Source organism: Nyctereutes procyonoides, unplaced genomic scaffold (assembly GCF_905146905.1).
Source record: "Nyctereutes procyonoides isolate TBG_1078 unplaced genomic scaffold, NYPRO_anot_genome, whole genome shotgun sequence".
In the NCBI taxonomy this organism is placed as follows: Eukaryota; Metazoa; Chordata; class Mammalia; order Carnivora; family Canidae; genus Nyctereutes; species Nyctereutes procyonoides.
In genome coordinates, this window is record NW_026575151.1 from 681,141 (window position 1) to 796,281 (window position 115,141).

General features: G+C 39.6%; 1 protein-coding gene and 1 long non-coding RNA gene across 4 annotated transcripts; one reads left to right on the plus strand and one right to left on the minus strand.

Annotated features, from left to right (window-relative positions):
* Positions 1-28,296: 28,296 nt before the first annotated feature.
* On the minus strand, positions 28,297-32,785 carry LOC129501884 (uncharacterized). The gene is made up of 3 exons (XR_008662838.1): positions 32,422-32,785; positions 29,215-29,313; positions 28,297-28,504 (listed from the first exon to the last, which is right to left on the minus strand). It is a non-coding gene; the product is annotated as an uncharacterized LOC129501884 (long non-coding RNA).
* A 434-nt stretch (positions 32,786-33,219) lies between these two features.
* GPRIN3 (GPRIN family member 3) lies at positions 33,220-97,311 on the plus strand. 3 transcript variants are annotated; one of them, XM_055313152.1, is made up of 2 exons: positions 33,220-33,388; positions 91,917-97,311. In XM_055313152.1, the coding sequence occupies exon 2, from the start codon at positions 92,032-92,034 to the stop codon at positions 94,375-94,377; it is 2,346 nt and encodes a 781-aa protein (XP_055169127.1). In that variant the 5' UTR covers positions 33,220-33,388; positions 91,917-92,031; the 3' UTR covers positions 94,378-97,311. The 3 variants fall into 3 exon arrangements, with proteins under 3 accessions (XP_055169127.1, XP_055169128.1, XP_055169129.1); XM_055313153.1 differs by lacking the exon at positions 33,220-33,388 and adding an exon at positions 33,553-33,589; XM_055313154.1 differs by lacking the exon at positions 33,220-33,388 and adding an exon at positions 41,709-41,746.
* The last annotated feature ends 17,830 nt before the right edge of the window (positions 97,312-115,141 follow it).

Genomic DNA, 115,141 nt, shown 5'->3' on the forward strand with positions numbered 1-115,141 from the left:
TATCTTCACATATGCAAACAATTATGTTCCCTTCACTTTTCCAAAATGTATGTCCACTTTATTTCTAGTTCAATCTTATTACAATAACCAGAACTTACAGAACATTGTTAGATGATAATGTGATTGTGGGCAGAATTATCTATTTTTAAGCCCTTCCATGTGGCAAAATGGAAATAATTTAAACAGTTCCTAACTCACTTATAACTTAAATTGAAAACCAGAAGACAAATAACCCTAAGGAAAGAATGGAAGGTAGGAAGCAAACAAGCATTTTCATGAATCTACATATGGGAAACTGAGAAGGAAGGTACGGGGGGTGGGGGGAAGTATGGTCTGGTAATGTTCGTATGAAATGAGTATGAAACCAGATCCTGAGAGACAGAAGCAAAAAATGAATGGGAACATTAGATATAGTGCTGTGAATGAGATACAAAGGCAAGGCGGCAGGTGCCGAGAAAGGAGAGAGCAGATTTTATAAAACAAATTTTGTCTTCCTCATGATTTCACTTGAGATCAAGCTTGAAACACAAAAGGCATATTGTTTGGTGCTAATTTTTTTTTAATTTTTATTTATTTATTTATGATAGTCACAGAGATAGAGAGAGGCAGAGACACAGGCAGAGGGAGAAGCAGGCCCCATGCACCAGGAGCCCGACGTGGGACTTGATCCCGGGTGTACAGGATTTTGCACTGGGCCAAAGGCAGGCGCTAAACCGCTGCGCCACCCAGGGATCCCTGTTTGGTGTAATTTTAAATGTTAGCCAGTGTGATGAGTTCACATATTTGATCTCTCCATTCCTACTTTGAAGTAAGAGCAAAATTTTATTGTCACCATCTTAGACATGATCAGTACAATTCATTCTGGGAATGGGATGGAGAGTTTTTCTGAGGAATTTGTCACAAGAATAAAGATGATGCTTAGAGTCCAAGTGACAAATAATTGAGGAAGATGGAATGAGGTTTTTCCACAAGGACAGCTTGAATTTTTAAAATAGAATCCATGTATTGGCAGAATTTACTAGGAGAGGTGAGTCAATTAGAATTGAATGCACAATCACACTGAGATATACTTTCATAATAGATGTCAAGTTTGCAGATAGATTTCTTGAAGATGTTACCCACAATTGACAAGCATCTGCTGATGATAGAGACCTATTCTTTACATAAAAATGTTCTTTTCTAGTCATATGTTTTTATTTCAGAGAATTAAATTTTAGGGAACAGGGGATGGAGCATCAAGAGCAATGAGTGGAAAGAGTACATCTTTGGAAGCAAAATGTCAGCTAGAATCATGGTCTACCCCTTATTATACTTAATAGTTTGGGTAAGTAACTTGAAATCTACAAACCTCAGAAATAAAACTTTTGGGAAGGGAAGGAAAGGAAAGGGAAGAAGGGAAGGGAAGGGAAGGGAAAGGAAGGGAAGGGAAGAGAAGGGAAGGGAAGGGAAGGGAAGGGAAGGGAAGGGAAGGGAAGGGAAGGGAAGGGAGAAAGGAAGGAAGGATGGATTGTAGTAGCATGCAGGGCACCTCTGCTTCCCACATCCTAAATTCCCATGCATGTCAGGTGTTCCTGAATTCAGAAATGGGAGGAGATGCATTGAAATGTACATACTCAAGGAACACTGTTCTGGAGAGAGCTGGGGTCTGGGCAAGCAGAATACAGAGTTGCAGTCCTGGGTCCCCATCATGTCGGCATACAGCATTCAATGTTTACCACTCAAGGAACATAAGGACAGTCAGATGAGATTTACAGGGAACCCTGAAGCTTGTCGGATTTGGGGGGCCCATGAGGGAAAACAATCCAAGACAATAAATACAATGCTAAGAATGAAAGCAAAGATTTTTTTAAGTATTTGGGAAACAAAACAAGTGTATGAAAGCAAACAAATACAAGTATCATAAAATCTTGATATAACAATTTTTAAAAATTATTTGTTAATACATCAGCAAGACATTTCACATAAATTATGTGGTGCATACTCTTTGGTCACTTCTGCATATGATTATTTTTTTACAATATTTTCTATAGAGAAAATGAAAAGGGAGACAATTCAGGCTTTCATCAAGGATAGTCAATTGAATTTTTTTAATAAGTGATAGTGGGAAAGCATAAATCCTGTGGCCTCACACACAGTTGTGCCTCCTGTTTGTGCCTGTACCTTACAAACACAGGAATTCTAAGTTCTAGCTTGCATGATTTTCATAATAAAACAAAATATATAAAAGTCATATTTATCATTGTATACGCTGCATTACTGAGTGTATTTCTGAACTGGAAAATTTCTATGTTGAGTTGTCAATGAGAATTAAATCCTCCACTTACAATTTTACCCCTTCAGTCACCAGAAGAATCTTCCATAGGCTTTTTCCCAAGTCTTTTTTCCCTCCACTCCCCATACAATTCTAGTGCCGGGTACTGCGTGATACCACCTCAGCCCTGAGTGATTTTGAGCTGGTACAGCAGATGATAGGAATATTTCTAGAAGCTGTTTCTACCCAAGATTGACCAGCATATAATTTAACTATTCATGGAAGTGACTGTAAACCACATGAATATATTACACGAAATACAAACCAAATATACCCTCATCTCAACTTTCCCTTGGTCAGATTCACAAAGTTCCTATAGCCACTCCAAAGCTACAAGTTTGGTGGAGTGGAAATCAAGTGGCAAGCAACAGTGGACTTAAGTGCTATTAAAACATTTTACTTCTACAAATGTTACAAAATCGATGACCATGCAAATCTATCCCTGTATCCTCTTCCAAGGGCTCAGAAGAAGCTCTGCAAATGAGAAACCCTAAAGTTCAAGCTTCATGAACACTGTATGATAAATCCAATGCCTCAAGCAACACCAAGGGATACAGGATATCAAAGCAGGAACAAGTAGCCTTCCCTGGGGATCTAGATCCCATCTAGGGGCAGAAAAGGGAGAAGTGACACTGACTTACCCTAGGAAAGAGGAAAATTTGAAGTGAAAGAGGCTAAGAAAACAAGAAGGGACAACCTAAAGTCTCATTTCCCAACCAGACTGGGAAGCTCATGGGCAAGTAGAGTTACATCACAGAAAATGAAATTACATTTCTGCATTTCTAAGCAGTGACTTTAAATATAAACCCTAGGATGTAAGAGAAGAAAATGACTGAAATAGAGAAAAGCCAAAGAATTTAACCCTCTGTCCTAAAAGGATTGTGAGTTAATATGAAATGCTAAAATAAGCAACACATAATAGCTTGGATAGTTTTAAATAACTTTCTGTGGTAACCTCTAAGTCCCCATGGTTTTGAATAATTCTGACAGAGACATGGACCCAGAATGGGTTTATCTTGTCTTGGTTTCAGTGTGATGCTAACTGGTAGGTTGATCCTGGTTGAAAATACCACTTAGTGACTGGCAAGGACTGTAATTTCTAAATTTACCCTTCTTTCACCCGGAAGGGTGATGGACACAGCTGGAACAAATTACACCACCAAAAAATAATGTAAAAGAATAAATTCAGTAGTCCCTATTATGGGCCTACTTGTATTCCTCCAAAATTTATAGTTTGAGGTCCTAACCACCAGTATATCAGAAGGTCACTGTATTTGGAGATGGAGCTTTTAAACAGGTAATTAGATTAAAATGAGGACATAGGAGTAGGTCCTAATTCAATATGGCTGGTGTTCTTATAAAAAGAGGAGATTGACAGGAAACCATAGAGGGAAGACCATGTGAGGACACAGTGATAAGTCAGCTGTCTGTGAGCCAAGGAGAGAGGCCTCAGAAAAAACTAACCCTGGGATGCCTGGGTGGCTCAGTGGTTGAGCCTCCAGCTGGATCAGGCTTAGGCTCAGGTCATAATCCCAAGGTCCTGGGATCGAGTCCCACATCAGGCACCCTGCAAGGAGCCTGCTTCTCCTCTGCCTATGTCTCTGCCTCTTTCTCTGTGTCTCTCATGAATAAATAAATAAAATTTTAAAAAAAGAAAAAGAAAAAAATTAACCCTACCTGTAAGAAAATAAATTTTTGTTGCTTAAGCCACCCAGTATGGCAGCACCAGCAAAGTAACACAACCCCCCACTGGGGTCTGGATAGACTAGAGGGCACCCTTTATGCTTATAGATGACCATGATATTCACAGAAGTTTTTAAAAATAGTTTCACACCTCTACCTACCATCTCTACCAAATTTTTTTCTCATATCTACCAATCCCTCTGGGCACTGGTGAGCCATTTTAAGGGAAGAAAATGTCCTAAAAACTGATGTTGCAATAGGACCTATATTGGGTGTCTGCTGCTATTAGGTATCTTAAACACACACTGTGGATCCCAGGGACTAGTGACTATTTCTATGAAAGTATCATCCTTTTTCCTTTCTGGGAATTTAGTATCTTTATCTTTGAAGTAAATTTCTGAACCTATATTTGGTGTGGGTTTTCTTCAATTTTTTTTAAAAAAAATGTATGGTATTGTGTGTTTTATATAAAATATCAACACTTCATTGTATAGGCAAAAAGAGTTGTCAGCTTTTGAGAATGGGCACATATTTTAAACATCCTAAATCCCATATTTTGCAAGCTTTTGCATAACACAACGTCTCCTTATCTAGTAGAGAGTTATAACTTAAGCACAGTTAGTAGGACCGTGGTTCTACATGGCAACAATGAAGATTGTCACTGGAAAAAAGAAACTACAAGGCCAGGCTGTCTGTCAGAGCCTGCTCTATTTCCCTTGCATGAGCTTGTCCTGCTCCACAAAGCACGGAGGAATGCCCTCCCAAAGGAGCCCACATCCTCATCCCCAGGACCTGTGAATATGTTATTGAACATGGTAAAAGGAACTTTGCGAGGTGATTAAGAATCTTGAGAGAGGGAAATTAGCCTGGATTATCAGGTAGTATGATGTGATCACAAGTGAAAGAGGGAGGCAGGAGACTAAGAGATATGACCAAGAAAACAGAGGTCAGAGAGAGAGACAGAGACTTGAAAATACTACATCATGAACTTTGAAAATGGAGGGAGAAGCTACAAGCCCAAGAACACAGTTGGAAATGGCAGAGATGGATTTTCACGTAAAGCCCTTGAAAGGAACACAGCCCTGCAGACTTATTTTAGACTTCTGACCTCCTGAACTGTAAACTAATAAATTTATCGTGTTTTCAGCTATAAATTTGTGGCAATTTGTTACAGCAATAATAGAAAACTATTACTCGTATGCCGCAAGATCCCCCTGCAAGCCTAACCCCTTTCCTGGTCCTGAAAACGACATATGAAGGCCAGGAAAAGTACGAAGACTCTCAGTTCCACTCTCTGCTGGAACATGAATTAAATCGTGCCCCCACTGTGACTCATTAAAAGGCTCACTGGAGAGAAACCCTGTGATTTTATAGTCTTTAGATCCACAGCACTGCCCATCCACTCCTTCTTCCTTCCCTAAGCCACATGGCCCTCTTGTAAACACTGAGCTATCTTGACCTTCATTGGTCCTACCTTGACCAAGGCCCCCAGCTTCCAGAACCACGACCGCCATAAGTTGTGTAAACCTAGCCACAAAGCACACTGCAAAGGAGGGCCCCGTACTGGCGTAAAGTAGGCTCTGAATGAAGATGAACCAAGAAGCTAAACCCTTTTAGGAAAGAATCAACATCACAAGCCACAAAGTTGAACTTCTCACGGTTTGGTCTGGGGGAAGGACATAATTAATAGCTAACATTTCTTTGAGAGCTCAATTTGAGCAAGGAACTGTACCTGCATCATCTTATTTAAATTTCATGGCAATGTCAATGAGGGGTATTTTCTTAGCCTCATTTTACAAATGAGGAAACTGAGGATTCAGGAACATAATTACTTTGCCTAACATTACACAGCTGGGACTTGAGCCAGCTCAATCTAACCCAGAACATTGGCAGAGACTTCTATCCAGCAGTGCGGTGAGGTCTTGGGCAGTTTTGTTTCAATTCTACACAAGTTAACACCGTCAGCAGTTATCACTTCCTAGGGTAAGGAAGCTTTAAAAAGCTAAATGAAGAGAAGTTGAGAGTTTTAGGGCCCCAGCTAATGGGGAAAGAGTCCAGGACAGCAAAGAACAAAGGCAAAAAAAGGAAGCAGCAGGGACACCATCTACAATAGGACCTGGAGCAAGGTGAGGCTGCAGCCCTATGCTTACCTGGGAACCCAGGTAAACTCAGTTCTTCTAATGTGACCCAGGGGGAGGGGGATTGAGTGGGCAGGAAACTTTGTAAGATTTCAAGTACATGAAAGAAAGAAGTTCCCCTTGAACTTTCAGTGCTGTTTTCATTGACATGGAGCTCAAGAGGGGCTGAAGCTTTTAGTGCTTGGCCAGTTCATGCTGGCCAAAGGAAAGGGCTAGAAGAGGACTGGGTGGATAAGGAGGTATATTGTGTAGTGGTGATGAGGGCGGGCAATGGAGCCCCTCCGCCTGGCTTCAAACTCTACTATGCTGCTTACTCACTGTGAGACTTTGAGCAAGTTACTTAATCTCTCTGGCCTCAGCTTCCTGACTGCAAAATATAGGGGTATTATAGAATCTACCTGACAAAGCTTTGGAAGCATTAAATGAGAAAATGCATATAAAATGTTTACAACTGTACAACACGTAATAAGCTTGCACCAAATGTTAGCTGTTATTATTAACCGCCCCTTAAAATGTTTCCTCTTACTTACCCACCCCTCCTTATATCCATGTGGAGTATCTCTCACCAGCAAACTCCTCCTCCTAGGTGCAGCATATAGGATCAGGTTAGTAGTTCTCTCACTCTCTACCCTCATTAGATTCTGACTCAGCGAGGCCAGGCCCAGTTTCCATCTTTTCAACACCTGTGTTCACACCGGCCACCCACACATCACATTTATTTAGGTAGTATGCTTCTCCAGCTCCTCATTAACAAGGCTAGCCCCAGACAACAGAAGTGATATGAATTCCCAAATTTAAAACCTTTGAGCTAAGGATTTGACTGGCGAAATGCAAACTCTTGACCTCATCACATTTTTTTATTATAGCATGTGCTAGGACATCTCAACAAGCCTTAGGGAACAATGGATTTATCTATCACTTTAGGAATCCTCTAGGAGGAGGAGGGTTGTTGGTGTGCAGGAGAATTTCCTCTGTCCTTCAAGCCTTTAAAAAAAATCTGAAAAACAATATGAATCATTTGAAGTGCATTTGCTAAGATGATTCTATGACATAAAATCCTTGCACCCTGCCCAATAACACTGGATAAATTAAAAAAGAAAAAGAAGAAGAAGAAGAAAAGCCATCCTGGATAGCTTATCTGCTTATGAAAATCCTCTGCCAGAAGACACGCATACAAACATATGCTTGAAATTTTGCAGAGGATGTCAGAAGGTTCAACAGCACCCCTGAATCTGGCTTTGGACTCCAAGTTGATTTCTAATTGTTAATTTAAAATTGTTTTCCTTTTTATTATCATTCTCTACTTTTTCCTTCATTTTTCTCCCACTCCAATTCAGTTATACTTACCCCAACTTTGTAATCAAACCACATACATACACATATGTGTGTATTCCACAACCTTACTTCTAAACCAGTGTCCAAAAATTCTTAGCAGATAATTGTAGACTCAGCACCGGACTGCAAAACAGTGTCAAAACAGAGAATGAGAAATACCTCATGCTGTTAAAAAACTTACAGACAATCCTATTTATCAGTAGGAAATGTCCCTCTGTAAGAAAAAAAAGGTTTGAGAAGAGAGTCATGCAGGTTCAGGATCCTATCCATCCTGGCTAATAAAATGAAACGTGATTTAATGTAGAGAAGCAGTGAAAGGAATCTTAGAAGGGTGAAAATTTCATGTTGGCAAAATCGCTAGTCTGACCTAACTTTGCCTTTGGTTTATGTTAAATTAAAATTTACTTCAACTAGCATCAATATATTTAAAACTATTGGGGTTTTCCTCAGAGCTGAATCAATAAGAAGGTCTAATGGCTTCAGAACAAATTGAACAAAATTTCATTTAAAGTCTGACATTTAAAGCAGAGCATTGCAAGTAGCTGACTTGCCCTCAAGGAAGACTTAAATGTAGAAGTGCTGTAACTTAAAACATTCTTCTGACAGTGAGAAAGGCTGAGGTTTATAAAAATGATGATGACAATCGGGATATCTGCCATTCATTGAACATCAACAAGATGCCGGACACTGTGGTGGGTCTTTCACATGCTTAAAGGGGGGAACTATTTCTTTATTTTACATATGAGAAAGGAGATTGAGTAATTTGTATAAAATCACACAGATGATATATGGAAGGGTGCACATAAATATGCAATATTTACATGAAAGTTAAGCTTCTGATTTATTCACATGAATATTCTATAATGTACATTGTATAAAGACCACCTACTCTGTTGTTTCTTTCTCCTGCAACTTCTATTTTAATCTTTAGATTTTAAATCTCTCTGTAGTATTTCCCCAAAATTCCTAGAAAAAAATGGTAGACATCTGTTGTTTTTACCTGCAAAGCATTCACATGCCCTTTGAGCGTTAGTACCTTCATCCATTCTCAGTCCATGGGATTACAGTGGGCCTGACCCCGTACTTAGCCAATAAAGCACTGCATCATCCTGACTACAGTGTAACTGGTTCCAATCTTGGACTGGTCATATGACCAAATAGAGTGAATGAAAATTATCTCCCAAAATTTTGTTGGAACTCTTGAGAACTTTCCTTTCTACTACATTGGTAGAATGATAGAGCAAAAGCTTAGAGACAAAGAAACAACTTGCCTGAATTTGTAACTAGCAGAGGAATGATGTATCACATGATGAAGAAAGGCCAATTGCTGGGTCTATCTGTATCTGAAGCCATTTGGCCTACTCCATTTAATAATCTAATGAGTATCTTTCTTCCCATTTATCTCAGTTTTTTAATTCAATTAAAAAGGCTTCTCGTACAGAGCATAATATGAGTCTACAACTTTCTATGAGACACTAGTCAAGGTTTTGGAAACAACAAGACAATGAGAATCACTGAGAAGATTCTGTGGTGGTCAGAACAATGACCTCCCCCAAAGATGTGCACATTTTAATCCCTAGAACCTGAGAATATGTTATTTTACATGAAAGATTTTTGCAGATGTGATTAAGGATAAAGACCTTCAGATTAGAAGGCCCAATCTAATCACATAAGTCCTTAAAAGTAGAAAAGGGAGGCAAAGAGGTCATGAAATGGAATGGAAGAAGAATGAAGAAAGATTCTAAGCATGAAGAAGAGTCACATCTGTTATTAGCTTGGAACATGGATGTAATAGGCTTTGATCTAAAAAATGTGGTGCCATCTAGAAGCTAGAAATGATCCACAGCAGGAAGCAAGAAAAGATGAAACTCATCCCTCCCACTACAAGGAACTGTGTTCTGCCGACAGTCTGAATAGAAAACGTGTTCTCCCTGAGAGCCTCCGAAAAGAAATTTAACCTGCTGGCACCTTGATAAATATCCATTCCAGACTCCTGACCTATGAGCTATAAGGTAATAAATTTGTGTTGTCTTAAGTCACTACATTTGTGGTAATTTGTTACAGCAGCAATAGAACTAATACAGATTCTGATCACTCTATTTGCCTTGGAGAATCTGGGAATCAAACCATACCACCAAAAGTTCTATTAGCAGGATCCCCTGGACATTAGGAGAGGAAACTGTGGGCCTCATCTTCAGGGTAATTATATTAGCACATCCACACAAAGAGGGAGGATAGGAGGAGAGAAATACAGCATAAGAGAAGACAGAGATACCAGGCTGATAAAACATGTGCCTCATTTTGTGTCACTGAGCCATCACTGACATGGAGCACATTTGCTGTGCTACCCTTGGGCTCTGGCAATCATGTTCAAAATTCCTAATTCAGCATTAGTAAGGAAAAAGCAACAAGGTTGAGCCTTGGAGACCTAGAAAGCAGTAATCCATGATGGAGAAACTTCTCTCCATCATTGTTAGTACACATGGCGGAGGTTATGACAGCAAGGGAGAGTGGTGACAGGAAGGGAAAGCAATAGAAATGCTCAACGAGAACCACAGGAGCAGTAACACTGACAGGCTCTAGAATGATCTGGGCTTCTGTAGCAGCAAAGTTATAGCAGCTACTAGGGAAGAACATGAAATCCTCAGAACCCTTAAGTGGGGGTGGAAAGAAAGGAGAGAGTCAGAGTTCCACTGAGAATTCTGAGGAGGAGCAGTGAAATCAAGGAGTAATAACTGAAATTATTATATAAGTCCTCAGTGTCCTCCAAACCCCCCAGCCCAGCTGTATATGGGTTTACACACACACTAGTTTATATTTACAGAATCTTCTCAGAATAATCTAAATGAGCTGATGCCCTTTTTGTTTTTCAATGATACCCTTGCCTTCAGGATGACGTCTTGGAGGACCTCTCAAGGTCCATCATTCAAGGCTCTGTTAATAATGGTTTTATGCTACAAGGTCAAGACAGGCAGCTTTCCAGCTTATGACACATTTGTGCTGAGTTGACACAATGAGAAGGCCTAGCTACTTCTGACAGGATGTTTCTCTGCTCTTAGTTTACCTGGCTTCAGATGTCTTCTGTAGAGAATTTATCAGGGTGTTATTTAGTTATAAATCTCTGAAGAAAGTACTGGCAAAAAAGACACAAAGTTTTTAAAGTGGAGATCTTAAGCAATATTTTCTTCATTCAAGAAAAATAGCTTTTATTGCTAAAGCATCCAAGTCAGCTTTCTCTCTTAGGTAAATCACGATTTTATTTTGTTCCCTTTTTGTAATGTGCTAGGATTGTACTCCTAAAATGAATGGTTATGTTATATGAAAACTTATGCTGTATTTGAAAAATCCTAAGAATTTTGAATAATTCATTTAATTTTTTTAAAATATTAGGACCCTACTTAAAGACACTTCTAGCTATTTGGACTTTGATGTTAATGGGCCAAGAACAAAACAACAGAGAAATTAACAATGAATTCATTAGGCCAGTGCTTGCTATATGCTGATGAATCGTAAGGAACTCATAATGAATAAATACCATATTTTAAAAGGTCATAGCCTAGAGATTTTATGCATGTATTCTTTTGTTTATTTACTCATGTATAGATATGTCTTTGTCCATTAATGACTCAGTTGAGCTGATCCCAGATAATCTATAAAATGAGGGCTAGTGACCTCTTGATACACAATTTGGAAGAAAGCATTCCAGTTCATATTTCTTACAGTAGTTTGAGCTTGGGAAATTTTAAAGAAGGCAACTGGAAAGTGGTTGTTGTTGTTTTTTTTTTTTTTTTTTCGTATAAAGCTATATTTAGTTTTATTTGTTTATCTTCCTTGCTGCTTAATTTACTAATCTACATCTACTAAACAGAAAACAATGGTATGTCCTTTCTAACCTCTAGGATTTTCTGTGTCGGGAAGGACAGTTAATTGCACTCATACAAATTACTTCATGGTAAAGAGCAATGCACTGCTTTTCCTGAATCATTAAGATTAATTTTTCTTTGCAATTCGCAGAAATAGCAATCTGTAAGATTAATAATATACAGTAACACAATGTGCACTTTTCTGCCCTTTATTGTTCTTAATAAGTAAGGGCAAGAATTTGAAGTAATATTAACTAAGTGTTGCTCATTAAACTCACACACTCAATACAGTTGAAAAAGAAAATAATTTTGTGGCTAAATCCTGTTTTCCTATAATCCACTTTGATTCCTGGGTTTATAAGAAATCCATATTATCAGGATACTGGATTTTTAAAATATTTTTAGGAATTGTGTTCTTCTTACTAGTCAATCTTTGAAAAAAAAACAAACCTAACAAAACAAAAAACAGGAGTTAAGATTCCATAAAATCCTCTCATGTTAGCTTTGCTTAAGTAATGATAGACAAAATGTCTAAGATGCCTCAAAGAATTTAGGAGATGTAAAGAATCTTGACATCATCTGCTCTATACTCCCTTCCCCACACCCTTCAGCCCTGTTCTGTGGGCAAGAAAGATGCCTGCTTTGCTATCCACTGGACCCCATTTCAAAAAAGAAAGTTGAGGCCCAGAGAGTGGTGACCATTATCACTTCACTATCGGGTAAGCAAGCAGGACTCCTAACTTCCTGTCCAGTTTTCATTTCCTGCACCCAGAGTCCCTGGAGGATGTGAAGGGTCAGAACAAAAATTCAAATAATGATGTAGATCTAATGTTAGGGCTAGAAGGAATGTAGTCATCTAGTCCAACTCCCATATTTTCTAGATGAAAAATATGAGACCCAGATAGATTTTGAATTGTCTGGGGTCATAGGCATTGTCAGAGGAAAAGCAGAACCCAGTGGTGTTGCTCCCTCACCCCCACTGTCATCAGAAGTCAACAGACTGTCTGTAATAGGATGTGGGGAAGTAAGGCCAAATACCAGGAGCTCGATGGCTCTTTTATCTCTTTGTTTCTCACAGATGAGTTCTATGTAAATAACTTTCTCCAAATGTAGTGTGTATAACTATTTCAAAATGAAGATCCTCAAGACATTCCTAAATTCCTTGAGTAAATAATAGCTAAATAATAAATTGGCCTTTTAGAGAGAAAACACTAAGCTAACTCTCACTTCTCCCTTCTTGTGGTACATAAGGAACAGAGCCATATTCTGCCTTAATTTGTGGTTGAATGTCATAATTACATTCTAGATACTCCTACTGAAAATAGAGGTTATCAGGTGCCATTGGCACATAGCTCTAATATGTCACTTTTTAGCTAAAAAAGAAAATATGTCCTAGGGGAGAAGCAAGCAGTGCTTAATGGATCAAGAGAAATGAACCATTGCTTTTAGTTGTACTTTTTATTTAACCTATTTGGAATGGACTGAATGTTTGTTTCCCCTAAAATTCGAATACTGAAATCACACCCCCAATATAATGGTATTAAGAGATGGTACCCTTGGAAGACAATTGGGTCATGTGGGCATCTTGCAAATGGGATTAACGCCCTTAATCAAGGTACCTCTAAGAATTTTCTTGCCCTCTCCACTGTGTCAGGATACAGCAGGAAGATAGCTGTCTGGGAACCAGGAAACAAGCCCTCATCAGACATTAAATCACCTGGCATCTTGATCTTGAATTTCCCAGCCTCCACAACTGTATGAAACAAATGTTTGTTGTTTAAGGCACCTAGTCTCTGGTATTTATTGTAGCAACCCAAACTAAGGTACATGAACTCTATATTTTCAATAGAAAGAACTGTGAAATCTGTATTAGTAGACTCTCAGATGTGAGGGCATTTGGAGACGTTGGTGAGAAAAGCATTGAGTGGGTGTGATGGTGATGGCTTTCCAACTGTGTGCTGAAAACAAATCTTGTCACAGCCAAACCCTTAGAACTCCCTCTCACATTCACTTGATACTCCAGGATAAAGATGTGTTTGCCACAGCATCTCTGAAAAATTTAACTCTTTCTTAATTCATTTATAACCTGGGATCTGATTTCTTTGAAGTAAAAACAAATTAACACAAACTGCCATTATATAAGTTCCACTTGTGTGTTAAATACTGTGCTATGTTCCTTAAATACATTATGCCCAGTGTCATACAAGATGGATCTCATGAGCTCCCTTTACAGATGATGAGTCTGAGAAGCTCAGAAATTGCCTAACAGGTCAGTTAAATAAGTAAGTCAAGAACAGGTAACTTAACAGGTAAGTTAAGGACAGAGATTGCTTCCCCTTGCCTTTCAACAGAGCCAGGTGATCTCCACAGATTCCTCTTCTACTCTGATCCTACTCCACTTTACAACCCCATCCTCTTACTATACTACATCTAAATGAGGTTTGGAAATAATGCCCAACCTCAAAGAGGCTGTACTGCCCCTGCTCTGACAGTGGAGATGGTTTGCTCACTTCCCATTGTTAGAGCCTCAATAATAAAGAAGAATTGGAGAAGGTCAAGATGAGACTTGTTTTTAGTTTTGCTTTTTACTTAACCTATAGTCTACATTTTCAATAAGAAAAATAGTGAAATCCACATTACTAGACTCTCAAACTCAACAGGGCATTTGGGGACCCTGGTGAGATAAGCATTTGAGTGGGTTTAAGGAGATGTTTGAGCAAAGGAAAATTTGGAGATTGAATCTTGACACTTCTTAATCAGAATAATATTCAAATCCAAAAAGTGGAGCAAAAATAAGTACTAACTATGGGATAGAGTGGGAGAAGGAAACAATAAGATTAAAAAGATTTTAGAAATACTAAGTAAGATAGAAGGAATGTAGGAGGTGATGAGGGTGATAGTGTGGTTGGCAGGGGTGGAGTTTTGGCATAATTTTAAGTGTATACCTAATAAGATTTAAACATGAGCTGTCAGAGGAATAGTTTCTAGGTTAAAACAAGGTATAGACAGAGACTTAAAAGATCAGAGATTTGTCACTGTTTCTTAACTTCTATAAAATATTACGTAATTATGTTGACTCTTTCAGCAATAAAAAGTGACCTATCCTTCATATTAACATGGAAGTTAAATCTTGTCCATGATTGTTCGACAATCTTGTAACATTGAAATATCACCCAAAAGGAATTAGGCTTTATGTTTTGGGTAAGACTATTGATTGAGTTGGCGTGTATATGAAATTTGTGTAAAAATAGTCTTCTGAATCCAGTATCTTTTTCCTATTATAGTGACAAATTAAACACTCATCTTAACCCTAGTCAGAGTGGCACATTTATTATCAAAGGCTATAGTGGGTCATGATGGGAAAAAAAAAAGATGAGGAGTCTATAAATTGTAATCTGTAAGTAAAAAATGCAGTATTTCTGTTTTCCAGGACTCAGCTATGAAGCAACATTTAAGAGAAAATATCATTACTATTCACCCTATCTTTTACAGACATCATTATTGTAATTATATGTTAAAAACTATGCATTTTTGGCAACAACTGCTCTGGCCATTTGCTATAGAACAATACATAGGTAGGTAAGTAGATGATCAATATCTAGATAGAGAATATCGATAGATGTGGGCAAATATATGCATGTGTTTTTAAGTATCTCAGTGTGATGCATGTATACTCTATCATTTTTTTCAAATTTTGGTTAACTGAAATATTTCTAGACTTCAGAATTTTTAAATACCTATTCCCAGGCTCATATATGACTATTTGTGATCTTTGGGGCAGGTGGTATTAAAACATCTTCTAAGTCACAAAATTAATCTGCGTTGCTACAATCAGAGAAAAAATAACCCCCCAAAGCCCCACGAAAACTATTACCTTTGCTCCCTGTCTCCCCAACAGACCATTCCACCTTGAGGTAACTTTTGTTGTCTTCTCACCCCTTCGTGTGGTTATTAGTTCAGGTTTGGGAGCAGCTCATTTTTCTAGATGCATCTGATAGGTTTTTTTTTAATTTTTTTTTAATTTTTATTTATTTATGATAGTCACAGAGAGAGAGAGAGGCACAGAGACACAGGCAGAGGGAGAAGCAGGCTCCATGCACCGGGAGCCCGATATGGGATTCGATCCCGGGTCTCCAGGATCGCGCCCTGGGCCAAAGGCAGGCGCCAAACCGCTGCGTCACCCAGGGATCCCCACATCTGATAGTTTTTAATGCTGGTTTGTTTGTTTTTTGCCAGTGGGTGACAGAAATGTGTGCCAAGGTTTTTTGCCCACATAAAGTTCTAAAATTAAACATCAACAGTTGTCTTTCCACTTCAGGAAGCCCTGTGAAAGCTTAGATTGTTTTGTCATCAGGTCAGTAGAATATCTGAGGAAATAGGTTCATCGGTTTTCTGTCTTCATCCAATGACAATATAGAAGATGAGAAGACTAACCCTTCCAGTTAGAATCTGGGGAGGCTTCAAAAAGAGAAACATGTTAAACACTTTAATCTCATTCATCTTGACCTCTGTGGTTAGTAATACACTCAATGAGTCCAGAATAAGACATGTCTTTCTTACCATTACCAAGCAAGGTTTGCTGTTCTCATTATTATATTTGTGGTTTATACATATTTTTTATATTTTAGATACAAGATGAAACATAAGGTACCACTTTATCCACTTTATGCTACATAGATTTTCCTTTCCTTTTTTTTTTCTTTTTTAAGATTTTACTTGTTTGAGAGGAGAAAGAGAGAAAGCCCGTGCACATGGGCAAGAGCATGGGGGGCGGGCGGGGAGGGGCAGAGGTAGAGAGAGAAACAGAGTTCTCACTGAGCAGGGAAGCCCAACTCCCAGGACCCTGAGATCATGACCTGAGCTGAAAGCAGAGCTTAACTGACTGAGCCATTTTGATGTCCCAGCTTTCTTTTTCTTATCATTGATTATTTTGTTGTTAGGCAATACACTTTAAAATCACTAAAAGCACAATAGAAAATCAGCAAACATTTTGTTCTTACCCCTTTGCATAATTTTCTCTGTTTTTCCACAATGCCATATTGGGGCTTTTTGCCCATTTGGAGGCTCTCCTTTAATGAGCCCTGAAACATCTATTTGTGCAGAAGCTGCAGTAAGATGCAGGTAAGTATTGTCCAAAGAACTTCAGTCTCTACATGAAATATCTATAAGAAAGCCTAGAGAAGAGATGCCTGGGTGGCTCAGTGGTTTAGCTTCTGCCTTCAGCTCAGATCATGGTCCTGGGGTCCTGGGATCAGGTCCCGCATCGGGCTCCCCCCAGGGAGCCTGCTTCTCCCTCTGCCTGTGTGTCTGCCTCTCTCATTGTGTCTCTCATGAATAAATAAATAAAATCTTTAAAAAAAAGCCAAAGAAGATCATAAACAATAAGTCAGAAGTCATAAACAATAACTTGGAGAAGAACACACTGCACATAACCAACAGTTACCGAGTACAGCTAAGGAAGAAAGACAACTATGATTCCTGCCCTCCCAAGATCACAGCTATTACTCTTGACTTATGAGCAGGTCAACAACAAGGTGGCAGTTGGTATAAGTGAGGATTGAGGATGAGTTGGGGAAGAATCAGTGATAAGAGGTCATACTTAAGAAAGTGATGTGGATAAAAATTTTTCCCAACCCGGGTGATAACTTGTTGTGCATTAATTATCATGAAACTCAACAGTTAGCAAACATTTTTTGTGGAGGGCACACTAGTAAATATTTTAGGCTTTGCCATCCAATAGTCTTTGTCACAACTATTCAACTCAGCAATGCTCCAATTAAACTTCAGGAACAGGCATCAGCTAGACTTGGCCTAAGGGCCATAGTTTATTGACCCCTGATATAAATTATCACGGTTTCAAACTTGGATATGTGTTTAGAGAGTGATATAATTAATAGAGAAGGAAATAGAAGGAAATGTGGGTTTCATGAAAAAAAAAAGACTTTGGCATTAATAAATATTTGATTTAACATGACAAATATTTCCCGAACACTTACTGTGTAATATTAGGCATAAGGTATAAGGAAATGGATAGAATATGAGCTCTGCTCTCAAGGAACTCACCGTCTATCATACAATGGATAATCATGACATGGAATCACAGCTTTAGGGAAGTATTGTGTCCTGAAATAAGCAAGCCATATATGTGGGCTCAATAAAGTGCCTCATTCAAATCACAGTTCACAAAACACACTCATGGTTCAGTGAGCTGGGCTGAGAAGGACAAGCTGGAAAAGTTGCTAGTGCACAATGACAAAGGAAATAAGTTCTTTGGTTTTAAATACTGAGAAAGTGTTGTAGTCTGAAAAGTATGCCCCCTCCCAAAGATATCCACACCCTAATCCCTAGAACCTATGGATATAGGTTCCTTGCATGGCAATGGAACTTTCTGATGTGATTAAATTAATGATCTTATGATGGTGAGATAATCCTGGTAGGCCCAATAAAATAACAAGGGTCCTTCTAAGAGGGACCTGGGGAGGTCATAACTAGAATAAGGTGCTGTGATGACAGAAACAGAAGTTGGGGTGATTTGGCAGCCAAACTAGGAATGCTAGCAACCTCCAGAAGCTGAAAAAGACAAGGAACAGATTCTCTCCCAGGGCCCCTGAAGGAACTAGCCTTGCCAGTGCCTTGATTTTAGCCCTCTAAGTCTCATTTTAGAATTCTAAGCTCCTAAACTATAAGATTAAATTTGTGTGGTTTTAAGTTAAATTTGTGAGAATTTCTTAACATAAAAACTATAGAAACTAATTAATACAAGAAGTAAAACCAACCTAAGTTATACTGTGATCAAATTTTATTTTTTCCCCCAAACTCCAGGAGAGAAATTTTATATTCCTAGCCCCTGAAGCAGAGTATATGCTCAATTCAAAAACAGAGAAACAATAAATGTCATAGTAGTACCATGATACTTCAGAAAGATAGGAGAGTTTAAAAACTAGAGGAATGTTCCTAAGCAAGAAAAAAACAAAAACAAAAACTTAAATGCTGTTGGGAACTATAAAAATAGCAATGTCTTAGCCACATGTTTACACCTGAAAGGTGAAGATGCAGAATAATTATTATATAAATTTAAAGGTAAATTAGTTATTGAGTCAAATTCCCCAATACACAGTCCTTTTCTCATATATTCTTTTGTTAGTTACAAGTGAGGGGGTCTAAACTTCAGTTTTTTTAATAAATACTATGTTTTTCTTTGTCTACACTTCTGTCTGATCACTTCTGCTATTCCTCTTGTAACTGAACAGGGAAAAAATTCAGGAATCATTTAGGGGTTGATGTGAGAAGAAGGCTGAACCTGATGATTCCTACAAGCCTTCAAGTTCATGTCCACATCCCTCAGCATTACTATGGCAAAGAAGGGGGCCTATCTCCCCTCTCCTAAAAACAAAAGCCTTTGGGGGCACCTGGTGGCTCACTTGGTTAAGTGTCTGCCTTTGGATCAGATCATGATCTCAGGGTCCTTGGATGGAGCCCCTTGGTGTGGGGAGGCTCCCTGCTCAGTGGAGAGTTTGCTTCTCCCTCTCCCTCTGCACCCCCCCTACTCCCACCACCTGGCTTGTGCTCTCTGTCACTTTCTCTCATAGATCATAAAATCTTTTTTTTTTTTTAAAGCCCCATCAGACTGATCTTCTATGGCCACTTTGCTTCTTTAAACTCTTCCTAATTTGAGAGGTAGTGGATATAAGAAAAAGAATGAAGAAAAGAAAATGAACTCAAATATCAAATTCAATAGTTGCCTTTTTCTCAAACCCCACCAGCCACAAAGCATTGTTAGTGAGAGTCAATGGCTGCTGTAACAAACTCCCAAATCTTGGTGGCTTAGCATAGTTAACTGAATTTTGTGTTAACATATAAAAAAAATCCAAAATAAATGTTCCTAATCAGTGGTCAGTCTTCTGTGTGGTTAATCAGAGACCCAGGACTTCCCAGGGCCTTGTAGTCTTCCATGAGATCAATAGAAGAGAGAAAAACATGCAGAACATTTACGTAAGTCTGGAAGTGGTAGATAGCACTTCCACCATAAGCCAGGAGTCAGAGCTCTTTCATATGGCTACATGCTTCTAACTGCAAGGAATTCTGGGGGACACAGGACAGCTATGTAACTGGGAGGTGGACAAAACAGATTTGACAAAGATAGAGGCTCTATATAGGCTGGCCTCTGGCTACTGCCCCCAACTCATTTCCTGTTATTCTTTCCTTCGTTTAGTGTGTTCCAACCATTTTGGCCTTCTTGCTGATCTTCAAATACACCCAGCCAAAGTCCTGCCTCAGAGCCTTTGTATCTGAAAAGCTATCTAACTATTCACTGGATATGCACACAGTGTGCTCCCTAACTTCACTCTGCTCAAAACCACGTCTCAGGAGGATTTCCCTGACCACCTCCACCCATCTAAACTAGCACCCTGTCACTCCAGTCTCGTACTGGGTTTTCCCCCTCGAGGACATTCATCACTATCATCACTATCTGACATTATAACATATATTTGTTTATTCAATTTTTATCTGTTTCCTCCACGAGCGTGTAAGCTCCTAAAAAGTCAGAGACTTTGTCTGTTTTGTTCATTGCTGTATTTGGAGCATCTAGAACATTGCCCAATGCATAATAAAACACCAAGTATGCATTTTATTGAATGAACTGTTTCTTAAAAAGGACTTCAAATACATAAACACTGCAGGGGCTCTATCTTCTACTGGCCCTTTTTGAGCACAGGCCAGGATACCCTGTCTCTTAAATATCTCTCATACATTCCACTTTCTCATCCCACTACCTGCTCTCCATCTCGAATTTAACTCATTTCAAGGATCTTCTCTTTTCTCAAAACGCCAGCTGTCCCGTGTTCCATAGTGCCTCCTGTGTAGTTCATGCCTGTATGGAAATCAACTGTTTATGCATCTGTCTCCCCCGCAGGACTGTGAATTTCTCCTGGCCTGGGCTGTGTATTATTCAACTGTGTGTCCTCATTGCTTAGTATAGTGTCTGGCATATGGTAGAATCAGCGAATATCTGCTTGTCAAGACTGTCCAATGATTTGGAAGACTTCTTGCTTCAGGAAAACTTACCTAGAGAAAAAGAGAATATCCACTCAAACTTCCCTAAGCAGTTTTAGTAAGAATTTGCCAAAACATTATTCCTCCCAACAACTTCAGAACTGTAAGAACACAAATGAAATTATTCATTGAATCGTGTATGATTAGTGCAATGGTTATTAGAGCTGGATTATTTATTTTCTGTATTTTGGCTATTGTTGACAATGCGGCTGTAAACATCAGGGTTCATGTACCCCACATCCTATTTATGTCATTTTATAGAATTTAGAACATAATATTATTTTAAATGATTATAGAGATTTTAGTATTTGTTAGTTTTTTACTTTGAATCATTTTGTTGTCCAATTCATGATCAGAGAAATCAGGCCTAATAGTAGCATCATTGCTATAAGGAAAAAAGATCCATTTCATACTAATATACTATCTGATATAATTTCTCAAACTGTCTTATATAGAGAGATACAGAGAGATTCCTTATAGTAAATGAATAATTAGGGAGATAAGCCATCCTAGAAATTACATAAAGAAACAATAAACCATTCAGTGATTAGAAAATCAAATATTTTTCTAAAATAGAGAAGTCCTTTTTACATTTGTCTTTTTTTTTTTAAGATTTTGTTTATTCATGAGAGACACAGAGAGAGAGAGAGAGGCAGAGACAAAGGCAGGGGAGATGCAGGCTCCATGCATGAAGCCGGATGTGGGACTCGATCAGGGCTCCAGGGTCACGTCCTGGGCTGAAGGCAGGTGCTAAACCGCTGAGCCACCCAGGGATCCCCTGCATTTGTCTTTCATGTGTATAAAAAGATTCCAAAATTTCTGGTAGCATTTAGAAGGATGTAATCTTATCAGACGTATTTTCAATCTATAAAAAATAAAACTATTTATATATCTAGGCTTTATGGAACATACATATATATGTATATATTTTCTGTGATATATACATATATTCATATCTACACACATACACTATATATAACACTATATGTAACAGTTATATATATATAAAACACTATATATAACTCTGGATGTGTGTATAAAATCTCTTCATATTTACCATGGTCAATAACCATGTTTCCTAGGAAAGGGAATCATGACTTTTAGAAGTTCTGTTCCACCATATTATTTGCACTTACAGACTGATTAGATGTTGGTTCTACATTCATCCATGCCAAAAGAGCAGGTTAAAGACATAGCAACCAAACTGGATGTGAATCTATAAAATGGATTCTATTTAGATCCTCACCAAAAAATTAGTAATGTCTAAGCTACTACATCATGATGAATACCAGCCATAGAAAATTAAGGCAACTGGGTATTACAATGTTAACCTCATTAATCAATGAATATGAGTCTATAAATCCATAAGAGCCAAGTATAGCCTAAATTTCTCTGGGATCTTGAATAGGTATCAACCCAATTGCATTGTCACTAATGAGTATTGTAGTGACTTCAGGTTTCAGGAAATAAAGTGAGATACCTGCTACAATTCTACCTTTAGGTAAGGTATGAGGAAAGACAGGATATGAAGACCCATTTTTCCTTCGAGTTTCCAGGTTCCACTGCCATTCTAGAAGAGCTGTTAGGTACATCAGATTTTCCATTCTGCACAAATCCAGAAGACATCATTTATATAGAATACAAGTTATATTCCTTGAGTTGTGCAATTTCATTACTAGATCAACTTAACATCCACAAACAATGTGATTATAACTCGAATTTATTCATTCATTAATTCAGTCCTTGTTAATGACTGATGTAGTGGTGATGCTAAATGCCAAGTGACTGTTTATTCTTGCAAGGGCTTCATATCCAATATAGAAAACAAAATCAGGGGCTATATCTTATTTTGAATTTATTTGTTTTATTTTTCTTTTGTGATGCAATACTGCACATTTCCATCAGGAATCCTTGTGATTCTATATTGAAAAATAATATTCCATCCAATATATTGTAGGTTAGAGCTGTCAAAAAGAAAGAGCAAGAGACCAGCTGGCTGACTGATTGGCTATTTTAGGCAGGGTCTCCTGGGGCTCTAGTACCTGTATGAGGCTAATACAGGCCAGGAGGTTAGCTTTGCAGTTTGCTAAAATCAATTCTCTCTGTTCACCCCAAGTGTGATCAAACTCTGGAGAAAGTATTTGGACTAAAAAAACTCAACAAGACATGGATAGGCAAACCAAAGTATGAATTTATTTGTGTAGGTTGATATATATGGCAGGATATGTATCAATGATCAGGATAATGCACTAAGGAAACTGAGTTAGAGATGAAAAGGTTGTGAGCTCAACCTTAGGATAACAGAAGTTAAGAAATTTTAAAAAGTATTCTATTGAGCTAAATTAGCTATTAGAATGATATTTTAAATAGCTTTTTAAAGATATAATTCACATAGTATACAATTCACCCTTTTAAATTGTACAATATTTTTGGTATATTCACAGTGTTATGCAATCATCACTCCTATCTAATTTTAGAACATTTTCATCACTCCAAAAAGAAAACCCGTACCCATTAGCAGTCACTCCCCATTTTCTCCTTTCCCCTGCTGTACATCCCTAGGAAACCACTAATCTACCCTCCAACTCTATAGATTTGTGTATTCTGGATAGATTGGCTATCAGTGGGATCTTTTAGTACGTGATTTTTGTGGCTGACTTCTTTCATTTTGCATGTTTTCAGAGCTTATCCATGCTGTAGCCTGTATTAATACTTTTTTATTTCCAAATAATATTCTATTTTATGGATATAGGTACTATAGTTGATGGGTATTTGGGTTGTTTCTCCTTTTAAGCTGATATGAATAATGCTATTATGAACATCTCAATACAAGTCTTTGTGTGAACATGTATTTTAATTTCTCTTGGATATATACTGAGGATGTAATTGCCAGGTCATATGGTAACTCTATGTTTAACCTTTTGGAGACATGCCAAACTACTTTCCAACAGAGCTGCACCATCTTTAATTCCCTTTCACAACTATGAACATTCTGATCTCTCCACATACTTGCCAGGATTTGTTATATTCTGTTGTATGACAGTAGACATCTTAATGGATATGAGGTAGTATCTCATTGTGGTTTTAATTTGCATTTCCCTTATGGCTAATGATACTGAATGTCTTTTCTCTTTTTAAAAGATTTTGTTTATTTATTTATCAGAGAGACACACAAAGAAAGACAGAGACATAGGCAGAGGGAGAAACAGGCTCCCTTTGGGGAGCCCAATGTGGGACTTGATCCCAGAACCCTGGGATGGCACCCTGAGTGGAAGCCAGATGCTCAACCACTGAGCCACCCAGGCATCCCTTGAACGTCTTTTCATGTGCCTATTGACCATTTGTATTTCTTTGGAGAAATGTCTATTCAGATCTTTTGCCTGTTTTTTGAATGGAACACATATAAGATTTTTATTGACAAGTAATATTACATGGTATGGATATACCACACTATATAGATCCATTCATCAGCTGATGAGTACTATTAAATAATTATGTTTTTATAGAGAATGTTGGTGATCTCAGCAGATGGAGAAGGGGGAAAAAATTGGACTAGGGAAACTAACTCAATTTATGAGCCTGACTCAGAAAAAAAGTAATAGTGTTTGAAAGAATGGGCAAATTTTATTACATAGAGCTAACATCTTTAGGATAGGAAAAGGGTAGAGTAGACTTCAAAGTGAATGAGGCAGGGAAGTCAGTCTCCAGATAGTGGTTATATTTGAAGTCACATGCTAGTTGCACTCTCTTTTCAGGAGGTTCATCCAATTTAGAGCTGAACTCCACCAAATTACCAGAAAAGGTTGCACCTAGGTACCATTAGCCCACTGCCATTGGAGAAAAAGGGGCTGGCAAGAGCTAAGAAGGGTTAGGGTCTCAGACAAACATGTTGGAGTACCAGCAAATGAAGCTTTACTGAGGTAGCAAGCAGAATTAGGACCATATGAGCCAAGAGAATACAGTGGAGAACAGGGAGGAAGATGGATCATCATCGCAGATATGGTGGCTTGTGGCCCATCTCAGTCGTTCCATGTCAAATATGGAAATTCAATGAGATGATTTCCATAGGCCACCAGCTGCATGCTGTGAGTCTACTGCCTGCCTTGGTCAGAGCTGGGTTTGGGACTCAAAAGCTTGAGGACAGGTAGGGAAAATCCTGAGGTAACATGGAGCAAGAGAAAGACAAGGACATCTAAACCTCTCCAGCCAAAATATATATCCGATACTAGCTTATCTGTCCGTCTATCTAACATCTGGGTTTTTTTGAGTTTTGTTTTGTTTTTTTTTTTCATTAGAAGAAAGTTCTAACTCCTCCTTTGGACCTTTTCTTCCAGCATTAGAACAGATTTGTGAGCCTTTGATCTAATACCAAATGAAACGTTTCTTTTGTGATTAGGGGTCATATTGTATGAAAAAAAAATTCCTTTAAATACCAGAATCATCCCCAGCCTGCTAAAAAGACCCCATTATGAGAGCCCCCACCCCCACCCCCGGGGAATAGCAGGTTTTTGGCTCCCAGGTCAAATGCAAAATGGTGAAATGTCATGCCAGATGCATACTCTATGCATTGTTATTTCTGTATTTCTCCCACTACCTCTCCCCAATACTATGCATTTATATTGACATTAGCTAAATGTGTGTATGAACTTTTGGCACTCTAGGGCTTTCATTGCATCGGTTATACTCTAATCTCTTTTCCTGATGCTACACTCCAGTTAGATTAAGAGAATTGACTCTGGAGACCCATTGATATTTTGGTCAATGAAATTTTTATTTTTATTTTTTTAAGATTTTGTTTATGAGAGAGAGAAAACACAAACAGGGAGGGGAAGAAGAAGCAGGCTCCCCATAAGCAGGGAGCCTGATGCAGGGCTCCATCCCAGGACCCTGGGATCATTACCTGAGCAGAAAGTAGATACTTAACCAACTGAGTCACCCAGGCACCCCTGGTCAAAGAAATTTTTAACAGAGACTTAGGATATTGGCAAATATTTTATTCAGCACTTAACTAATATTGTTTTTTTTTTTATCTACTGTGTGTTAGGCACTGTGCCAGGTGCTAAACATAAACCAGAGAAAAAATTCCTATCCACAAAGAAATTACAGTCTAAGAGTGATAGTAAAGAGGCAAATGAGTAAATAAGCAATGAAATACCCAGTGATGAACAGATAGGTTCTTTATGAACACAAAGTAGAAATACTTAACTGAATCCCACAGACTCAAATAGCCTTTGCAGAGGAAATGGCTTTACCTGAGACTTGAAAGTTAAACAGGTATGAACCAAATGAAGTGATGAGGGGGTAGATATGGAGTGGTAAATCATGCCAGAGGGAACAACTTGCAAGAAAGCACTCAATACATTTAAGGTATATGAAGCACTCAATAGAATGTATCAAGCAGTCAATCAGATTCTCTTTCCTGGAAAGTTTGAATGCAATCTGCACAGAAAAAAAAAAAGAAAGGTTTAGGTAGTAGTGTAAGGAGAGAAGCAGAAAAAAAAGTATCTAGAAGATTGTTCAGAAAAGAAGCAACAGCAGATGGCTGCTTCTAAAGGAACAGTGTGACCAAGTCACCAGAGAATTTCTCACTGGACCATAAGTATCACAGTCCATCATGGGTCTGCTACTGTATCCTGAGAAATACATTAAGTTTTTCCATGCAGCTATTATAAGAGCCTATAAGAACTCTTCAGTTGTGGGAGACAAATACAATTTGAAAATGATTAACCAGTGTAAAATTCAGTGGCAGACCATAAATTCAAGGATGACTGAATGTAATGGTTTAAAATCATATCACCAGAAAAAGAACTGTTTCACTTTCACTCCATCTCCCAGCCCTGCTTTTCTTGCCTTCGTCTTCCTGTTTCCTTTACACAGCCTGTCTGCAAATGGTCCCTATTAGCAGCTCCAGTTTTCCACTTTACTAGCCAGGGGACCCCATCTTTCCCAAAAGTTCCAGCCATGGTTTGGGTCTTGCACCCATCCATGAACCAATCACTGTGGCCAGGGACAGGTGGTTCTCCTCTTGCTCTATCCTACATTATATTTTTCCCCCTGGGTCAGGGTCAGCTCCACCTAATCACATGGACTGAGGTATGTGGCTCTTCAATGGAAAACTGAGATGCAGTGGTTGGCAAGGGGAGAATGGAAGCTGAGAGGATGGAAGCAGCAGGTGTCTTCCCTAGACAGGACACCCTTATTTCCCTTTAAACAAGTGTTCAGCAGCTGAGGGGAACTGAGCATGATTTCTGCTCCTTGTAGCCTAAAAGTACCTAGCAAAAATCATCATTTGAAAAATGGTCCTGTATGAAATATAGGTTCACATGTATGACATGCAGTTTTTAAGTAGAAAGTGATGGTTATCTGCAAGTAAAAATGGCTAAAATGCCCAAAGGTAAAAACCAAATGCTTCCACATTGCATACTCATGACAACAGTGTAGACACAACCCCGGTTTTCAGAACCTAAAGCCATGTAGGACTCCTTTGTCTTAGAGTTTAGCTAGAAACCTTTTGTTATGAAATGATTACTGTCTTCTCTCACTGTAATTAGAGTAATTGATTTAAAAATGCCTAGCACAACAGCTGGAGCAGAATCAGTTCTTTAAAAAATTGTTTGCCTGGGATGCCTGGGTGGCTCACCGGTTGAGTACCCACCTTCGGCCCAGGGGTCGCAGGATCGGCTCCTGCATCCGGCTCCCTGAATGGAAACTGCTTCTCCCTCTGCCGGTGTGTGTCTCTGCCTCTCTCTCTCTCTCTCTCTCTCTCTCTCTCTCTTTCTCATGAGTAAATAAATAGTCTTTAAAAACATAAAAATAAAAAATGGTTTGCCTTAAATTCCACAAATGTGAACAACCAATAGGCTAAGTTTGATAACAGAAAATGGCATAACGCAGGGGTGCCTGGCTGGCTCAGTCGGAGGAAAGTGCAATACTACCTCGATCTCAGGGTAGTGAGTTTGAGCTCCACATTGAGGGTAGAGATTGCTAAAAATAAATAAATAAACAAACATTAAAAAAAAGAAAATAGTTAATTCAAGGGCTTGGTCCTCATGGAACACTGAGTTCATTAAGGAGACAGACAAAAATACAAATTAGAGTACAGTATTTTATTAACTACAACAAAGATTGATACTTGATTCAGGCATATCCCAGAGGAGGAAGTAATTAAATATGAGAATGGGTGGTTTTGGCAAGTGTTCCTGGAGGAGGTGAAAGCTAAATCGAATTTTGAAAGGCAACTAGGAATTTGGTAAGTGGCTATGAAGAAAGGGCATTTCTGGGGGAGGGGAGGGGGGGAACAAATAAAAGCAAAGTCCTCATGTTGTAGAACAATATACTAACATGTTCTAAAAACTATCACAGGAATAGAAAATGTGAGTTAGGGAGCAGCAAGAGATGATGCCTGTGATTTGAGTTTCTCTTATCTGATCAATTGAATAAGACTAGTTTAAGAATATTCCAGATAGAGATAATCTAAACATTAAATAGGAAATTGATTATACAATGGAAAAGTAAGTATACAAAAAATGACGCTGCAGAAGGCTATTTTGTATCAGAAGAGAAGGGAGGAAGAGGTGGTTGGGCAGGAAGGGAGGGAGGGATGGAGGAAGAAAGGAAAGAGGAAGGGGAGGAGGAAAATAAGTAGGAACTTGACCTATATGGCTTGCTATGGTCTTCCAGAAAACCAAATGCACTCAGGTAACATCAAAACGGGCCTGAATGTGAATCTTCGGTGTTTCTATACTGATTCTCTGTGAAAGATGCAGCTAAGATCCCAGAAGAAGCTGACCTTCCTTCTCCCTTACTGACAGAACCTCAGTTTTGATTGGGGCACCAGGATGTCTAGCCTAAAAAAAAAAAAAAAAAAAAAAAAAAAAAAAATCTAGGCAAGCCCATTCCTCCTTGCTAGGTGCTCATTTTCAGAGCCTCCCTGGGTGATGTGGTGGTGACTGAACTCTGACCAAATACTTGGGACTAGGAGAGTGGGTTCTGGAAAATAATTTTTCTTGCATGAAAAAAAAAATTAGAGGTTTCTTTTTCCACAGGAATTCTTTTCTTCCTGTTGGAGAGGAGCACAGAAATCTTTTCTCTCTATCCTCCTAGCTTCTCCAGCTGAGGCCCTACAAATTAGACAGACAAAGACAAATTAAGGAGGGAAAAGGAAACAGAGTTGATTTACACATGCACCCTGCCTAGATGCAGTGGAAACTCAGTGGTGCATAACTCAAACCAGCGGGCTGATCTTAACAAAGAATGTTTGTAGAAAGGTGACAAGACAAAGGAAAAAGGGGTACAGGCTTTTAGGGACAGCAAACTGTGGGAAGGTAAATATATGAGGGGAACCTAATGAATGAAGGACAAGGGCTATTTTAGTAAGATCTGTTTGGAGACCGATCTTGGGATGGGCTCTGTCTTCTTCATGGCCATAAAACTTCCCCAGGAAAGGGGGTTTATGGCCATCCTCATTTCTCAAAAGTTTGTTTTTTTTTTGTCAGATAAGGAAAGCTCCAAGAAGGCTTTGTTCTGCATCTGTTGGTTCCCATTTGCCTGAGCTCAAAATAATGCTTATTGCCAAAGCGGCATATTTTGCGGTGGCACATTCGGATCCCCTACATTGTTTTGAATGTAGTTTGTAATGATAGAATTTTTGTAGTGATGGCAGCCTTCTTGTAGCCACGCAGAGATAAGTCTGTTTAGAGGCCAGTACTGGGCTGAATGTGGGGATATAAAGGACATAGTAGTTATGGTCCCTGAGACCAAAAAGCCTATAACCCCGAGGGTCAAGACATGCCCACGTGCATTACCAGGGAACAATTACAAAGCAACTTACAGTATTCCTCAGTGCCAACTAACGTAGGAGTGATGGCAGCCCTCCAGGATCTACTGTTGGTAACGCCTCCTGCCAATGCTTCTTGCCAATCCAGCTAAGCTGAAGAAGTTTTTAGGAAAGATGTGACATTTAGAGAAGATTCCAGTCTCAAATTCTTATCTTTTTCAAATACATTGCGGCCCCTGGTTAAGCACTACTAACAGCTTTCACTCAGATAGAAAATATACTATCAGATAAGCAGGGGCTAGACATCGGGACTCCGTCTTGGGAAAGGTACTTTTAGCTGTCAGACATCATGAAGGTGAGTTCACGATGATTTGGATTCCTGGTTTGTAAACTGGAGATGATGATCCATCCATTCAACAGATATTTCCTGAGCACTTACTAAGTGTTGGAAACTATTTTAGGTGGTAAGGATATAGAAACAAACTAGAGACACAGTCCCTGCCCTCATAGGTAATAGGTATCAATAAACTCTATCAAGATGCAGTAGTAAGCCCCGTGGAAAAACATAAAGCTGGCAGGGTGAGAAGGAAAAAAGAAAGGCAGATAAGAGGGGTGGGAGCTGAATTTTTACATAGAACGGTCTAGAACACCTCTTTGATAAGAGGCTTTCATTTCCTTCTCTGTGTGTGTTTGCACGCGTGCGTCTGTGTAGGGGGAGGGAGGCACATGCATGCTCAGGCCTGCTTTTCTGGGGACTTAGGGGTGGAAGTCAAATGACTGAAAATATGTAAGAAGTGCTTGGTAAATAATCGGGCGATATAAAGCATAAGATGTTATTATCGTTGTTCTTATTGCAGGGAAGTCCGAACTCCTTAGTTTGACATTTAAGATCGTGAGCAACGTAACCTTCCAACCTACCTTTCCAGTTTTATATCCACTCTCCTGTATAAACCTAACTTCCCAATTTATCTAATTCACTTGGTGATGAATCCCGTACCATCTCCTGTTGCTTCTCCAATCATTTCTTCTGTTGAAATCCTTTATTATTCCATTTTTCATAAATTCTGTGTGCCAATGAAATGATAAACTTCTCTATAGCAGAATGTTTCTATTAATGCCTTGAGCATAAAATGTGTTCAATAATTTTTATTGATTTTGTTTGACATGCTGGTTTAATGTTTCTCATCACTTTGAAAACCATCACTCGGTTTGGAATTTGATGTTATATTCTCTTTGCATGAGTTTTGACTTGCATTATTTATCCTGGAACAGTGTACTCTTTGAGAAGCAGGATTTTGAAACATTCTGATAGCTAAAGGCGGCCTTTAGTGGTGGTTAGGACTTCCCCTAAGGTTTATCTTAGTGTCATTCAGACCAATAGGCAGCCTCTAATCCCTTATGTCCTTTTCACGACCATATTCTTACAGATCTTCATGGCCTTTTGATGTTCTTGGGGTGTTTCTTGCCACTGCACATTTGTTATAGTCTCTTGCATGACTTTCAAGTGAATTTTTCCATTGAAAGAACGTCCCAGCAGTCAGAAATCAAGCAGAAGAGAGGGATGAGTAAGGTATAGTATAAGTACTATAGGATAAGTACTAAATGAGGTTTAGGGAGGCATAATAATGATCCTCCAAAAATATCTCTACATCCTAATCCCTGGGACCTATGAATATGTTACCAGACATGACAAAAGGGTCTTTGTAGATGTGTAAATTAAGGATCTTGAGATGGGAGAGATTAGTCTGAATTATCTGAGTTGACCCAAAGTAATCACAATGATGTTTATTAAAGGGCTGCAGGAGGGACGCCTGGGTGGCTCGGTGGTTGAGCGTCTGCCTTGGGCTCAGGGTGTAACCGGGGTCCCTGGACCAATTCCCCCATCGGGCTCCCCACAGGGAGCCTGCTTCTCTATCTACCTATGTCTCTGCCTCTCTTTCTGCTTCTCTCATGAATAAATAAGTAAAATCTTTAAAGGGGTGCAGGAATATCAGAATAAAAGGAGATAAGACAATAGAAATCTGATCTGAGTGATGTAGTCACAAGCCAAGGAATGTAGCCTGTCACTAGAAGCTAGGTAGGAACAATAAGGAAGGAAAAGATTATCCCCTCAGAGCCTCCAAAAGGAATGCATAGCCCTGCTGATCCTTTGATTTTAGCCCTGTAAGACCTATTTTCAGGCTTTAGACCTCCAGAACTGTAAGATAATACATTTGTGTTGTATTAAGCCACTACATTTGTAGTAATTTGTTACAGTGGCAGCAGGAACTAATACAGTAGTTTAGTAAAAACAACCCCTGAAATAGAAACCTGTCACAGTCTAGCCCCTACTGCCTGCGTATTGTTAGTCTCAAGAAAAATCACTCCACCTCAGTTCTTCTTTCCTGTAACATGAAATTATTGCTGCCTTACAGTGTTGTTATGAAGACAGAGAAAATCATTTATGTGAGCACTTTGTAAAGTGTTTCATTCCACACAAACTTTAGGTGTAAAACTTTGCCCGAGCTTTTCTTAATGAAGGTGAGAACTAGAAGAAAGACATCTGACGTTGGTGCATCAATGCCTTAAATGAAGAAAAAAACAAAACAAAAAAAAAACAAAAAACAAAAAAACCATAACCACCGTAAAAACGTAACTGCCCTTGTTGTTTTGAAAGGGGCTGACCACAGGGAGGGCCACCCAGCACATGTGTGATAACCTTCTCTCCATCAGCCAAACTGAACATGATGAATTGATTACTGCATTGTTTGACCCAGAGCTAAGACACAGCCTTAGGGTCCTTCTTAACCCAACTTGAGAAAGTTGCCTCAATCAACTGGAGCTGGCATGAAATAATTTACTTCAAAACCCTGGCCTACTAGTTTAGAAAGTTTGGTCCTTTGGCCAGCAGCATGGACAAAACCATGAGCCCTTTAGGAATGCAGATCCCCAGGCCCACACCAGACCTACTGAATCAGAACCAATCGTTTCAACAAGATCCTTGGGTGAGTCCTTGTGCACTGGTTGAGAGGACATATTCTGGAGCGGTTTGCATCCCACTGGTGCAGGTTACTCCGGTGTGACCTCAGGCAACGTGTCTAAATCATGGAAACCTGTTTTCTTGCCAGTACAGTGGAGAACAATACCCACCTCACCGAGCTGTGGGAATTCGAGAAGGCACACATAAAGCATCTTTTTTTTTTTTGCACAGCGCCTGCCAACAATACTCAATAATGGTTCTTTGCGTTTGCACCAGCCGCAGCCGCTGACCGTACTACATACCCACTTAGCATCACTGAAGCCACTCAGCAGGGACGCTTTTCAAAGCCATCCACGCCCACGGATGGGGGCGGGGGAGTGGGGAAAGACAAGAACACGGTCCGCAAGGCCAGTTCCAAATACGCAGGATACTGTACGTTTTGCAACACACACTAAACGTCGGCGGTGGTGCTGGTGCTGGTGGTGGCGGCGGCGGGGGGGGGGGGGTCCTTGCTTTCAGATCTTCACCGCGCGTGGCTTCATCAGAACCGCCTGCTGGAGTCTAGACACAGACATGGAGGCCGGTGACCTGCGGGCAGGAGCAAGGGCCAGAATTCCTGCTGAGCCGCCCTCGGCCCCAGTCCTCCACCTCCGGCTCCTTCCTAACTTTCCGGTCGCCTTGCAGAGGAGCCCTAGCCCTCCTGCGCCCACCCCGCTGCCACCGGCCCGGGCCCCGGGGGCGCAGCCAGCCCCGCGGCCAACCCTTCCCGGGGGACCTGGCAGGCTGGGCCGGGGCGCGGCGGGGGCGGAGCTCGGCGTCCCGCCGCCGCCTTCGCCTTCTTCGCCTTCGCCGCCGCCGCCGCCGCCGCCGTGGGCCACGGCCGCCCGCGAAGCCGCAGCCCCCTCCGCCGCCCGGCCGGGTGGGCGCCCCGGGCCTGACGGAGGCGCGGTCGGGCGCGTGCACTCGCGCCTCCCGCTGGCTCGGCGCCCGGCGGCGGCTGCGGCCCCGCGGAGGGGGCGGCCCCGCGGTCCCCGCCCGCTCCTGCGCGCCGCCTCCGCTCTTTGCATAGTAATTCCAGCTCCTGCGAGCGCCCGGCTCGCTCCCGGAACGGGTCTAAACGGGACCGCCGCCCCGGAGCCCGCCGGGGCCACCCGCGAGCCGTGCTTGGGATATGCGACGGGGAAACCCCGCCGCAGCGCAGGCAGCGGCCCCGCGGCGCCGGGCAGAGCCGGGGAGAGCCGGGCAGAGCCGGGAGAGCAGGGAGAGCAGGTAGGCGAGCGGCGGCCGGGGGGGGGGGGGGACCGCCCCCCGCGCCCCTGCCCCGCGTCCCGCCCGCGCCGCCGCAGCTCTGCGGGGTGCCCGGTACTGCCGCCGATGGATTGGGCCCCACCTCGTGCCCGGTGACCCCTTGCCTGTTGCTCTTGTCCCCTTCGCATCCTGCGCCCCAGGAGGGGCCAGTCTTTCTCGCAGGTGATGAATTTCTCTGCAAGGTCATTGCTCCCTTAGACTCTGGCTTCGAAGGTAAAGGGAAGAAGACGCCCGCTGTTCTCGTTCTCGGGTGGGGGGTAAAATCATCGGGTCTGCACACTGTGCAATCCAAATAGGTGTGTGTGTGTGTGTGTGTGCGTGTGTGTGTGCGTGTGTGCGCGCGCGCGGTAATACTATACTTGCATTTTTCTCGTTTTCCCATGCTTATTCTCTTTAGAGTCGAAACACTATAGCTGTGTGTGTACTGCTATATGCATTAGTACACGCACACATGTACGTATATATATATATATTTTTTTTTTTTTCTTGAAATAGGTGGAGAGAGTAGGAGGGCCGGCAGAGGTTGATAAAGGGAAAGCATTGTAGAGACCCGTTCAGTATCTAGAGGTGAACTTTGGAACCACATTAAATCAAGGTAGAGACTAAGGGCTATAAATGGTTCTTGGGAGATGGATTTTAGAAAACATCTGAAGAACAGTGCCGGCCAGTACACACAACAGATTTTCATCCTATCCAGGCAGATCTAAAGGGTATACGCAAAATTTCAGACGCAACAATGGACAATGAAAGGGGGCGTGCAGGGGAAGGGAGGTACTTGGACACTGGGAAGTGAATTTTGGGTGGTGGGAAGGCGGCAAACCACTGTGGGATTTAAAGGGCCTCCAGAAAAAGCACTGGGAGAGATCTCTGCTTGGGGTGTAGGCAGTTCAAGGTTAAGATGATGTGAATGCCCAGAAAGCAGCAGAGGCTGTGGGGGGAAAGGCAAGGGAGGAGGAAGGGAGAAAGAAGCTCAGAGTCACCAAGGAGCAACTGCCTTTCATTAAGGCATCTCCTTCCTGTTAAAGCAATACCTGGGTATGACCCACCTGAATATTTTTCACGACACGTTTGTTAAAGAACCATGTTTTCATTTTATTTTTGCGAGGAATTTGGGTCATGATGGGACTGAAAGAAACTGAAGTGTTTACAACACCAGCAAGATTTGGAGAGAGAGTTGATTAAGGCTTAGCTTCATGAAATATTTACACATCTCTTGCGTGGGCTTTTGTTTGCTCTTGTTGGCACTGCTGCATATTTTACTTCGATAATGCTTTGAGTGTACTTCTCTCGAATGTGCTTATTTTCTAGTTATAAACTATTCTTTCTTTTCCATTGTGTTCACCATTGGCCTGCCCTAAGTCTGGGTATAAAGGCACATGAGTCACAGCATAAAGAAGAAAATCTGCTCTGTCTCACTATCTGTGAACGACAGAAGTTTTATTAGAGAATGTTTTTTAAATAGAATCACAAAGGGCACTTTCCAAGTTTTTATGTGTTGGTGAGGGGCAGGGGAGGAAATCGGTTGTTGATTCATAAACAGAAAAAAAAGTATAGCCCCTGTGAGTCTAGATGTTATATCACTGGGATTTATTTTGGAAACAGAGCAGAGGAACTCATGGAGATCCGTGCAGAGTATGTTGTGTGATGCTTCACCTCGTCACTAACTGGACTTTTATGGAAATGATGAGGACAAAATCAAAAGCGCTGAGCTTGGTATGGGAGGTCGAGTCCTGAAGCATAACCTGAACCAGATCAGTCTCAGTTGGAGGTCGGGGTGGGGTCCAACAAGGTGTTTTGAAATTTGAGTGTTTTTTTAATTGCCTCAGTACACTTGCCTTAATTATCTGACCCTGCGAAATTTTCTTGATTGTGCCTCAAATATATGTAAAGGAATATATTAGATACAGCTCTCCTTCACTAGAAGAATTTCCAGTCAGAAACTCTACAGCTTATGGGGAAGCATTAAGGTAACAGTCACGGAATCCAAAATCCTAAAAGACTGGCCTCAGAGATTCAAGACACACAATTCCAGTCCTAGCTCACACCTGAGTTTCTTCAGTGGTAACAGTTTCTGCCCTCGATGTACTCATTCATTGATTCATTCATGCATTCAACATTTGTCTACCCAGAACTCACCATGGCCCTAGACTGTGGAATAGAAGAGTGAGTGAGACACAGCCTCTGCCGGCCAAACTTGGGAGGCAGGAAGTACCAGCTGGTTAAGTGCTCTGACAGGGCCTGCACAGGGAGCTGGGAATCCAGGTTGTGGAGGTAGAGAGGACAAGGAGGTGCCCAGAGACCTGGAGGACCAGAGGAACTGGTCTGGTAAAGAGAAGAGAGAGGAGCCATCCTGGTACAAGGACAAAAGAATGAAGAGGCCCAGGAATAACAAGTAGCTCTAGGTGGGTGAAACACTGTGAGTAGACAAAGATGGAAAGAGGAGGTTGAAAGGAAGCGAATCGAGCCTCAAACTGAAATCCCATAGAGCCGCTAACTCCTCTGGTCTGGAAACTAGTTCCCTGGGTAAATTAGGGACGTCATTTATATGGAGGCACTATGTTGTTCGTGTCACCCAACTTTATAATCTTCAAATGTCTAGAAACTCTATTTATGAACCTGTAATAACCTAATTAAAAGGGAGACATGCCCTTGAGAAAGTCATAATTCTCTGTGCCTCAATTTCTTCATCCACAAAATGTCTACTACCTACTTTGCGTATGGCGAAAATAAAAGGGAATGAGAAAATGGAGTTTTATAGAAATGCAGAGAATCTTATTTGTGTGATAACAGTGCTCAGGGCAAAAAGACAGAAAAGACTGTCTATGCAAGGATTTAACTGTCCCAGATGACTCCAAGAGGCGCAGGTATGATGGTCTGAAAAACAGAATGAAAAAAAAAAAAGTAACTCAGAAACACGTGCTAAAGAGAACCAAAAGGTCTCATACAATTTTTACATTATGTTTTAAGTGAGGAAAATATATACAGTAGTCCCATAGTAATCAGTAAATGCCCCTCTAGAATGGTCACAACCCATTGTGAAGTCAGTTTACTGGGTCCGATGGCATTTTTATTTTTATTTTTTTTTAAATAAAATAGAGTAAAACAGAATAAAAGGATAAGTAAGTATAGTTCATGGAACTTTTTAATCAAATATATATTCGTAGGTATATATACACATAGGACTATGATGTAGAATGTATATCTTACTATGCATCATGTTCCAAAAAGTCCAGAAGCTACTGTTTTAAGTGACAAAGAAGAGATGCTTCCAGTTTGCAAGATCCCAAGAGGCAGTTGGGGAGATCTGATACATAAGCATTTACACAGTATTCTGAATAGCCAAGCTGCCCTGAGAACGGCAAGACATCATGACTTGCCATTGATTCACAGCAGTATAGTCATGTGAGGAGACCTTGCAGACTGCATTAATCTGGAAAGGCTTCAAGGAGGAGGTGGAAGGTGAGCTAGTCTATGAAAGATGAATGGATCTGGATGGGCAGTGAGGAAGGGACAATGTTATAGAGGGAGGAAGCAAAGAATGAGGTGGGTAATGTGAGATTTTTTTAAGAATCATTTAGGAAAGAAAAAAATGAACATTGAGTTGGGGGAGAGAATTGTAGCAGAATTTCTGTTTAGACTAAAATCCCACTCGCAAGTTGCTATTTATTTTATACCTAAGATTTCTTTTCCTAATACTACTGGTTTCTTAAACTCTAGACAAAATGGCCATAACATCATAAATCTGTCATTTCCTGCCTTTACAAAAGTCTCTTTTGCAACAATTTACTGGCTAGGCCTTGGTTCGATCGAATTTAATAAACAATTGAAATCACATGATACACCACACTGTAGTATGAGCATTTGATTTCTCAGAACACAAGGACAATCACTGGCACAGAGGGACAGGGGTGATCAAGTGACTGTCACAAGTCCAGCAAACCTTTCTCTTCTCTAAGTCTCCTTTCCTATGTGCCTCATGGGTAGAAAGCCCCATGCTTTCTGGAAACCCGCAGCTTCATGAAGATGAAACAGACCACTTGGTGCTCACAACCCCAAAAGGAAGGCCAGAACCTGCCAGATTTTATTCTTCAGTTGCTCTATGACTTGTTCATCATTTTGGTTAAATATTTAAATAGGTTTGTATTCATTTTGAGACATTAACCTCTGTGTGTTTTGCTGCATCCTGATGGCTATCTTGAGGAGATAAAATCCGAAGAGAAAGTCTTCACTCGTATTTTTTAAAATGTTTGGTGAGCTTCTTTCAGCTCTTGCTCTTTCCCACGGAATGAAACAGTGATCTGTTCTGTTTTATTTGAATAAAATTGTACCTTTAACCAGAAGAACAGCATCAGTTGAAATACTCAGGTGCCTTGAGATGATTTGGAGTTCGGTCAAATATGAAGATCCACTTTTTTAGAAAGATGTCTTGGATTCTTTTCATTTCCTTCTTGCCACATCAGAATGTTCAGATTAGTGATCACCTCGGTACCTGTGTTTTTGTTTTTTTTTTTTTTTTTTTTTTTTTTTTTTTGCCTGAGACTCAAGTCTGGAATAGTAAAAACATTTAGAGGCTGCATTTGAATTGAAAAGACATTATTGAATTTCATGGGGGGGGGGTGGATGTAAATGCACTTACAATTTAGATTACTTACTGTCTTGAATGCCAGTAAGAAAAATGTTCACAGCTTTTTATCTGGGCTTATTGGAGTTGGCAACACAATAACAGATTTCTAATTTTTCATGTCTGTAATTAGCTTGTCGGTTTTATTTTAAAGCTAGCAGCATAATTGGGGGGCTGAATTATTATTACTAGGCAGTAATAACTTACCCTTAACTGGAAGGTTAAATATGACCCATTGAATCTGAATCTGAATCTGGAGGCAGGGCTTAGAAACCTATTATTTTGTGATGGTCCTAAAGTGATTTCAGTAGTCAGGTTTGAACACCACTGCTTGGTCCTGCATTTAATACATACCGGGAAATAAAAAGATTCCAGGTGAGTCCCAAACGAGTGGGTAGCTTGTCCTAATCATTGTTGGAGCTGGGGCTAAAATCTAGATCTCTGCTTTCTAATTCTTTACTGATTCTCTGCTAGGGGGAGAAGGAATAGGGTCTGAAGAGAGGATTTGAATGGCTCCAGAGTGGTGGGGGGAAGGGAATTTAATTATTCCTGCAGCCCTTCCTCCCAAATTGAGTGTCAGTGCAGTGAGCCTTTCTAAGTGACAGTGCAGTGATCTCTGTCCCAGGGGACTGATGTGGCAGAAAAATTGTGGGCACCAGCTGTGTGATCTAAGGCACGGCGCTTTCTTGGCCTTACACACCAGATTCAGTTTAAAAATGTTAATTCTTGTGTCTTAAAGCCAATGGATACCCAAGCCAGCCCTGGGAAGATTGCTTTAGTCAATAGTCACAGCTTGTGATACTTGCCTAAGAACCAAGCAAACCCTGAAAAAACTCAAGGCTAGAGAGCAAAAAGTCTCAAAGTCACAGGCATCTCCAGGGACCTTGGAGCTCTGGCTAATTCAGTAACAGCTGGACAGAGAGCTCCAGAGCTCCTTAAAAAAATCACATTTGCATCTACTAATTTTCTGGAGAAAAGGAGTTGCAGAGGATCCTTTTTTAAGCCTGAATTGCAAATGGTCCAGCAAAGTGGGAGATCTGGTTTAGGGGGGATAATCAAGATGTTTTATGGGAATAGACTCTTGGTGGTTTTTTTAGGATCTTGATTCCTAAATAACCTAAAATTAAAACAACCATATTATGTCTATGGGAGACTCTTCTCTTTCTTTATAATGTACAACTTTGGGTAAATTAAACGCTTGAGGGAGTTAAGCATTTGTGTTCCCTATATTCTCAGTCATCAGAGCATCTTTTTTGCTTCAATTCCTGTTGACAGTTTATCTAAAATGTGATAGTCTGTGCCTATGCATCTGCCTTAATAAGTACAATATGGCAGATATCATCAGGATTCAGAATTTTGCATCAGCTCCAGATTTTTATTCTGAATTATGGCTGTGTAGGACAGGGCTGCTGAATACAAGCTAGAAATTTTTAATTGTTTTTCTTCTTTTTTACTCTGATATGAATTTGCTTTCTCCTGATACACTTTTTAAAATCTGTTGTTCAAAAATGCAAAAGATATTTGATTCATCGTGGATTCCACTTCAATGGACTTTGGCATTGCCTTTGCCATTACATCATTTTGGAAGGCTCCGTCATTCCTCCTAAATTAGCTTCTCAAGCCCCTCAAAATAATGATTTAAAGATCGGTTATTTCAGAAAACCCTCCATGATTCTTATGCCCTGTCCCTAACTATTTTCTTCTACATAGCATGAATTTTTAATTTATACTTAGTTACTTTGTTTCCTAAGCATGGCTTTCTTTGAATCCTACAAATTATTTCTCCTTAAAAAATTCAGGTAAAAATGAAGCAACTAGAATTTTAATGCTAGTAAGAATTTTAATCAGCTCGAAGGTTAATAAATGGATGGATTTCCCCTTGCATCCTTGAATGAGTAAAAATTGCTTATGACAAATGGGTGTGGAGATTTGGTCTTGTTTTCATGTTGAACATGTTCTGAAAGCTGTCAGAGAACAGAAATCTGTCTATGTCAGGGTCAGGGGCTGAGCTCTCATTAAGTGAATGGAAATGCCTATGCAATCTCCTTTCATGTGGGGATGATTTCATGTCTATACATAGAGATTCTCAGAGCAGAAGAATCCTTGGCGGCAAGCATCTGAGAGACCTGGTGCACTTCACTTGACCTGCCCCGACCTCAGGTTCGAAGATGTATGCACCAGATTAAAAATTAAAAACTGGCAGTTTCTGGGTCCAGCAGGAAGATCATGTTTTATTTGGCTTGCAGGTATTTCTTTTTTAAGTAAGCCAATATTTAAAAATCAAGAGATCTATTATACAAAATGAAACACTGATGGTTATTCTCTGGGTGGGAGCTAAGTAACAGTATGTGCTATCTCTTTATTTCACGCTAGCCCCCGCTACTCCCTACTGTCTCTCTGACACTGAGGCTTCATATACGTCGCTTGTACTCAACAACTGTATTTAATAGGAATCGAGTCTGGGAAGTTTGGCCTAGGTGTTTTCTTTTTTTTTTTATTTTTTATTTTTATTTTTTAGTTTATTTATGATAGTCACAGAGAGAGAGAGAGAGAGAGAGAGGCAGAGACACAGGCAGAGGGAGAAGCAGGCTCCATGCACCGGGAGCCCGACGTGGGATTCGATCCCGGGTCTCCAGGATCGCGCCCTGGGCCAAAGGCAGGCGCTAAACCGCTGCGCCACCCAGGGATCTCTAGGTGTTTTCTGAGTATCATCGAGTCCTCATGAAATTGACATGACTCTACAAAGTAGAGAGATCATCGTGTGAAGGTAGCGAACTCCCAGTAAACCCTAATGAGAGTCTAAAAAGCTTCCATCATGAAAATACATAGATTCTGTGAAAAGTTAATGAGTACAAACTGAGTTGACTTTGTCTCTTAGTAAGAGAATAGTGAATTGTTTGCTTGCTTGTTTGTTTTTCACTATTCCACATTTGGCAACAAGCAAACAAAATAAACCATCTAAACAGCAATGTATTTACTCTTTAACTTAACCAATAACTACAGTTTTACATCAGATGGCTTTAGGTATTTCCAAATGCCCCATATCTTTATGTTATGTACAAGTCTTTAGATATCTACCCAATTCACATAGCCTCCCGGAAGCCCAAAGCCTATCTCAGTCTTTCAAGTCGTGGTGCACTCTGTTGAGAACAAACTGTCAGAAGGAGTTTGTGGCTCTGCCTGTACAGCCGAGAAGTGCTCATCTGACCGTGGCAGTGGCCGTGCTGTCCACCCATCGCTCAGATCCCGGCCCAGTCTGGCCACTGGCTCCTGTGGGACAGGTCCGTTCCTATGGCCAGCAGTGAGCTGACGGGCGGACTTGATCTATTCATTTTGGAAATAAAGACAGACGCCCTTTGGAGATAATAAGAGGGAACACTCGGGCAGATCTCAAAAGGAGAGAAAGCTCTTCACTAAGAGCTCTCTGAAATCTCATTCTTCCTCAACTACTGCTGCTCCTTTCCTACCTCCGGCACACTTGGGTGCATACCACCCCCACATCGTGCCTCCTACCTCGCTTCTAAAAACATCCTCACTTCAAATTATTAATCCCAGAGCGCCGGCACTTTGGCAGCTTCGCTCCAAGGAGACAGTGCTGGGAATAGCAGCAGTAGAAGCCAACAGAGGACACAGTGCTACCTCGACTCAAAGCTTTCCTCGGGCAGAGTGCGTGTCCTTGTAGGCTGATGTCCAAGTCTGTAAGTATTAGGCCTCATATCACCTCAAATCTATTGATACTATATAAAATACCATAGGTGTTAACAATCCTTTAGGGTTAAAGATAATTTTTCTTAGCGATTTTTAAATAACGTAAATTTAGTCACACCGGAACGTCCATGCTCTTAGGAAGAACTCTCCTCCTGTTTCCCCTGGTGGTTATTTCAATGTTTAAAATTGTAATGATGAGTTTTTAAAGATCATCCCTCTGGGGTTTGTGGCTTTTGAGTAGTGAGTCTAACTCTCGGGGAGGGATGATAAAAGTTAATAATGTGAACTTGATGGATTGGGGATGTTTCAGTTACTTCTGCTTTGCAAATGAAATAAAAGCATTCCTCAAACTGGAAATAGGAATTTATTTAGGAGATGAAGTATAGGAGCACCTGGGTGGCTCAGTCAGTTAAGCAGCTGTCTTGGGCTCAGGTCATGATTCCAGGGTCTTGGGATGCAGCTCTGCATCAGGCTCCCTGCTCAGTGGGGAGTCTGCTTCTCCCTCTCCTTCTGCCCCTCTGGCCCCCCTCCCTGGCCCACCACTTGTGAGTGTGTGCTTTCTCTCTCTCTCAAATAAATAAGTAAAATCTTTTTTTTTTTTTTTTTTAAAGAAAGGAGATGAAGTATAGGGGCTGGCCGAAGCTCTGATTTAAGGAAGATGGTTGCTTGGATCACTTAATACATTTGTATCAAGTACTTGATGTATATGTTAGGCCCTGCACTATGTGCTCGGCCTTCAAAAATGAATAAAACATACTCTGAACTGTCAAATAATTCCCAGACTTCTGGCCTACAGAAACATTTTAATAAATATGGCTCAGCAGAGTTAGAGTGGGCTCTTTCCCTGGTGAGGATCCTTGGGAATTCCCTTGGCAGCCTAACAACCAGGATTCTTTTTCTGTCCCAAACAGACACCCCTGAACCTCTCTCTTTCTTCCTTTAGGCCCTGGCAGTTCACTAACTTTACATTCCCCCTCTCAGCTCCACCACCTGCTCACCACACCTGGGTTCCTTTCTTCCCAGCCAGGCCAATGTGAAAATGAGAGGGAAGCCTTTCCCACACTCTACTTTCTTAATGTCAGCAAAAATAAAAATGTCGACATGTGTATTTTCAACTTCATTCTGCTAAAAACAACTAAGAAACAGAGGGTAGCAGATGTGACCAATATGGGGCAGGTGTCAGATTAAGAAATCATCTAAGTTTCTACTGGCAGCTAGTTTATATGCTATAGGAAATCTCCATGAGTATACCAGAACCTCAATATAACTTCATTCCTTCCCTTTTTCTTCTATTCAAGAAAATATCTACAAATGCAAGTGAGATAAATGAGAGTAACATTATTACAGAAATTATTTTATCATTGAGATTAGTGTAAATGACATTAGAGAAAACTGCTCTAAATTAGTCTTTTAATAAATCACTTGCTTTCAGTGGTACTTTACCATAAACGATTTGTAATACACTAGTGTATTTGAAGACAAGTTAAAGGCCACTGTTTTGGATTATTGCCTAGACTCTCAAGGATCACCTCCTTAATCCATCACTTTGGAAGAAGATCTGGAATCAGACCATTATTGGGTAATGTGCCCCTTTTGAGGTACTGGAAACACTTGGGTGTTTTCATAGTTGCTCCATGAAAATCCCCATGTCCTTTGCTATGCTTTTTTCCCCTCTTCCCTAGTCGTCTTCTCCAGGGTGAAGACCCTGGAAGTTCAAGTGGTAATTTTATGTCTCTGGAATGCCTCGTGAGTGATTCCATCTCGTGTATTCACCCCTGCTGAGAAGAGACCCTTCTTGCCTTCCCCTAGAAGGTAATGACACAGGGGAAATAAGAGGATAATACCTAGACTTTAGAACCAATGATGATAAGTAGACAAGAATGAAAGCCCAGCCAAACACATAAGGAAAAAGAAATAAAGCAGGATAAAGGGGGAGCAAGAGCCTAAGGGAACCACTTGGTCCTAGGACATGAGAGAATCCTAATTCATTTCTCTTCATCCACCTACTTCCCACTATAAGGAAACAGGAGATGGAGAGACTACAGATCTGTATAGAACTGCATTCTTTAGGCTTTTCTGTTAGTGACATGCAAAACCCATTTCTCATTTAGACCAATCTATGAGGTTTGTACTATTACTTCCCCCATTTTAGAGATGAGGAAACAGATTAAAAACTTAAACTAGCCCATGGTCCCTCAAATAATAACTGAGCTGTGTGCACATTCAGTCATCCAACTTCAAAGGTCACAGGCTTTGCAACTGCGCCACACTGCAGTGTGTCAACATTATTAATTATTATTACCACCGGGTCAAAATAAAAAGAATAGGTTGTATTTTATAGACTGATTTCTCCTATGTCAGGTTTCATTTTGTGTTGCTGAAAAGCCAAATTGAAAGCCTCTAAATCAGAGATAAGTCGGGTTTTAAGCAGAGTGAGTTCAAGGACAAACACTTTAGGTTAAAACTTTACAAATCATCATATAGGTGGTTTAAATTGGAAATATTTTTATCACAATATCCAGGTGACACATATGTTCAGCAAACAGTGCTTCTTTGCTTCTCAAAAGAAGAACCAAATACACATCAGATAGTCACGTGCATACACACGTGCGCAAACACACATCTAACAAGAAAAGCAAAGCATGTGCCTGTGTTTAGCCCTACCTATGGACTTTGGACTCAGACACTATTTATAGAACTAGTGTTTCCGTGACTGATGTTTTAATCACAGATACTCATTTACTTATGAAAGTTGAGCAATTCCTCATTATAGCTTGCACTAAGTGTTCCAGTTGCAAATTAAAGGCTGAGAAAAAGGCAGTTTATGTACAGAAGGCTCATTTGAGACAAGGTCCTTCTTAGAACTATATTTCTAATAATTAATGAGAGTTGGTGGGAGGATGAATATATGTTATCTCTGTCATTTTGAAGATGAAAATCCACTAATTGTTTTTAAAGCCATGACTTCTGCCTTGATTTATTTTTAGTTCCTTAATAGGGAGTTGATTTTTTTCTAGTTAAAAAAAAAAAAAAACAGGCAGAAGTCACCTGCAGGCATTGCTCTTATTACTGGATTGTTGTCATCAGTCTGGAATGTCTTTACCACTTTGTGTGGTTTCAAAATCTGAATGCTTTGTTCCAGGGGGATGGCATGGTAAAGGGCACTAATTTCAAAACTCAAGAGATTTTGACCAGTGTCCTGTAAGATGATCTTAGATGGTATACAGATTTACTTTTTATTTTAATAGTTATGAATTTGTTTTAATGTAAGTATATTAAGAATAAATTTAGAAGTATATTTTTAAAATATGCTATATTTTAAAAATATGTCTTATATAAATATACTATGTGCTATTTTAAAAATATATTACTAGCACATGAAACATGTAGTTTTACCACTTCTTAAGACTAGGCAAATATTTTCAACCAGTGGACCAGTTAAAGTCAATTGAATACAAATTTTTTTTTTAAGATTTTATTTATTCATGAGAGACACACACACACAGAGAGAGAGAGAGAGAGAGAGAGAGAGAGAGAGGCAGAGACACAGGCAGAGGGAGAAGTAGGCCCTACGTAGGGAGCCTGATGTGGGACTCGATCCTGGGTCTCCAGGATCAGGCCCTGGCCTGAAGGCGGCGCTAAATCGCTGAGCCACCAGGGGTGCCCTTGAATACAAAATTTAAGTAAAAAATAGTTTCAATAAAAAGCACCATAGGCAAAAACCTTGAAAGTGGCACACAAATGTCACAATCTGTGAAAGTGGTACTTGAAGTCATGTCATTGCCCAAGGCACACCAGGTTCTTCCTAGAAATGAACAGTTTGGTCCAGAAATTGTTAAGAAAAATTCGAGTTTTTATGTCCAAAAAAAGAAATGATCCTTCTTTTTTTTTTCTTCTATCTTGGGCCTGTTTTCTGAATTTGAGGTCTCCTTAGCCTTTTCTGGAACTTGGAGGTGCCCTTGTTATCCTCCCACTCCATCACCACCAAGAATTTATGCATTCATTTATTTTCATGCACATTCATGGAACAAACAGCCTGTGGAGAATTTCTGTAGTTGGTGTTGTAGACATGCTAGAGAGCTCAAGGTCTGTACTCTTTGACTTCTGTGTGAAATGAGTCTACATGTCTGTGATTCCCATTAAAGTTAAAGTTGTTGAAGCCCTGGACTTCTGCCATAATCTTTTCTTTGTACTTCCTAAACAACTAAGAGATCTGCATTGGAAAGACCCTTCATTGATAAAACACATTGTCAAGGCTCATATTACAAGTTTAAAAACATGTGCAGTGCAAATCCTGAATGAGATTATGCATGAGAAAAGAAAGGGGTTTTGTACATCTCATACATAAAAAGGTCTAATTCTTGGGCTATTTTGAATACAAAGGTGACAGTACTGTCATGATTTTTGAGTACAAAATAATGTATCTTCGGTCAATTAGAAATGTTTACAAGTTGGAGTGAAATGCAAAAGTTTAGCATTTATCAGGTTTTTTTTTAAATAAGCTACTATTGAGGGAGGAGTTGAGTTTCAGTGGCATTATTTTTCTATGTAGTTTACCCCAAACAAGTGGTTATGGCATAAGTATTATTATGACTTTTTCTGAGGAATTTGTCCTTGAGAAACATTGTGAAAATGTTGTAAAGCACCTACCTGGAAGTGGTGAATATAAATTGTCACAACTATCTATGTAATATCAATAGAGCTGTTTTATGCTTCCCAGCAATTCATAAGATTTTTCTATACTGGTGAAAAGGATATAGCTGTGGTTTCCTGCTGGAGTTTCTACATAATAGTGAGAAAAGCATCAGAGGATGCAGTTGGTTGTGGTTGTTTGCTCATGCACTGCTGCTCTTTTCTTTTTTGTAAAAAACAGGAAGCTGAAATTTGCTCTTTACTTAGATCAATCGATGTTTACTACGGTCTTGTCTATGTGCTAATATGTAAGGATGTAAGGATGAAGAGATGCTTCTCTACCTTTACAGACCATAAAATCTTAATATTAAGAAATATTAAAGAGATTAAAAAAAATAAAAAAATAAAAAAAAAGTACCCGTGATGGTACATATGTACTCTCAATGTACATACATTGTGATAAAAATTGGTTACTTGGAATTGTTTTCAATTTTTTTTAAAAGATTTTATTTATTCATGAGAGACACAGAGAGAGAGGCAGAGACATAGGCAAAGGGAGAAAGAAGCAGACTCCCCACAGGGAGCCCAGTGCAGAACTGGATCCCAGGACCACAGGATCACGCCTGAGCTGAAGACAGATCCTCAACCACTGAGCCACCCAGGCGTCCCTGTTTTCAAATTTTTGATGTTTATGTTTTATCGTGAGTGAGTAAAACAAGTTAGTTTTGAAGAAACAGTTAGTTAGCCAGGTGGCTTTTAACTCTAGTAACTGCAACTCAAATTAGTTTGTTAGTTTTCCTCTGTTCTCTGCTCATGGACAAGACTCCCAGTTCCCCAGCCCAGTAGTTTTGAGGAGAATTGAGCAAAGAGCATATTCACAGTCTCTTTCTTAAAAACAAAGTAAAATCAAATGACATGCTTAGGCTAAATAAATCAGTACTATTGCATTTGATACTACCATATTTTTTCTTAAAAAGAAAGCCATACACAAAAAGAATATTTGTAGCCAGGATGTCAGGATGCCTCATGAATAAATAAATAAAATCTCTAAAAAAATAAATATATTTGTAACCAAGTACCTATTCGAAATAGAAACAACTTAATGGAAGCCATATCAGTAGGAAAGCAGGACCACTATAGTGGATGTGGAATCATGGATTTATTATGAATTTTAGATCTTACACAATCATGGGAGCTTATAAAAAAAGTCTGTGGGGGGGCACCCGGATGGCTTAGTTGGTTAAGCATCTGCCTTGGCTCAGGTCATGATCCAAGTGGGATGGAGCCCCATGTTGGGCTTTTGCTCAGCGGGGAGCCTGCTTCTCCCTCTCCTTCTGCTACTTCCCCTGCTTGTGCTCTCTTGCTCTCTCTGTCAAATAAATAAATTCTTAAAAAAAAAAAGTTTTTTTAATCTGTGGAAAGCATCTGGTATTGGTTCTGAAGTCATCATAGGTTAGCAGTGCTGGGAGTGGTAAAAAAAAAAAAAAAAAGGCTGGATATGAAGTGGAGCCCAGGAAGGACAAACTGGAACCTACAAAGCGCTGGGATTGGGACACATAAAGACAAAACAGAATCAGTGTTGGACTCCTCTCTCTTCCAACCTCAGCGACCTGGGGGAACCATAGAAGGAGCCTGCCCTTTTCACTGCTGGGCTGTTCATGGACCCCCGGGCAAAGGCTAAGAAAGAGCATGTGGTGGAACGCTAGGACCTGCAGCCTGGCTGTTGCCTGATGTCACCAAGGTGAGCTGGAAGATGAGGTGCAGCCGCCTGTTGTACCACACCGTCCTTCCAAGCATAATAATGCTGCTGCCCTACTTCCGCCTCCAAATCACACATAATTTTCCCTTGTAGCCAACTATCTTAAAGAACTATTTAGGGATAAGAATCCTGGGAATGGATTTCCATCCCAGCTAAGTGGACACTGAGTACAAAACCACCCCAGAAACTAGCCAGTAGAAAGAGAAATGTTGGGATGTTGAGGTGGCTCAGTGGTTAAGCGTCTGCCTTTGGTTCAGGGCATGATCCCAGATCCTGGGATCGAATCCCACATCGGGCTCCCTGCAGGCAGCCTGCTTCTTCCTCTGCCTGTGTCTCTGCCTTCTCTCTGTGTCTCTCATGAATAGATAAATAAAATATTTTTCAACAAAAAAAAAAAGAGAATTGTCTAAGGTTAGAAAGTCCCTTGTTTTCAAGTTCTGCAAGAATCCTTTCCACTAAAGGACTCAGAGTCCGGTCTGCTTGTAGATTATATTTAAGACATTTTCTTCTAAAAACCTATACAAATTTTCTTCTGGGTACAACTCTTAAGTTAGTTTACTAGTTTACAACTCTTTAGTTAGTTTACTCCCATTCAAAAACTAAAGTTTCAGAAAGAGTTATCTATAAAAAAAAAAGTTCTAAGATTCATGTCATTTAAGCAACTGAGCTCATCTCCTCAAAATATGTATCATTTTACAATGTTAAAGTTAATGAAATTAACTCTGCTCGTGGCTGGGTGATGCAAGGATGAACATCTTTTCTGCCACAATAGACTCCAAACTCCATTTTTAGATTTCCATAGGTGCTATAGAAGGTTAATGTAATATAATGTTACAGAAAAACACTGCCTTCCCAGTGTTTATTTTTTTGTTTTGTTTTGAAACTCTTGGCTGTAAGGATGTATGCAGTGGTGCCATATGAAGAGGTGAGCTTACCAATGATGGAACTGTTCGATCAGATGCTGTAGTCAGGATTCCTGTAAATACTGAGAGATTAGCCTATGGCACTTCCAAGACACATCCATTTTTGAGATTCTTTGAGTCTCTATCAGTGACTCTCGACCTCTTTTCTTGCTCCAACTCGCTAGATAAATGATATTTACAGACAGGATCCCCCTCTAATTCTAACTTTTTCTCTCTCACCAAAAAAAAAAAAAAAAACAAAAAAAAAACCAATCAACCCAATTTTTAAAAAATGGGCAGAGGATCTGAATAGGCATTTTTCCAAAGAAGGCATACAGATGACTAACAGGTACTCAACATCACTAATCATCAAGGAAATACAAATTCAAAACCACAACGAGATCACCTCACACCTGTTAGAATGGCTATTCTCAAGAAAGACAAGAAATAACAAACATTGGAGAGGATATAGAGAAAAGGAAACCCTTCATGCAGCATTGGTGTGAATACAAACTGGTGCAGCCACTGTGGGAAACAGTATGGAGTTTCCTCAAAAAATTAAATTAAAAATAGAAGTATCATATGATCCAACAATTCCACTTCTGGGTATTTATCTGAAGGAAATGAAAACACTAACTTGAAAAGGTATCTGTGCTGCTGTCTTCACTACAGCATTATTTGCAGTAGTCAAGTTAAGCAACTTAAGTGTCATTGATGGATGGGATAAAGAAAATGTGATTACACACACACACACACACACACACAGAGGGATATTATTCAGCCATTAAAAAAGAAATCTTGTCATTTGCAACAACATGGATAGACCTTGAGGGCGTTATGTTAAGTGAAATAAGTCTGACAAAGACAAATGCCACAAGATCTCACTTATATGTGGAATCTAATAAAACAAAACAAAAGAATAACAACAGCAAAAATGAGCCCATAGGTACAGAGAACAGACTGTAGTTGCCATAGGTGGGGGGAGGAGGAAAATGAGTGAAGGGGGCCAAAAGGCACAAACTTCCAGTTATGAAATAAATTGGTCCTAGGGATATACTGTACAGTGTGATGATTTGCTAAGAGAGTAGACCTTAAAAGTTCTTTTTTTCACAAGACAAAAAATTATAACACTATGGCCATGGATATTAACTAGACACTGTTGTGATCATTCAGCAATACATACAGATATCAAATCATTATGTTGTACATCTGAAATGATTATAATGACACATTATAGCCCATTTTTTGAAAAATACAAGCAAGTGATATAATTTGTAAAATAAACTGATCATAATCTCTTAAGAACTAGTAAAAAAAAAATCTTGTTTTTTTTCTAATTTACCCCTTAATAAAGCACGAAAACAGAAATCTATCATTTAGATAAGTATTCACAAAAACAAATGAAAATATCTAATATCCCTGAAAAGGGAGAAAAGTGCTTAGTTTTATTAAAATTTCTGGGTTATAAAACAAGTGATAAAATTGAGCACATGAGATTATGTTTTGGGTACATTAATCATGTCATTATGTGTTGCTCTAATCTGATCATATAGAAGCATTTATTTAAGTAGCATGTGTTATTTCCTACTATTGCAAATCTATACACTTGGGGTGGTATTGCAGCACATCCTACGTACAAAGGTGGCTAAAACTTGTTCTTTATCCACGAAGGAATCTGTAATCTAATGAGAGGGACAATACAAAGTCCAAGTAAAGGGAGAAGTATTGAGTGTGGCCTCAATGTGGAAGTGGAAATATCATGGTTCCAAAAAGATGAAGTCTTAAAATTCTGTCTCACATTACAGAGCCAGAAAGGCAAAAACAAAAACAAAAACAGAACAAAACAACAACAACAAAGGCTTGGCAATACTACGCACTGGCAAGAATGTGAAGTGACTAGAACTCTCACTCATACAGTATTTTGTCAGTTTCTTATAAAAGTAAACATTCACTTAACCATGCGACCTGGCAATTTCACTCCTACTTACCTAAGTGATGTGAAAACCTATCATAACTCAAAAAACCTATGGTAACTTCTTGGTGATTATTCATAATCACCAAAATCAGAAGATTACCCAAATGTCCCTCAGTTAGGGAATGAATAAGCAAACGGTGGCAAATTTGTGCAATGGAATACTACTCAGCAATAAAAAGAACAGAGTATTGATACTGACAACAACACGGATGGATTGCTAATATGTTATGCTAATCAAGGAAGCTAGACTGAAACAATTATGTACTTTTATATTTATATGACATTCTGTAGAAGGCAAAACTGTAGGAGTGGAGAACAGATGAGTGGTTAAGAGAGGAGGAGCGTTGACTACAAAGGAATAGTCAAGGGGCGTTTCTCAAGGGGGTGATGGGACTGTTCTGTATCTTGATCGTGGTGGTGGTCGTACAACCATGCATTTGTAAAACTTATAGAACTGTAAACCAAAAGGAGTAAATATAAGTGCACGTGATTATTTTTAATTCTTACAAATCGAATTCAGCCTAGAATCGTGGCCCAGAGTTCAGCATCCTCCTTATTCTGGAGTCAGAAAAACAGACCATATGGAGAAGATGCTAATCCTATTTCCTGCTTATTGACACAGAAAAATGTGCAGACTGAACAGATCTGTGCTCTGATGTCCAGAGATCTTGGGTTAGTTTCGGTCTCAAATCTCTCTTTAAACGGAGGACGGCAAGTATCATGGGACCCTGGATATCAGCTGACAGTTCTGTTGCCTAAAATAATGTTATGTTAACCATCTGGTGAGCGTGTGCGACAGGAGTGTGAGTTTTCTGTGTCCCCTACTGACCGTGCATGAATGCAGTGTGCTGCTCTCTCCCCCAATCTCATATTCACAGACTCTTGAAAGAAATTATTTATCCCAATATCATTTATTGAAGTTTTATTCTATTCAGAGTGCTATGAGGGATAAATATCAAGCTACTTAGAGTCTCCATTAAAAATGGAGTTTATAACCTAGGTTGACAGATAAGACTCAGTAACTTGATTCAATCAGATTATGATAAATCCTGCATTGGGTTTTCTCACTGTACTAGGGCTGTTGGGAGGAGAAGTCATCACTTCCTGCCACAGGTTACCAGGAAGGACTTAGTTTGCAAAGAGTGTGGCATTTGTCCTGAACTTTCAGAACCTGGTAGGGGGCACCTGGATGGCTCTGTAGTTTAAGCATCTTTTTGGCTCAGGTCATGATCTCAGGGTCCTGGGGTCAAGCTCTACATCCGACCCTCTGTTCACAGGGGAATCTGCTTCCCCCCCCCCATGTTACCCCTGCTTGTGTTCTCTTTCTGTCCAATAAATAAATAAAAATCTTTTCTAAAGAAATATATAGAACCCAGTAGATTCTAAGATCCCTGAGAAATGGATCCTTTGTCTTATTCACCAGTTACTCCCATGCCTAGCAGCATCCCTGGTACACTGTTGATCCCTCAGTGTTTTCAGAATTCATGAAAGAAAGAAGAGGCAGCATTTTCAAAGGCCAAGAACCCGTTGCAAGACCATAGCAGGAGCAGAGGGATGCAGGCAAGACCCTGAGAGGAGTTCCACTGGGCAGGGTGTAGGGGGTTGTGGGAAGCTGTGTTCCAGAACCGTGCTGAAATCAGACCGGAGCCCTCTATGGTGCTATGTTAAGCAATTGGAACATTTTTCAGCAGAGGAAGGCACTGAAGGATTTTGAGCTGAGCAGGAGGTGATCAGATCTGTGTTTTTAAATGAGGTCATTTGTCAGTGATTATGAGACAGTGACTATTAGTGATTGTATAAGCTGTATCGGAGCCAAGGAGAGAGACTGTGCCTGAGGCACTGGTACCAGCTCAAGCAGGACTTGGAGAAGGCAGTTGTTGCAATATCCACCTGGAAAACAGGAGTCAGAAGCTCTGGGACCACGTCCTGACTCCGCTTCTAAACTGTGGGGCAAATCACAGAAGTTTCTGAATATTTTCAAAAGCTCTATAATGTGAGAAGTATGTTCTTTGAGCCCCCGTTATTGGAAAGAAAGTTGTAAATATTTCTAGCAGAGATGTAATAGGAATTGAGACTGCATAAACATCAGGGGTGAGGGAGTCAGAGCTGTCAAAATGACTCCAGGATTCTAAGCCAGACCTGACTGGGAGAACGTTGGTGCCATTAACAGAAATAGAGATGTCAGGAGGAAAAGTTCATTTTGGCAGAGTGATCTCGAATCCTGAGTGGGACCTTGTTTGGGAACCTGGCACAACATGCATGTCAGATATCAGGCCTGCAGGTATTAAAATGGAGGAGGATGGGAACATGGTGGAGACGGTAATGCCAGGAATTACAGCTATTAGATCAGCACCATTAGATATCCCAAGTGTGAAAAAGATTCCGAAGGGCAGGAAAAGAAAGGAGAGTGTCAGGAAAAGGGGATCAGTGGTGGAAACAAAGCCAGAGTTCAAGGGGGATGAGAAATAAAATTGAGCTTCCTCATCTTAAAATGGAGAAAATAATACCCTCTGTGCTGGTGGTGCATTGTGGAGAGTAAATAAGGGGCATTACTTCGCCTAATATCTTATCAATAGTAGGCTTAAAAATTGGAGCTATTATTAGAACTCTTATGGAAATTCATTCTTCATTTTCAATATCCTTTAGGAATTTTTAAAAATGTAACCCAAACCTTGTGGGTTTTGTATGTGTGGGATGTTGCCTTTCTAAAGATAAATCATAGGCTAAATTTGCTGCATAATAACATCTCTTGACCTTTAAAGGGTAAAACGTAGCTCCATCCCAGTTTTAGAAGAGCTCCATACCGTTCTGACAAGAGCATATTGTTTCTCAGTAACTCTCATTAGGGTGCCCTGCATGGAAAAACAAAATTCTCTGATCCAGGCCAATGTTGAATAATAGCAAGTTACACAGGGTAAGAAGAACTTGTTCATCTGCTTCTTTCTTTCCTAATGAGGAATGTATCTTTTGTATGGAATTAATGCTAAATTTCAGTCATGAACGTGGCACTGAAAACCTTGTTGGCCCAGAAAATCTTTAAGGAAGGGGGGAAAAGTATTGGTTTGATAGACACACTTTACATTATCTTAGGAATAAGAGACCAAGACAGCATAAAACAGTTATCAACTCTGTTTGTGTTATTTTTAATTTTTTTTTATTTAAGAGGCTGAGCTTCTGTGCTTTGATTCATGTAAGAACCAGTTTGCTTTATAAAAAAAAAAAAGAGAGAGGAAAAAAAACCCTTCCAGAATCACACCATGTGTCTCACCTCAAATCAGCTCCTTGAAAATGTATGCAGTTCGGGACACACAAGTGAGAAAGCAGGAAAGGCCAGGCACCATTGCTGTTACTCTGGGGAAACCTACCCAAGGCAACGAGCAGGATTCTGTCTTAAGGACCAGTATGGCTCTGCAATTCGATGGCATGTCATTCCACATGTTCAAATCATTAATCAAAAGTGTGTGAATTCCCAAGGAAATTGATAAAACTTCTTCCCCCCATCAGTTGGCATGTTTGCTGGTCCAACACTGCAACCAGAGCAGATTTTCTTCTATATTTGCAGTAATTACTAAGAAGGAAAAGTAGCAGGAATCAACCTATCAAATCTTCCTTAACTTCAGGCTTTATTATGATTTTCCTAATATTCCAAAACACTTCTAAACACACATTTCTTTTTCCTCTTTGATTCTACATTCTAGTTATGGAATCATTCATTTTTCACTCATTTAGAACTTTGAAACAATTTCTCAAATAAAATTAAATTTCCTAACCTGGTATTGAAGTCTGTACATCATAGACTTGGGCCTAGAGCTATGTTTCCCGAAGAGTATCTCAATCCAAATCTCACTTACACCCCTTCTCAGCTTTCCTCCTCCATATGCCCATAAGCTCCAGGCATAATGATCGTGGCCCACCATGATGGACCACAGTAAGCCTATGATTTCCTTTCTCTGAATCTTTGCTTGGGCTCCTCCCCTCCGCCCTGAATGCTCGTTTTTGTTTTGTTTTGTTTTTTAAATATATTTATTTATTAGAGACATACGGGGGGGGGGGGGCGCAGATACACAGGCAGAGGAAGAAGCAGGCTTCATGCGAGGAGCCCAATGTGGGATTTGGCCCTAGGACTCCAGGATCACACCCTGGGTGGAAGGCAGGCGCTAAACCACTGAGCCACCCAGGGATCCCAAATGCTCGGTTTTTAAGACCTAACTCAAATCTTTACCCTGGGCTAGGAAACAGTACACAGTCCAATTTGGTTGGACTTTACTGTAGTAACTGCAGTAACATAATTTCTAATGATATATAAACCCCAAATTTCAATGGCTTAAGGAAATAAAAGTATATGTATATATCTTAAAAAGTCTTTACCAACACCTCCAAAAATCCTTTTATGTTCACTCTGGTGTTAATTGAATCCAGCATCCCCACAGCACTTTATATTTAATACAAGTTATTTTTAAGGGGCATCCCTAAAATTTTCAACTTTGAAACATATCGGGCAGCTTTTATACACTTTTATATATATTTGCATAGCCCCCACAAAAATTAGCACGATGAAAAAAAAATTAGCACAATGCCCAGTACATGGGAATCCTCAATAAATGTTTATTGAATTCAGTTCAATTGTCCATTGGGTTCAGTATTGAATTCTTTAAGAATTTGAGGCTGGAGTAAGAGAGTTCTTAAATAATTTGCTTTAAATGTATTTGTATGCTACCACCTTCCAAATCCTTGTAAAGTTAACAGTTGGATTTTTTTTACTGTCTTTACTGTATCTAAGGTATTTATTATATGTAATATAATGAAAGCACATAGTTTTCCTGTCACTTCTTGGTGACCTTTCTTCTTTGAGATTTTTATTTTCAAATCATCCTGAAAGTTAAGAAGCTTCTGGAACCAATGACAAAAAATACAAGAAAGACAGGAAATTAATGTATAAGAGAAGATGTACATAGGAGATGGAAATAAATTGAAATTGGAGTCACACTTTAAAAACACACAAAAAAAAAGACAAAAGAACTATAGTATTTTTAAAGAAAACTTTCTGAATATGAGGTCGATTCTCAGATGAAAACAAAGCATATCTGATGTGATAAAAACAGAATATAAGAAAGCATCTCTGAAAGGTGAATTTGGCTGAAAAGGAAATAGCAAAGCTGTTCTGAAGCAAGCTGCAGACAGAGAATAAGAAATAAAGTTGAGTACATGATTTGGGGGATTATTATTATACAGTGGTTATAATGAGCATCACCTGAGGCGCCTGGGTGGCTTAGTCCATTGAGCGTCTGACTCCTGATTTCAGTGTTCTGGGATCAAGCCCCGAGGCTCAGCAAGGAGTCTGCTTCAGGATTCTCTCTCTCCCTCTGCCCAAGCCCCCCCCCCCCCCGCCCCGACCGTGCTCTCTTTCTGTCTCTAAAATAAATAAATAAATCTTTAAAAATAATAATGATAATAATGAGCATAACCCACCTGACACTATCATCTGTACAACTCCAACAAGAAGATAGCAAAGACCATAGTTTGGTTGCAGCAGGTTGGGTTTGCAAAGTGAACATTTTTATATTTTCCAAATCAGAGTTCTGCCTAACTTCTCCTTCCTCTTACCGCTCTTGTTAAAAGCTTCAGAGAATACAACTCCTTGAGCATTGTGTTCTCTCGATTTTTATGTCTATGTGCACAAGGAAAACATATTCCTTATATCTGAGAAAAGGTTAGTGGGGTTGAGCAACCTCTAGGAAAAGGAAAGTGTAAAAAAAGGAAAAAAATATGTTCTGCAAAAGAAAAAGGGAGAGAGGAAGGATGAGCAACTGATGAAATCAAGTTAGAAAATGAGTAAGTGAAAAACTAGTCTACTGCTTCTTTTTCCACTGAAGATAGACTAAGCAGTGGGGACAGCCAAGTTGCGGGCATAGGCAAGGAGTGGACATGCTGACAAGCTGCTTGTCTGTAACGACACCCGCCCAAACACCCAGTTCTGCATTGCTCCTCTTGGGTACACCGATGCACTTAAGCTGCCTCTTTCCCATCAGTCTCAATTTCGGTTTGCACACAGGACAATCGAGTGATTTGCTTTAGGAACATCTATGGAGAAAGGAATAGTAAGATCTGAGAAAAATAAAAAGGGAATTGTATGAGAGTAGAGAATTGAGAGTTTTGCCATGCAGCCCAAGGTTTCCAACACATTTTTTTTAAAGCTAAAATTTCAAGTTACGGGCTGTGATCCTTTGGTTATTCCATGGCTATGGAGTGGTTTGGATGAAAAGGGTAAAGCAGGGACAGTAGACTTGCAAGGTAGACCTGGTAGTAAGTTTGTATTGGTAAGAAAACCCAAGTAATTCTGCTGCCACTCTCACCAACACTGCTGCGGCCTGCCAGAAGACACTGAGCACAAGCTTTCTTCTGAGAGCATACGACAAGCCTAGGAAGTAGATGCTGTTTTCTGTGTTGCAAGTGTTCCAAGCCTTAGTCACTGGGGAGTTAAGGAGTTTCCCCAAGGCCACACAGCTGGTAAGTGGCAAGCTAAGTGCAAATCCAAACCATCTGATCCTAGAAGCACACTCTTAACCACCCTGTCAATACAGCCTCTCACACAGAGAATGTTTCCAGAAGGCAAGGGACATAGGACTTCAGAACTGCTGACCATCCTCTAATGAATTGTTTTATTCCATCAACTCCCTCTGCTCTTGGCTGTTTCCTTTGCCTTGGGCAGCCTCCTTTCATCAACCCTCCTTCTCACGGATTACTCTACATCCTTCAGATCTCAGATCATTTTGCTCAGTAAAGCTTTCCAGAACTCTCCTCAAGGTAGGCTGGGTCCCTTTCCTCACAGACTTATGAGGGGTACTCTGTGAGTACATCTATTGCAACTGACCATAGATAGCATCCTGTTACCTTCTTGCCTCATCTTGAAGCCTTGGGTATTTGCACTGTCTCCTCCTTCACGTTCAGTAACTCACAGTGCACAGGTGATTTGACCTTCTTGGTATTTCTAGATCCATCCCTTCCTCTCTATTCCTGTGATCACTGCCCTCGTTCCCCCAGTACCTCCATGCAGTAGCCTTCCCACACGTCCCTCTCCCCCTGGTCCTTATGTACCTGCCCCATCAAGCCCTTAGTGGCTGCCTGTGACCTGGGTAAAGACATACCCGCCCAGCATAGCCTCACGTGGTTGCTGCCCTTGGCCCCATCTCTTGCCAGGTGGCTGCTTTATGCCATCAGCCTTGCATCTGGAGCTCTAGCAACGTTCACTTACTTATTGTTCCAACCCCACCTCACCCTCTGCCACTCCTCCCGACAGTCTGTCTCTTGCTTCTGTACATCTGCTCACACATTGCTGTTCATGTGCACCTGAAATGCCTTGTCCTTCCTGCTTGGCAGACGCCTGCTGGACTTGCAAGGCAGCTTTGCTGTCGTTTACACTCCGAGGCCCTGGGTGGCTCCTTCGTCAGATGCACTAATGCTGTGCTCTCATAACACCCTTTCCCACCCCCTTCAAGGGGCTCACTACCTTGTTTCCAATCAGTCCTTTATATTTCTGCCTCCACCACTAGATGAGAACTTCCTGAAAGGGAAAAATGGTATAGTTAGCATTATATTCTCAGGGCCTGGGACACTGCAACTACTCAATAAATGTTTGATGAGTGAATTAGTGAGTTAGTATACGTGTTTAAGCATCACATGTATAAATACATCTAAATAACATTATTTCCACCTTTCAGGCCCGAGCCTTACTATTTCTCCCTCCTCCTCACTCTTCATTAAGCTTGCAGCTGCTCTCAAAGTCCATCTTGTATGTCCTGTGACAGTGGGATTATTTGCACTGTTTTGGGTGCTTTTTCCTTCTCAGTATTGGCACAGATCTCCCCAGGCTCCCCTGAAAGTGTTCCCTGACTGCACAAGGTGGAAGGAGTCATTCTCTTCTTACGTTACTTTTGAGATCTCTGGCACTGGAATTGCCTTTTCCCCCAGCAGATGCCCACCCCTGAGGGCAGGGGATTGGGTCTTGCTCATCTTTGTGGCTCTCAGGTGCCTACCATACCAGCAGGCCCAGCAGTCGCCTATGTTAAACAATTTGATAGAATCAAAATACGTAACGTGTTTCATGGTGCTTTGGGCTCTCTGTTTAGTTGCATAACAGTTGAGTGAATAAGAAAAATAATTATTGTGAAGGCCCTGCTTTTAATCTCATCGGATAGCCCTCAGTTAGGCAAGATCTTCTGCAGTCAAAATACTAAAGCTCTTGGCAGCCTTTGTTAATTTTAATAACAGGTGGTCTTCTGAGACCAGAATAGATGTGGCTGATGTTCTTATCGCTCTTAGAAAAAAATGACCTGCATTACCGCCTGAGGGAAATATAATTGTATGTATGGCAAATAATAGATTAATGAATTCTTAAAAGTAAACGATTCCAGCTTTTCATATCTTTATTAGGCAAATCTCCACATATTTATGAGGTCTTTAACATAAATGCTGAGACTGAATTATAATTCCTGTAATAATGAACTGGCAAAAAAGCCCACTAAGCCATTTCAGGCCATGAAGAGGTCATTTGTAGTGAATAAAGTGCCGACACTTCTGATAAGTGAGTCTCAACCTAACATCCTACACACTTTGGATGGATCCTTCCCTAAAGAGCTCCTGTAACCCTATGGGTTTACCCAATAAAGACTGCACACCACTGAAGCAAGTGAGAGATCTCACAGCTGCCCTATCGTCAGGCATAATGTAAGGTTTCCTGACTTCCAGTTATTTTATTGTTCATGAAGGATAGTTCTACTTAGACACTCATATGCTATTTATTTACTGCTAGTCAAAACTTCTAGAAAAAAAATGCAAAGCAAAACATATTTTGAGATAGCAAGGACACAATTCTCATCAATACTAGTGAAGAAAATTCAGCAATACAAACAGTTCTTCTGTCAGGTTAAAGTAATTTCATCATCAATGCATTGCACATTGTTGGCCTAATGTGAGATCTTATTTTTCCCATTTACTTATATCCTCTCTCCTTGATGATTTGTAATATTCCATTGGAAGGAAATAAAATCATACTTCTTTTAAGGCATGTTAACATTCACTAGATGTTAACAGCACACCTCTTTTTTTTCTTGCCAGTACCCTGCAGGATCCTGGGGCTGCCAGGTGGGCAGCCTTTCACCTCTCTTGGAGCTTATCACCTAACAAAAAAAAAAAATCCACAAAACACAAAAACCTAACGATGACAGCATTGCAATGCATTGTAACAGAGATACTCACAGATGCAATGGGAAAACCGAAGAAACGCATCCAAGGCTCGCAGGTGAGAAAGCACAAGGAAGGCTTGCCAGAGAGATGCTAAGCTGAGTTGAGGTCAGCAAAGGAGAAAGAGTAGGGCAGGTGTGTTAGTCTCCCAAGGCCACCATAGTGAAATACCACAAACAATGTGGCCTAAAACAACAGGAATTTGTTCTCTCACTGCTTTGTAAGCTAGACGGCTGAGATCAAGATGTCAGCAAGGTTGGCTTTTCCTAATGGCTCTGAGGGAGAAACTGCTCCACGTCCCTCTCTTTCCTTCTGATGGTTTTTAACAATCCTCAGTGTTCCTTGATTTGTAGATCTATCACTACAGCCTCTGCTTGCATTTTCATAGGACCTTATCCCCTATGTGTCCGTGTCCACATTTCCTCTTTCTTGTGACAGCAGTCACCGACCCTAACCAAGGAGGACTTCCTCTTCACTGGCTGATACAGACAAAAGACTCTATTTATAGGTCAGATCACATTCACAGGTTCCAGGTGGACCTAAGCTTTAGGAGACAGTATTCAACCCAGTAGAGAAGGTAGTCAAGAAAAAGGAAGCCATATGAATGAAAGTGGGGAGACTTTGACATGTTTGGGCAACCATAGATTCTTCTTAATGGTTGGACTGAAACACTCTGGATCCTACCAAGTTATGAATCTTAAGAGGTTTTAGGAGCCTCATCACAAAGAACCTATATGCTAAACTCAGGTATTTGCACATCCTCATGGAATATGTGGCTATCATTGAACGACTTTAATACTGGAAGCTCCATAATCCTATTTGCATTTTAGGAAAATCTCTCTGGCAGCAGTGTGGAAAACTGAAGAAGGTAGAGATTGGAGGCAGAGAGATTATATAGGAAGTCCTTGAAACAATTCTGGCAAGAAATGATAAGTGCCTACATTATACCAGCGGTAAGGAAACTAGAGAAGAGATGGTAGATAGAGGAGATATTTAAAAAGAAGGATCTATAATACCTGGTGATGAGTGAGATGTGAGAAAGGAGAAGAGAAAGGCAAGAGTGGTTTTGAAGTTCCTGGCTCAAGTGAGAAGATGGAGGTAACATTGGCTGAGATAATTAAGAAGGAATATGCTTAGAGAGAAGAGTGGATGAGTTTTTGGACATACCTAATTTGAGGTATCAATAACACTTCTAAGTGGAGAGCTGCTTTTGTGGAAATTTGGTGAGGTCTCTAGTTCTGGCTGGAGATGAATTGAAGATTGATGAATATATAAGTAGCTGTGTCCCCCAGGCTGACTGTATAAAGTGAGAAGAACAGAAGATCTAGGAAATGCCAACATTAGGAAATGAACTGAGGAAAAAAGAACCAAAGAGCAGCATGAAGAAGGACTTCTGGAGAGAAAAGAGGAAAAGCAAGTGAGCGTATCACAGATAAGAGAGCTTCTACAAGAACAGAGTACTCAGAATGTCAAATGCTGTGTGCAGAGAAGTCAAGATAAGAAGAGAAGGTGTTTATTTGTTTATTTGTTCTGCCATCGAGAATGAATCATGATGATGGTAGATTGAGGAGGAACTGTCCAGGAAGGGGAATATAGGGGCTGTAGACTGTCTTTTCAAGAAGTTGGACTGTGAGGGAAGCAGAGCTATATAGGAATTGTATAGGAATCAATAACTGCCTGCAGTTAGGGAAGAGTGTTTCAGTGATGATAGATACTCAAGCATGTTGTGATCCAGCTCAAGTGGGAAAACATGGATCTACAGAGTGGGCTTGGAGCAGGGGTAGTAGCAGCAAAGGAGTACAGATAGCTCTTCCAAATAAAGTTGTCTACTGAGGACATGTTCTTAAAGGAATTGAGTGATCTCTCACACAGATGCCACTGTGAACTTCTTGTTGATATGAATAAAAATCTTCTTTCCTTCATGCCCATGTAATGGGCATTTTTTGCTGCCACTCCTCCCAAATCCCCTTCTGTTTATAACAACACTCCCATTTCCTCTTGGAGAATTGATTCTTCTCCTTTTCATACAGCCTTAGTAGAACTGACATCTAAGGTGCCCTGCTCTCTCCTATGTAAGGATGAATCAGGCCTCTCTCCCAGGACTTTTGAGCCTTTAACTGACACAGGTGTTTGGGGAGAATTAGAGTTCATTTATCCCTGATGAGGGATATACCCTGGTTTCTAGCCTCTTCTGAACCTGCTTTTGTAGCCTTTCCTTCAGTTCTATGACTTTCTCATAGTCTTGGATAGACTGTAGTATCTTAAGAGTCTGGAGCCACACAGCTTGGATTCACATCCAGGTTTGGCCACATCCTAACTGCGTGATCTAGAACAAGTTACTTAATTTCTCTGTGTCTTAGTATCCACATCTGTAAAGTGGAGTAGTGGCTATGTATAGGGTTTTCTAGGAATTAACGAGCCCAGTGCTTAGAACTGGGGATAAGCAGAGTAAATGAGACAGGTATTTGTTATTACTATTACAACAAAGTTCTCTTCTCTAGAGTTAGCCAGGATCATTTGCTGCTATGTGCCACTAAAGAATCCTAGTGGATATCTCCTTTATTCCAAATGAGTTTATATATAAAGTATATTTTATTATACCAAACTTGAAAATGTAGATCTAATAAATAATTCCATAGAGATTGGCCATTTATCAGTTTGAAGAGAGAAGGAAAATTTGAATATATTATAGTTGTGACAAATAGATGAAAGTTCTCATTTAAGAATCAAATAAAGAAGATTAACAAGAGACACTAAAGGCATGCTTGTATGGAATTTTGGAGAACTAAAATATAGGAGAGTTTTGAGAAATTATTTTGAAATGTGATTGCTCCACAATGGCTGTTGAGAGAAATGAGGTGACTATGATGGCTCCCTTCTTTCTAAGTTCTCTTAAGACAGTAGAAAATTCAGTAACCTGGGAATCAGGTTTAGAGGCCTGTGTCACTTCTGTCCCGAAGCTAATCAAGCCTCAATTTTCTCACTCTGAAAATACTCACTGCTGTCTGAAACTGAGTTTCAGGGTAGTTTGTTACATAGCAATATTGCAGCAACAGGTAACTGATGAGGTGGATTATAAAGCTATGGGATTAGGTATGATCATCCAGGGAGGAAAGAGGGTAGTGAAAAAGGCCAAGGAATAAATGTGCCAAACTTGGGCATTCAGAGTGAAGACAAAAAGCTACCCAAGATAGACAACACAGAAAGACAGAAAAAAAAAAAACAAATAGGCTGTGGGTTATGGAAACCATGAAAGGCATGTATTTCAAAGAAGAAAGGAGGCATATGTTGAATATGGCTAAGAAGTCAACTACAATAAAAGCAGAATGTCTTTTGGATCCATTCACATCAAGATTACCAATGATCACAGTGTGCAATGCTGGAAGGAATCCAGTATGAAGATTGGGTGACTCAAATAATGGGCAACTGGTGACAAAATGATCTACTCAAGGGCAGACAGTGGAAAAAAGGAATTTGGAATGACTAAGATGTCTATGTTAGGTGGCCCGGGAGCCGGTGGACTGAGCAGACATGGCAATTTTTTTGCAGACAAGAGATTGTTGACCACCTCTACATGGTTTCAGGATAAGGGGGCAAAGCTAAACTATAGATCTGATTGTGGGAGTGATATTAGGTAGGCAGCCACATATCCGGGTCAGCATAAGGAAAGCATAAAAGGTTCTGAGGCAGGAAAGAGTCCAGTACTGCTTTTTCTGTGAGTCCTGGTCTCTCCCCTGGCCTTTTCAGTTTGTAGACTGTAGACTTACCCATGGTGATGGGTGTTCTGCTCTTGCATGTCTCACCTGCCTTCCCTTAGGATCATCCTAATAGATGATCCCTCACCCAGACATAGGCCCCATAAGCACAGAATCTGCCGCTTCTCCTAGGGGGTTAGCTCACAGACACACACACACACACACACACACACACACACACACACACACAAAGGGAACACTGGCCACCTTAGTCACCATTTGTGCTGGGATCTAAAATTCATAAACATATTCTCCCACCCCCCACCCCCCAATCTAATATTCCTGACCCATTCTGAGAACCCAGCTTTGGCCTGAAAAGCCACTGTAAAGGAGAAGGGACTCTTCTGAGACTGCAAAACCACACTAAGTTTAATGGTTCTAGGAGAAAAATCTTTCTTTGAGCTGAAGTCCCCTCTCCAGATATGTGAGAAGCTTATGTATCAGAATGAATTGTTGAACAACAAAAAGACATTAAAAATGTAACAATAAAAAAATTTTATATTTTGGTTCATCTAAACAAGAATACTTGACACATATCCTTATGAGCTATCATTTCATAAACATATTCTCCCACCCCCCACCATGGGAGGTTCTCTTTATTTGAGAGAGAGAACGCACATGTGTGCATAGGTGCACAGTGGGGGTGGGATGAAGAAGGGGCAGAGAGAATTCTTTTTTTTTTTTTTTAGAGACAGAGAGGCAGAGACACAGGCAGAGGGAGAAGCAGGCTCCATGCAGGGAGCCTGACGTGGGATTCGATCCCGGGTCTCCAGGATCGTGCCCCGGGCCAAAGGCAGGCGCCAAACCGCTGCGCCACCCAGGGATCCCGAGAGAGAGAATTCTAAGCAACCTCCACACTCATTATGGAGCCCAACACAGGACTCGATCCCATGACCCCAAGACTGACCTGAGCCAAAGTCAAGAGTTAGATGCTTAACCAACTAAGCCACCCAAACACTTCCACCATGGGAATATTAGTTATGGGTTCCATCTAGAGCTGCAGGAGCCCATCTTCTCTGCTGGATTTTCAACAAGCGGAGCTCTATCCAAACAACATACCCACTCCACAAATGAGGGAAAAATGATACCTTCATTTTTGAACTCCCATCATGAGAGCAACACAGAAGAGGCTGGAAAACACTGCACTATGTCAATATGCTTGACAATAATAATCTATACCTTGTTTCTTCATGTCTTTACACTTGGCAGTGCATTCACATTATCTTTTAATGCATTTATGTTTCTTTACTTTTATCCTTAAAGGCTTTAGGACGGGTGAAGGGAGGATATATTTCTCGTGTTAACAGATTACTGTGATTTCTATAGAGGAACATGAGAGAGATATCTAGCTTTTTATTTATTTATTTATTATTTATTTATTTATTTATGATAGTCACACACAGAGAGAGAGAGAGAGAGGCAGAGACATAGGCAGAGGGAGAAGCAGGCTCCATGCACCGGGAGCCCAACGTGGGATTCGATCCCGGGTCTCCAGGATCGCGCCCTGGGCCAAAGGCAGGCGCCAAACCGCTGCACCACCCAGGGATCCCGATATCTAGCTTTTTAAAAGAAATTACTGCCATTTGTATTAGCACCCCAAATAAGTGAAATATTTAGCTGTAAATCTAACAAAATATGAACCAGATCTATATGTGGAAAACTAACAACTTGGTGAACAAAATCAAAGAACCAAGTAAATGGAAAGATATTCTGTACTCATGGATAGGGAGACTCAACATTGTCAAGATACAGTTCTCAATTTGATTGATAGATTCAATGCTATCCCAGTCAAAATCCCAGCAAGTTATTTTATGTATATTGATAAACTGATTCCAGAGTTTATATGGAGAGGCAGGAGAACAAAGTTGGAGGACTAACTCTACTCAAATTCAAGACTTACTATAAAGCTACAGTAAGATAGTCTGATATCGGTGAAAAAAAATAGACAAATAGACCAATGAAATATTGTTATGTTGTCAGAGTCTAGCAATAGGCTCACATAAATGTAGTCAGCTGATCTTTGACAAAGAACAAAGGCAATACAATGGAGCAAAAATAATCCTTTCAACAAATGGTGCTGGAACAACTGGATGTCCATGTGCAAAAATTTAAAAAAAGAAGAAAAGAAAGGAAAATGAACCCATACACAGACCCTACACCCTTTACAAAAATTAACTCAAAATAAGTCATAGACCTAAATGCTAAATGCAAAACTACAATATTCCTAGAAGAAAACCTAGATGATCTTGGGTATAACAATGACATTTTAGATACAATACCAAAGGCATCATCCATGAAAGAATTGATAGGCTGAAACTCATTAAAATAAAAAAAACTTCTGCTATGCAAAAGATAATGTCAAAGAAATTAGAAGACAAGACACAGACTGACATTTGTTAAGAGACATTATTGCAAATATTTGCAAAGATACATCTGATAAAATAGTTATTCAAAATATACCAAGAACTCTTAAAACTCAACAATAAAAAAACACAAACAACCAGAAAAATGGGCCAAAGAGCTTAATGGACAAAGAAGACCTACAGATAGGTCCAGCTTATAAGAAGATGCTTCACATTGTATGCCATCAGGAAAATGCAAGTTTAAACAAAAATGAGATTCCACCATACACTAATTAGAATGGCTAAAATCCAAAACAATGACAACACTAAATACTGACAAGAATATGGAGGGATGGGAACTTATTCATTGCTGCTGGGAATGCAAAGTGATACAGCCGCTTTGAAAGACCATTTGGCAGATTTTACCATACAATCCAGCAGTTGCACTGTTCAGTATTTAGCCAAAGGAGCTGAAAATATATATTCACACAAAAACCTGCACATGGATGTTTATAGAAGTTTTATTCATAATTACCAAAACTTGGAAGAAGCCAAGATGTCTTTCAGTAGGTTAAATGAATAAACTATAGTACATCCGACAATAGAGTATTATTTGGAGCTAAGAAGAAATGAAATTCCATGAAAAGTCAGAGGAATTTTAAATACATATTACTAAGTGAAAGAAGCCAGTTTGAAAAGGCTACATATTACAGGATGCTGGCTATCTGACATTTTGGGAAAAATAAAATAATGGAAGGCAGTAAAAAGATCGATTATTCTCCAGGAGTTGGTAGACAGGGGAGAGGTGAAGAAAGGGATGAATACGTATAGCATGGAAGATTTTTAGGGCAGTAAAGATACCCTGTATGTGCCACGATGACGGATATATGTCATTATATATTTGTCCAAACCCATAAAATGTACAATACCAAGAATGAACCCTAATGTTAACTATTCTCATTGAATAATTATGATGTGTCAATTTAGGTTCATCAGTTGTAACAAATGTACCACTCTGGTGGGGAATGTTGATAGTGGGGGAGGCAGTGCATATGTAAGGCAGGCATATATGGGAAATCTCTATACCTTCCCCTCAAATTGCTGATGGTTGTAAATAATCATATTTTTTAACTCAGTTTATAAGCTCTGCCTTATAAAGATCCCTCTTTGTTTAGTTAATTAAATAATTTCTCCTTATCCTTCTATCTCACTTCTGTCCCTTTCCTCATGGGTCTCTATGGCCCATCTTTCCATTTTTGAAAAATGGATATCATATCAAATATATTTACTTCTATTGTAAAATATGTTTAAAAAGGAACTAACTGCTGATGGCATCTTTTTTATCTAGTCTCTTTCCAAACATAAATAATAGGGAGAAGGAAAATCCAAATTCTAGGTAATAATACAAGTGGCTGGTGCAATAGTAATTTTAAGATTTTGTTTTTGTTTTTTTTAATATTTTATTATTTATTCATGAGGGACACAGAGAGAGAGAGAGAGAGAGGCAGAGACATAGGCAGAACAAGAAGCAGGCTCCCTGCAAGGAGCCTGATGTGGGACTCAATTCCAGGACCCCAGGAACACAACCTGAGCCAAAGGCAGATGCTCAACCACTGAGCCACCCAGGCATCCCTAGTGCAATAGTAATTAATGAAGGAGATCTCCAATTATGAAAGATTGCATTAAAATATGAATCAGATTACCATTAGCAAAAACTATAATAATGGAATTAAAATAAATATTTCAAAAGAGATCTAAAGATCAGAGTATAGACAATGCATAGAATAAATAAGAGTAAAAGTTGTATAACATATAACTATACATGATCATACCTGGTTCATAATTAGGTGACCAGTAAATATTTGTGAAAGAATGATTGGTGTGTTCAAAAAATACTCTATGTATTTTCAAGTATCAAAAAATACTCTATGTTATTTTCTGTGTGGCCCAGGAAGATGATAGTTCTAGGCATCAAGACAGGTCACACTGTTTATCCCTGTTCTACTAATTTAAGCAAGAATTTCCTGGAATTCAATTCTCCTGAAGCAGGTAAGGCTCACAGAACTTTCCCTTGAAATTGTCTGCCTGGCCTAGGTTAATTGTAGACATTATTCATTATGGAACTGAGCTCTACATAGAACTGGCCCACTGTTAAGATCAGTTAGATAGATTGGGGTTGTTTTTCTTGTTTATTGGCGAAATGTATCTGCAAATATTAACCAGTCTGATTAGGATCCCAGATTGCATTACAGTGATGGTGTTACAGTTCGTCATTACTGGTGACGTGGACAAGGAGGCAAACAAAGGTCTATTTAATTAAGCAAGATATAAATAACAAGCAACAAAGGGGTCGCATAGTCATTTCTTCTGTTTGCAGAGCTGATACCAAAAGGAGTGAGGCGGAAGGAGGGCTGCCTTCTGCTCCGCCTCCAAAAATGGATGCAATTCTTATCATGTTGGCTGAGGCAGAAAACTGCTAGAGCAAATCATATCCAACTGTCAGGGAACCTGTTCTGAAGAAGGAAGAGGAAAGTTATCCTTTAGCCTTTTATCTCTGTTTTGAGCCCTTTTTTCTACTGATTCCAAGATACTCAAATACAACCAAAGGTCAAAGAATGTGCTAATTCCCTCTAGCATTAAGCAGCTGCTGGCTTTAGGCAGGATGTTATTATTTTTTTTATTAATTATAATATCTTGAACAGTAAAATGTAGACATCATTGGTAAAAATGTAAAATTAGGTATTCAGCTTCTGTTCTATTACTTAAATCAGAGGACCAACCCTATCTTGTATTCAAGCTCTCTTCTTAGACAATGGCTCTTAGATTAGTTGCCTTCTACCCCCACCCCTATAGCTCCATGTGTGGGCATGCACACACACATGCACGGGCGTGTACACACACACATACACACACACACACACACACACACACACACTACTGGGAAATGTAGAAGTCACCAGGACATAGTGCTTACCCAAGAGGCTATAGCTCCTATAGCCACATCCGTAGCTCCCATGCCTGTCCATGACCTTCTCAAGATTTAAATCTCAACTTGTGGTAACTTTCAGACTGATGCTATAATTGGGATTATCCATTAACTTGAGTGTAGGACTTGGGAACAAACTTACTAAATTTGCAGATGAAGTAAACTGAGTAAAATTGCCATATAATGGATTTACCAAATCTTTTTTAAATTAAGAAAAATAAATGACCTACCCCCCAAAATTGTGATTCCCTCCCTCTTTCTTGTTTACATCATTTCAAAAGCTCTATGTGTTAGATTCTGTGCTAGGCACCAGAGGCCCAAATGAAACACATGGCTATCTCTTATACGGAGCTCTGAGTTAAGCTCCCTGCTTTTCTGTCTGTGGCTCACTATAGATATCAGTTTGGTAGGTTTTAGTCAGCATTGTTAAATGGAATGAAATTGAATAGAAAATATCAGAAGGTAAGTACTGTTTTTAGTAACATTTTATTTTAGTAGACTAAGCATTTGGATATTAATGTGTGTACTGGGTTGTGATATAATTTTTTATATATTGGATTGTGTCCAAAAAGTTTGAAATCCACTGGTATAGCTGATATATTTACAGAAAAAACAAAAAAAGTTTGTGATATCCTAAATATTCCATTGAAGCAAAATTCCCATTAACTACAATCATTTTTAAATAATTAGAAACATGCCATCAGAAAAGTACCAAACAAAATCAGGAGAAATGGAAGTTTGAGTTAAGTACCCCAGAAACAATTGAGAATGTGAAAAGAACATTTCATGTTTGTAAATCTTAAAATTTTAATGCTATCATTATCATGACCATAATGGTACGGCTGACCATAAAAACTGAAAAAAAAAATTCCTTATGGGGCTAGTAGAGATGTATGTGGTGTGGTACAGCATGACCCATCTCAACACCCAACACCAGCAATTGCTATTTTGTGACTCTACTGCCTTCCCCTTTCCATCCACTTCCTGCAGTCTTCTATTTAAAAACTATTTCTACAGCCTTCCCAACAATATCTAGGTCCAGACTCCAGGTCCTTGTTTTCTCCATGATCCTCCCTAGCCAGTAAGAGTTCAAGTCCTAGTAATTCTTCCTTCAGAAGATATGCTGCATCCATGTTTTTCTCTTTCCACTTCTGTTCTCACTGTTTGCCCAGACCATTGTTTTAACCACTTGTCCATTGTCTTTACTCGTACCCCCTAAAATATCCCATATTTCCCCTGTACTGCCAACTGGTCTTCATGCTGCCATTCTTATCCTGTGTGTTTCATTTCTTATCTTTCTTATTCACTTCCATAAGCTGAGAGAATTTGAACTCTGAAGTTGGTGGTATTGCTTACTAGCTATTGACCTTGGGTAAGTTAATTAAATTTCCTGAGCTTCATCAACTATAAAATGTACATTAAATGAGTACTACCTCATAAGATTATTGTAAGTTTTAAATGAGATAATGCTTATGAAGTCTTTAGGACATGAGAAAACCTGGAGCATAGTAAGTGCTCAATAAAATATGTTTCCACATCATGACACAACACTAATCTATATGATGGAGTATACACTCTTCAAGACAATATTTCAACTTGCTTTACTCTGATATATTGTATAAATATACAATATTGTATAAGTATACAATATTAATAAAATCCTCTTATTCACAGACTGACCACAATACCTAACCCTGAGCATTGCACCTCTGAAATGTTTCTCCCTCCATTGCCAATGCACACATCTTTCTCAGCTGCACCTACCTCCACCTTCTGCATCATACTTCATGTTTTGTTCCATTCATTTGGCCATTAGTAATATATGTGATTAGTTATTATTTCTCCTATGTGTATCATTGTGCATGAGATTTGTAGGGGGATTGCCATGGTAAGCAAACATTTAAAATGCCAAATATGATGAGAAACATACAGGAAAAACAAAGTGTTTACAAGAATAGGAATAGATAAACCGTTTGTATTTCTTTTTTTAAGATTTTACTTATTCATTCATGAGAGATAGAGACAGAGAGAGACAGAGACACAGGCAGAGGGAGAAGCAGGCTCCATGCAGGGAGCCTGATGTGGGACTCGATCCCAGGTCTCCAGGACCCAGGCCCTGGGCCAAAGGCAGGCACTAAACCATGGAGCCAACCATTTGTATTTCTTTCTTTCTTTCTTTCTTTCTTTCTTTTTCTTTCTTTCTTTCTTTCTTTCTTCTTATTTATTTATGATAGTCACACAGAGAGAGAGAGAGGCAAAGACAGACAGAGAGAGAAGCAGGCTCCATGTACCGGGAGCCCAACGTGGGATTCGATCCCGTGTCTCCAGGATCGCGCCCTGGGCCAAAGGCAGGCGCCAAACCGCTGCGCCACCCAGGGATCCCCCATTTGTATTTCTAAAGTCAGTGAGTTACCACATTTGTCTGGTAATTTTGGTAAGTTATTTGATTTTAGTTAACTCACCCTTGTTTCCTTAGTATAAAAGCAAATCACAGGGAGGCTTATCTAGTTACCAGATTTTATATAGATCTCAGAAGTCATCAGTGTTAATACACCTTCTTCATCCCTGGGAAGCAAGCTATACTATCACCACCAGATAAAGAGAAGCCCTTTTATCCCTTTTCTCCCACTCCTTTGTCCTTTTTATGGTGAATAAATTTACCACCTACCCTCCTTCACTTCCTTTATACTTTTTAATGTCACTATCTGTTCTATTTTGGTAATTTTAAAATGATAATTAATCAGCCAATCTTGTGAAATACTTTCTCCTCAAATGAGAAATAAAGATACTCAAGATGACTAAGAGAATGAACAAATGCTCAAGATTTCCATGCTATTGATTAAATTTATCTGACAGTTCTAAAATACTATTTCAGGTGAAAGGGATGTTTATTCCCTTGGTTCCTTAAATATTTGTTTAAAGCTTAGTGCAGTGGAACCCTACTGCTACAGAAAAATATTCCTTTATTTTCAGAAACATTTTTGAGCCCTAGTTTTGTATGAAGTCGCATAGCAAGAGACTGGATTCTTTTGTAGCACCTAATAATTTCCTTGAGAATAAATGGGAATCCCTTGCACAATCTATTGTTTTTTCAAATACTTCAGTATGCTTGAAGAACTGCATTTAGCCCTGTGTAGGAGAATATAGTTCTAAATAATGCGTATCTTAACCTTAATCCAACCAAAAGGTCATCCAGGCATAATCACCTCTTGTATCCCTCCTGCTCTAGTTAACAATTTCTGTAATAAATTTCACAGCTGAGGGTTTAGGCCTTAGAAACGATTTGTTGTAATAAGAGTGAATACGACCTACATAGCCTTTTGGAGGTGGGAGGAGAAGATCAAGCAAATGAGGTTGTATTGGGGTGGGGTAGACATTTTAACATAGACCTAGTTCCAGAAAGGCGCCCTGAAAAAGTTTAGTGGTATACAGTATTGAGGTGATTTGCTCTTTAATAACTGTTTCACATATTCAGCATGCTTGCCTGCTGAAAAAATTCATTATTGCTCAGTTGAATTGTTAACCAAATTTGTAGAGGAAATCCAGTAAGATCATTGCAATAGGGAGCATGAGAGCAGGAACCACCCACAGTGGTCATCCTTGAAAAACATAATTTATGCCAAAGTATTAAATATGGTTTGAAAAGTCAGAAGAATTTTTTTCCTCAGGGAACCATTTCTAACTTAGAAATGTTCAGAGATCCCTCTGGGTGACAGTAAATCCCACCATCCCACCTTTCATGAACCTTGATAGCCATGTATAGCAAGATGGCTATACCTGACCTCAAAATCATATGTGCTGCTCCTTCTCCTTCCAACTGGTATTTTAAGGATTGCCTTATGATCATTCAAGAACTTTTATAAAATTTCACTTTTTAAAAAATTTTCAGGGACACCTGGGTGGCTCAGCGGTTGAGTGTCTGCCTTCGGCTCAGGGCGTGATCCTGGGATCTGGGATCAAGTCCCACATCGGGCTCCCTGCATGGAGCCTGCTTCTCCCTCTGCCTATGTATCTGCCTCTCTCTCTCTCTCTCTCTCTCTCTCTGTGTGTGTGTGTGTGTGTGTGTCTCATGAATAAATAAAATCTTTAAAAATTTTTTTTCATAGCTGATTGCTCAAGAGAGGTATAAATATTCAACATCAGGCCCTCTGGGAGAAAAATATCTAGATTTGCAGAGTTGGCCAACTGCCGTGGTGTAAATATTCCCGCCATGGCCAATTTCAGGCTACCTATATGATATTCCTGATGACAGAGTAGGGAAGAGATGAATACAACTAGTTGTGTGAGCCAGCTCCAGCACACTTTGGCTATAAGCCTACAATATCCATCATTCACTGCTCATGCATCTTAGTAATGGCTCCAGAATTTTTATATAAAAGGGAATTGCAGGACCAACATAACAGGAAATGGAGGCTGCATATTAAGTGAACTATCGTTATTGGATTATATGTTTATTAGGAGTGAGTTGGAGATAGAGAATGGCTGAAGCTCCCCTTGCATGCCATTCATCCACCGTGGGCACAGCTACCATTAGGAATGTAGTCCAGCTTTCTTTCCTATTTTAAGTCATCTTGGCAGCCTCCCTTGACATTCTCCTAATCACTCTGATTTGAAATCTTGGAATCATCTTCGATTTTTTTTTTCCCAGCCTTGCTTCTTATGTGCCACCAGTCATTAGACACTCCAGTGCCACCTCAGCCATAGTTTTCATATACCTTTTTTCTTTAATACTTTATTGTAGCAATGTCAATGGATTCCTCCTGACCTCTTATGTAGTAATAGCCTCATAATTGATCTCCCTACCTGTGGACTCTTCCCTGCTAGTCGATACAAATTAAAACCTGCTCCCTTTATAAACTTCCTAATTGCTTCACTGGCCTGTTGGAAATCACGTAGTAGTTTCCTACTGCCTACTGAAAAGCCCAAATTTGTTAACAATGCCATCAAGGCTTTCTGGTCTCAGCCAGTCTAACATCGCAACTTTTAGTTCTGAGTAGCCACTGTTATGTAACTATGTACCAGTATCAGTTGTTTTATGAATAGCATCCAAACTGATAAGTCAGGCTCATCCAGGTGTGTACTAGCTGATAAATATTTTCAGTGATACCCCTACTTATGAGTACAGTGTTTAAACTTCCAGGACAACCCACCCTTCCCTGAATGAATGGTATATTCTCTCCATATCTGCAACTTTCTCCTTGTGAGTTTTCCTTCCTCCTGTGCAGCTCAAATATTCCCATTCAAGGTCAAAGCATGTAGCACTTACAGACATTAAAAGCAGAAAAAGAAGATAATACTTCTTAAAGCCAGAAGTAGAAAAGAAATAACTGTGGCATCTAAATGCCTTAAACCAGATGCCAGAGACTGACTGGGGCCCGATAGGAAAGAATGTCAAGGACCAATGAGAAGCAGTGATAAGCAACTCCCAGCAAAGGCTTGTTAATGCTCTTGGATCAGAGCCATCACGTGCCTCTAGGTCAGGGTGATTGTTGACCTTCTAACGCTGGGTGAGTGAGCAACATGTAGTCCAAAGCAGCAACATGTAGGACTACCTCAATTGAGCAAGCTTAACTCCAGATTTCTTCCCACATACCTAGTGGAGTCTGATTATGTCCTTGGGACTCACTTGGTTTAAGCAAAGAGCTGGTGTAATATCTGAAAACTGAGAAAGAGAGCATTGAGATAAAACAAGATCTAGAAGTGCAGCTTCAAGGAGGAACAATCTTCCCACTTTTTGCATTGTGAATATTCTTAGCAAGGGGAAGCTCAGAGATTTAATAGGATTATAAAATGGGAAACCATTTTGGCCAGGAATCTTGTTTCTCCATTCTTACTCTTTACATTTTTTGCTACATTTTACACTTGAAATAAGGCTATGTTTACAAGGTTTTAAAAATACACCTAATTAAAGAATAAAGTTTTAAGATCACCCATAATCCCACCATAAATTGACCCCATATATTTTAGTATATTTCCTTCTAATATTTTTTCTACATATGTATTTTCTACATATTATATTAGATGTATACTTCTTGCAGCCTAGAGCATCATACTTTGTTGATGAAAGTGATCAACAATTAGAGAAAATGTGGAATTATAAAAATAATACATATATTCTTAAGATTTTTATTCCAACTTACATTTGAATTTGCATTATTCACTAGCCTTTGGACACAGGGCAGATGTTTTCTTTGAGAATGGAACCACTGGTTGGAGTTTTGTATCCTCTTTCATAATTAAATACATGCTGGCTCCTCAATATTTCTCTGTTAAGTTTTGTTACAGTGAAGCAAAATATTCTTTTTTTATTTTATTTTTTATTTTTTTGAAGCAAAATATTCTTAAGAATAAGAATATTAAGTGTTTATACTTATTTTCCTCTCTTACAGCTGTCTCAGTCCTAATTCAATAACTACATTTTTTTAGGAACCTACCTTTGTCAGGTTTTTATCCAAGTATTCAACTTAGTTTCAAAGAAACAAAAACACTTTTGCACTCTAGTTTCATCTTTTTATATATAATATATTCAAATTATATGGTGACAACAAAAACAACTGGTATGAACAGTTCAAGAAGAGCCACTAACTCTTGGTTTTCATACAGCATGAGTAATAGGAGCAGAACGAGGCAGGTTCACTAGCTGCCAAGGTTCCATGAGTCATGGACTCCATCCATAAATCTTACACTGGGTGTAGAAAGCTCATCAACTAGGTGGAGGTTATTTAGAGAGCTTCTACATACTACCCTACAATGAAACCCACTGGTCATAAACCCTTACCAGTTATTTTGTTAGCTTCTCTTAGGCTCAATTCCTGGTAGACTTATTGGTTCAAAGAGTATAGGTATTTGCAATGTTCTCCATCAATTTGTGCACCTAAACATGTCCAAAAATGTCATTCTCACCCCACACTTGCAAATATTGAACATTATTTTTAATCTTTGCCAATTAAGCAAATATGGTGTTTTGTGTTGATATACCTGAAGATGTTATGATATAATATGGTAGTTCTTTACTCTGTAGACTTGTCAGCTTCACCTTCTTAAAAATTTTCCTATCTTGGGATGCCTGGGTGGCTCAGCCATTGCACATCTGCCTTCAGCCCAGAGCATGATCCTAGAATACCGGGATCAAGTCCCACATAGGCCTCCCTGCATGGAGGAGCCTGCTTCTTTCTCTGCCTGTGTCCCTGCCTCTCTCTGTATGTCTCTCATGAATAAATAAACAAAATCTTAAAAAAAATTTCCTGTCTTATAATTTTGGCTACAGAGTGTATAAGATGGTTATAAAAGCATCTTATTAATTTATTTTAATAAAAAGCAGCATATTAATTTATTTTATTGCTTTATAATGTACTATAAAGTATTGGCAAATAAATTAAATTAGACTTATACCAACTTAAAAAAAATTAGTGGGAGGGGAGAAGAGGAGGGAAAAAGGGAAAGAAGGAAGGTTGGTCCAACGAGAGTATAGTAAATAAGCATCAGCTGAAATGTTACTGGAAATCAAACAACATTTTAACGTTTAAATTTGTACCAAATCATAGTAATCTGGGATTCTAGTGTTAGCATATGTTTCTAGCCACTATGACCTTAGTGAATTCATCACAAAGTTTTAAAATGTTTTAAATGTTCCAAAAAGATCTGAAGAGCAAATATAAGTATTCCCTAGGTTGGAAACAATTATGTTTAATGCTTGTATTTTTCTATGAATTTATTTATACATTACATGCTCTCCTTGATATTTTAAGCAAAAAGAGACTTTGTAATCAGTTACTTACAATCTCCCAAATAAGACATACCCCATCTAGAGATGAAATAAGAAGATGCCCATCTCCATACACAGTAGATGTCTTTGGAGGAATAGAATTTGTTGTCTAAATTAGCCAACAGGAAAAAAGAACAGAAGATATGTATATATATACATATTGTGTGTGTGTGTGTCCCTTTTTGTTAAGACCACATCTTAAATATGGTAAAGTATGTACTTTAAAAGTATGTAAAGTATGTACATACTTGTAAAGTATGTACATACTTGTAAAGTATGTAACGGTGGCAATAGAACTCAGTATTTTAACTACACTCTTCCCCCAAAACATCAAGAATATATGGTTACCTTGGCTGTATATGTATGTCTTCCAGTTAAAATCTATCTTCAAATGCTAGTAGAAACCAAATGAAAATCGTAGAAACTATGGCATACGATGAAGTTAGGCTAAAATGCAAAAGGCAATATTCAACTCATTCAACACATGTTTGAGAGCTTATTATGGGCCATTCATTTCACAAAGCACTTGGGGTATATAAATAAGCAACAGTAGATAAAAGTGCTATCCTCTTAGAGCTTGCATTCTAGCAGGGGAAGACAGTCAATATATGATACAATAAGTGGGTAAATGTTTCAGTGTTTTAAAAAGTGATTAGTGCTATGGAGAAAAAAAAAAGCAGTAAGTAAACATAGTAGAACTTTCAAAGTGAGAGAGAGTGGAAGTCAAAAGACTTGTGATTGGGGCGCCTGAGTGGCTCAGTGTTGAGCGTCTGCCTTCGGCTCAGGTCATGATCCCGGGGTCCTGGGATGGGAGTCCCACATTGGGCTCCCAAGGGGAGCCTGCTTCTCCCTCTATGTCTCTCCCTCTCTCTGTGTGTCTCTCATAAATAAATAAATAAAATCTTTTTTAAAAAAGAAGAAGAAGAAGAAGAAGACTTGAGATTTAACAGTAGCCTCAGCTAGGAGGACTTTCGTGAGAGAGTGACACATGTGGAAATACATAAGGAAGCCCTGTGTGATCCCTCCAACTTAGTTCTCTAACCTCCCCTCCTACACAGCTCCAGCTGTCAGGTTACACTCTTCATGCTTCCCCACAGCTTCTATCTTTGCATGGGCTGTGCCTTCTACCTAGAGAACCAAGAATGAGGGCATGAGGTTGGTAAAACAATAAACAAGCTGCTACAGGAGATGAGAGACTGGACAATTGCTTTTGGTTGATGTTGGCAGGGAAGGTCTCGGGGGGGGGGGGATTATCTTTCAAAAATGCTTTTCAGATGTACTCATTGGTATCTTTTCTTTTATCTGCATATATCATGAGTTCATTTTGACCTCTTGTTCCCATTCTCTTGGAGGCAGTAGAATTTGGGAATCCGACTCACTTGGTTTTAAAATTCTGACTCTTCCATTTCTTAAACATACAACTTGGGTGAGCTGGATTTTTCTGAGCCTCAGTTTTCTCCTCTGTAAAAATGAAGATAAACCTCTTTGAAGTTTGTCGTAAGCAGAGTAACATATGAGGTCTGGCAAGCAATAATGAGAGGGGACACCAGTCTTGAAAGGGAAATGAATCAGATAATGAAGGACAGTTTTTTAAACTGTGCTAAGGAGACTGTATCTTATTTATAGGTAATGGGGAACCATTAAATTGTTTTGCACTGATAAGTGTCATATCTGTTTGTTTTAGAAAGATAACATTAGCATCAAGTGGAGGGTAAGTTTTTGGAACTGATGAATCAAGAGCAGGTAAAGTAGCATGTTACTGCATTATGCTGAGATACAATCCATTCAGGAAAACCTGGTAGCGTTTAAAGAGGTGGACTTGATAAGTGGCAATTAAAGTATGTATTCTAAATTTTATATCTTTCTATCTAGTCAGATCTCATTATATAAACAAAATATTTTTAAAATATATATATATAGAGAGAGACAAAATAAGTAAATTAATAATTTTCATCGATCTTTTTACCCAATTTCATAGAATTTGGCTTTAAGCCATTCTTGGATTTATTGTTTGAAGTATATGTATAATTTGAGAACCAGCTGCTAGAGCTACTAGCAATAGGAAAGAGGGAGAAAAAGAAATCAACTGATAAACAGGAGTCAGAGAGTCTGGGAAAAGAAACTTAAGTAAACTTTTTTTTTCAGTGGCCGGACAGGCATCACTTTAAAAAAGCATTTTTCAGCTGTTTACTTTGAAAAATAATTACATTGCCTAGCTCGGAGCTTGTAGATAACCAGGATAGATAAGGAAATTATTGTTTCCTTTAACCAGTTTCATGGCCAGGCTAACCTGCTTGCATAGCAAAGAGCAGATGGAAAGAGCGGGGAAGGACAGACCAGTATAAATCCATCATCACTGATAGAAAAGCTTTAGCACATGTGAATGTTCAGTGTTGCCTAGTTGAGGAGGACCAACTTTTAATTTTTTTATTATTTTTGAATAGGCAATACATTTATATAGTTTAAAATTCAAAAAGTACAAAAGGCTATAGAGTGAAAAGTCTTCCATGCATCCTGTCCCCCAGGTACCCAGTTTCCCTCCTCTGACAGCAATTTCTTATTTACCCTTACAGAGATATTTGATGTATATACAAGTAAAAGATATTCTTTTTCCTCTTTTATACAAATGCATATTAAACATACTGCTCTGTATCTTAAGGTTTTTTTTTTTTTTTAGTAATCACTAAGTTTTTGTTGTTTAATTGTTGTTTTACCTAATATATCTTGGAGACTGTTTTATATCAGTACCCAAAGAGTTTTTCCTTATTAAATATAGGTGCTTAGTATACCATTATATGGAAGCACCATAATTTTTATAACTGACCCTCTCCCTATTAATGGACTTTTAGACTACTTCTAATCTTTTATTCCATGCAATGAATAACCTTGTACATATATCAATAAGTAAATTTATTTATTTTACTCCTAAGGTTAGTGCCTAATGTGGAATCGCTGAGTCAATGTCTATGTGACCTTGTCTTTTTGACAAGTATTAGCAAATTGTTCTCTCTAGAAGTTGTGCTAATTTGCATTCTCACAGGTGGACTACAAAGAACACTATCTTCAACGGGAGAGCAGAAAGCTGTATCATTAATTCCTACCTAGCTGGAGTAAGTTCAGAGTCTCTTACATCAACTCACAGGCCTTTATTCTAAGGATGTTCCTTATTATTAAAGGTGAATACACTCACATTCTAAATCAGTGGTTCTCACCTAGCAACAGTTTTGCCTCCCAGTAGCCATTTGGCAATGTCTACAGACATGTTTGATTGTCACAAATGGGAGGGTGGGAGGGTGGTGGTGCTGCTGGCATCTTGTGGGTAGAGGCCAGAGATGCTGTGAAACACTTACAGCACACTAGACAGTCTACCCCTCTTTCCCTCCTCACAAAGGTACCTGGTCCAAAAAGTCAGTGGTGCAGACATGAGAAACTCTGAGCTAGATAAACATCTGCCTCCTCTCCATCACATTAAATACATCTTTTCAACCTTAGGATTCTTCACTCTCTCTCTAATCTAAGATATATGCCAAATAAAATGAAGTGCTTCCATGGTAACTTTTTAAAAATTTTTTTGTTTCTGTTACAACATTTATATTATATTGAAATTAATGATGTGTAGGAACTTTAGGCTCCTCAAAAATGTGAATATATCTTATTTATATTTATATTTGTATCCTGAATATCTGGCACAAAGAAGGCGCTTGGCTTATTAAGAGAATGACTGGATTTAACAGTACTTCCTGTTTGTCCCCCTGTGATTTAAGGGATTATTTTCTTATTAATCAAAGACTGTTCTTTGTTACTATCACTTGCTTCACCTTTCTTTTAATTTCACCCACCCATTTTTCTGTAGACTACAGAGGCAATTTTTTCTAGCCTACGAAAACATTGTACCAGGAAATGTCAATTGAATCAAAAGTAGTGGCCTTTCCCCTGATTTGAACTACTGTCGAGTTTATTACCACAACGTTAGTCACTTAATTATATCCCATCTTGTTCATTTATAACTTCTGACTGAATTTGTCTTATCTCCTCAGTGGATTGAGATGTCCTTAAGGGCAAAACTCAAAACTTGTACGGACCTCAGGGTGCCGAACACAACCTTTCATAGACTGGAAAGCAGGAGAGTGACAGGTTGTTTGATGATTCTTCTTCCTCTTCCTCCTCTTCTTCCCTCTTCCTCTTCTTCTTCCTATTCTTTTTAATCACATCTCACAGACCAAACCCAAAGAAGATTCTGACCTCAGCAAAGAAACTGCTCATTCTCAAGAGCAGAGCACTCTCACTCCACAACTCAGGTCCTTGCAAACACCAAAAAGGCCGCACCCACCGCAGAAGGTCCACCAGACTTGAAGCCCCGAGGAATCTGCCCGCTTCACACGTTGCCCTCTCCCTGGTTTCTCTGTCTACGGGAGCACAGGAACCCCAGCTGACCAGCTCCGTGCCCAGCTTTTTTCACATCTATTTCCTTCACCGCAAGTAGGGCCACCAGGCATGTTCCCATCGTTCAACATGATTAAAGACCCGAGTGTGGGAGGAGAGACTCCTGGCCGTGGTCTGACCGGAGCTAAAAGCAGAAATCACTAATAAGCTTTCGGCCCGCAGCTGGGTAACGAGGCCCCCGCCCAGGCTCCCACTCCGCGCACAGGAGCTGCCTTTGCCAGGGGGAAGCAAGGGGACCGAGGCCCGGTCGGGTGAGATCGCCACGGTGTGTGTGGGGGGGTGGGGGGGGTGCAGCAGCCAAGGAAAAAGGCAAGGTCGGGGAGGAACGAAGCAAGGACGACAATACTTGTTTGTAAGGCTGTGTGGTGCTAAATATATCCTGAGAAAATTGGGATGCAGGGCAGCTTTGATCATATCTCACGCAGGATTTTAAAATGCAAATGCAGAGCTGCTTAGTTTATTGCTAATAGCGTGTTGTTTAACCGTTAGCCCCGAGATCCTATGGCATTCTCTTTGCAATTAAAATAGGCTCGCAATTGAAGTCCTTCAAAGCTGGAGCTGCAAAAGAAGAGGGAAACAGATTTGAATATCTATCAGGCAGACCAAGTAAATGAGAAGAGCCAGCTTGATTAGAGAAGGGAGACAATAACAACACAAATATTCTAATCATTTTTCCAATGGGGAAAAAAAAACTTATTTAGGCATTTTTAAACAGCAGCTTTGATACTTAGCTCTGACTTATCTCCACAGGTAGGAAAATGGAGCTATTGAGCTAATTTTTTAATAACTCAGGTTATTAAAACCTGAGTCTTGATTTTGTTGAGAAAGAACCCAAAAGTTCATGTCTCACACATGATCTAAAAAGAATAGACCTCGTTATTGTGTTTATTTTTGAATTAGCTAAAAGTGCCCTCTTCAAATGATAGTCTTTAGACAGGGGTTTGGGAGAATATAAAAAGTAAACATTTCCACTGGACCATTTAAAACAGACTCTATAAAATATATTGCACAGTTCCTGCCTTCTTAGGTAAATGATGCCAAGATAATAACTTTTAAAAATAATAAAAATTCGGGATCCCTGGGTGGCGCAGCGGTTTGGCGCCTGCCTTTGGCCCAGGGCGCGATTCTGGAGACCCCGGATCGAGTCCCACGTCGGGCTCCCGGTGCATGGGGCCTGCTTCTCCCTCTGCCTATGTCTCTGCCTCTTTCTCTCTCTCTCTCTCTCTGTGACTATCATAAAATAAATAAAAAAAAAATTTAAATAAAAAAATAATAAAAATTCATGATTATGCATGTTATCTTCCCAAAACTATGCTTAGTATTTATTTCCTTTAAATGCCACAACAGCAATGTGAGGCAGATAAACTAATTTCATCAAATTTTTCCTTAAATAAAAGGATATTAATGGATAGTCTGGGGAAGGTTTCCAGGGATGAACCCTTTAAAATTATCTGCAAATGTGTGTGTGTGTGCACATCTTTTTTTCTAGAGGGGTCCTATTTTCATCAGCTTCTCAGAAAAGCCTGTGGCCCTTAAAATGTCCAAATTGGATTAATCATTACGAAGAGCAGGAATTTTTGTGTTGTCCAGTTTACTTCTATTTGTTTGAATTAGTAGGAGGGTTTTGAAGCAGGAGAGCAAGGTTCTTGTCTCACAGAATCGAAGAATGAACCTCTCCGACAAAGGAAAGTGAGTACTGCAGTAGAGTTTTATTAAGTGAGAATACAGAAGAAGCTCTCAGGAGTGAGAGTGATGTAGTTTTGAATGTAGGTGAGGTCCAGAGCCTAAGGCCAAGAAGGAATTTTTGAGATGTCTTTGGTGCAAAATGGTGGTTTTATTAAAACCTGGGGACAGGACCCGGGGGGCAGGAAGAGCTGCTGCCCCAGGGTTATAAAGGGTGGCTGATGATATACTTGGGAGCTGGGGGAGGTAAGGAAAAAGGGAGGTTTTCAAAGAACTTTTTTCTTTTTTTTAAGATTTTATTTATTTATTCATGAGAGACAGAGACAGAGGCAGGCAGAGACATAGGCAGAGGGAGAAGCAGGTTCCATGCAGGGAGCCTGATGTGGGACTCGATCTGAGGACCATGGGATCACACGCTGAGCGGAAGGCAGATGCCCAACCGCTGAGCCACCCAGGTGTCAAAGAACTTTCTTTTGCTAAATAGGACCTACAAGATACTGGATACTTGCCAATGTCAAGTTAAGGTTGTTTTTCCCTCTAGCAAAGCATATTAACATGAAGACAGTGGGAGCTTCCTGGAGGAACATTATACTCTGCTGCCTCAAGTATTTGTCAATTGGCTGCAGATTATAAGGACCTTTAATTTTATCTACATTTCCTTCTGGAAGTTAGGTCATTCTTATCAATAACCTTTTTTTCTTGTAAATCACTAAAACATTTGTAGACTGAGGGAGACTCTTGTCGTGCAGGATTGTGATCTCTGTCAAGTGGCCATTTGTTTTTCCTCCCCTTAGCTTTAGGGCAGCCAGGGATACCTGAGGAATGTCACACACATCCCACCTGGAAGGGGGGGGTTACAGGGCGTCAGTTTGTACTTGTCTTCAGCTTGTCTTCTGCTCCCTCATCAGTTTCAAGGCTATGTTTTCTGAATTTTCTATGGCTCCCTTTATTGTCTGATGATGCTTCCTTCCTGGCTCCTAGAGCTTGCCTCCATGAAAAGTGCCCTATTCCCTGCTGTGTGAAACTGGTTAACCACACAGACTCTGGAGGCAGAGGTTCTGGATTTAAATCTGGTCTCCAACATTTATCGCTTGTGTTGTCCTGCCTCAGTTTCCAGATCTGTGAAGTGGAAGAGCTAGGTTCTGTCTCACAGAGTGGAAGAAGGAATCTCCCGGACACACAGGAGAGCAAGTACAGTGATAGAGTTTTATTAACTGAGGATACAGAGAGAGGTCTCAGGAGTGAAGAGTCTGGACAGGGTTGCCAACCTGGGCTTCCACTGACAGTCTTTAATTTAGAACTGACTAGGGAGCTTGTGGCCTTATCACTCTTGTGATGTTTTGGCTTGAGTAAGGACTGGTGGTGATAACATCTTTAAGGGCTTCTTTCTTAGGTCTGGTTATTCTTTGTTGGTCACAGGTGACTGTCATAAAAAAAATACCACCACCCCCATCCCCCCCCATTCTCCCCCCCCCAACACACACACATCTAGGGCAAGGTGATCAGGTTTGTTCCCTTCTCTCTGGTTTCCTTATACCTCAGCATTTTGGGGATTTCTGTGAGTCTGATCACAAAGCCCCCTACCTATCTCTCCCTGCATAGCCCTGCCTATCCCTTACTCACTTGCAAAGTGGAACTCAGAGTAGGTCCATCCTCAGAGAGTTATTCTGAGGATGAAACACCTTCTTCTAGAGAACAGTGTCAGGAATACAAATAAGAGAGCAAATAAGGAAGCACCTGCCAGGCTCTGTGATTCTGTTGTGAATTTAGAAGCCTCCTGTTCAGGTTTTGTGTTTGACAAAACAGCGGGGATATACGTGGGGTCTTCATGCTTCTTAAAGCCCTTTTTTTCCTTCTTAGTCTTCATCCAGCCCTGCTTACAGTGGAATTCAATGAGATAATAATAAGCTATGCGTTTGTTTTCCTAGAAGAGGGTTGAACAAAAGAGCCAAACAGGGAGAGGGATGTAACTTGTTTCTCCTGTGCCTTTATTAAAGTAACCAGTAGGGCTGAGGGTCTGCCTGGCACTGTGAGAGGCACTCAGCAAAGCGACCTTCTTGTCTCTTCAGCCGTTCTGATTTGCTTTAGACGCGGTTCCAAGGGAAGAACCAGTTTTTCAGCTATATCTTTGAAGTGCATTTGAGGCAGCTGTTAGTGTGAAGGTATGAATTTTTAAAGAAAAAACTAGCTGCTTTTCCTAGCTTGTGGGTGTTTCTTGGGATTGAATCACGTCTCTTTCAAACTGCACACCGGCAGGATCTGCTAGGCTCAAAATGCAAATATCTAGGCAAAGGTTCTCAATAAAAGGGAGCAAAAAAAAATCGGATTGAATAGGATGCCAGATGACATTTTTTTTCTTTATCCTTTTCTTAAGGATTAATAGTCCCTTACCTCTTAACCTCACTTGTTCTTCAAAGGTCTTTGCATATCCACATGAAGGCCAAAAGCTGCTGTCAGGTACCTGGGGAGAGAGGGATCACCAAGATCCCTGTAACACTTGCCTAAAAATGTCACTAAAGAGATGCGATGACATCCTGAAGCCCTTGTTATAGCAATGTGGCAGTTCTGAAGCGGGCAAGGGTAACTGCAGCCCACAGGATTATCACCGTGACCTGCAGCATATCAGCATCCTGCTGGTCTGAGACTGCCAACCCTCCCTCTGGCTCTCTAATGCTCTTTCCACCAGAGCAATTTTGGAGCAAATCACAAAGGACTGAGTTTCCCTGCTGTTTGTCTTATTAAGCGTGGGTGTCTGTTATGAAAATAGGCAGCGTGGCATAGTAGTGGAACCCACTATTTTCAGGATGAATGGTGGCAGTGGCAGCCTTCAACAGAGTGGGTATTTCATAAAGTGACCAGTTAGGAATGTCATTGTAGTCTGTGTGAATGCCATCCAGGCTGCCCCTGAGTTGCAAGCCACTTGCAAAAACAGAAGTCTCTCTCTCCTCTGGAGATTATATATACATATATATTTTTTTCCTTTCTTTCCATTTTCTTTCCAGAGTTACAGATAATACGGCAGCAGTACAGGAGCTCAGGCATTTGCATCGGTAAAATTCAGTTCAATAGAAATTATAGGTATTCAGCTTTGAGTAAGTTACTTAACCTCTGGATCTCAGTTTCCCTCCCTGTATAAGGTGAATAGTACCTTGCAGGCTTACTGCATTGTTGCAATGAGGCCTTAAATCCTTGCTCATGATTTTAAGGGCAGAAGGACCAAAGGGACATGCTATTAATAGTTTAGTACCCATCAAACTTAAAGACAAACTCAGAGGGGCCATTAGCTCCTGTGTGGTGTGTGGCCAATTCGGAAGGAATTCATTTTGCTGCAAAGTGTCTCATAAGAAAATCCATATTCACCAGTGCAGATGACAAAGATGACAAGGACTCCCACTTGAATAAACTGTAGTCAGCCTCCTCTGAGCCCTCTTCTTGACTAGGCCTCCATCTTGGGCTTCCATGCCTCTCCTTATAGCATCCAGTTTTAGCAAGAATCCTGCTAAGCCAGTTTAGAGAGAATCCTTCTAGGGATCTCTAGAGATTCTCTTTAGAGAGAATCTGTCTATTGAGGATATCTGATATCCTCAAAAACAGATCAAATTTGTCATCCTCCTACCATCCCTGAGCTGATCACCTGGTCTGCATTCAGCAAGAATCTCCCTACCTTTAATGTCTCCTTTTAGTAATTTTGCATCCGCTGCCACCCTCCTTATCTGCTTCTTAGTTATAAATCCTACTTAGCTTTGCCATCGTATTTGAAGTTGAACTTGATCTGTCTCTCCTTATGCAATGATCTTGACACCTAGCCCAGTAGTCCTGAATAAAGTCCTCCTTACCATCTTCACAAGTGTCAGAATAATTTTTTTAACACAGATCAAAACCTAAATATTGTGGTTTTCCAAAGAAGCTGATGCTCAATAGGTGTTTAATATGTGCCAAGATGCTGTTTGCTCTAAATGCCAAAATCTATTCCTCACAACATCCCAATGAGTCAGTACTATTATTATTATCCTTACAGATTAAAGGAGTTCCTCCAGAGGTTAACTTACTAGCCCAAACACTCAGAGCTGGAGCTAGCTAGTGGAACTGAAACTCTAATCCAGGAGTTCTGGCCCCAGGGTTCATATTCTTAAACAGAATACCAAACTGCCCCCCCAAGGACTAAAACTTAGGTTGGGAAGTCGACTCTGTCAGTGTTCTTAGAACAAAGTTCTCAAATTTAGCTGCCCTCACAAGTCCAGGGTAAGTACTATCAACTAGGAAAGCAAGGCCTGTGGGGAATACACCACCTGGAAGGTCCATGCTCAAGGTGACCAGTTCTCATTGTCACCACCTAGTGGTTGCTGTCTAGAAATGCATACCTTCTGAGTTTTTAAAGACTAGGGAAAAGAGAAATCTGACTTTTTTAAAAAAGATTTTATTTATTTATTCATGAGAGACACAGGGAGAGAGGCAGAGACATAGGCAGAGGGAGAAGCAGATTACCTGCAAGGAGCCCGATGTGGGACTCCATCCCAGGACCCCGGGATCATAACCTGAGCCAAAAGCAGACACTCAACCACTGAGCCACCCAGGTGCCTCAAGAAATCTTTTATGAAAGATCTCTTCAATGGAGGGGTGGGGGGAGGAAAGGGAAGGGGAGAGGGGAAAAGAGACAGGAGGTGGGAAGAAAGGGAAGAAAAGGGGAAACCATGCAGTATATACACCCTGCCTCCTGCCCTTGTACCATGCGCATTTGCGTTCTCTCGCGCTCTCTCTCACACACACATACACACCTGCAGCAGAGATTCATTCAGCCGCAGGCTACCTGTTTGTAATTTCATTTTTAGAGGTTATTAAATCTTACCTTAATGGACTCAGCTTGGTTTAAAAGATATGTACTCCTCACTCTAAGCCACCAAGTAATTACACTTTTAAAATGTCCTATTTGTCTAACCTATTAGAGACTACAGATTTCTGCTTTTGGTTGGAAAGGGGAGATGGTTTTTTTCTGGGTGCATGAAGATGCTGTGACAATTACTTTAGCAGACATGTTTGAGAGAAGTGTTGATTTCTTATCTCCCCATGAATCAAGAGATTTCAAATTACAGGTATTAGCCAAGCAATTTGGTATTTCTTTTTGATTCTTAAGTTGATGAATAGTTTTACCTCTATTAATAAATAAACAAAACACCCTTTCACAGTTAATCTAGTATCAGCAGCTAGCTATCTGTAAAAAATGGAAGTTAATGTTGTGAATTCTGAGAGTTTTTCTGAAATCCATCATGTTTTTCTGACTCTTCGAACTTCAGTTGCTGAACCTTGAGCTGTTTATATTTCACAGTTACCTTTGGCAAACCAGGTTTCTTTGCTCCTGCCATATAACATAGGCGATGTTCTGTCCTTCTGGCTTTATGAAACTGTAGCAGGGCAGCAGCTTTTGTAGCAGATGTCCACTGGACTTGTTTTTAATTGTCTAACATGGAATTACAGATAAAGTTTCATAAATAAGATACAACCATTTTCTTTCAAAAATAGCACTCTTTTTTTAAATTGCGTTTTGATTAATACATCATGGGTTGAAATTTCCTATTATTTTGAAGTTTGGCCAGGCTTTAATAATGGCCATTTTGGAGGGAAATGGGATCAATTAACACCTTTTTATGCACAAGACTTGGCACTGTCTCCTGTGGAGTGAACAGAAAAGAATCAATAAGCTTGTCTTCTTCCCTCCTGGAACTTGAAGTACCTTTGGAGAAATACAACATTTATACAAGTACAACGGTACAAAAACAGTGCATAAGAAGGACCCAGATAACTACAGCTGTATGATTTTAAAAGGAGACTTTATGACTTGAAAGCATCAGAGGCCTTCAGAAAGAAAATGAGATTTAAGTGGAGCCTGGAAGAACAGGTAGGCTTTCTGAGGAGGATAGCAGAGAGTGGGAGGAAAGGCACAATAAAGGCAGGTGAGAAGAGGAGAGAAGGTAAGAGGGGGTTGGGGCCCAGCCATTGCAACAGAAATCTCCAATAAGGAAGACATGGAAAGGGTTTGAGTGAGCAGAGAGTAGTCAAGACAGACCAAGGATGGGAAAATATTCAACCCATCAATATGAGTGATGAAGTTACTTGTAAGAGCTGGTTTGGAGGAGAAAATAAGCTGAATATACATTAAAATTCAGATATACTTTTCAGAATCTAGTCTTTTCCCACCTTTCAGTCTCTCCATCTCTTATTTTCTGTCTTCAACTCATCACACTCCCTCCATTAAGATGTAACATGTCTCATTCTAAATATCTTTAGAATTTATGTAATCACATACAACCATGTCTGCACACACACCCACAGGGCGTGATTTAGGTCAGTGTGTGTTTTAGTGTAGTGTTTGAGGTCATTGTTTCACAAAAATGAAAACGTATATATTCTTTTCCTTACCTTGCTTTTCTCTCTCAGCCATACCTCGGGGAAATCCCTCCCAAGTGAACACTTAGAGCCCAATTAGCTGGTTCTTTTAATGGTTGCATAATAACACTCCACAGTACAGATATATTTTGTGATCTGTTCCCGTATTCCTCCTATTCATGGAGATCAGTTGGCTTCCAGTTTTTTTGCTCCTACAAATAGTACCTCAATAAGCATACTGGTATCTCTATCTAGATATGCTGGTATTTTATTTCTGTTGATAGAGTTGGAGTCTCTGGGTCAAGGACATGTGTGTTTTTCCTTTTAAAAACTAAACTGCTGGGCAGCCTGGGTGGCTCAGCGGTTTAGCGCCGCCTACAGCCCAGGGTGTGATCCCAGAGACCTGGGATTGAGGCCCACGCCGGGCTCCCTGCATGGAGCCTGCTTCTCCCTCTGCCTGTGTCTCTGCCGCGCTCTCTCTCTCTGTGTGTGTGTGTGTCTCTCATGAATAAATAAATAAAATCTAAAAAAAAAAAAACAACTAAACTGCTTCCTAAAGAAAACTGTAAGAGTACACAGTTTGCACCTACAATTAATGAAAAAACTGCCTTTCAGTAGGTCTCCCCAGGTCATAATGCTTTTTTTTTTTTTTTTTTTAAGATTTTGCAAGTGCAAAAAAAAAAAAAAGATTTTGCAAGTGCTATTGATGTAAAATCTCAGTTACTTTACTTGCACTTCTTTGACTACAAATGAATTTGATCTTCTTTCCACGAGCTTGTTGGGTTTCCTATCTTATAAGTTGCATTTTTGTGTTCTGTGTCCATTTTTCCAATGAACTTTGTCTCCCTATAAATTTACTTTTTTGAGAGAGAGAGAGAGAGAGAGAGAGAGCCCATGCACCAAGCAGGGGCGGGGGAAGGGACAGAGGGAGACTGAGAGAATCTTAAGCAGGCTCTACACTAGGTGTGAGCCCACATGGGATAGTCTCATGACCTGGAGATCATGACCTGAGTTAAAATCAGGACACAGATGCTTAACTGAGCCACCCAGGTGCCTCAACTCCTATACACTTTTAAGATCTTCTGCTATAGGGGCAGCCCGGGTGGCTCAGCAGTTTAGCGCTGCCTTCAACCCAGAGCCTGATCCTGGAGATCCAGGATCGAGTCCCACGTCAGGCTCCCTACACGGAGCCTGCTTCTCCCTCTGCCTGTGTCTTTGTCTCTCTCTCTCTCTCTCTCTCTCTCTGATGGATAAATAAAATCTTAAAAAAAAAAAAATCTGCTATAGTGTAGATATTTTTACCTGTTCTCTACAGTTTTAAACATTTGTTTTTCAAATCTGTTGTATTTTTTATAGTATCTTTTGCCATACAAAACTTTTGGGTTTTATTTGATCACTTAAATTTAGGTTTTCGTATAGTTTCTGTATTTTCTCCCTTGCCAAAAGAAGCCTATTCTTTCTGCCCCTGGATTATATTTATGTTTCCTAGGTTTTCTTACAGGATTTTTATTTATTTATTTATTTTACATTTTAACCTTTAATCCATCTAAATCCATCTAGGATTTATTTTTGGAGTTGTTGTAAGATAAAGATCTAATTTTCTTCCAGATGTATTAACAGTTTGCCAGCTCCATATATTAAGTAATCCATCATTTTGCCCCTAAATTGAAATGCCTCCCTTGTCATAGATTAAATCTTCATTTATATCTGGATCTATTTCTAGATATTCTATTTCACATATTTGTTTAGGCCCATTTCAACTTACTGATTTGATTATAGTAGCTTTATAGGATTTTCTGAAATCTGGTAAATCAGACTACACAAATGACTTTTGGGTAGTTATCATCTGCTCAGGTAAAAAACATTTAAAACATATTTACTAGACAGCAGTGGGATGCAAGCAGAGGCTACCATACCAAAATAATACTTGTATAATTAAACTATTTTCTTCAAAATTTTTCTTCCTATTTTTATAGCAACAGATGTAGGAGAAAAAGGTTTAATGTGCTTTTAAGTTTTTTTTTTAAGATCTTATTTATTCATTTATTTATTTGAGAGACAGAGAGCCCAAGGCGGAAGGGCCCCAGAAGAGAGAGAAGCAGGCTCCTCACTGAGCAGGGAGCCCAATGTGGGGGTGCATCTCAGGATCGTGGGGTCACGACCTGAGCTGAAGGCAGATGCTTAATTAACTGAGCCACCCAGGCGCCCTGCTCATAAGATCTACAAATGACAGTTTGGTGCACTTTCAGTCCTTAAATGCTGTAGTGTATTAATGATACCGTCTCCTTTATTCGCAGATTGACCCTTCAGAAAGGTCATCATCCCTGACTGAGTCTTCACACTGAGCTAAGACTGCTTCCCTGAGGGAACACTGCACCAGAGAGCTCTGAGATTTTTCTGAAGAAAAATTCCATGGGGACTGTACCTGACCCTTTGAGATCGGCTAAAACTTCCTTGATCACAGCTTCTGGAAAAGAGGAGGATCTAGGAGAAGTGCCACCTGCCTCACCTCGGCCTCCACCAGCCCTCCTGTGTAAGAACACCAATGGCCTCTCTGGGCCTCCTGAAGAGCCAGTCCTCAGCCCCAGGGCAGCTGCTGAGGCCCTGATGCAGGCCTATGAGCATGAGACCACCCAGCCGGACATGTCTTCTCCTGGTATCTTCAATGAGGTGGAAAAAGTGTCTTCCGCGTGCAACTCTCCTGGCCATACCCAGCTGCCAGGAAGCTGCGAGCCCACAGCACCAGCCCCGTGTTCTACAGCAGGAAAGGATCTAGACGAAGCATTGACCATGCCAGCCAGTCAGCATGCCTACCAGGCCATCCCAGGTGCCCAGCTCAAGGCCAGCCCCTCATCAGGACCTGAAGATACACTGCTGAAAACACAGAGAACTTCCTCAGAAGGAGAGCAAGCTGAAACGTCAAGCTGTCCGGCGGGCAGCACCCGGGGCAACAGCGAAGCTCAAGTGCCCTGTGATTTTCCTTCTCCAGAAACAATCCAGGAAATGGTACAAACTGCAAATATGGCAGCCAGGGCGTTCATTCACACGTCCTCTCCTGTAGGCGGACCTGAAGGGGAAAGGCCAGGAGCTATGTGTGACCCCCGGACAAGGTCCTGTGAACCTCCAGCAAGAGAGGATGGATGCTCTGGGAACAAACAGCCCCCTGCCACCACCTCGGACAGCCAGAGTGTGACTCCCGTGACAACTCAGCGATCCCACCTCACTAGTCAAGGCTCCACGTTTCCTCCGGATCTGGGAAAGGTGCCGCTGCCAGCGCAGCACCAGGTGTTAAGGTTCAAAGAAGCCAGTACAATGACCAACCAAGCTGCAGGTGAGGTCAGGGAAGTTCCCGGCAGGGCTCAGCAAGACGCCGAGGTGCAGGCAGTGGCAAGTGTCGAGAGCAGATCCGTCTCCACCAGCCCCAGCATCCTCACAGCATTCTTAAAGGAAATGCCCGTTCCTGAGCGTTTGGAACCACAGGAGCAGCTTCGTGTCGTCTGCCGTGGGGCTGGCAGTGGGAGCCACACCGTGGAGCTGTCTGACAACCCCCTGGGCCCCCAGGAGCCAGGTCAGTGCCCAGGCATCACACCGGAGGCGCACGGCCAGGCGCCCACTGCCGTTTCCACGGCTTTCCGAGGGGAAGGTAACTTGGAGAGGCTACCGGGGGAGGCCCTCACCGGGTCCCCGACCGCGTCGCCGACCGCGGCGGCGGCGGCGGCGGCGGCGGGTAACGCTCAGAGTATGTGTAAGGAAGCCGGGAGGTCAGCAGGAATGACCCCAACTAGGGAGGCGCCCACCTCCAAACAGCTCTCGAGTGTGAAGTCTCGCTCCCCGAAAGCCGGCGCCACCGACCAGATCTCTGTCGGCGCCGGAAGTCACAGTGACACAAGCCACCAGCTGGGGGCCTCTGAAACCAAGCCGGCCGAGTTCGCGGTGGAAAGCGCAGATGGCCACAGGGCAGACGCAGACCGCCCTGCCGAGAGCTGGGGCCTGGCCGGCCCGGCCGGCCCGCAGCCTGCCCCTCCTCAGACAGGAAACCGGCCAGCGCGTCGGGGCACCGAGAGCCTGGGCGGCGGGGCCGGGGCGGACGCCAAAACGCTGCTGCTCACCCCGAAGTCTCGGGAAGGTGGAGGCCCCGCGCCCGCCGCCGGTGCTACGCCGTCCGCCGGGAGGCGGGGCCAGGAGGCGGCGGCGGCGGCGGCGGCGGAAGAAGGCCGACCCGCCGCGGCGGCCGCCAGCCTGAGCCTGCCGTGTGACGCCGTGGGCGACTCCAGTCCGGGTTCCGGCAAGAGGACCCCTTCTCGCTTGGCCAAAGCCAGCCCGCGCCGCGCCAGCCGCGTCAGCGAGTTCCTCAGGGAGCAAAAGCTCAACGTGACGGCGGCCGCCGCGCAGGTGGGGCTCACCCCGGGAGAGAAGAAGAAGCAGCTCGGCCCCGACTCCAGGCTGCAGCTGAAACAGTCCAAGCGCGTCAGGGACGTGGTGTGGGATGAGCAGGGCATGACCTGGGAAGTGTACGGGGCCTCCCTGGACCCGGAGTCGCTGGGTATCGCCATCCAGAACCACCTGCAGAGACAGATCCGGGAACACGAGAAATTAATCAAGGCGCAGAGCAGCCAGGCCCGCAGATCCATTTCCTCAGATACTTCTTCAAATAAGAAGCTCAAAGGAAGGCAGCACAGCGTGTTGCAGTCCGTGCTGCAGACCTTCCGCCGCCCCAACTGCTGCGTCCGCCCTGCCCCCTCCTCCGTGCTGGACTGAGGCGAGCGCGTCGGGCCTGGTCTGCGTCCGTGGTACCCCCGGGGGTCTCCCGGGGGTCTCGGGGTCCAGGCTTACCCAGGTTTCTCTTTCGTTTTCTTTTTCCGAGACACCAGAGAGAGGAAGCAAGGATTAACGACCGGAAGTTGCTCTTAAGAACTGTTGGGTCCTTTGACTGGGGCTCCATAAATAGAAATAGTTCAAGTGGAAAGAAAGAACAGGAGAAGAGGAGAAAGCTTCAGTGAAGGTTAACGACCTTAATTAAGAGGAGATAATATTCACTGGGTTGATTATTATTATTATTATTATTACGATGTTGCTTCTGGAACTAGCATTATTGTTACACGTAGGTCGTTCTGTATGACCGCCTCGATTTATCACCCTGTGGCATTGCCAATAAAATCCCCGCGTAATATTAAAAATAGCAAAACCACTACTAGCGAAAACACTGTTAGGTCGTTCTAGTCGTATTGCAATGAGAGTGCTATGACCACACAAAATTTAAACAGATGGTAAGAACTATGATAAAAATGTGAAAACGGATTTGACTCACTCTTAGGCCAGGTGACATTAAGTAAAAGCATTTAAATGCATAAAATACCAAACATGAATTAATATTCGTAAACATCAGCAGGCCATTGTTTCTGTAAACCTTGTTACACCGTTATCAAATATTAAGAAAGTTCTGTTAGTAAAGTTAACTAAGCTATTGAATATGAATAATGCCCACATAAAACATGAATTTATATAGACGGATTTCCCTGCACTAGAAGGGAGGAACAACACTATGCTTCTGACTAAATTCGTATTTCTTTACTCTGGAGAAAGTGCAAAAGTGGAAACTGTGATCTCCCTACAATGCAACTGAATTCTTAGAAGGAGTCATCGAATTATTAATAATACTAAGGTTTGTGTTGTACAGGTGTTCTCCAAAAACATTCAACTGAGAGTGTTAAGATTTTGGTAAGGAATTATAAATAGCCAGTTTACCAAACACTCTCTTTTCTGTGTTGAAGAAAAAGAAGTAACAAAAGCAATATATTTAATTTTGATTCCTGTAAATGAGATAGTTTATATTTTTCTTTTGACTTGCTTGTCCAGTAGCTTCCAATAGAAAATGTAGTCGACACCAAATAGAACAGAAGCTTCCTCACAGTTTTTGTATGTAGACTAATATCATCTAATTGCTTAAGTTTCTAATTTGTAGTCAAAAGGCAGCCTGTGCAGACTTACTGACTTTAAGAGAAATACCATCATATCTCATCCTTCAAACCCAATAAAAGAGGCCTTTACTAAAACATGGTTTGAGCTTCAGGTGGGCTATAGTTTTTGAGAACATAGACACCTGTTTGAGCTCAGCACTCACCTGTCTCCGGAAAAGGAGTGTGTCCTTCGTACCCGTGAGTGTATTGCAGGGCACTGAGCTGGGATGATGAGCATTGGGGGAGTCTGGAAGATGGAAATGAGTTAGGACACTAGAAAAGTGTCCCCTCACTAGATTCATTGTAGGGAGATCACTGTTTCCACTTTGCATTTAGAAAATCAGATTGTTAAACATGGTGGGTGGGGTGCTCCCTGGTTGCCTTCCCTGAGATTGTTCTCCTTGATGAGCCAGAAAAGGGTGTCTGGCTATTAGGCTATTATTCTCTCTCTCTCTCTCTCTCTCTGGAGACTCATAAATGTCATTTGTGCAGTAAGTTGACAATTTCCGTTTTGGCTTTTTTTTTTTTTTTTTTTGAATTCTCTTTTGCAGATTCTGAACATATAGGGGAAATCATACCTAAACTTTAATACCAGATGCTAAACAAGGCACAGCCTAAATTAGTATATAGCCACTGGTTTCTTTCAAAGCAATTGGACTGTATATGAAGACCTCATAAATAGACTCCAGTCATAGTACTCTCAGAGCCTGAGAATGGTAAAATTGCAGTTGTTATACTTGGAATTTGTAATGAATTTTGTAATGCGGTGCGTTTTTCTGTTTCTTACCAATTGGCCTCTATTAAGAATACTACCTGAAGTAGAAATTGCCATGAAATTAGCAATCAAATTACTATTAATGGTTAGAAATTTTGTCTAAAATTCTCTTTTGGCCTTGAATACCCATTCGTAGGAGTGTTCGTGTAGCTTTTGTTGGAGATGTCTTTGCCAGGATGTAATCTCACTCCTACCCTTGCCTCACTGCCTGACTCCCTCACACATTGGCACACACGCTGTGTATACACAGAGAACACCCTGTGTACACAGTAGCAGCTGGCAACAGTATCCGCTCCAGATGGGTGGGCCCCAGGTAATCCTCTGCTGTGAAGTTACTGGAATAGGCTGTTACTGCATTAAAAGAGGGGAAGAAAGAATAATTTAGCATCTGGTAATAATATTTATCTTCATGAGTCTGGAGTAACCACGTGAATGATAAAGAGCTGAAATTACAAATTTGTAGCTATAAATTTGTAAGTTATAAAATTCATGAATTATAAGTAGTTCAAGTTAAAAATGAAGCAGAGGCCTAAGAGAGTTGTCGTCATTTGTTGCACATTAAATAAACAAATTAAGAAAATTACATTGAATTACTTAAAACTAAATTTAGTGCTGTGGTTGTGCCCTTCAATGTAAAACTTCGTGTTTGATGGAGGAACTTTAACTCGTTTTCTTTGGTACTGGAACTGGCCTTTCCTTCTTAATCTTTAATTGTTTTGTACTTCATCTTTACTCCTACCACACTCCAGAAATTGTCACAAAATAGTACAAAACCTTTCTTGTTTGGTTGTTTATTGAATCTTAAAGAAGGGACAGCTTTTCAGAACAGGTATGAAATAGATCTTCAAACGGATAAAGAAAGAGCCCATTAAAGACCAGCCATGCATTTGCTTTATGATACCCTAAGAATGCCCACCATAGAACCTTGATTTGAAATTTTCCTCCCCCCCCCCCCGCACCATTTTTTTTTTTTAAGATTTTATTTACTCACTCATGGGAGACAGAGACAGAGGCAGAGACATAGGCAGAGGGAGAAGCAGGCTCCCTGTGGGGAGCCCGATGTGGGACTCAATCCCAGGACCCCAGGATCATGACCTGAGCCAAAGGCAGAGATGCTCAACCACTGAGCCACTCAGGCGTCCCTCCTTCCCTTCAATCTGTGACACAGCATTGACATTCAATACATGATTCATGACTCCTGAGGTTCATTCAACACATAAAAGTGGGCGGCAGACTCTTTGAACTTGTTTGGCAATTCCTTAGCTTCCCTGCATGACAGATACCAGGTTGAAAGTTGGTTTTGTCCTTAATTTCTTTTAGATGTTTTGTTCCTTTTAAATGCTGTTTAGTCATTGAAATATATGGAGGAAATATTTTATTGAGTAAATACACATAAAATGTTTCTTAACCCAGTAGTGTGAGAGAGATGAATTAGAACACAGTGTCTGGAAGATAATGAGACATTTAAAATGTTCAGATGCTATACAGCTTAGTAAGTGAATACTAGAATTTAAATATTGATTTTTCTATTTTAATGACCACAAGAAAAATGTCATTGCTTCAGCTGTCATATGTTTATCTTCAGTGCTTTCCTAATTATCTCTTTCTAGATTTTTGGCTTTGATGCCACAGACCAACTGCTTTACATACAGTAAAATTCTTATTTACATTTGTGTTTTGGACCAAAGGCATAAGTCAAACATTTTATTAGATCAAAGAAACCTTTTTGTTTGCATCCAAAATGAAGTATTTATAAAATATATTGGTATGTTTTCCTACCTTGACAAGTTCAGCTATATTGAATATAGTTTGATTTTTGATGATTTCTTAATCTTTAGATTGTCTGATAATTGTTATTTTGGATACCAGTATTCTTCATCCTATAGCTTACATATCAAATTTTAAATAGACTGAAGTAAATAAGCATGTATACCATATACCCTAGAGGTTGAATTCTAGAACCAAATCCTCAATAGGAGCTTGCCATTTTAAAGTAGAAAACAGAAGAAGAAAATGACTTTTGGTTGCATCCCAGAGTATTGTGGTTGTATTGTTCCTAGCTTATTCTAATATTATTCCTCTCATTTCTGGGAGTTTCTATCATTCTGGGAGTACCTATATATACCACATGAAGAATATAATATAATGTGACTTTAAAATTTGTTTACAGAGGATATATATGAGTATGCTGTTAATGTAAATTGGCCTTTGCTGTATCTGCTGTTACTGTTTTGCTGCCAAAATGTGAGAAAATATCTTCTATTCTTCCTACATATTGTGCAAGTGTTAAAAAAATTGTCCATTTCTAGTACCATATAATTCACTACATCCCCTGTCTACTTTTAAGGATCATTATAAAGAAAAACAATACCTTAGGGTAAGGTTTGCATATATGTATATGTGTTTTTACTGAAAACTGGGCCCTTGTAGCCTTGTGTAGGCCTCTACCTGTCTGATTTACTCGTTGTCTACAATGCTGCCATGGAGATGACACTGTTTACTCTCTCCTGCTTTGTCCTAAATGGTATTTGAGAAATGAGGCCTGTGAATTTCCCTTTGTGATAATAACGTGGTGAACTCAGCAGTATCTTGGATAAATGAGCTGACCATCTTGTCCCCGCCCCTGTTTTGTCTACACAGTGAATCAGAAGGCTTGTCCATGTCTGCTTCAGTGTTTGCTATTTTATATTGATATCTAAGCATTTTGTTTTCTGTTAGCGATGTTCTTTGATGCCATGTGTGGCCCTTTTGGTTGAATCTCTCCAAATGTGGGTCAGCTGCTGCCACCTGGCAAGTAACAGGTGATATGCTAAATCTCCTGTCCATTCTTGTAACAATATCCTTCATGAAATTCTGCAACTGGCTGAGTAATTATAAGCGTCATCTGTGCAGACACATGGGCTTAAGGATGTCTACAAAATTTTAGACATTTTTGCAAAAGGGGAAAAATAGTCTTGTAAATACTGAAACATTTCCATGAACTTTATCCTACTCTTGGGTGAAAAAATTCTCCTTGGCTACAGAAATCAGATAAACTTGATTTGCAATGACCAAGGACAATAATGAAGATGGATTGAGGTGGAAAAATTCTGTCTCACAAGTAATCAGTGACATCTGTCAGAGGTCATTACAGCTACTTTTAACTGTGAACACTCACCAGCTAAACTACTCACTTGCCACAACCAAATAACCTCTCTCAAAGTAGATCCAATACATCTGTATATATATATGTAGATAGAAATGAGAAAAAATCCTGAAAAATTACTGTTGACTATTAGTTAAATCAAGGTGATGATAATTATAAAGAACATTTAAATAACTGTGGGCCTTGGTGAAATGACCGTGGAGGCCAGAATGGTGCAACAAGATGTTATTCACAAGTTTGGTTTTTTGTTTTTTTGTTTTTTTAAGACCCAGATATCTCAGCTACTCATCATGGGAATAAAGACTGTTGAAAATGAAATTAAAGCCAAGCAATAATGTGCCCAAAAGAGGCAGTTATACCAGCAAGTGCATCTATATGGGTACACCATTATATAATATGGTTTGCTCCATGAAGACTGTAACCCACAGGATAAAATAAGCAAAGGCATATTTTTCTTGCTAGAAAAACTTGTTTAGGCGCTCTATAAAGAGGTATAGCATTGGTGAGTGTTGTTAGGGATATGGTTGACATCTCTGTTTTAATTATAGCCAAGACAAAAAAAGGAGTCAAAAAGTCTTGCTAGCTTAGAATTCAAGATGGCTACAACCAGAAACTTTGTTGAAATGGAGGGGTTAAACATACAGTAATTACTCTTCCCGGACACTTGCGTGTGGAAAAGCAATTCAGTTAACTCTGCCTAGAGGATTACCAGCCTTAGCTATGAAAAATGGGTTCCAAATATAAAATAACTAAAACATGAGTACTCATTTCAAAAGGGGCCTCAAATAATGCCTTACAGAAAATTATATTCCAGATGGGTGTTTCTAAACACTGATCCTTCATCGAGTCCTTTTTCAATTCAAGTTCAGAATTGGCTGCAAAACGGTAGGAATAAGTCACATACTTTACACTTCAAAAAAGATACTGATAACCAACCAGCATGGTGATAATTATGATGAGAAATACCCTAGTGATTTGTGTTTAGGAGTAATAATTGGGAGAAAAATGCTAACTTCTTTCCTAATGTCTTATGATGTGGAGATGTCACCCATTTATTTGCAGGGCAAAAATTATAGCTTGCTTTTTAACATTGCGGCTAGCATTACTCTTTGTTTAGAAAATTAAATTGTCTATTCTTTAACAAAACTTTTAAGCAGATAAACGACTTTTTCTGATTCATATCATTGCTTTAATATGTGAAGACTATGTATAGAGCAATCTGTTAAATAGGTAGAAGGGGCTTACCCATATTTATCAGACTCTCTTAATGATTTGAGATTTTTTAGCATTTATTTTAGGCCACACCTTTGAGTAAATTATTTTTCATGTTTTCCATCACATCTTAAAACAATGTTGGTAAATCAGAAGATTGCAGGATTAGAGTCATGCTCTTCAATCCCTAGAGGAGAGACTAATTTTTGTTTTAAGGACAATCCCTAGAGGAGAGACTAATTTTTGTTTTAAGGAGATAGCTTTTCCTGAGGCTGAGAAAGGTTAACAGGGCCTGAAGCTCAAGAAAGAAATATAAAATAATAATTACTAAATTTCTAGATGTATTTATCTCTGCTGTACTAATGTGTGAACAATATGTTGTGCATAATACTGTAGCTGGTTGTGGTATGTCAATACATTTTGTAAGTGTGTACAGTCTGTGAGTGGTTGGTTTTCTATTTTTATGTGTAGAAAAAAAATAACATGCTGTGTCCCATTTCAAAACCAAGTTCCGTCATCAGGTAGGCACATGTACAAAATGAATAAAGCTAACAGAAGTGTGCATATGTATTCAGTAACAGAATTTGTCCTCTTAATTTTTGAAAGTCAGAAAGGGCTGGGTTTTTTTGTTTTTGTTTTTGTTTTTTTAGTCATCTATGAGAGTAGATAACTAATTATCACAAAGGCTGGATACATTGGCAGTACATTGGCATCTTACTAAATATGCCAGGTTAATTAACCATGCCATTAGTCACAGGTAAGGTCAGTTCTTTGACCACCAGGATGATTTACATTCCTCACACATCCTCTCCGTGTTAAGTGTGTGACTAGGATGTACATACTATGGGTGTGATTGTGTACATACCTTGTATGAATTATCTAAATCCTCAGAGTTGTAGGAAAGCAGGAAGAAGAAACAGTTGTTCAAAAGCCTCAAAAGGGCTAATCAATGAGTATTTTCATTTTCTACACATAAAAATGTATACATGGCATAACTGTAAATAGCTTACTCACATATATATACACACACACAAATGCATTTTATTCATGTTAATATTTAAATAAGTCACAAATTAAAACAACTAACTGAAAACTGCATCTTTCCATGACTGTTCTGTTTCACATACATTGATATTGAATCAAATGCTCCCCATTAAATGATGTTATTCTCCTTGGTAGCAGATTTGGTGCTTAGGAAAGCCCAGCCTCACTATGAAAATCTAGTTAGTGTCTTACTCAGGCATAGACTGGTACCTGAACAGCTTCAAAGGTTTCATGCTGTTGTTTAAGCACCTAATTTTATATCTGGTAATGACAAACACTGGGGAAAATCAATTATGTTTTGTAGGCTTCACTTGTACATTTATTAGTGTGTTTATTTGCACAGGCTGATAAAAGCTCTACCTTTTTTAAGAGATGTATCTCTAGATTTCAAAATAGTGTATAATCAAAGTGGAAAATGATTGTAGGCATTCTCTTGAGATGGGCAAAACAATGTTTAGCAACACCAAAGAAGTCAAAGAGTAAATTTTTAAAAAATTAACTGATTTTGGTAGGATAATGGGATATGAGTATTCAGGAGCTCCTTAAAATGGGCCCACGTAATTACTATTATTGATAACAAGGTAATGCTGTGTGGATAACTAGATAACAAGATGAAAGACATTAGCCAGCAAATGTTGACACTGGACAACATTTGTCAATTTAACCCAATTCCAATCATTGAACTGATGTTGCTTGAGGTTCTCATGTTTTCTATTAGTGATCAGAAAGTCTGATCTGGTTCCTAAAATCTATAATTTGACCCTGGCTCCCTGACACTACAAAGTATTATTGGCTAAGTATCAGGTTGAAGATATAAATGGAAATGCGAGAGTGCCTATTAATAGAGAATTTGGTGTGGCAAAGTGCAAATATAACCACTTCTCAGTAAAAAGTTAATAATATTTAATACATATTTATGTTTTAGAGAATGAATGTGCCATCTTTATGTCTTAGATAAAAATAAAAGGTTAACCAATCATAAGAACACTACAATTATAACTATAGCTGGCTGTGTTTATTTAACTAATAAAAACATAATTGTTTCTAAGAGCAGGATACCTGGAATTATGATGTTTGTCAATATTTACTTAAGTTGCTTAAAAGATAAGTTCACGTAATTACTGTGGAAGATGTTTATTAATTTAAATGCCAGCCAGAAAAACCATAGCTGTCAATGTGAAAATCATTTATTTATGTGTGTAAATGCTCAGCTGAGAAAGACCAAAAGTGTAGTGTAATGTTAAATCTCTGAAGAAACAGTAATATTCAAAATGATTCTATTTATGAATGTACCAATATTAGAATCTAAATGTCTTTTCATGATGTCTATATATGAAAGTCATAAAATGGTTTATTCAAGAAAGCCCCAGCCTCCAGAAATTGACCTACCAATTTTTTCATTTTCTAGAAAAAAGATGGAATGTTACAATTTATATTAGATCAAGATTTTGGAATTATATACAGTTCCACTCTCATTTTTGGACTTTATTTTTTAATGAAGGAAGGAAGGAAATTCAATGGATGACTTAGTTTTACCCTCAAAAAGTTTTAAGTATGATTTTTTGCATTTCGTTTTCCATAATAAACCTTATATAGATTAAAATTTACTGACTTTGGGGTTTTTTATTGTTTTTGCCACTGCTGTTGAAAATATTCTTTTAGCTTTAGATGTTTAGAATAATTGATTTTCAACGTGACACACTTCTGCTAAAAATCTGCGGTGGAACTGAAAGTATTTACAATGAAAGGCTTTTTTTTTTCTTTAATTAGAATCAACAAACACATGCAAGTCATCAGAATCTGATTTTTCCTGCTGTTGACATAGCACACATGTGAGTGTGTGTGTATAGATACTTTTGTAGGTGAAAGTGATGAGAGCTCGACATTGATGGAAATACAAGAGTGGGTGGGGGTACAGAGCACATCTGCACTTTTGGCAGCATGGAACACCTATATCCAAGCTGATATTATTTCACATCTAGGCTTAGCGGCCTCTTGCCCAGAGCCATCCAGGTATGTGCTGTGTAGGTGCAGCCCATCTGCTTATTCCTGGGTAATTAGGTTAGGGTCCTGAAGTCCAAGTTCCTAGAAGAAGATAGCCCAGCCATGTCCTCCAATCTAGCTTAATCATTATAAAACTAAGTAATCTCTCTGTGCCTCCTTGGATCTGTCTTCATCAAGGAACTGTAGAGAGGAAGAGGTGTAGGATTTATGAACTCCAACTCTCAGAAAATGCATTAGTGAATTTTCTATGAACTTTAAACAATGATTGTTTCAAAACCTCCAATTACTCTGTGTGTATAAATACACACTATTTGGGCCTAAAATAGAGCTGCCATTATCTAACTCTCGTATACATAGACATTCATTCTTGGCAAAATTAAACCTCTTGCATTTCCAAAGATGTAAATAGCGCTGTGGGAAAGTTAGACCACACAAAGGTCCTCCAGGGGGACCCAGAGTTTGTCTTATGCCTGTAGTTGTTTCTGTCCTACCAACCGGGTGTTTTGTCTCATTAGATGCCATTTCCAGCCAAATGTTCTCACCCATCCACATCTTTAATGCTGAGTAGTGAACACAAGAGCAGCCTTCTTAGCATAATCTGGCTTCGTTGGACTGATTGTGAACTTATATACCTCTTGTTTCCTGGGAAGAATCTGCTTTGTAAACCACATAGGATCACATTCAGTTTACTACATTCTTAATGATTACCAACATTGTTTAATTTTCCTCAATGCCATCCTGTACTGTTAGTCAGCTAATGTACAGGGTTCTAAAATCTTTAGACCTTAAAACTATTTTAATGTTCCACAGCCAGTTTTTCTAAATATATCATAGAGGACTAACATAGTTGAAATTAAAATTGTCAGGATGGAAGCTGAAAGTGCCTGAAAGATTTCTGGTGGGAGTACTGGCATCTCGGGGATGATTATTTCCCTACATCTTTTTTGTAGAACCACTTGACACCTCTCAATCAAACTGAACAGGAACCTTGGCCTGCCATTAAAAAAAAAAAAAAATCTAAGCAGAATGTCATTGTCAAAGATATTACAGGTGTTTAGAAGCAAGATAAGATTTCTTAAAGGGCTGGAAAGTATTTGCCTGTTATCTACGTTCTTTTTGCCCGAAGTCAATACAAAGAATAATAGCTATGTGCCAAACATTCTGCTGGGCATTTCCACATATGTTTTCACTCTTGGGAGGCATTGTATATAAATGCACACTGTTTTACAGTCAGATTTTTTTCAGAGTAGATACTTGAGACATATAAATTGGATATTCAAAGGGATATAGTGGTAAATACCCAGGCTTAGAACCAGGGAAACCTGGTTTCAAATTTCAACTTTAAACCTAAATTCCTTGGCCAAATCACTTAGTCTTTTTTGAGGCTCAGTGCACCCATCTGTAAATTGAGGATAGCAGTACATACTTAGCGAAATTGTGTGGATCAAATAACATAGGCAAAACAAATGTGAGTTCCTTCCCCTTTCTTTGCTTGAACTTTATCACTCAATTGTAAAAAGGCTGGCATTTTGCCATTTTCTTCTATTTACTAAATTTTTAAAATAGATCTAGATAAATATTAAGAATGTTTTTAAATATTACATGAAATACCTACATTGTGACTTTAAATGTATTTCCCTTTTGTTTAAAGCATGAGGATAATACATTCAAGCATATAGCATTGTCAGATATTTAAGAATTAGGAAAAGATTTCTGATTCACTTTAACTTTGCATATCAAATATGATTTTTAAAATATAAAGTTAAATGCTAATAAAAATATTACCATTCCAAAAAGGAGGGAAAAGGGAAACAATTGGCAAATTTACACTAAAATTTAAAACTTAGGGGTGCCTGGGTGGCTCAGCTGGTTAATCCTCTGCCTTCCGCTCAGGTCCGGATCCCAAGGTCCTGGGATGGAGCCCTATATCAGGCTCCCCATGCAGTGGGAAGCCTGGGGCAGGGGGCCTGCTTCTCCTTCACCCTCTGCCTGCAGTTCATCTTCCTTGTGCTCACTCTCTCTCTCTGCCAAATAAATAAATAAAACCTTTAAAAAAACTTAGATAACTAAGATTCCTTATGCAAATTTAAAAAGAAGTCATATACCTCATGAAATATTGGAATCTAGAAAGATAGGAAGAACATCTCCAAATGAGTTACAAAGAGATGAACAATACAACAGAGAGATCTGTCAAACTCTATAAGCAAGCATCATAAAAATGAAAATATGCTCAATTGTGCTAACAAATCTCCATCGCCCACAGCTGAAAGCTGTTGGAGGAACCTTAAAAATTCACAGGAGCTGAATTAGGAGCTTTATGTGTCCAAGCGCTGGAAGATAGTCCTTCACCTGCACTAAGTTGGAGATCCCTGGTGAGGTGTGTATGTGAGTGAGGAAGGGAAGGAAGGAGCGTGTGTGCACGTGAACCTGCACACAAACCTGTGAGTGTCCCCCATGCACATTTAAAGGAAGAGGAGAGACCGGAGGGAGAGGGTTCTCTAAAGAATCTTAGGACAGCTCATGAGCTCAGGTTAGATGTAAACACTTCCCAGGGTGTGCAACACTAAGGAAATTATGACTTTCCCAAAACTGCTGTTTCTCTTGTTCTTTCTCTCTCTCTCTCCCTCTCCCTGGTCTTCAACCAGATTTGGCAAAATTAGAATCCCTAAAGGTGGAAAAAAACAGGAATCCCAATCACAACCCCCTTCTTCATGTGGCTCTGTGGGGCTGATTAAGAGAGAACTTTAAATTATAAGCAAAATAAGGATTATTACATGGTACTGGGCATTTTAAATTTCAATTGAGACTATATTTACAATTTTGAGCGACCTGCATCTGCTGAATTTAGGGGCTCTCCCAAAACTGAAATAATGTCACTAATAATGATGCTGCCACCTGACATGAAGCTTTGTGTGAACAGAAAATCCTGGAAATTCGTGTGAGGTATGCTGCCTTTTTGGCCTCTGAAAGCATCTGCATTGCAGCTTTTGCTAGTTTGCAGATCCCCAAATCTCATACGTTTTAGATCTTGTGGAGAGTGTGGCAGGAAGGTCCCAGGTGATTCCACTTTGATTTATTCAGGCAACTGTGGTAGGCAACATCCTAGGATGGTCCTCAACATTCTCAGGCCCTGATGTACATACACTTTCCCCCCAGTTATTCAATCAGTCCCTTCTGTGAGGTGATATTATGAATGTAATTCAGGTCCCAAATCACTTGACCCTAAAGTAGATAATCTGCATGTAACAGACAGAAGCACATGAGCCCTTTAAACGGAGAGTTTTCTACAGCTGGCCCTGGAAATCAGACACACTCCAACAGGCCGGTAAGAAAACAAGCATTCTGTGTTGCAAACTGCAAATGGGTGCTACATGGCAAGCAACTGCAGACACTCTGGGAACTGAGAGACTTCTCCAGCTGATGACCAGAAGAAAAATAGCTACTTGACTCTACAACTACAAAGAAATAAATTCTGCCAACAACCAGTGAGCTTGGATAGAGAAGCCCCACACTCAGGTGAGAACCGCAGTCCCTAACCAACACCTTGATTTGTCAGGCAAGACCCACGTCTGGATTCTGGAGAATCCAGAAATGCCGCACCAGTACTTCCGAACACAGAAATTGTGAGATAACAAATATGTACTGCTGAAATTCACTGAGTTCTGGGAATTTGTTACACAACAGGAGAAAACTAACACAGGACTTAGGGATTCAAAAATTGCCAAAGATCAATTTTGCAGTCAAGATTTATTTCTACGCTACCCAAACCAGGACACACGAACTCTTTCATCCTGAAGAATCCATTTTCCTGAAACGTCAGATGGTAGTTTTAATGGGTAAGTGCTTAAGTCATTTTAATGTTGAAGCAAACATAAATGTACGTAGATGTGCTGGATATCTTCCATTTGGTCTTGCCTCTCTGCCTTCACCCTTACCATCTTGCTCTGTGCACTTACAGCCTGACTTGTACAGATAGGCTCCACAGGCCCCCCGACCATGGCGCTACCCATCGCTTTCAGACTGTCAGAGGTGCAAGCTAGAGATGGGTGGTCCAGAGGAGTAAGTTTGGCGCATTTATTTCCTGGATACCCCTGTTCAGGTGTTTTGTGTTGTCTGTGTCATGTTCAGCAAAGCCAGAACCCCTACCAGGCAGACCTTTCCATGAGGCTGGGTTCTGGTTACTCCTCCTTTTCCTGGACTCCTCAGGCTTAGGAGTGCTATGAGTGACCCCAACCTGTCGCTAGACCAGTGATACTGCACTACAACTTTGTAATTATAAAACCCACCAACACCTTTATTTATACATAATCTCTTTATAAAATTCTTCTCAATTACCCAGTTTGAAAATGGCAAGTGTTTCCTACCAGAATCCGATTGACAAAGAGGTCAAAGGGCACATTCACCATTTTTAAATGATAAAACATGAGATTTCAGATAAATTTCTCTCTTTTGGCTGGCTGCTTCCAGCCATGCCCCTTTGGCTTCTAGTATTAGTGGTTTGTTATTCTCATCTACCTTTACAGATAGTACTAATTTGAAAAACATTTCTTGGTGTAAATAATGTAGATCATATGCATATAAGATTTTCTTTACTAGAAGATACAGTGTCATTTTCAGTAAAGAAGACGCATTCTGCTATAAAGGCTATAATAAGTTGTTACAAGATGTCTTCAGGTACTAGTGCTTATCTCAAGGCTTTTAGGATAAACATTTAAAAACATTCCATACCTCAATTTCCCCATTCACAAAGTGGGATAATTGGAATTATTTGCCTGTTACAATTAAACTTGTATATGAATGATTATACCTCAGTATTCTAGGCTGTTACTACTACTAATAATAGCTAAGTATATTGTTTCCTATATACTAGTCATTACCCTAAGTTTCTTATATACATCATCTGTTGCTCTTTACAATAACCCTATGATGTTAGCATTATTATTATTATTTACCTTCCCATTTTACAAATGAAAGCTGAAATGCAGAGAGGTTAATTACATATAGCTAGCTAGTTGTAGCAGCATGATAGAAACCCACTCAAGCCTGGTGTCACCATCTATTTACCTAACTAGTTCACTATGGCTACTGTACATGATATGCTAATGACAGGATGTCAGATGCGACTTCAATAATATGTAATGGTTTTCCAATTATGACCTAATTCATTCTTCCATTAGCCCTTATGCAGTTTTATTAACTCTGCTACTAGAATATTTCTTGCTGCATCACTAATAAAGTAACAGATCTTCCCAAATCAAGGGTAGAGTATAAAAAAAAGGAAACAATTACTTCTAGAAGAAGATGAGGGTTACTCAAAAATATTTCCTCTAAATAGTATAATAGGAGGAAGGAAGAAAAAACAAATTATGGTATCAAAATATCCATTTTTTTAAGATTTTATTTATTTATTTGAGGGAAAGAGAGAGCGAGCATGAGCCGGGGAAGAGGGGGAAGGAGAAGTAGGCTCCCCGTTGAGCAGGGAGCCTGACATTTTAGGACTACAGGATCATGACCTGAGCCGAAGGCATTCACTTAACCCACTAAGCCACCCAGGCACCCCAAAATAACCATATTTTATTCAAATCTCATATTCACAATACAACTCATACAACAATTAGTTGTATGCCAAAGCTGCAAAAAAATAAGAATACTTACTGAAACTATAAAATTAGTTACCCTTTTCAGGGGACAAGAAAAAAAGATCTCAGTGTATTAAGGCATTATTTTATGTGTCACCTAAAGTACTATTGCACAAATTGACTAAAAGCTATTTCTTATTTGGGAGGAACTGTTTGTTTTACTGGCTAATATTCTTTATTGTTGAGTTCTGCAGAATGCTCAGCAGTGCTTCATCACTTTCCACTATTTTAATAATAATATACTTATTTTACTGTTTGTTATAAAGATAGTACTTTGCAAATTAACTCATTGCATCTGTCAACATCTACAACATGTTATTAAACCATTTCACAATGTGAAAATGTGAGGTTCATATAAAGAAGAAATGTTTACCCATAAACAGAATTATATGTCCCAGACAATTAATTTGCTTACTTTGTTATGAGCCTGTGATTTACTAGAAATTGATATTTTCAAATTCAAAACTTATAATAATATGCTATATTATATATACTAATCTGGAAGTGAGAATTATCACTTTATTATGGAGTCCTGTGTTTCCTTATTGATCTTTGCTCTAGTTTTTCTATTCATTATTTAAAGTGGACTATTGAAGTTTCTAAATATTACTATGGAATTGTCTATCAATTTATCATTTTTCTTCATTTTTTTGGACTGCTTTATTATGTATACACTTATAATAGTTTATCTTCTTAATGAATTTTTAACTTTCTCAATATATAATGTCTTTATCACTTTAATTTTTTAAAGTATAGGTCACACAGAATTAGTTTCAGGTGCACAACATAGTAATTCTACAAGTCTATATGTTATGCTATGTTCACAAGTATAGCTATATTCCCTATGCTGAACTTCTCATCCCCATGACTTACACATTCCGTAACTGGAAGCCTATATCTCCCACTATCCTTTACCCATTTTGCCCATACCACTTTCTAACCTCTGGCAACCACTAGTTTGTTCTCTGTGTTTATGGGTCTGCTTCTATTTTTTTTTTATTTTTTTATTTTTTTTTAATTTTTATTTATTTATGATAGTCACACAGAGAGAGAGAGAGAGAGAGAGAGAGAGAGAGAGAGAGGCAGAGACACAGGCAGAGGGAGAAGCAGGCTCCATGCACCGGGAGCCCAACATGGGATTCGATCCTGGGTCTCCAGGATTGCTCCCTGAGCCAAAGGCAGGCGCCAAACCGCTGCACCACCCAGGGATCCCTCTATTTTTTTTTTATTTGGTGTGTTTTATTTTTTAGATTCTACATGTAAGTGAAATCATAGAGTTTTTGCCTTTCTCTGGTTTATTTCACTTAGCATTATACCCTGTAGGTCCATTCCTGTTGTCACAAGTGACAAGATTTCACTCTTTTTTAGGGCTGAGTAATATTCTCTTGTAAATACACCACATCTTCTTTATCCTTTTACCTTGGACACTTAGGTTGCTTCCACATGTTGGCTATTGTAACTAATGCTGCAATAAACATAAAGGTGCAAATAACCCTTTGAACTATTTTCATTTTCTTCAGATAAATACTCATAAGTAGAATTGCTGGATCATATGGTATCTCTAGTTTTAATTTTGGGGAGAACCTCCATACTGGCTGCACCAACGACATTGCCAGCAACGGTGTACAATGGTTCCCTTTCCTTAACATTCTAGCCAACACCTATTATTTTTTGTCTTTTTGATAAAAGTCAGTCTGATCAATGTGAGGTGATGTCTCATTGTGGTTTTGATTTGTATTTCCAGGATGATTAGTGAAATTTATGTGCCTAGGCCATCTGTATATGTTTTTGGGGAAAATATCTATTAAAACCTTTATTTTCATTATTTTGTTTTTTTTATTGGGTTTCAGGGATTTTTTAAAAAAATTTTTCGATTTTTTTATGAGGTTTGAATTTTTTTATTTTAAATTGTATAAGTTCTTTATATATTTTGGATATTAACCCCTTATTGGATATATGATTTGCAAATATATCTTCTCCCATTCAATAGATTGTCTTTTCATTTTGTTGATGGTTTCTATTACTGTACAGAAGATTTTTACTTAGTAAACTCCATACAATCCCATTTATTTATTTTAGCTTTTGCTGCCCTTGCCTGAGGAGATTGAGCCAAAATATATATTGTTAAAACTATATTATCGGAATTACTGCCTATTTTCTTCTAGAATTTTTATGGTTTCAGATCTTACATTCAAGTCCTTATCCATTTTGAATTTATTTTTGTGTATGGTGTCAGATAGTGATCCAGTTTTGTTATTTTACATGTAACTGTCCAGTTTTCCCACCACAATTTATTGAATATACTATCTTTTCCCCATTATATATTCTAGCTTACTTTGTCATAGATTATTTAACCATTTATACATGGGTTTATTTCTGGGTTCTCTATTCTATTCCATTCACCCAAGTGTATGCTTTCCAAGTGTATGCAAACCAGTACTATACTGGTTTGATTACTATAGCTTTGTAGTATTGTCTGAACTCAGGGAGCCTGATTTGTTTTTGTTTTGTTTTTTCTCTAGATTACTTTGGCTATTTAAGGATTTTTGTGGTTCCATAGAAATTTTAGGATTTTTTTTCTTTTATTTTTTTAAAGATTGATTTTTAAAAAAATAAAGATTGATTGACTTGAGAAAGAGTGCCCACAAGCAGAGGGCAGGGCAGAGGGAGAGAGAAGCATTGGGTAGTATGGACATGTTAACAATATTAATTCTTCCCATCTATGAGCATGGTGTATCTTTCCATTTATTTGAGTCATTTCATTTCTTTCATCAATGTCTTACAGTTTTCAGAGTATAGGTCTTTCACCTCCTTGGTTTAATTTATTCCTAGGTATTTTATTCTTTTTGATGCAGTTGTAAATGGGATTTTTTTCTTGATTTCTATTTCTCTTCTGATAACTTATAAGTAGTGTATAGAAATGCAATTAATTTCTGTTTATTAATTTTGCATCTTATAACTTTACTGAATTCATTTATTAGATTTAACACTTTCTTGGTGGAATCTTTTGATTTTCTAAATATAGTATCATGTCATCTGCAAATAGCAAGAGTTTTACTTCTTTCATTTCAATTTGGATGCTTTTTATTTTTCTTGCCCAGTTTCTGTGGCTAGGACTTCCAATACTGCGTTGAATAAAAGTGGCAGGAGTGGGATCCCTGTCTTTATCCTTTGTTTGGCTAATGTGATGTATCACACTGATTGATATGCAGATGTTGAAATATCCTTGTACCCTTGGAATAAATCATACTTAATCATGGTGAATGATCCTTTTAATTTGTTTTGAATAGAGTTCACTAATATTTTGTTGAGGATTTCTCAACAACTCAGCAACTATGTTCATCAGGAATATTAGCCTATAGTGTTCCTTTTTTTTTTTTTTTTTTTTTTTTTGTGGTACCTTCATCATCTGGTTTTGTAGTACCTTCATCTGGTTTTGGTATCATCTTGTTTGGGAACCCCTGTGCTTCCTGGATGTGGATGTCTATTTTCTTCTCCAGATTAGGAAAGTTTTCAGTCTATTATTTGTTCAAATAAGTTTTCTGCTTCTTTCTCCCTCTATTCTCCTTCTGGGACCTCTATAACGAGAATGTCAGTACACTTAATGGCGTTCTAAAGGTTCCTTAAACTATCCTCACTTTATTATTTTTCTCATTGTTGTTCTAATTGGGTGATTTTTACTATTCTGTCATCAAGATTATGGATTTATTCCTTTGTTCAACTAATCTGTTGATTTCCTCTAGTATATTTTTCATTTATTGTGGTCTTTTTCTGGAGTTTTATCTTGTTTTCTGCTTGGAACATATTCCTTTGTCTCCTCATTGTTTTTGTCTTTCTGCATTTGTTTCTATGAGTTAGCCAGAACAGCTACCTCTACCAGTCTTGAAGGAGTGGACTTTTATAGGCTCATCCCCTGCATAGCATGCATGTGCCTGGCAGCTTTGGCAAGGCAACTGGAACTGGAGTGAGCACAGGTCAGGGGGTCCCCAGACAGGCTGCACTGGGGCTCTCTGTTGTTTGTTGTGCAGGAGCTATCGACCCAGGCTTTTGTTCTTTCTTAGGAGTAACAGCGCCATATGGAGGTATAGATTCAGTGTGTCTGTGGGAGGAGCATCTTGAGTCTTCCTACACCATCATCTTGAATTCACTTCCCTGAAAGTTATTTTTTATCTCTTGTAGAAATGAGATTGCTTTCCACCCTCAAAAGTACTTTAATAATTAATAAACTTTTATGAACTTAATAAATGTAACTCCTAAAATATATGACTAAGCCTTGAGCATATTTCAAGATCATTAATACAATTATTTGGAAGTTATAAATTTTTAATTGTAGCTTCCTTCATGAAAGAATCAAAGCTTGGTTTAACTTTTTCCCCTAAGGTAAAATGCTCATCTAATGATACTAATCCTTATAACATTGGCCAAATGTACGGACTGAGATATTTAAAGTCATTATGAATTTACATGTGATGTAATCATTTAATTTTGAGAAGATTTTAGATTTATCTTCCGAGGAGTTATATTGTAATAAAACAGGAACCATCAACATGTTTGTCCGTTAAAGAAGGAAAGGAAGTGCAGACACAATCTATTAATACTTCCTTTCTGAGAAAATAATAGAAATCTAGAAAAATAGCACAGACACAGATGACTTCACAGATAAATTCTCAATGTTGTAAAAGCAGAAACAGATTATATCTACTTCTGAGAACTTTACAAGGCATACCAAGTCTGCCTGTAATTGGGAGAATTTTTCTACACTAAGTTAAATGTCAAACAGAATCTTAATCTAAGAATCCAAAATAGATTTAAGCAAAATAACATTAAAAGAACTATGCCTTGGGACGCCTGGGTGGCTCAGCAGTTGAGCATCTCCTATGGCTCAGGGCATGATACTGGAGTCCCGGGACCGAGTCGTACATCAGGCTCCCTGCATGGAGCCTGTTTTTCCCTCTGCCTGTATCTCTACCTCTCTCTCTCTCTCTTTCTCTCTCTCTCTCTCTCTGTATCTCATAAATAAATAAATAAAATCTTTACAAAAAAAAAAAGGAGAGAGAGAACCATGCCTTCATTCAGTAGACATAAATTAAGCATCTATTCCAAGCACATATGTGACATGCAGGTGTTAGAAACATGAATGACACATGGATCTTACCTTTCAGAGGTTCCCAGATATGTAAACCACAAAACACAACAGTATCAAAAACAACACCACCAACAACCAACACACATAAAAAAGCAATTATCAGTTACTATAGGAGCTCAGAAAATGAACTGCTAACCCCTGCTGATAGTGTTCAGTCAAGAAGATAAAAAAAAAAAAGAAATAAAAAATAAAAAAAAAGAAACAGTAAAACAGTGCACAGAATGTTAGAGTAATATTTGCACTACTGTGTATTTAGAGTATCATGTACTAAAATGTCACAGATTGTCACCAGATGTATAGGGTCACCATATTGGTAAATTTTAATGTACTTTTTTCTGTCACACATTAATTGGTGAGATGTAATAGTTTTAAATGATAGTAGCATAGGAAATCATTGTGTGAACACTGAAAAGAAAAACAGTTTTATATATTGTATGAAATATGCATATATATAAAATATGAGGAAATTATATATGATGAGATATGATATAAAGAGATAGATGAACCTGCACTATGCAAAGCTCCTAGATCATGTTTGGAGCCAGTAGTCAAGGAAGACACATCTGGCCCAAAAGAATATCTAAGAGTCTCTTTTATTTC

Bases quoted from the DNA above. Each gene is read 5' to 3' on its own strand.
- GPRIN3 (XM_055313152.1), top strand. From the start codon at position 92,032: ATGGGGACTGTACCTGACCCTTTGAGATCGGCTAAAACTTCCTTGATC.